Source organism: Microplitis demolitor, chromosome 6, assembly GCF_026212275.2.
Source record: "Microplitis demolitor isolate Queensland-Clemson2020A chromosome 6, iyMicDemo2.1a, whole genome shotgun sequence".
Lineage (NCBI taxonomy): Eukaryota > Metazoa > Arthropoda > Insecta > Hymenoptera > Braconidae > Microplitis > Microplitis demolitor.
The window spans coordinates 5,400,653-5,518,923 of record NC_068550.1 but is presented as its reverse complement, the minus strand read 5'-3'; the positions used below and the strand labels follow the sequence as shown (position 1 = coordinate 5,518,923).

The window sequence follows — 118,271 nt, the reverse complement described above, 5'->3', positions numbered from 1 at the left end:
TCGGCTAAGTCTATATTCTAAAAAAATGCATGTTGTCTAACTTTCTTCCTCAAATAATTAATGTAAAATATTTTTTTGAAATATTAAGCATTTTTATAAATTTACATATATATTTTACAAGAGCTTTATCGTTAAATAATCGTTGGTAATTTATTTTTTGTTACTATAACAGTTATATTGACAGAAAAATAAATATTGGACAACATATTTCGAGTGAATGAATTGATATTGGACAATACTGACCTATTTTTACAATAAAAGAATCAAAAGAAAATAAAAAGTAGAACTGGGTCATACACATAACATATGGATAAATTTTAGGCTTTACCCCTCGTTGATTCATTGTCGATTCTTAATTTTACGTATTGAAAATACAATATAAAAATAGTAGCAATAATAACAATAAAAAACAAATTTTTTAATTTGAAATTTTAAATTATTAGTTTCCCGCGCTACTTTTCCTTTCTCGTAATATTTATTTATTTTACCGATGAATTTAATTAAATTTCTCTGGTATCGAGGCTACATCACGTCCGCACGATATAATCGTCAACGAAATGAGGAAAACCATTATATAATTACTGTTTGAGTAAAACATTTATATTTTGAATAATTAAATCACTAATGTAATCAGAAATCCTCGCTTTGTGAATTTAGTCCTAATCCAATGAGCGTTTTAAATAGGAAAAAAAATTTTTAAATAATTAATCTTATATATTATTTTCTTTAACAGAAGCTCATATAATATTTAATTCACTTTATATTATTCAAAATTAAATATATCTCTTTGATCTTTCATTAAGTATGGATCTACTCTTTCTTATATAGATTAAATCGAATTTTGCATAAACTAATGAAATGCTTTTGTTAACCCCGGATTTATGTCTAACGTTATTATTTAATAAATGGTGCATATGTCTAACTTCATTTAAACGTATATTAGTCACTTCAATTTAAATTCATTAACACGAATTAGATTTTTTTATCCTAATTCATATTATTCATAATCAATACACGAAGGGAAATTTACAGTAACAGTTACAATGTGTTATGGGAAAGGTTTCTGTATTGTATGGTAACAGGTTTTTTTGAATATCGATTACAAATGGCACCAATACAAATTATAGTAACTATTCTTATCTATATGGGTTTCATTCCTATCTAATATTGGGATAGTTTCTATAAGATTATGGTAATAATTACTATGTCGTTATGGTAATCGTTCCTATAGTATAAGGTAACCATTTACCGTGGTAATGGTTACTATGTTATCATAGAAACGGTTACCATACTATTATGGTAACCATCACCATAAAATCATAGTAATTATTACCATGTACTGTGGTAATAGTTACAATATTGTCACAGTAATGGTTACCATATTTCTATGGTAACCATTACCATAATATTACGACAATGATTACCATGTACTGTGATAATGATTACCGTGTACTATGGTAATGGTTACCATATTGTCATAGTAATCGTTATCATACTACTATGGTAACCATTATCCTTATATCATGGCAATGATCACCATGTACTGAGGTAATACTTACCATATTGTCATAGTAATCTTTACCAAACTACTATAGGAAACCATTACCATAATATCATAGTAATGATTACCACGTAGTGTGGTAATAGTTACAATATTGTCATAGTAATGGTTACCATACGACTATGGTAATGGTTACTATATTGTGATAGTAATCGTAATCATACTACTATAGTAACCCATTACCATGATATTATGGTAATGATTACCATATTGTCACAGTAATCGTTACCATACTACTATACTAACCCAATACCATAATGTTATAGGAATATTTCACATATATTACGGTAATGGTTACCGTGATACATAGGGTTTATTCTCATATGTATCTAGAAACCGTTCCAATGCGGACATAAGATTTATTACTATGTAACTTTCGGAACCATTCCCACGAGTATGGTAATCATTACTATAATTAAATTGCCATCCGATATAGAAACTATTATTATAATCATAGGAATTTTTCCCTTAAAAATACTTTTCCTATAATGGGCATATCCCATAACTCCAAGTAATTATTACCATAACGTTATAGGCATATTATGCATAACTTTCTCTCCATGTACCCGGTTTTTTTTTAAATATTATTAATTCTTTTTTTATATTAATTTGTTTTTAATTACTTGATAATTGTACGATACAATATTACTTTTCCAATACTTAATAATTATTTTTCAATTAAAGTAGACAAGCGGCAACAGAAAATCGATGAAATGTAATAATTCAAAGTATATTATAAATATTTAATTTTAAATTAAAACCAGTATATATTAATAATGTATTATTGCAACAGATAATCATTTTCCATTACAATAATTACAATTATCTTAATGTCAATAATAATTATTTACTAATTGTACACTTCAATTACGAAGCATCAGCTGTATTTTATTTTCCCTCACAATTATTTTAATTATTTAAGAAAATTAAATTCAAAATTATTAAATGTAAATATTTCAAAATTAAATTTTTTTTTAAGTAGAGTATAAGTACTTCCAAGTTTTTTTTTTTTTTTAAGAGTTTTTTTTTGAATTCTGAGTAGTAAAACTATTTTTTTACCTCAGAATATTTTATACTATAAAACTTATTATATATTTTTTTAAAATAGCATTGTAACAAAAAATATAACTATTATTTCTCTGGGGATTTTGTCGGAGAACGTGATATAGCAGGTCGCATGTCTGACTATAGTGTGGTTTGATTCACTTTCAGCACCTATAATATATCACATTTGCATACTGAATGCGTACTTACCACAAGGTACAAGACCTAACTTGTTCACGTGCACTGCGTGTACGCTTACAAGGCTTATAGTAATACAGTGATAACGAAAACCAGAAGCGGAATATAACTGTTACATAATATCTGTTTAATATAGATTCCATACTCCTCTATCTTTCGGAATGCATTACGTTCACACGCTTCACTTCCTCTTACTATTTAATAACTTTACTTACGGAAACAATACCAGAAAGTTTATGCTCTTTCCTATAAATATGTAATAATAAATAATGAATTCAATACTTCGTGTGATTTGAATTTTTAATTATCGCACATGTTAAAGAAAATGACAAAGAAAGTTTCGATAAATTTTTAAAAACTTGGTGAAGTGATGAAAACATTATTGTAAATTTTTTGGGATAAAAATGTGTTTTTTTTTTTAACTTTTGTTTTGACATGAGTGATTTGAATGGTCTGTGTGACAATCGAAGGGATTGTCGAGCCTAAAACTGTCAGATTGACAAATTGATTTAAAAAAAAAAAAGCAAAATAACAATCTTTTTTTAAACAATATTTCTTTTTTAGGAAACATGCTGAAAATTTTGTGGTATTGATTATCAAGAGCGATAAAATTTAAAATATTTTTATAGTAGACCCTAGTATTAATTATGTAATTTTTATGATTTAAAATATTGAGTACAGTAGGACCTCGTTATAAGACTACTAGTTTCTCTCTCAAACTATCGCGAAATAGGTTTATTAAAAAGAGAATAGTCTGATAACGAGGCCCGACTATAGTCATAATTATTCTGGATACTCAATAAATAGGGTTAGCTCAGAAGCTAAATTTTAAAAATTGTTGCGGGTCCAACTTAGCCCAGTCAATTAATTTGCTCGTAAACGATTTAGACCCTAATGAAAATGAAAATCACCAAAAAAAAGTGTTTTTAATTTTTTTGAGGAAAGTCATCATGGAAATATGGGTCCATCTTGCCCCCCCCCCTTTAACTCATACTAAAAAAAAATAACTGTTGTTATGTTATATTATAAATATTATTAAGATATGAAAAGATGGCTTATATATATAAATATATAATACAATATATTTATAATGGAATCCCTCACCATGAGATTGTAACTATTATAATTTATGAAGCAAATATCATTGTTCGGAATGAGAATTACTGTAATATAACTCAACAAAGATCCCCTTCTTTTACGACCAATATCCATACTGCACTACATTATTTCTCAACTAAAAAACACTCGACACGGAGAAAACGAATCTTGAAAGTACATTAATATTAAAAATATTGTTATAAGATGCTAATGTCAATCAATAAATGCATCACTTTTATTCTCTATATATAAATATAGAAAAGAGATTTACCACTCATCACAAGATCTCCAAAACAAATATTTTTTTCTCGACCCAGACACCTGTTAAAAATGGATTTTAAAAAATGGACGATATTAAAACCTATGTGCGACATTGTTTACTGTACAAGCGCCAATCTGGTCATACTACTGAGAGGGAAGCTCATGATGCGGTCTCGGAAGCTGCAGCAAACGGTAAATTCAATTCCGCAGTAGTGACTATTCTTTGAGTGATCAATCAAAGTCCAGGCATCCGATAGAAATAAATGTTAACAAATTGAAAGCATTAATGGAAGAAGATCCTCACTCTCTAAACATGAATTAGTGAAAATAAGTGAATATTCACTAATTCCAAGTGCAAACCGAACCATTAATTTCAAAAGGTGAGATGGTTGCCACAGAATTTGTGAATATTCACCAGATTTGGTTGATGAACTCGGATGCTCTCAATAGTACGGTAGAAAACCATTTACATGAAGCAGGAAAAGATTAACGTTACAAATTCGGTTTTTGGATACCTCGTCATTGAAGCACAGACTAAATGAATAGGCTGTTTACAACTTTTGTATTTTTGTTGCACATTTAATTGGCTTCTCTTAAATTTGAAATAGTGAAAATAGTGACTATTCACTGTTTACTAGTGAAAAGTATGCCACTAATTCAAATAGTGGTATACTTTTCATTGACAATAAGTGACTATTTATTGCTAAATAATGATTTCCACTAATTCGTTTTTTGAGAGTAGACCATTTTGACACTGGAAATTAACAGTGGATTGTCTACGTTAATTACACATGCAAGCGCTAGTGCCTGGTCCTAATGAACCGAACAAATTGCACCGAAAAATGATCGTCATCTTCGAAGATGATTTTCTCGGTCTTTTGGGATATACATGGAATAGTTTATTAGGAAATTCTTCTTACTAATACGACGATTACCGCGACAATGTACTGTTATCAACTTGTAAATCTGAGGCTTGAACCCCAGAGTAAACGTTCATAACACGACAGAGTATTTTTCCTTCATGACAATGCCCGGCCTATTTAGGTCGTTAGTAATCATTTACGTGAAAAAAGCTTTGATGACACGTAGTTGCAAAAATGTATCGATGACTTCTGCAAAGCAAAACCGGTAAAATTTAACACGCCATCCACTATTTGACTAATCGATGAAGAATTTTAGTAAACAATGACAATAATTATATTAGAAATGATTGATAATCACTAATGAAGAAAACTTGCAAATAAAAAGTTATGTGACACCGCTTATTGTTAATTAGACATCTGATATTTAAGTAGATTGTTCGATTAGATAAAGTGAATTCCACTTTTATTGACAATGATTTTACAACCAATTAACTAGCTTATTGTATTTTAAATGTCATGCACACAATTCTTATTAATTGACGTTTGTATTCAATACTTTAAAAGTAAAACTTGATAATACAGTAGTACAATTCAACAGAAGACAAATACAGTTTCCTTGAGTTAGTCCGTTTGCTTCGTTAACAAGTGATGAATTGATTTCCACGTTGCGTCTTGTCAACAGAGTTGTGGACAATATTCTATAGTAGCTAATTCGGATATAAACTCAATTGTAGACATCGTGATTATTGAATCGAATTGAGTTTATTGTTCATAACGAAACAAACTATATAAATATCGACAATATATGTGTGTATACTAGAGCGCTAGATACAAGAAGGTACTCATCTAAAAATTTGTCAAGTATTTTTTGTTCAATTGCGATCATTATCACACGTAAAAAATTACAAGAAACATTATTTTTCACAATAGTTCTGTATGTGATGATAGTAATTGTCATGAGTACCAGGGCATGAATGATGGAACCATTCACAGCAGTTTTGTGACAGGATTAATAATAGGAACAAAAAATGAGGAAAGTTTTTTAAACAGATAAGGTTTAGAAAGATAACAATATTTTTAGCTGTCTTGCTAATGTCATTTCTTCGTTACAACTTTGTCTGTTTGTATACATTGTATGATTGTTCACCTCCCTTCTCTCGTTGTTTATAACAGGCCGTTATCGTATAATGAAGGTTATGTTGGAGTAAATATTCAAATTTTGTTTTAAACTTCTCGAAAACGACTTTATTAATCGATTTCAAAATTTGATCAGCTGTAGAATTGATAAAACGCGTCGATTGCCGCGAAAACGATCTTAATTGGTCGATTCGTTGGAAAAGAAAATGAAATGAAAATGCGGGATATTAGGCCATTTTATCCTAAAGAGCTTTGTACGGCTTTGATCAAATAATTCAGAACACAAATGCTTGAAAAAATTTTAAATTCACTACACTGTCCAAGTTGATCAATTCATCTCACCCTTTTCTACAAACCGTAACAAAGCATGTTCAAACGAAAAAAATTTTTTTATTATTATTTGTTTTATAATTAGTATCTCATTTTGCCCCAGTTTCCTAATTTACCCGCGATCCCCTAGGTAACAAAAAAAAAAATTATGGTATACAGGAAAGTACAATTAAACGTAACCAGTCACGTTTTTAGGGATTTAGCAAACATTGCAGTAAAACTAATTATATACAAGTCAATTATTATGCATGAACCGTATCATAACTAATAATGCTGAAAATTTATGTGTTGTACAAGAAGTTATTTTTTACTATTCAATATTTTTTTTTTTGTAATTAATCACATATTTCAATTATTATTAATTTTCATTTCTTTGTTCAATCAATTTATTTATTTTTATTTTGGTTTTTTATGAATACTGGAGATGAATAATATGATTATTAATTTTTTAGCATGAGTTTAGGATGAGTTAATTGAATTGATAGTATTTGCAGCAATCGATGAAGTTAATAAAAACTCCTATGTAAATAAATTATCAGGGTCTTTTCACTGAAGTAAAGTAACTAAATATATTTTTCATATCGACTGCATTAAAATTTATCGAGCTATCAAACTGTCTCATTTCTGCCTAGTGCATTAGTTTTTTACTCAATTTCCGCCATCAGAACTGCATTTACTTAGTTTAAACTTTATAACGATTGTATGTCATTCTAACAAACTATAAGCTGACAGGTGAATTTTTACATCCAGTATTGGTCGTAAATTGTTTTGTTTCGACAGGTTACAGGCACCGAAAGTTTATATGCAGGTATAGTGTGCATGGGATAAAACATGACTTCAAACTTCATGTAATACCAGAGTTCGCCTTCAGCCGAGGCAGTCAACTTCATTCTCATCTGAAATCGCCTTGTTTCATCCCCTTCCACATAATGTCCTATTTCAAGACGTTCAGAAATTCATGATAATAATTGCCATCGGGGATGTTTAATAGTTAAATATACAGTACAGAAATTCATTAACATAATAGTATTGAAATTAATTGCATTGTAATAATTACTAAAAGTAATTATTCACGTAATGAATAGCAATAATTAGAATCAGCTAAAAATATTTATTATACCGCGGTGGTATTAATTTCCATCGTATACTTAAAAAGTCCCTCAGCAAAGTTTTTAAGATTTAATCCCGCATAATTTTATCTTTTTTCAATTAACTTCTGGAAACAAACATTCAATAGTTCATTTACTTTCTGCGAATTAGATTAAATTGAGTACTTTGACCTCAAACTTTATGTTGATAAAAGAACTGTCTTTTAAGCTTTTTTGCGTGCTCTTCACATAATTTAATGCGCGGGAAATAGGCACGGATTTTCTAATCTGTCATTTTATATAATCTGTCATTTTTTATAATCTCTTATCTTTAAAGCAGACACAATTTTAATTTTATTATTTAATATGAAGGCTATGTTTCATTCCAAGTTGAAACAGTTTATTAATTAATTAAAATTAAATTTTTTTGTTATTTTAAGATATACTTGAAGATCGTAACGTTTTTCATGCAACGAAAATGGAAAAAATTTTTTCAATTTGACAACTTAAGGGTGAAAAGGGTAGGGGATGGTTTGCAATTTTCGACTGACATACTAACGCTTATGTAAAACATTTCAGAAATCTAAATCCAGTAAATTTTTTACTTTTCATTTCGTTTTTTTATTTTTGTTCTGCAAAAAAATGTTCCGATCTTGACATACGTATTTTAAGGTAGTTGTCATGTTATAGACCTCATGTTTAAATTTCATGATATTGAAGTATGATATTAAGATAGATGTTCTGAAAATATCTTTTAAAAATTTTAATTTTCAACCAATCGTCAAGCGAAATATCGATAATCAAAACACATGTAATTAACATGCAATAGGTCAGATTGACCTAAAAAAAGTCATATTTTCATGTACATTTCCATTAGCTATTAGTATATATAGAAAAAAAGGATTTTTTCATAAAAAAATTTTTATTTGCACCAAAAATTTTTTTTTAGTCTTATAGGACTAAATTTTTTTATAAGAAAATTTTTGTTTTCATTTTATAATGCAAAATATTTCTTGCGTCAAGAAATTCCTGTTCAATGTACAGTAAGTAATAAAATCATATAAAAAAAAAGCAGTTATTTTTTGGACAATGATATCTCACTACCCCAATATAATGTCTACTTCCGGTTGAACGTTTTTTACCCTACTTTCCTCATATTGATTGACAAAATTATTCACGACACTAGTGATACTCGAGTTTACTACAATAAATCTATTAATCTAAAAATAAAATAGTAACAAAAAATATTGTATTGGCATTATTGCTTACTCCAATGTCCTATCAAAACTTTTCCTTCGTTCGTTAATCGAATGTAGTATGCCATTATACAGTGAAGGGAGGAATGAAAAAAAAAGAAGAATTTTACGACCCAAAGCCAAAGCAAAAGAGATGCTCTCAAGAGAAAAGACGGGCAGTCTTTTTTTATTTCCCCTTATGTCCGTTGATATGTTACTGGTATATACATTTATATACATTACTTGACGGTTTTCCACTTTTCTCTCCCACTCAAACTTAAAATTGCATCGAACCACCGCTAGGGCGCGCACAATCATCGTATTCACGTTCCTAAACAGTTATTCGTGGGATGCGGAGTAGCGCAGTAAGTTTTCCGCAACGCGATTATATTTACGTTGTTTATTCTATAAATTCGATCTTGTTTTTAACGATCTCTTACTCATTCTCACAAAGGTATTTTTACTCATTATATACTATTAATATCATTCTACAATTAATTTTTTTTTTTTTCATTTATTTTTCTTGATTACGTAAACAAAAATGTATTTTTAAATTTTATCATTCTTATAAAGTATTTTTTTGTGAATCGCGAGTTTAGAGGCTTTCAATTAAAATAGGTCGTGATAAAAAAAGAGATAGGGAGTAAGAAAGAGGGCAAAATTATTGACTATGAATAAGTATTTTTGTCATACATCGATATATTAATTTATGATACTAAGTATGATATTCATTAAATTTTAAATATTTTATTGTAATAAATAAAATTTATTTATTACATTTAAAATAATTCATAATAATTAAATATATGAAAAAAATAAATAAATAAAAATAAAAATAACGCATTTGTTTATATTCATTTATTCTATGCCTTTTTTTCCTGGATAATCTAGTATTACTAAACGGATTTTCATACTGATTTCAAAGGGAATATCTGAAGGGATGAAATTTATAGTATATGTGATAGGAAATGTGAGATAAAAAAATTTACCAATGACTATGATATAAAAACTTGTAATTTAAACCCTTGTTACAATGCCCGCAAGCAATCATTTTAAATTCGAATCGTATATTATTGTTATTATGATACATCTTCAACAATACCACAATAACTATCTACTATATAAAGTTATTACACCCACTACTACTTTTACTACTACTACTACGATTACTACTACCGCCTCTTTACGGTTGTAAGTAATAATTCAAGAAAGCTATTCCATTCGGACCGCATGTTTCTACAGTATAGAGATGATTGAGCTTGCACGCAAGCTGGATCATCGCATGCTTAACAAATGGTTACGTATAGTATCTGTAGATTCATCATTGTATATATAGGGGATGGGTTTCGCGCCTCGTAAATTTACTTGATATATCCACGATAGATAACAAGCTGTCGTGCTTCTAAGATCGTTTCCAAAACGTGATTCGGCTAAATTTCCAGGCAAATCGATTATTATTATAATTCGTTTCTAGTAAAAAAAAATTTATGTTTTGAAATATGTATGGAGAAATTTTTCTCGTTTGAAATGCTATGGTGTCATAGTAAAACCACTTACACTGTAAAAAGTTTTTGGTGTGAAAATGATCCCAAGGACTTTACAAAAAATTTTCGAAGCTCGAACATCGGAATGTGACACAATTTCGCATATATTTCGAACATACAATGATTTGATTTTTTTGTTCCGAAAATTTTTTACAAAAATTTTTTTTTTTGGACTTTCAGTTTTTCAAATTTTTTTATTGTTTCAATCTAGATAAGTAAAAAAATTTTTACAATTTTTAATTTCTGAGATTTTGAAAATTTTGCTGAAAGATCTTAGAAAAATTTTCAAATCAAATCATTGAATGTTCAAAACATATGTGAAATTGTGTTACGTTTCAATGTTTGAGCTTTGAACATTTTTCGTATATTCTTTTTTTACACAGGCAAAGTCTACTCGGTGATAAATTTTCTTGGTGTAAAATATCAAACGGTGTACTTTTAACACAGTGAGTGTTTTATTTTACACCGCTCGGTGTTATACTTCAAATATTGTCCAATAATAATAAAATCAGTTGTAACACTACACTGTAAAAAATTTTGGTGTAAAAATGGCCCCCGAAAACTTTACACGGCCTAAATTTAACATGATATTTGATGTAATTTTTACACCAACTTCTTTACACTACACCGAGTCCAAAAATTTTTTACATTTTTTACACACTTACACCATTAATGGTGTGAACATTCTAATCCACATGGTCAAAAAATTAACACTATTCGTTGTATAACTTTTACACCGTCAGTGTTGAAAATTTTAACACCAAATCTTTGACACCCCAGCGCAGATTTGAAATTTTTTACAGTGTAATTTCCTGCAGATCGAAATAAACATATCATAAAAATTGCTATGGCCATAGTAAAATTTTTCTGTGTTTATTTTGACGTCTGCCAGATGTCCAACGACCCGGTTTTACTGTAACACCATAGCATTATAAACAAGAATAATTTCGCCGCGTATAAAAAAATGTTTTGAATCTACATTTATTTTCACTTGAACCAGTTTATAAAGTCATTATTGATAAATGAAGTTTTATAAATAATAATGAAGTAATTAAAGACTGGATCTTGTAATTAATAGTTAACAGCTAAAGTTTATATTTTTAAATTACACTTATTTTATTAAATGAATTATTGTGATTACACTATAAGATTAATATACTGTAATACAGAGATTAATTAATCGTTTAACTAGTTGCATGTTATGGTGGTAACAAAAATAAAATACATGGTTTCAAGTGAAATATTATGGATTTGTTGCCGGTGAATTGATAAGAGCCTTTCGTGTTCCATGCAAGGCTACTTAAATCCGCGAAACCACGCAACAATTCATTGCTCGATAGTACATAAACTAGAAAGTTTATGCACAGCAATATTATTAAGAAAAAAAAAAACAAGAATAAATGAATACAAGAATAAAAATGACTTTGTATTTATTTTTAAATGTGATTAATGACATATGTAGAAGACATAGTTGGATAAGGGTAGCAAAAATGCCTTCGGCAACTTCGATGGTATTAAATTCAAGTTTTTTTATACAGAAAAATATTTTCCTTAAGTTTTTAGCTGTAGAATCCTATTATTTTAGTTTTCGGTTGTTTTTATTTCTTTATTGCAAAAAAAAACTCTTAATAGTTAGCTTTTTTTTTTATGAGGATAATATTTTTTTAATTAAAGAAAAGGTGAAGAAATATTTATTAAGTAAGAAATACTAAAACTCAGGTGAATTTTTAATTAAATTAAAAAGAAAAGGAAAAAATTTTTTCATTACAATTAAACTTTTAAAGTTATAATCAATTAAATTTAACGATACTACTTTTATTAAAAGTAATTTAAATTAATTAGTAATCAAAATTAAATAAAAAAAAGTAAAGACCTGATTTCTTGTGTTTTTGTTTTTATTCATGTTTTTTTTTTTTTTTTTTTTTTTAATGAAAGTATAATTTTGTGTTTGACGTTTATAAAATAGCTTAAAAATATCAATAGTCTATAGTCAGCAGTCTTCAAGCGTAGTGATTATTCACGAATAATCGAATAAATAAGTAAACATAAAATATAGTCGTGCTCGATATCCTACAGCGTTTTTAGTACACCCATTATTTTTTATAATTTACTTTTTTTATACATTAAACCTGTTCCATACTGTTCGATTATTAAATATCTTAGTAAAGTCATGTTTGACATATTAATTAATTTAGTGTGAGGAAATTATAAAATTATAATTGAACGGTCAGCTGTCTAAGTAGAAATTAAATTCAGCGGCTCAACAGTATTTTACTGAATGATCTCTAAACGTTTTGTTTTGCCTTTACAGTTGCCTTTGTCAATTTTTAAGCAACCAATCAATTTTTTTACTTTTATTATGAATTATAACCAATTATCTAGATGTATTTAATGATTGGTTATTTTTTGGTACTTATATACATACAGGAATAAGATGGACATCAAAATTTTTAATACAAAAAAATTTACTTGGTGCACACAGTGAATTTAATGGTCAAAGTTAATAGAAAATTTTGATGTAACAGTAGAAAAATTTATTATTGCAAATAATTATATGGGGAACAGTGGGTCAAAATGGGGTCCGTAAGAAAAAAGGGTTTATCCACGCAGAGAATTTTACGGTATTTTTTACATCAAAAATTTATAGAAAAATTACTATGGCATAGTAACATGAGGACTGTATGGAATTATTGTATAAATTACCGATAACGTGGAAATTTTTAAAATACATCGAACAGAACTTACAAGGTGCATTGTAATTTTGACAAAACAACAGATTAAGAAATTTAAGTTTCTTGGACAAAATTTAATCTGTTGCTTTGTCAAAATTACAATGCACTTTATAAATTCTGTTCGATGTATTTTAAAAATTTCCACGTTATTGATAATTTATACAATAATTCCATACTGTCCTCATGTTACTAATAGTAATTTTTTTATAAATTTTTTATGTAAAAAATACCATAAAATTCTCTGCGTGTATAATATCAATGTAAGCCCAATTTGCCTCACATTCTTCTACTACTTGTTTCACTAATTTCTGATAAAATAAAACTACAATTAAATGACAAGTATGCTATAAAAAAAACCGATCTAAGTCCTCGCTATCCCGGTGTTAAATTTAACCCCGAAAACTGTGTTAAAATATAACTGGTAGCGGTGTTAATTTACAATGGTGTCATTTTTGTATTTACTTTTGAATAAAATAAATATTACAGTGCTCTTTGTTGCAATACAATATGACTTATAGAAACTATGATGTTACGTCGTAATTTTTAAATAATCACTTTGTACACCATAAGAGGCATTTTCATGACTTAAGGCTGCTTGTTTACATCGTTTATATGAATTTCAATCATCTATATACTAGTAAGTCTTTCTGTGAACGAGTGGTCTTAGGCATCGGTTTAACTCGCGAAGGTCCCGTGTTCGAATCCAACACCCGCCCGAGCGACTTATTATGGCATACTTTTATTTAAAATTTCTGCATCGTAAAAATTATGATTTTAAATGTGGACTCCACTGTTACAATAATCAATAGGAAAAATTACAATAACATCGTAAACTTGACTGAAATTTTTTCTCCGTGTACTTAAGGTATAGACAATATCTTTAACTCGTCCATACATGTATATAAATGCACACATAAAATAGTATAAAAATAGACTGACTAAGAAATTTCCTATCGGCTAAAAAATTTCAACTTTTCTATCAGAAATAAAAATATGAATGAAGACTGTATAAATTCACAGTAATAGAAAAATATTTTTATACAACTTTTCCAGTTTTTATTTTTTTTTTTTATTTTTAAAAGCTATTAAATAAACGATAAAAAATGCCTATTTTTGGATTGAATGTTGATCGTAAAATAATGCAGATGTAAGCTTAATCGGCATTAAAATTAGTCCGCTGTCGATGTTTACATTTATAATACATGGATTTAATTGACAAGCTAATTTAAATTTATTGTGTTCATTAATAATGATATTTCATGAATTTCAAATTATTTTAATTAATTTAATACCACTAAAGTGTCATCAATAAGATCTGAATAAAGTAACACCCACTGCTAATAGCAGACATCCAAACTGGATTTAATTTATTACTATAGCAGTGTTAAAACCTGTGCTTACTTTAACATCTTTTTTATTGCAGTGTAGTAAACTTTAATAGCCCGTTTTTGAAATATATCAATAAAATTTTAAGGTGTTTCATTTTATTCGCCACAGACTTTTCGTTTTTTTAAATCCAAATTCTATGTACGACAATAAATATTTTATTAATTAATTAAACTTTATTAACACAAAGTTTATTTTATATGATCTATAGCTATTATTTGAATACTTTAGAAATTACTACAACATTTTATCGTGAGATAATATTTGAATATTAAATTGTATGTAATTCTATATTTATATTGACTCAACAAATATAGAATGTATAGTCAACTTTTATACTTTCTACATACATTGTATAGTCTACTATAATCTCCAATCTGAATATTAGCCAGAAGTATTTGATTTTTGAAAATTTTATCAAATTTTCAGTCAATAAAAATTATTTCCATGTTGACATAGTACACAGAGAAAAAATTACAATCATTGAAAAACTTCATTGTTGATCGTAGAAATTACTTTATTTTAAATTTTCAATAAATTTTTTTTCGACTGAATAAATCACGACTTTTTTTGTATGCTGTAAAAAAAGCGGCATTAAATTGAACTTTTTTAACGCCGGTGCGGTATATTAAGATAGCGAGAATTTCCTACATGGAAAACAAATTGCAGCTGAAAGTAAATATCACTTGATTTAAGTAAATATGTTTGTTACAGTGGCGATGATATATTTTTTTGAATCAAGTAAATTCTCATTGATGGTAAAATAAATTTGCTTGAATTAAATAAATATGCATTTGATTTACTAAAGATTTTTTAATTGAAACAATTGTCCATAAAGTGTAGATGGTTTATTTGAAACCACAAGTAATTTTTCTCAGAATAAGTAACACGAAAAAGTTGTGAATGACAGTCAGTTTTCAACTTTTCGCTGAAAAAATTGAAATTTAAAAAAAAAAATATCTGAAGAACGATCGACCCTGCGCGTTTTCGAACTCGTTGAAATTCATATCGAATCGAATTATACTATTATTATATTCGATTCGATTTGAATCTATCGACCAGATATTTGTCATTGTAACCTCTTTCGACTGCGGTATAATTTTTCGTAATCAGTTCATTTGTTTGAAAAATATCGTCAATAGAAAAATTCGAAAAATTATCCATTTCAAAATTTTTTTTCGATGTTATATAATTTGATGTCCATATCTGATTCAAAATTCCTTTCACTCTTCATATCATACGTTTCCGCTCATTCTTATCCGAATCAATTCGTTTCCTCAACAAAAATTGTGTACGAAAATTCATGAATTGCTTGTTTATTAATTAATTTCGACTATTAAATTTTTTTTTAATTCCTTATAACATAAAACTTTTTTCAAACTCGAAAAACTTGAAGAGTTCAGAAGAATATTATCGAGCTTGAAAATACACACAATTACATTTTCGAGCTTTATGAACTCATGCGCAAAATCTGCGAATTTTTCGAGGTGGCCGCAGGATCAACCATTTACAGATATTTTTCTATTCTAACCCGAAATTTTTTCGTATTTTCATAGGAAAAGTTTCTATGTTTATATAGTAACAGTTACTGTGCTAACAAAGGAAAAGTGTTTTCCCCGTGTGCCATAATCAAGAAAATTTCTTAATAAATTTTTGAAAAAAGTAAAAAAATAAATGAAATGGTCAAGTACAAATATGATAAATTTTTACTAGAAAAGGCAATCGGTGTCATACTGGAAGTACTTTTATCACTGCCAACATTTGACATAAAAAAATTAGGCTCTCTTTTATATAATAAATCGTATAAAAATGTCATAATAAAGGATATGTGATAATAATGAAATATTTTAACGATTATTATGAAAAATTCTTCAAAGTTTTTTATGATTAAATCTAAGGGAGAATTATTTAATGCGCTTGTTCATCGAATACTGGACAAAGAAAAAAAAAGAAAAAACAAATTAAAAAAAAAAGGCCGAATGTTTTTAAGGTGAAAAAGCAATTTAGCCAGCAGTAATTAATTAAATTCAATTTTTTCCAACGTTGTCGAGATTTTTATTCTCTACCTTCGGACTGTGTTCTCTTGTCGCTCGAAATTACTAAATTAAATCTATTGAAAGAAGTTTTTTAAAACCTTTTAACTTCATTTTATAAAAATTGTAAATAAAAAGAAAATTTAATAAAATAAAAATGACTTACACTAATAAGATTTAAGGTATAAAAAAATCTATTTTCCTTTCATTTTAATGTACAAAATTATGAATAAAATATAAAGAAAAAAAAAGAATTTACTGAATAAAAAATTAAACAAATATAATTAGTCTTCTCTATATTTTTACTATAGAACACGAGTACAAATATTAGTATTAGAAATTCAAGTCGTATGTCCTGCTTTTCACAGCGGGCATTGACCTCCTGCGGATCGATTAGCCAGTTCACTTAACACAATTTTGCTCCGAAGGTCGAATAAATTTGAGAACCCTTAATCTTTCTTCCAATTCATTCTTTGTTTAATTTCATTGTCTAATTGACTTAGTAAATTCAAACAAGATCAATTGTCCTTTATATATATGTATAAAAATTTGTTTTCTTTTTTTTTCTCGGAAACAGGTTCAAGTTTTATATAGATATAAAAATACTCCAGTGAAAATTAGAGCTTTTAATATTAACATTTTCTATTTTCCATAGGAATAATGGAAAAAAATTTTTTGCGTCTTCTGATTTTTGTAACTAGTTAACGATGCGTCATAGGAAAAATCTGCAGATAAACATTGTAGAGAATTGAATGCTCTACAAAAAAAGTCTCTTATCATTTTTTGATAAAGTCATCTACTCAAAAGTTATTTGAGCTTGAAGTCAAATTTATAGTAAATTTTGAGATCTTTTTACTTTTCCGTCGAAACTCTCAGACTTATCACAAAATATCATAGGAGCTTTTATATAGACAATCTTATTCCTTACAAATTACCTCTGATAAATTTTTTAGAAATTCCGCATTGTTTGCTAGTTATTTTCATTTTAATGTCAAGCTCTTAAAATCGATCAGAACACTACTTTTTATAAAATATCCTAATATATATAATGTTTTTTAATAACTTCTGTTTTTATTTTCAGGTAGATTAACTTTATACGTAACACTTTGAGTAAAATAAATACCGTAAAGTATCAGATCCATAAGACTACTAGTATACCTAGTACTAGTACTAGTGTACACTCAAGACATCAAGTGTTTGTAAATAAAAGTAAAAGAGCTAAGACTCTCACGGGAATGTTACTAAATCGTTTGTGAAAATCCATGTGGTCCAACTTGGCGACAAAGTCCAACAGGAAATGGTACTCTGTAGGCGGATGGACATAGAAGTAATGCGGAATACAACGAGTAAGTTGGAAAGGATACTGAACGTTGACAGTTGTCGCTTTGGGAGTAGCCGAGCAAAGTTGCCGGAACGTAAAGACTGTCAAGGGTGAATAAAAGAGCCTCGTGACGGAGGGCTTTCGAACAGCCCTGGCGCGGCTGCGACACTGCACCCCGCAAGGGGGTTCTCTGCCAAATACACCGAATCCACCTGCCACCCCTGAGCACAAAAGTCACGTAAGTTTTTTTTTTCTATTTTCAATGACAAAATATTAACTTTTCTTTTCATACTTCATTTTATGAACTTTTTCCTGTAAGTCATTTTTTTTTTTCAACTTTACTTGTTAAATAATTTTTCAAAGAAAAAAGAAGAAAAGTTATCACCCGGATCGTAATACGTATCTTAGATTTTCTAACTTAAGAATAATTAGTCCATCAGAAATTTGTTTACAAGCTGTTTCATTATTGATGGATAAGAATGCTAATTAGAATTATTTAACCATTTGATAGCTTTTATGACAAAAATTTTAAATTAACAGTTATGCTGTGGGCGGTAATTTTAAATTATTTCCTAAACACTTATGCGTTTTATTAAAACAATAAAGTTATTTACTCTGTTAATCTGAAACAGTGACTATTAACTGTTTTACAGCTATAAGTATACCAAGTAATAGACTTATAGCTGTGAAATTGTGCACTATTTCTTACACTTTAGCAGACTAATCAGTCTCAATTCAAGCCAAAATTTTATTAAGAAGCAGTTTATTCAGCTTGACTTCAGTGTCTTTTTAATGTTACGGTAGGCTGTTCAGTTTTGAAACAGCCTTAAAATTTTACGTCAGTTTAAAGTTTAAGCTCGTTCAGGTTGAATCCAGCTTCAATTTAATCCCAGTAGCAGGCTGCAGTTTAGTTTAAGGCTCAATTAAGTGCAGCAAGTTTCAATTAAGGTTCAGTTCAGCGCAGTCAGCTTCATTTAAGGTCCAGTTCAGCTTAGTCAGTTTAAAATAATGCTGAAACTTTTCGACTCGAGTGTATACGCATTATTTTTCAGAGGTTTTCACTGTTTCAGATCTAGAGAGTATAATTTTTCATTTATTGATACCAGCACGGAAAAAACGGATCTCAAAATTTAGCTATAATTTCTATGCAGAAATTAACTCGGAACTATAAGGATCCGATAACTTTTACTTTTGGTATAAGTAAAAAATTACTATTCCATAAGTAAAAGATATAAACACAGTAAAAAATACAAACGCTTATTAATTTTTAATTTGTGGACATGATTCAAAAAATATTTCGAAAATTTTGTTTTTGTCAGTTACTGTGTTTTGAAATTGGGCACCCGTTACTCTTCACATAGTAATTTTTGTTTACTTTTTTTCGTGATAAAATAAAATACAATACAACAATTTACGTATTGTTCATAAAAAGCTTGACCTTTTTCTTATGATCATGAAAATGATTTACTCGAAGAAAAAAATTTTTTTTATTACACTGAAAAAGAAACTTTGTTAACAATAATGGTAAGGGTTGAAATAAAAATGAAACAAAGTTTCCTCATAATCTATAGTTGGACACTATCGGCAATTGAAACGCTTTTGTGCCACTAATTGGTGCTCTTCAATGTATAGTACTGTAAGTCGTAAGTTTAGACAAGTGTGTTATTTCCCATTTAATAGTAGTGTAGTTGCTTAATACACACTTTAAGGTGTGTTAATTTTTCCATAAAAGTTTATGGAACATAAGCACACTTTAAAGTGTGCAAAAAGTTACTATTATGCTGTTTAAGAGAGAGTAAAATAATAATATACTCAGATTTGCGACAAGGAACAAATCAACTCGCACTATAAAAGATCTAAAAACGAAATAGTGTATTGCCACAGAATCGCAGTGCATGTTCACTATTTTTACCAGCTATAGATATACCAATAGGAATCAGTGAATACTTACTAATCGAATTAGTTAAATTTTTATCACTAGTTGAATTAGTGAAATTCTATTACTAGTTGAATCAGTAAAAATCACTGTATGTTTCCGGGGAATGGTAGCTAAGTAACCAGTGAAATGCATTGTTTGTTTTAGTGAAACAAAATTGCTGACCGAACCAGTGAAATTCACTGGAAAGTCTAACAAATAATCCGCTGATAATGTTAATGAAATAAGACGGATAATTTTTGTTTTACGTTTCGGTGGGTCTCGAAGACAGAACCTTAAGGCCACTGAGCAACCGTTCTATTCACTGTGCTGTTGAACTATAAAGACGAGGGCATGCAATTTAGTTATCTATGAGAGTTATAATTTTTTTTGTCAATGAATTATCATTCAATTGATAAACTAACTATTATAATAAATTCTAATATCTTAGAATTATTTAAAAAGACAAATTAATAATCACGAAATATTTTAGTGAATGATTAATTATTTAGAAATATTTTAATTATGAATCAAAAATAGGTAATAAATCGATTGAAAATGCTGTAGGTGTTTAATAACAGATTGTGTGGGAGCACGTCGTTGGTTCATTTTTGTTGAGATAAAAATTATAATAATCTTCACTGATTCAGTAGTGAAAAATTACGTTATGAAGTAAATCAGTGAAATTTCTACTGATTAGCTGTTGAAGATACTAAGTTGCCAGTAACAAATCGAGCAACTGACAAAATAGTGAATTTTTATTGTGAAATACTGCTGAATCGGTGCTAATTCAAACCATTTATTAAATTGATTAAATTTAATTAATTTATTTTTAAAAAGTCCACGCTAAAGAAAACATTGATTTTAGCAAACATTAAAAATACATTTGTATAATGTTATATCTAAAAATAATACCTTTAGAAGATACAATCAATTTCAAAGTTATGAGTATAAAAAAACATAGAGCTATTGCTTTAGATGAAAAACATTTTATACATTCCGAAAGATCATAGGGTGATCAGGATGATGAGTCAGCCTCCGGCAAATATAGTTTAATCATGTCTTTTAGATACTATTTAAATACCAAAATTTTCCGTCAGTTTCAAATCTATGGATCTCAACTGATTCCTATCTGAAGAAAAACTGCAAAAAAACTAAAGTCCATATATTCCATATAAAGTCCATATATTCTTGGGGCTTAGAAATATTCATATAAAAAAAGTCTACACCGGTACATTAATTAGTAGCTATTTTTTCTTGAATTTTTTTTTTTTTTAATAATCGCGTTTACTATTACGACTAGTTTTAGTGGTTACTTTTACCTTCTTTTTCTTCTCTTATTATGTTAATATACTCAGTAATATATCTGAAATAATTGGGGATTTAAAAGAAATTTTCCAAAGACAAATCACAATTTTCGAAAAAATGAAATGCTTGATTTTTTATTGCACTTTAATGAATTGCTAAAGGAGATTCGTAAGCTTATATATATTAGTGAACTAAATTGAATTAAAAATCATTTATTCCTACCCTTTCAGTCAAGTAATATCAAACATGTTCGACTATACTTAGAAAGGGTAACCACTTAGTTGTGCGTCGTAGTACCTTGGAAAATTTCTACTCTGGAGAGGCATTTTCTCATAAATTTTCATCTCGTAACCATGACATTATAATACGTTGAACAAAAGGTTACTTGATTACTAGAGCTCATTGTGATAGCAGAGTTAAGGATTTTGTATTATGCGAGTTTTAAAATATTGATGATAATAAAAATTATAAACGATCGTTAAATAATATGTATCGTAGATTTTCTAGTTAGTTATATTGTATTAATTATTATTTATTATTGATTAAATGAAAATTTATCAAGCGTACTGTAGAAGAACGGCGTTAGAATGAACTTGTTCAATGTTGATGCGAGGTTTAAATAGACTCACACCCGTGTGCTGGTTTTATTTCGCGGCGTAGTCATATTATAATTAGTTGATTGTATTTTTTAAAATTATAATAAAATTAAATTAATATTGAATTAACGAATTACTTTTTTTCTTGTTTTGATATTTTTTTTAACTTTCCGCTACACGGAAAAAATAAACTTTAAAAATTAGTGTTTGAAATTATAACCCGGAACCCAGGTGTCAATATGGGGAATTTTTAAATTTCAAATAATAAATTTTATAATACGTGTCGTCAATTTTCTAAGTATCAGTTACGATTTTTAAAGTTCAAATAGTAATTTTTCTTGCATAGACAATAAATTTCATACTTATTCTGTAATTATTGACTTATTAATCATAAACGAAAAAATTGCTATTTAGGATGATAGTTTTTACTAATCATTTTATCATTATATTACTTGTCGTTTTCAATTTATATAGTTTATTTTTTCGGTGTATGAAAATTGAAAATTTTCAAAAAAAGGGAAGTTACTGATTTCGGTCCGATTTTCGAAAATCGAGTTTTTATCAGATGTTGACGTTTTGAGGTCCTAGAAAGCTCGGCTGCCCAATTTCAAAACACGGTAACTGACAAAAAAAATTTTTTTGAAATATGCATTGAATCAAGTTCACGAGACTCCATTGGAACTAAAAATCGATTTTGAAAAATTCGTCAGTTACTGTGTTTTGAAATTGGACAGTCGAGCTATTCTGACGAGTTCCAGAGAAAACGTCCGTTTGCACTGAAAAAAAAAATACTGTTTTCAAATATCTGCATGTTTGAATCCTCTAAATAAAAATATACTCCAACCAAGTAATATTTTCTTAAAATAAGAATAAAAATTCTTAAATCAAGAAAAAATTACTTGGTTGGAGTATATTTTTACTATGATTAAACAAATATTTACTCGGGAGGATTCAAACACGCAGATACTTGAAAACAGTTTTTTTTTTTTTCAGTGTGTGTATGTAAACTTTTTTTTTCTACTTTCTTTGAGTTTTTTCCGCAAGACTACATCATAGAAAACCATGAATGTTCATATTGTTGACACTTATTCCTAAAACAAACATAGTTATGAGCTACTCTCGATGACAACAGTCGCATGGTGAAATTAGTGAAATTCACTGGGAAATAGTGAATATGCACTGGAAACCAGCTATAAGTATATCACTGGTTGAATTCATGGCATACTCATAGCTGGAGGAATAGTGACTACCCACTAACTCGTAGCGAATTTTACTAATTCATTTTCGGAGAGCGTGTTTCCTGGAGTTGTTACTAAAACCATAAAGGCGCATAAAAAAATTCAAAACAGAAAACATTTGCATTCATATTTTTTTAGATATAAAATCCATCCTTTGGCGAAAAAAAATTCTTTATTTCTCTTTATAGTTCCTGAGTGCCATAAAGAGGTATAACTATTCATAAATTCTTCTGACACCTGCAAAGTGATTTTTATATAAATATTTAATTTTATTGCTGTTTTACTACAGAATAGTAAATTGTTTAAAAGTAAAACTTCATATCTATAATTGAACTTTCTTACATTAGTATTTGTACTTTCCATTATATTTATTTTTATCTTAACCAACTGCTACGTCGTTTTACGTTAGTACAATTCCCTTGAGTTCACTTCATTCGACGTCGTTATAAGAGTTGCCAATGCCACGTAACGAGTTGAAAAAGCCTGAAATTCACACGCCAAAGTGCTGCCTTTCTAGAGCAATTTTACCACAGGATTTTTTTTTCACCAAAGAAAAGAAACTCACAAATCGTGTCTAGAGAATTTAAGTTTTCTCTCGAGACCATTTTTTTCCTACATTGTAAATTTAATTTTCTATTATTCGAGTGAATATAAATAAAGATTAAAGTTAAGAATTCAAATTAAAATAATATGAAAAACAGTTGACTCTGTGAGCCAACCCTAGAACTTTCCGGTTTCCGAGCTCAAAAAGCTTTTACGTTTTATTTGTCAATTTTTGAGCTCTTTAGATTAGAAAAAAATGCCTGGAACAAAAAAATACCATTTCGTTGCAAAAACGTAATTTTTGTCCGATGATTTTTGGAACAAATTAACCGATTTACACATGTGGCGATCGTAAGTACTTTTTTAGACTATAACTCGTAAACCACTTGACCGATCGACATCAAAATCTAATCTGATCGAAGTCTCGATGAGCCCTTTCAATTGCTGCAAAACACGACAGTCAAATCAGTTGATTCGTTCCAAAGATATCGTACGAAAAAAATTAGTTTACACACATATACACAGCCATTAATCCGAAAATAGTCAGAATATCTTTCTAAGACCTCAAAACATCTGATGGAAATTCGATGTTTGAAAATCAGACCGAAAACAATAACTTCCTTTATTTTAAATTTTGAATTTCCATAGCGGGAAATTTAAAATTTAATGAATTTATAAATTATACTATTGTCATTGACGTCAACGTTATTATTAACTGATAGTAACGTATATTTATAAATGAAATTTTCAATTAATTTAATTAATACAAATAAAAAATTAAAGCAATTAAATTGCTTTTGATTCATGCATGGTTGAATTTACGAAATATCGATACCATCATAGCGATGGATTTATTGTCTGTCTGTAGATATCTATTAGTACATCACTATTACTATTAGCTGCATAACTAGAGCATGCTTATTTACATATTAATTAGATTTAGATATAGCACTGAAATTTATATTGAATTATTATTAATCTTTTGATCTAATTATCTAATAGGATGATTTAATTAAATATTTATACTGAAAAGTAATAAATTTATAATATTATATTACTTAATGAAATTTCATCTTTATTATTCGTTAAATCTTTAGGGTCTCTTTATGCTCAAGTAAAGATAGTGGCTTGCTTAGCTTTACATTACACTGTCAAGGACCAAAAGAATGTGACACGGTAGATGCGCGCACGGGAAGCTTCTTGCTTCTGATATTACACATCGCAACTTTTTTATTTTATTTTTTATCTTTATGGTGATGTATGTTTTGTTGAAAATAAAAAAAATGTGATAAAGATATTACGCTCGTATGTTGAAAGATTTAGATAAATAGAAAAAAACTTGTGCTACTTTTTGCATTTATTTTTATCTTATTAGTAGTACTTGTTGTTATGGAACAAATAAAATATATACCAAATAGAAATAGAATAATAAAAGTTGGTTTTTTTATGGAAAGGAGCGTAATAAAAAATGAGGATTTTACAATGTATAAATTATCACTTGAATTTGTTAGAAAAATTGAAGTAGTTTGAATAATAGCCTAGGTAAAAATATTTAGTCGAAGATACGTAGAAAATGTTAAATTTTGCTGAAATCATGGTGAAACCGTAGAATTTTTTTGGACAAAAACCGAAATTTGGTCGATAAATTGAGTTGGCCTACTTTCAGCCATAGCATGTTTTTTTCAAATAAAATTATAGAACTTGGAAAAATTTTCAGTAACTCAATATAGAACAAAAAATTTTCAAGTTTTCGGCCAAATTTTGGCCTAGATGATTTTCACCCTTTTTGCCTGGGTCTTTTTTCAGCCTATAAAAAATTTCATTATTTTTTTATCTGAAAGATTACTCTTGACATTAAACAGCCAGTGGTATACCGAAGATATATTGTTTTTACAAGATCGTGAATTAATAATAAATTGCCCGAAAAAAACGGTTTAAATTTATGTTGATCGAATTATTACACTTTTTCTAACTTTCCGCTAAGAAAATAGAAAATTTTAAAAAAACGGAATTTATTGGTTTCATTTCGATTTTCAAAAAACAAGTTTCAAACAGATCTTGACTTTTTGAGTTCCTAGGAGACTATTATGACTAATTTAAAGATGGCGTCCGAGTGTATGTTTGTACGTATATGTGTATTTTTTAAATACCTAAAGCTACCTTAAATAAGACAGTTAAAGAATAAATAGTTTATGTACAAATTCAACTATTAACCTGATCGGTTAGGATGATATATGATGATTCTAGGGTTACAATTGATGAATGTGATGCTAACAGAAACCGGGCAATTTTGTCTCTAGGGAAGAAACTGATTGCAGTTTAAATTCGCGTACTCGTATCGGACTCAAATTGGCTTGTTTTGACTAGTTAAATGTGCATTGAACCTCGTAGATTTAGTGCAACTGATATGGCAATTGATTATATAACGTATTTCTGTTAATTATATTACATAATGAAAGTGTAATTCTCATAGAATTAAATTTCAAATATAAAATGAAATGCTATTATAAGAATGACGTTGAATTTGCAAAAAAAATGGAAAAATCAGTTTATCTCTATAACAGGTTTTTTTTTTTTTTTTTCTCCATGAATAGCAACCGCTCAAGATCCTTCATATATATTAAGACAAATACTGAAAATCTCAGGCTTGAAGACCATAAGGGAAATAAGTATAGTAAATCGAGCCCCTGAGAGTATCTTAATCATATTCTAACGATAAGTAAATATTAATAAAATGCTAAAATCCTAAAAGTTTTAGACTATAATCTCGATTGATTTTTGAGTAAAAAAAAAAACGAAAAAAACGACTTCGTATCTAGCGTAATAAAGAACATTTTTTTTAAAAAAATACTTTCATAAAGCAAACTTAGCCTTTTATCAATTTAATTGACTACAACCAAAAGCTTTTTAAAAAAAAGCGACTTAGATGCTTTTAAGAATTTTTAAGGATTTTATCAGCTATGATACAATCTTGATTGAGTTATGGGACATTAAATGTTTTTTTAAATTTTTCATAAGAACGCTATGGTTAAAACATAATTTTTTCTGTAAATTAGTAAATTAATTAAAAATAGATGTTTTTTTAGTTATTTCATAGCTTCTAGAAATATTAAATTTGTAGAGTGAATCTTGAAAAAATTTCGTTTTCTTTTTTTAACTCTGCAACCATTCGAGATACATAATAGAGGTTTAAAATTCTTAATCGAGATTAAGGTCTGAAACTTTTAGAATATTTAGTATTTTGTGAATACCTGTATACATTTAGAATATGAATAAGATGTCTGATATTATGTAAGTGTGGATAAAAATTTTTATTCACTCGAAACATAGTTTTAATAGGGTATGCAAATCGAATCGAATATTGCTATTCCAATCGACTAATTCAAATTTTCGAAGTGTGGAATAATCGTAACCCTGGTTTGATTCCGCTTAAATCTGAATTCTAAATTAAAAACAATACTATTTTATTTCGCTGGAATTTTTAATCAAAGAAATTTTTCAAAAATCCATAAATCGAATTATTTAAAGATCTTTAATTTGTTTAGCAAGTTTCCGAATACAAATGTTCCGTTTAAATTTCGAATGTTAAATTTTAAACTCGCATTTGATAAATTATAAAAAAATTTTTACAACAATTCGAGAATAATTTAAAATCTTATTTATAACCTAAATTTTTCAAATTATCCTAATAGAAATGAAATCGAGTTTTTATCTAATAATTGGCCAATTTTTACTAGAGGTGCAATGGAACATGGTCGCTTTCAAACTTTTATCAATACTAATAATAACTGCTTTATTATCTTTTCGTTCTTTAGTATAAATCACGGAAAAAAGAAGTCAAAATCGTGCCGTTACGAAATTGAAACTACAAATTGAAGCCTACTCTATTATAAAAGCATTCTAATATATGCTTTAAATATACATTTTAATAATATAGACTGCGATTTTACAGTATTAAGCTGTAATTTTTCAACTATTTTTTTTCCGTGAGAAACTTCACTTATACTTTAATTGAAGTATTTTCGTTTGAAAATGAAAATTAACATAGCTTTATTTATTTGAATTAATAGAAGAATCGAATTAGTATAAAGTTGAAGATCTTATCTTGAATTCATAAATAAAAACGATGAACTATTTTATGAAATAATTGAACTTGAGTATATTTCAATTGGAATAGCTTGTTAGTAAGTTATTGCGGGGTGCATATTCCGGGTGTTAATTGAAACGGTAATTATTATTTCAAGCAGGTTCTCATATCAACCTCTCTATCTAATATTTTAATTGATATCGATGTAATATAACTTGTTAACTATAATTACAGTATTTTGACCTACATTATATTGTGTAGGCTAATTCAGCATATAACTATAGTTATTTAAAACTTATAATCGTCCCATGAAAATTTTTGTTCCAATTGATAATGCGAAAAATTTCTTGGGACGAGTAAAAATTTCTTACGCCAAGAAATTCTTTTTTTCTGTGTATGAATTTGAATGGAGAGTATAACACACGTGGATTTGCAGTATTTTATTAATAACCTCTAAGTGATGCCAAGTAATTGAAGAATGTAAACAGTCATATTTGCCGTATCTGTGTTGTTGTATATTAGCTATACTGTATTGCCATAATAGCAGTCTAGATAGTTATCGAACCAATATCTCTTAGCCAAGCCAGAGAAATGGCTATTATAACATTCCAATAATGCTAATTGAAAGATAAGTTTTCTCATAGTAATGAATTGACGTTCAGCAATACTATAAATTGTTCCAACAGCTCTAATTTATTTTTTTTTTTTTCAGAGTGAGAAATTGAATCACATATATTTTTGTTTACGTGCCTCATATATAATAAAGACAGCATAATATACTAAAAAGAGTATTTCACTTTTTTGCCAAGACATGTTCTTGCTTTCAAGTAGTAAAATATACGATTAGGATGTCATAACAATATCATACATGTTATTTTTAAGTCGACTTTCAAGTTCTATGAAGAATAAAAAGAACAGTTGTTCGGTATTTTTTACTCGTGTTGAAATCATTAATTTTTATTAAAAAAACAGTAATTTTTTTTTTTCACTCTTTAATGTTCTTGAGCAAAATGTAATGGAGAAACGAGAAGCCTGAGGTAATGAAAAGGGAGAGATGATTAAAATGTTATTCAATTGCTGTAGGGCTTTTAACAAACGTTTTGAAATTGAGTAAAATATTAATAACGGCAATAAATTTTTTTTTATTTATTAACAAACTTTAAAATGAATTCATTAAAAAAATATTTATTTATTTTAATTATCGTGTACAATGGTTGCGAAAATATATACGATACTTTTACCCAATCTGTAATTAATTTTACATTTTTCGCCGGTGATAAAATATTATTTTAATGAAGAAAATTTAATGGTACGACTGAATAATTTCATAGTTATTAATTTGAATAAAAACACAAGTTCATTTTTAATTATTATTGTCAATAATAATGTAAGAGCGAACCTTTGTAATTTATTCAAAATTCTAGATATCATAAGACTTTATTTATCAAATTGTCGGAGTTAATTATTTATATAAAAAATAAAATCCATAAATATTTATTTATTTATAAGAGAAATATAGTCTTACTTTAAATAAAATTTACACTTTCCTTCATTTCTTTACTTCTCACAAGATCACTCGAGTCGAAATTTCGGCTCTTATGACCTACTGCTAAGACCTGGGTACTATAGAACTTGAAAGTTCATTTAACAGTTATAAGAACTTATTCAGATTATTATTAAAAATGCTCGTAAGACTTAATACAGCTTACCTAGACACTATTTAAAGTTTTTATAGGACTTATGAGTATCTAGTTTTATACCTAGGGCGAAAAATTTGGTCTGGTTTTAGTCTAACTAGATTGCATTTGAATTAATTGGTCTATTTTTGAATTTTTGAGCTGTTTTCTATCTAAAAACTATCAAAAACAAACTAATAAAAATATTAAACAGTAAAAATCTGATTTTGGTCTGAATAAAAAGAAAAAAAGGCAATCCCTGATTTTAAAAAATGATTTGGAATAATTCAAAACAACTTGAAATGAATTAAAACGATTTGAATTGACTAATATATAGATATACACTTAACATGGAGCAAATAAATTTTCTTAATCAGGGATAGGTTATGAGGAAAAAGTCTGATTTGATTTAGAGGCGACTAAACCCAGACTAAAAATTATTGAAAACAAATCTGGAAATAGTCTAAATAAGGAATAATACGGGCAAGACTCGATTGAATTTCACTTGTTAATTAAATGCAAATAAAAAGTAACATTGAATGGAAATAATTTAAAATTTTGATCTGATTTAAAACAGACCAAATTTTTCGATCCGGGTATTCACTGTGAAAAATAAAACTATTTAGAACTTAATATTGCCATACATGGTAAATAAAAATTTTAAAATAGTATATTACACACCAGGGAAGGAAAGCAGGTCATTCCGACCCGCCATGTTTTCTGCAAAAAATTTTTGGTATGAAAATGGTCCCCTAGGACCAGGATTTTTAAGAAGTCAGAGCTTGTTAAATCCAAAATAGTACTTGAGGACTTGAAAATACTTAATTAGATTTCAGTCAGCATCCAATAGGATTTTAGTAGAGCTTAACTTTCTACTTTGACATATAGTTTATATTTTACTTTGTTTTTCATTTAAGTTAATTGTTATTTCAAATTACTGATATTTAAGTAAAATACAATTAAAGTTTAGATTTTCGATTTAAAAATCATGGAATATAGTAATTCAAATGTGAATAGAATTGCTATTATTATCCAATTATTTTATTGTAAAATATACTTTTTGAAAGACAATTACGTTTCGATGAAGCGTTTAACGCTAATGAAATTAGCTCGTGTAGCTGTTATACGAATCGAGAATATAGAAAATGAATTTTTAACAATACGTATCTACCGATATATGCTTGAAATTCCATGCATCGATTGCCATATTGATGTTAGATACATCATCTATTTTTAATACGTGATTCGAAATCATGTAAAAAATTAAAATTTAATTTCTTTTAGACCATTTATATTTGAATTCACAAGCTTTGAACATTTTTCAAAGCATTCCCCTTCAATCCGTGCTTTTGACATGGATGATAAAAGTTTGATGTTATTTTATTTTTTTATATTGAAAAATCTAATAACTTCTTGTTAAAAAAAAAAGTGCCTTAATTTATTTAAAAACTCGCAATAGATTACAGACCTCAAACACGAAGCGTTGAGAGTACTCAACCGCTTGAAATTTTTTCACTGCATTGCAAAAAAAATGCTTCTTCCAATTACAATATTATAGAAGCGGGTTCTCCAATATGTAATAAAGAGTACTGACAACTAAATATTGACTGCTGACTGTAGTTGGCGTTTCGTTACTACATGTGTGGTTGAGGTTATTCCAAATTGGAGTTGGAATTTCTTTACGACAATTTGTAGTTACTTCAACTACAGACTACAGCTGCTATTGCATCGATCACAATTTTTTTTCCGTGGGATTTCGTTATGTTAAATGGTTTCTGTTACTTATATATGACATTTAAACGTAATAAAAGCACAGTTATTACATAAAGAGGATACTTTGATAAGTACTGAAAATCATGTTTCACGCGGAAGCGCGCATGTGTCGCTTTTCATCTTTATTTGAAATGTATGTTGTCAACTGTCTATATTTTTATGCTGTCTTAAGCCTTTAGCCAATCACATAAACTTGAAATCTGAAAACTACTTTTGTGCCAATTTCGTTAAATTCTACTACGACCTAATGAAAAAATTACGAAGACATTTTTTCTAAAATTTTACGAATTGTAGGGGAGTATTTCACTGTAGTTAATTGTTGCCTTACTTATATTTTACTATTGAATGATTTGTATATACATAAGCTGTCAGGTATTCAATCTAACTTTGTATCAAAAATAGCTTCAAAGTCTACAAAGATCTTTATAACCTACAACCATTTTTGTCGATATCGAGGCCAGCAAAATGTAAGAAATGGATAAGAACAAATAGACAGACTGTGGGGAATATAAATAGAAATGAAAAAAGTCATTTAAACTATAATCGACTGTTGAAAATACTAACAATGTTATGTATCCTCTGGCAATTTGCCGAATTCCTGTTGAATATTTTATATTGTCTAACATTGATTTTTATATATATATGTATATTGGAGGGCCAGGCAAAATAGGACATCCAAAAATTTTAATAAAAAAAAGTTAATTTTTTTTTTTACTACTTTTACAACATGGCCGAAGATTATTTCTGCAAATTTAATCTTTTCAAAATTTTTTTTTCAACTGTTCACTTCAGGCGTTTTATTCTCAAATATAATTTTTTCTTGCTGAAATGTACACGCGAGTCACTATATTCGTTAAATTTTATGAAGGTAATTTTTTTTTTCCTATTGATCAATAGCAATTGATAATTTTTTTTTCTGTCTACAAATATAAGCAAAATATAAAAGATTTAGCTTACTCTCACTGGATAAAAAATTTATTTTTCTCTTGGTATTCCCATTTTACTACACCGTTTTCTATATATATTTATTTATTCTTACGTATGTAACACAATATACAATGTTACTTTTTACAATGTCTGGAGTTGGAGATAGATAAAAAGTGAAACTACAACGATTTTTGTAGGTGTCCAAAGCAGAATAAAACCAACATCCTATTTATTGTTTCTCTTGGAAATTCAACGTAAAGTTTTAAATCTACTCATATTTTATTATTTCTACCTCTTAAAGTTTCAAAGATAAAAAGTCATTGAATTTTTTTTCAAAAAAAAGGAAGCTATTAATTAACTCCATTCCGATTCTGGGAAGTACTTTTATCAATAAGCATCTATTATGTTTCTGTATAAAAATATGCATTCGGTATTTTATATATATATATATACATATAATTAATGAAAGTATTGAGTATAAACATTTACTGAGAAAATTTATTAATTTAATTGTAATTAAAATAATTATTAAAACAAAAACCAATAACAATTGATGCAAATATAATTATTTTTGCATTTAAATGCTTATTGACATTTAATTAGTACAGCATTGTTATATAAAATATTACTGCAGTATAACGACATGAAGAGCACTTAAAAACGCAATATGCATCGTTGCAATAAGTATGTATGTAGGTACAAGTATTCTTGTGAGAGCGATATATGCTTAATTTTACTCTAGATAACCACTTAAGCAATATTTTTTTTCCACGTGTGCTAATTAGGTTTAGAAAAATGCTAAGAACAATCTTCTATTCGAGAGCATAATTTCGCTAATAACTAAATGAAAAATCTGAACAAATTCTAAGATCTTTATTATTCAAGCATATTTTTCGATGATTCATTAAATCGAATTCATTTTTTTTTTTTGAGTTTAGTAATTGGTTTTAGTAGATTTCAGTTTTAAAATTTTAAAATAGTAGCAAATATTTCCAAGCTCAAAAAGCTGGGAAATATTAGATCTGGAGACAATATTCGTGAGCTCAAAAATATCTCCATAGTGATTTTTTTAAGATTTTGAAAGTTTAAAACAGCGCGAAGTTTTAGGGTCAGCCCGCAAAGTTAACTATTCCATGTACCTGAAGATCGGAACGTTTTTTGCGGAACGAACACAAAAAAACAAAATGAAGAATCTACTGGATATAGATTTCTGAAATGTTTCAAATTGGCGCTAGTCTGCTCTCTAAATCTGAAACAGTGAAAACCACTGAAAAGTAGAGTATATACCACTTGGTATACTTATAACTATGAAACAGTGAAAAGTCACTGTTTCAGATTTAGAGAGTAGTATCCGAAAATTGCAGCCACCCCCAATCGCCTTTCAAGTTATCCTTAAGCAGTAGAATTTCATATATTTTTTCATTTTTGTTGCGCGAAAAACGTTCCGTTCATCAGGTACATACTATTTTCTAAATTTTTCATTTTAATTTTGGCATTTATGTGAAATTTCTATCTCTCCTTCCTGAAAGATCCCAGGTTGCAATTTTTTATTAAGTAAAAAATTTTTAGTTTGCCATCTAGAAGTAATTTGTAACTTCTACAAACCTTTTTTCCGGTTTAATGAAAGTAAATACATTGAAAAATGACCGAAAATATTAATTAAAAAAAAAAAAATATTGATGAAAACTTATTGTTTAGTAAAGTTGAAAGCTCGAAATTTCTATATACTACTGAATTTGCGCAATGTGATTCCGTGATATCAATGACCGAATAATATTAAATCAATATACAATGAACTTATGATGCTAAACTTGATACTCCTTTCTCTTACAGCCTAATAAATTTCCTAAATTGCGTCACTAATTATTTCACCGTAAATCGTCTTACTAAGTACAGCTATTGTTATAAAGTTTAAAACTGGTGTTTCTTAACTGAGACAAGGTACTAGTAGAAGGTTCTACGAATAACAACAGCTCTAGACTTTGAATTAACTAAAGTAATACGAACGAAAGATGCGATACACATTCTTCAACTTTTTTTTTTAAATTTTCATTTCTTTTCGTAGTTTATTATTTTCAATGTGTTATTGTTCAGCGAATAATCTAAAGCTAAAAATATTACTAACGTATAATCCGGTTGCTACTAACTTTTTAATTATATAAATTTTTAATTGGAAATTTTTATTAACAAGTGCCAATTATTTTAGCTCAATAGTTTTATTTTATTTTATTTTTTAATTTAATTACTAAAGTAAATATAAATGTTGACATTAGAAAAGTTCTTAAATCAATAATTATTTAAGGGTAGTTATCGAAATTATTATTTTCAGATTAATATATATCGATACTAAATTTATTTTAATTTTTTTAATCTAGAGAGTACCCTCCTTCATAAATATCCTCTTTAAAAATGAAGTAGTGTATTGCCACAGAATCGCAGTGCATGTTCACTATTTTTACCAGCTATAGATATACCAATAGGAATCAGTGAATACTTACTAATCGAATTAGTTAAATTTTTATCACTAGTTGAATTAGTGAAATTCTATTACTAGTTGAATCAGTAAAAATCACTGTATGTTTCCGGGGAATGGTAGCTAAGTAACCAGTGAAATGCATTGTTTGTTTTAGTGAAACAAAATTGCTGACCGAACCAGTGAAATTCACTGGAAAGTCTAACAAATAATCCGCTGATAATGTTAATGAAATAAGACGGATAATTTTTGTTTTACGTTTCGGTGGGTCTCGAAGACAGAACCTTAAGGTCACTGAGCAACCGTTCTATCCACTGTGCTGTTGAACTATAAAGACGAGAACATGCAATTTAGTTATCTATGAGAGTTATAATTATTTTTGCCAATGAATTATCATTCAATTGATAAACTAACTATTATCATAAATTCTAATATCTTAGAATTATTTAAAAAGACAAATTAATAATCACGAAATATTTTAGTGAATGATTAATTATTAAGAAATATTTTAATTATGAATTAAAAATAGTTAATAAATCAATTGAAAATGCTGTAGGTGTTTAATAACAGATTGTGTGGGAGCGCGTCGTTAGTTTATTTTTGTTGAGATAAAAATTATAATAATTTTCACTGATTCAGTATTGAAAAATTACGTTATGAAGTAAATCAGTGAAATTTCTACTGATTAGCTGATGAAGATACTAAGTTGCCAGTGACAAATTGAGCAACTGACAAAATAGTGAGTTTTTATTGACTTTTTATTATAAAACACAGTTTAACTAAAATATTGAACATTTAGTAATTAGTATAACAGTGACAAATTGAGTTATTGCCTGAATCAGTGATAATTTCACTTCTTCATTTTTAGATAGTAAAAATTAGCTTTCAACTGATTTTTTTTTTAGTTAAATGATTACCGCAATGAAGACAATCGATATATTCACCATAATGTATTGGATTGAAAGTTAGACAACTGAAAACACTAATGCATCTATAAATTAAACTGTTAATTTGAATATAGTCAAAATGACATATTTTTATTTTGAAGTAACGATGAACGGATGTTATTTCGACAACGTTGAAACTGGATCAGAAACTGATTTGTGCCTTAGGGTAGCAACTGATCATTTTCAATCTGATAATTCGCATCTGTCTGAAACTGGCTTGTTTCAATCGGGTTATACAGATATATCGAAATTAGTCGTTTCAATACAGGTGATAGAAATTAATAACTGAATCATTGATTTCGGAATTTAAAAAAAACGCGTTAAATATTTAGCTTCATTATACAAAATACATGACCTACATAATTACCTCCGATCGTAAATAATAACATGGATGCACGAGATAACATTGGGGAAGCGTAATCGATGATCATTATAAACAAGCTCATTAACCGAGTGTAACAGCAGAGAATGAAAAAAAAAGGATAAATCGAAGGGATGATAATAAGAGTAGACGAGAAGGAATGAAAGAAAGAAGAGATAAAAATGCAGCTCGGAAAAAAGAAAAAGACATCGCGTGGATAGTCTGTGCTTCCGATGGTTATTTCCCCAAGCGCATGAAATTCGATCAAGTTTGAAATTCGCTCGAAAAAATTCCTGATGCTTGAATAAAGTAACTTCATATCTTCTTATGTCATATTTTATTACTTACTGACATGAATCAAAATTTTACTGACCGGTGAATTTTTTATAAGTATGCAAAAGTAGAGCTTAATCTATTTTTATCTGTAAAAAAGTATACTGCGGCTTTAGATGTTGGATTTTTAAAATTTATTTTGAATTGAGAAATTTTACGGAAAGAAAAGTATATTGAATTCACTTGTTTTGGATGAGTTATAAAGATTTGGTTGGTGGAAAAAATACTCACACACACAATTGGTAAATTAGATCTCTCTACCTTTAGATGTCACCAGGGAGTTTTTTAGTTTTCAAACCCTTATAACTTACTCAAAATAAGTGATTTTTCTGTGTTCCTTTCCTTTAATCTATGAAGTAAAATAAACTAAAAAAAAGTGTATGAAAGGTCAAAAAAACTTTTTTTACAGAGCAAACAGGATATACCCCAACTTTTGCATATATTTATTAACCCAATTTTAAAGTTTTACTTTTTACAAGTAAATTAACTTTTATTTAAATAAAAAAAAAAAAAACTATTTATCTAATAGTACGTATCATTATTCAAATGGATTTAAACTTATGACTTGCAAATATAAGTAACGCTCGCAACAATATCTATGGCGTCAAAGTAGGGCAATGTTATAAAAATACTAATATGGCTTATTGTATAGTTTTGTTGTTGATGTAACGTTTGCATTTAGATGGAACTTACAAATAGGATAAAAACAACGAGAGATATAAAGGAAAAGAAAAATTTCATGAAAAAAAAAAAATAAATAAAATAAAAAAACTAGATAAAAGTGACGAAGGAAAGAAAAATAAAAAACGTATAGTGAAAAGGTTGAAAATCTCAACTCCCAAGAGCAGTAACTACGTGACTTCAATTTTTCTAACAAAGTTCTATCCAAAAACTTTTTTCTTCATGGCTATTGATGATAAATCAATGTATACATTTAGGATGATGTACGTGTTGCAACAACCATTCCTCAATATAATTTGAGAACCATTTTTAAAAAATTAGATTTTTCTATCGTTAATTCGACATTTTTTTCGTCACCTCGAACGCAAAGCAAAGGTGGCGTAAAAATCGCGATCTATTCGGCTTAAGTTATTTCTACCACTTTTACATTGCACTTATATGGTAAAAAAAAGCACATTAATGTTAAGCAGACATTCCAATGAACAATTCTGACATAGATATAGGCTCTTTTATTCAGACTATCATTAAACAAAAGTTAATTGAAAAATTTTCCTTTTGAATGTCAGTTGATCTGCGTATATGTAAATGCGATATCTCTTTAAAAACTTGATGTATCACGTTGATTTTTTTTATTAACTACGGATTTCAATTCTATAGAAGCCTATTGAATATCATCACTATTGTAGACCAGCGCGTTCATTAATAATTGAATAAAAACCAAAAATTGATGATATCGACTGATAACAGATCAGTCGTTTTTTTCACAAATATTTACAGTTCAAGCTCGTTATAAAAGCTATCCCTATCGCGATCTTTCTCACCGTCTGCAACGATTCACATACGTAACTCATATATAGAACGCATACCAAAAAATTAAATGGAAGGTAGCATAAATCTTAGAAATTTCAAAAAATATTTTCCTTTACAACCCCTGACGATCGTACATGACGAGATTGGACTCGTTATGTTTTTTTTCGCTCATCTTGATTGCGCGTTTTTACTTTTTTTCCGTCGAATGTTAACATAAGCAATGGCGCGATAGTAGAAAATATAAAAACATTTAAACTGAGACAAAAACTATAGACGATATTTAGCAGAGTATTTAAATAAATAATAAAAAAATAAAATATTCAAAGCAATTAAGTTATTTTTATTTGTCTCATTAATTATTTAATTATTTTTTCGGTAAGTTGAGCAGAATACGCGACTCGATAATTAATAAAAGTAAATTAATTATTTAAAATATTACATTGGTGTTCGAGGTGTGCAGTTTTGAATTTTTTAAATAATTTTTTTTTGTTCATTTTTTGTTTTACGTTTTATAGAATTAAACTGCAATCAAAATTCTCGATACAATCTATCATTTTTTATAGTTAGTCAACTTTTTTTTAAATTCAACACAATAAATTTTTTCATTCAGTTGAGCAGTCGTGCATATCGACATTGGAGTTTCTATCGCAGTACAATTTTCACATCTACGACAGGCAACTCGAACCCTTGCTTCAATAACCCGTTATTCTGTATTGGCTGCACCAGCGAGATATCCCAAGTTTTTTTCATAGCAAAAAACAAAATAAAATAAACCAAACAAACGATTCTATATAACTAAAAATGATAATAAAAATATTAAAGTTATAAGAGAAATAGTGGAACAAGTTTGAATACTAAGATAAAATAAAATATTCTGAAAAATTTATTTTAAAAATTTCAAGCATTTTAAACTATCATGGATTTAACATAAAGTTAACTTTATTCGAATTATTTTTTTACTTTCTAAGTCTACTTCTCGAGTGTCAAGTGTATAATAATCCTTATAAACTTTCAATGCTTCTCAAGTAAAGCGGATAATTTCATCATTGATACTTAAGGGTGACAGAGTAATTTTATACTGTAACTTCTCAAATCAAACTGTCTCTTTTTTTTATTTTTATCTAAGTTAGTTAAGTAATAGGATAGAATAAAAAAAATTATATACGAAAAAAAAAAAGAAATTTCTTGCCTCAAGAAAAGTTTTTCTCTCCCAAGAAAATTTTTGTTTTCAATTCATAATGCAAAAAATTTCTGAGTGATTTACATTTCAATATTTTTCTTAACTTCCTGTTAAGGAAAATGAAAATTTTTAATTTTTAAAAAACATAAAAGTTATTGTCTTCAATGTGATTTTTGAAAATCGAGTTTTTTATCAGATATCTACAGCAATTTTTATCACTGATTACGACTAGCAAATGTCACTAGCAATTAAAAGGAGTTGTCGGTCATCGAAATTTGTCTACATTTAAGGTCAATAGGTCAAGATATCTCTGAGCTATTTGAAATTTAAAAAAAAAATGACTAAATAAATAGTTTTAATTTTTAATTTCTGGACACAACTCAAAGTCTATTCGGCTACCCAATTTCAAAATACAGTAAGGGACAAATTTTTTGAAATCGATTTTTTAGTCTTCTTAGTTTCAATAGAGTCTTGTGAACACGATTTAATACATAGTTCAAAAATTTTATTTTTATCAGTTACTGTTTTTCAAAATTGGACAGCCGTATTAAGTAAAATTATTATTAATTCTTGAATTCATCAGGAAAATAAAATTCCTTACTTTAAAGTTGATTATTTGATGAAAAAAAAAAACATTCGATAAATTCAAACTAGGGTCAAGATTTTTGCTTTAATTCAAAAACAATAATTAATAATTAATTGGGTCAAATTTTTGATATTATGGCAAAAATATTGGTCGTATAAAAAAATTTTTGCAATAAAAGTTGTTCAAAATTCAATTTTATAAAAAAAATGCCTCTTATAATTTTGTCACAGGACTAATAAGAACGTCGTAATTTCAAAATTAAGATTTCCGTAATTATCAAAAATTTGAATCATTGATTATGAATCTTAATTTTGGAATTACGGTGAAATTATTGGTCGTTTAAAAAAATCATAAGAAAGATTTTTTTGAAAAAATTAAATTTCCTACAACTTTTGTTTGAAAATTTTTCCGACAAAACCAACATTTTCGCCTTAATATCAAACATTTGAATAATTTATTTCAAAATTAAGGCAAAAATCTTGTCCCTAATTCGAACTATTCGAATTATTCGATCTAATCGAATAATTCCACCTATTTGACATTTTCATAGAAAAATCTCAAGAATTCATAAATTGACTCGTTTTATAAAAAAATTTTTTTCATAATAATTTTCATTAAAATTTTTTTTTATAAATCATAAAAAAAAATTAATGTCCCATGTCTCGAATTCTTCCATGGATTATTTTTTAAGAATTCTTATGTTGCTTCGAGAAAATAAAATAATCACATTCTTAATTAATAAAAATAAATTTATTATTATTTACAGGGACACCTAGACAACCGTGGCTCGTCAGCAAGGAGTGCTGGCAGTGCAAAGAGTAGCAGTAGCGATTTCGGTGGGTCGCAGTCGTCGCCGATACGAGGAATTGGTTGCAATGCGACTGAAAGTTGTAGCAAGGACACCGACCTTTTGGCACACGCCGCTTCTGCTCTCCGTAGGTTACACTTCAAATCAGCCGGTGGTAGTCGCAGCTGTCGCACCGTCCCGAAAGTCGTGATCATGGGCTCAAGCACTGCCTCCGAAACAACTATCAACACCAGCACAGACAGTGCAAATACTCAAGTAACTATTGTAAGTATTGTCTACTTCGTTTCGTTAAGCTTCATTTAAAATATCTCGTTAATTATCACAATTAACACGATATATTTACTGTCATATTTTAACAATGGTTATATTTATCAACATTATGTACTGATGTTTAATTAAATTTTGGATTAAACGCAATTAATTAAATGCTACATCAATTAATTCATTACCACAAAGCCTAATAGATTAATTATGACTGATGACTATGGTAGGATTAAATTATAATAATTATATTGTATGCTTGACATGGATTAAAGATAACGACAACGGACAGTGAACAGCATGATGACAGTATGGATTTAGCAGACGATCCTCTAGAACTATCACCACCAGCTGTCTCAAATTTTACATCTAATTCAACATCACCCCCAGCCAGAAATGGAGCAAATAATGCGGAAGCCCACTATAAGAACTCAACAATATCCACTACCCAGCACACCACTGTCCCGACAGTTCAGTCTCCCCCAACAAACATGTTGTCCAAAAATGAAATTAGTCCGATTAATGGGGTCGGAGCACCCCCACCTACACCCTTACTTGGTGCACGCCATGAAAATAAATTTTCATTTAATATTGGACGGATTCCTGCACTGCCTGATCTCCGAACTGCCGAATTTTTTAGGTAATTCATTTTTTTTTATTGATAGAAAATAATTTATTTAATGATTATTAAGAAGAAAGTAAAAATTTTTGAAACACTGTAAAAAATTGGAGTTCTGGAGTTTTCAAAAAAAATTACTCCACATGCAAAGTGAATGAGGATTTTTTATGAGCGGAAATTTCGGAGTGACGCGGATTTTATTTAAATCCGCATTCCCTCTGGCCTGGAGTTTTAATATTTAAATAAATTTATATTTAATAGAAACAGCTGTTAATTAGAAACATAATTATTTAAATAAATAATTCATTCAGATATTAATAATTAAACTTAAAATATTATATTTTTAATTTATAAAATGTTTTAGTAACTCGCTAAATTATAATTTCATATATATAATACACAGTGAAAATATTAAATTATTGAATAGCTAGTGGCATAGTTTTTATGGGAATATTTAATATTTCAGTAATTTACTCCATGGGAATTAAATAAATAAAAAATCATCCACTCTGCGATAACTCCGCAAATTTTTTACAGTATAGGATACCAATTATTGTTTGATAATTATAGATAATCATTTTTCAATTAAATAAATTCATAATTAAAAATATGAATCCTATCAGTAAAAATATCAATCAACAAAATCATAAATAAAATTTGAATGATATCAATCCTAACTATGATAAAAAAATGAAAATGTGCTTTTTTGTAAGAAAAAAAGTTGTGTTTTTATCTTAAAATTTTTTAGTTTTTTCTATCGAAAATATCCTTTACTTCTAAATTATTTCATTCACTAAATTAAATTAAAAAAAAAAAAAAAAATTTATTTGTAGTACTCCTGTGCGGGGATCTGTAGATGCAGGACAACCAGATTCAAATCAATTGAATTCCATGCTTGCTTTGATAGCAGCCAAAGAAAATCAATCAACAATCGAAGAAGAAACGTCAAATCATATAACTCCTGCAAATAATACGATTAAAACTATGGAGTCACTACAGCAGTCTGTTGAACGAGATAAGTTCAATGGTGGCAGCGTAGGAAAGATGCAGAAAACATCAAAACCTAGTATAAACGTCACAACAAATCCACTTGATATCTCACTCTGTACACCACAGCCACCTTGTGCACCCACACAACAGTCTACTGGCACTAAGGGACGATGTAAACCACCAGGTACAGTAAAAAAATTTATATTTTTTTAAAAATATTTACATTAATTCTATTTATTTTTTTGTTTACCTCGGAGCATTATTTATAAAACTTTTTTTTTTTTTTTTTTTTTTTTTCAATACGATATGAACGCACAGTAAAAAATGTTGTCCTTAAATAAATACAATTTATGTATGTATTTAAAACGGAATATTTTAAATCCGCGATATTTTTTTAACCCAGACTTTTTATGTCACATTGACATTTGAAAAATATTAATTTTTTTATAAATTTTCAATGGATTATTTTCTAGCAGTCGATAAAATTTTCAATAGTGAAATTTATAATTTTTAATTAAACAGAAATTAAACACGGGTCGTTTTTTATACTACACAATTTTTTTTACTGGGCTTCGTAATAATTTATATTCAATCATTTATTTGATACTTTCAGGCGAGATTTATTTAATTACTTTATTTAAATTGATAAATATATACAGTTACCCCACAGTTATTAATTGTTTCAATACAACTCTGTTTGGAAAGTTTAAATTTTACGTTTTGTTATTTGTTATTAATCGATTGGATTTATTTTTGAACTCAAATTAATTTTCTCTCGAATGTTTTTATTCAAAATTACCCAACACATCAACTTTCATTCTTATATTTTTAAAATATCAAACAACATTAACATTACCTTCAAAAATCAATTACTTCGTAATTTCTCATTATTTCAAAAGAAATAAAAAATTTTATTAGCATTCTAATTATGTAATAATAAACTATAAATGTAAACTATTTGAAAAAGTCTTTAATTTCGTTCTGGACACAATTAATTAAGGTACTGATCTAGAAGAGGAGCTTGATACATTTTTCAAAGTTCCTAGTGCTTATATTCTGAATATCTATAATTAATCTTTTTCAACGTGTTTTGTTACACGGCGGATTAATTTTTCTCACCTTAGTTTTGTCTAGAACACTAGACATTTATGCTATTCTTGCACTTGATGAGTCTCAAATTAATGAAAATAACGTGAAAGCCCTCAGATATTCCAAAATAAATTTTCTAATGTGTAGTAATAATTTTCATATAAAGCCGTAAGATGGAAGATGAAGTTTTTGAGACTAATTTAAGAGTTAAAGTACAATTTTAAGCTCTTGCGTATGTGAAAAATATTATATTTCTGTTTTTTTGATTAATTTTCCAACACTGTAAAAAAAATGGTGTTCAAAAGGGACTCAATTTAACCCCGCGCGATGTAGACGATGTTAAATCGGTGTAAAAAAATTCCACGTATAGAAATTAGAAAAAAAAAGTGTTTCATATAAAAAAAATTATTTTAACACCAGTAAAGAATATTTACATCTTCGGCAGTGTTATTTTAACATCTCTTTCGGTGTTGAAAGTTAACACCGAAAATTTTAACACCTACACCGTCTGAACTTACTCGGTTTTTTTTACAGTGCAGGTTTTAAAAAATGGAACATAACTTCTATACCATTACCTTAATTAATTAATTGGAATTTTATAAAGTTTAAATATTTTTAAAAATTTAATTCTGATTTGAGTCAAGTAAATTTACTAAAAAATATATGACTTGTTATTAAGTTGAAAATTTTTTTCTTTCATTATAAATTCGTATCAGTTTAGAATTTAATGACAAATGATACCTTCCATAGAGATCAATGATGTAAAATAAAAAGAAAATTGAAAGAGAGATCAAGAGAGACTAAAGTATTATTGTAGGTTGTAATGAAAAATAAGAAGACATTTTTAGAAAATTGAATTGATATTCTTTCTTTCAGAATCTCATCCCCTCGTTTCCGCCATTCATTCATGGGTCAGGCTCTTTTTCCCGTTTTGCGCAATAGGTACAGTCGCCTGTGCTTTAGGAAGACCCCTGAAATACGCGATAAAACAAACGCCAACGTTTTCAAGTAAAATAAAAAATAATGGAAAGCTGTTAAATTTTCTTGGTACTATTTTTATGAAAGATATTTATCAATGTAAATCTCTTAATTTATCTTTACCTAATTTTTTTTTTTATTTTCATAAAATAAACGAGTTTTTTTGTTACATTTTTCGGGGGTCTTCCTTTGTGTACGAATGAGTACATTGATGATCGAGTGTTGCTTTTAGTTTCGCTTTTATTGTTTAGAGAAAAAAAAAATGCTGCTGCTGCTTCTTTATTCGTTCACTATTTCATGTTTATTCGTCTTGCGCCTATTTATTTATTTATTAATATTATGTTAATTATTCTCTTAGTTGCATTTTCTACGAACATCTCAAGCAACTGGTGAAAGATTTTTTACTCATTAATTTAATTTAAAAAAATTTCAACTTTAAATTTCAGTTAAAGAAGAAGTATCCTTACTGCTTTTATAATTGATACGAAAATTTTTTTGCTACTTTGTATTTTTTTGACATTTCATTTCATTATTTAAAAAGCATAAGTTAATACTTTTCATTAATTAAGAATTGAAATTTAAAAAATTGCGTATAATTCGAAGAAATATAATTAATATTACTGAATTTAATACAGTATAATCTAATAATGAGTTATTATCGAAGCTGTACTCTCATGAAAAGTGAAATTTTATGTGAAGCTAGAAGTGAAATAAAAACATTGCTTATAAGCAGATTGTACTGTACTTTTATTATTTTGCTTTTTGCTCATGCACGGAGTACAGGAAGTGTTTAGGACAAACAGTTTTATTTTAAATACCAAAAAAAAAATAATAAAATTAGAAAGAGAGAATTGGAAATAAAATAAATAAAACGGTCTCTTTAGTTTGATCAAACTGCAACATTTCCTGTTGGAAATAAAGTTTTGATCTGACGTTTGAAAATTGAAAATTTATTTAATTTATCAACTGGACATCGAAAATATATTTTTGATATTTTTTAGTGAGCAAGGTTATTGCTAATTTTCCATAAGTTAATTGTATAAAATTAAAAATCATTTGTCATTATCACTTTAGATCATGGTGAGATTTTTCGGTGAATATGCAACAGTTTCTTCGAGTGCAATTGATCCACTGATAATCGATCTGAACGACAATTGATCTGCACGGAAAAAATGGGTTTGAGAAACCTACGAATTATTATTATGCTCTCGATTGAACTTGAAACAGGAAGTTGAGTTGCCAAAAAATTATTATGCTACACTACAAAAAATATCATATACTTAAAATCTATCGATAAATTGTGTAATGAATATTATTTGTCTAAATTAGGAATTATAGAAGAAAATAAAAAATTTTTAAACGCTCACAATAATAATTATAGTGCAGCATGATAATTTTTTGGCAACTCAACTTCCTGTTTCAAATTTGGTCGACAATACAATAAAAATTCTTACATTTTTGGCCTCCTTTTTTCTCCGTGTGCCGATAATCGATCTGAGCGAATATTACTAGTCTCAAGAAATCAATCTTTCAATTGATACCAGAATCATCTTAATCTATAATCAGTTCAAAAGATACCATCTAACATTTGAAAAAAACTAGATCTCTCATTTTTTGTCATACAACGTAAATAAGTGGTTCGACTCGTTTCAACATTTAATCAGATTTAACTCTTTACAAATCTTTTCGATTGTCACAAAAACCATTCATTTAAGTTGACTGATATCGTGAACAGTCTGAAAATATTATTATCTTTTACCAAATTTAGATCACTACCAGATTCTCATAACCAAATTTATTAATTCCTAAAATATTGTAATATAAAATTTACAGGAAGTAATACGTATAAAATTAATCAAAACTTGACGATAAATAAATTATACGTTCTCATTCAGTAAACAAATTGAATGAAGTTACATTGAAAGAAATCTTTATCAATTTATGCATCTAAAATTCGATATTCGAGTGTTGTGTGTGCGAGTAGAGCAACACTTTGTCGTGGTAGTTGATTAAAATGCAGGATTTACTTTTGAACAGACTTTTACAATGTTAAATCACTTTCGGGCCCTAGTCAAAAGTTAATTTCCTAAACGACACGAATACAAATCATGGAACAAACATCGTTCACTTCCACTACATTGGTTGTACACAATTTCCGATTGCATAGAATTTTAAAACAAATATCGATGGCCTTAGTTACAAATGTCGCAACCCACAAAATAGGAGCCATTGAGTTTTTTACTGCAATTACTTCTTTGCGCTATAAACTGTAATTTTTCTTGTTTTTTTTTTTTTTTTTTTTCGTGTGATTTTACTAAAAATAATAAAAAGAAAAACAGAAATAAAAAATTTCATTGAAAAAATCAGTTTCCCAAAGAAAGCTATGAACGTTAAATTTTTTTTTTTTTTTTTTGATTGAATGCTTAGAAAATTTATGTTTGGAGTTTTAATAAATGGCTTGATTACGTTTGCGATTGCAGTAATTTATTCGTTTATTTCACTATTTATTTTTATAAAATAATTATTTATTTTTTACAGCCGAAAATAGAAAAAATCGTAATATAAATTTATCTTTGAAAATATAAAATGCGTTGTCAATTTAAATCCACAAAAACGTTTTAAATCACATAAAGCGAAATTTCATTTGATAAATTGGTCACGTGGTAAAAATATACATTTACTAATTGTATTTAGATAAATTAATTCAACAATAAATATTAATGCGTCACAAAAGCATCAACGAGTTAATAAAAGTGACAATATTGTTTCCTATATATAAAGTTCGAATAAAATGTGAACGAGTTATTTCGACATTATCCTACATGTGATTGGATTCGTGTTGTCATACGCAAATATAAAATCGATTGTGTGTTTTAAAGCCGCGAAAAAGGTATGATATGAGTGGATGAACTAACGAGATAAAACTATTATTGGGGTTTTTTTAGTGCCGTGTGCTCAGTGGTTTCGCAAGAAACAGAGTTTCAAATTATTTACAGTAAAATCTCCGTAATGTTAACACTCCTGTCCAGGACCATTCTGTAATGTTAACAAATCCTGTCGTGTAATTGTTAACATTAGGGAGAGAATCTTGTTAAATTTAGAGAGAGTGTAACACTACGGAGAGTCACAATAGGGAGATTCTACTGTACTATCCTAGAAAAGCTTGTTTCTCTTTTTCTCTGTCTCTCTCTCTCTTTTTTTCTTATCCTCTTACGCAGAGAAAAATGGGCTTCAATAATTTACAAATTTTTATTACAATGTCGACCAAACGTGAAACAGGAAGTTGAGTCGCCAAAAAATTATTATGCTACTCTACGAAAAATATTAAACACTCAAAACTGATTGATAAATTGTAATGAAAATTATGTATCTAAAATAAGAATTACGGTAGAAAACATAAAATTTTCAGAGGCTCACAATTATAATTACAGTACAGCATAATAATTTTTTGGGGGCTCAATTTCCTTTTTCATCTCTATTTTTCTCTGTGTACGTTTTTTACGCGTAAATACATATGTAAGTACACACTACATCATTTAATACTCAACTTACTCTATCATTTTAACAAATGAGTCAATAGAATATTTAGCAGTTTACTCGCTCATGTCTATAAGCCACCGACTCCAATTATGTATGACCACGTCAAGCTATGATGGGGTTTCGATCGATCTTTGTATTACCTCGCCTACACTTCCTGTTTCTCTCGTGTTGATTGCAATAGAAATGTGTTTGCACATACTCTACACATGCATCAAGATAATCAGCTGTCAAATACAAAGCATTATCTCTTAGTTTAAGCTATAGAGATAGAGACTCTCAAAAACATCACTTTAATTAATATAATCTTGTATTAAATTTAAATTATAGTTGATAAAAATACGCTTTGATTACTAATATAATTGTTTAAAATATAGTCTTTAAATAAAAGTAGGATGTATCGAATAAAATATCAAATTATTTTTTTTACGATACCACTAATAGTTTTTAGAAAAGTGTTAAAAGAAAAAGTGTTTTGTAAAAGATGAGCACTGCATTCTGTAAAATAGCCAGTTTCGGTACTCATGTGCGAAAGTAGGGATTTCGACAGGCGAAGTGACGTCACGAGCCTGAGGTTATGGCGTGTTCTCAACGAGACCGAGTGATATATGAGTAGATAGATAGGCGAGTGTGGCGAGCCTGGATATAACGTGCGAGGTCTCGTTGAGAATGTGTCATAACCTCGGATAAGTGCTATGCTGTCACTTCGTCTACCGGATTTATACCTTTGAACATAACGTATCGAACAATATTTTTTTTAATAGCAACGGTGGAAGTCTGATTTGTGAAAAAATAGCTTAAAATTTTTCATTTTTAAAAACGTGAAGTAGGATCGGTCTTGTTACATGTCTACTCACAACATCTCTACTCAAGGGAAATAGTTATAACTCTAGTCACTTACTTTTTTACTCAGCCACAACTCTACTTAAATATTTTTCAACTCTGCTTCAACTCTACTCAGTTATATCTTTACTCAGCTACAACTCTACTCAAAAATAATTTCTATTTTATCGATAGGCTAAAATACATGAGTGCAGTTGTTGCGGGATCTAGTTGAGATGAGTAAAGATATATATGAGTAGAGTTGTGATTGAGTAATGAAGTAAATGAGTAGAGTTATAACTATTTCCCTTGAGGTGAAATGTTTTGAGTAGATATGTAACACTGCAGTAGGATTAATATATATTATACATAACCTTAAATTTAATTACAAGAACTGACTTTGTCACCGAGAGTTTTTATGGTATTAAAGAAGTAATACAGTTTCCGATATACTATAGTATGTTTACTAAGTATACATGCGAGAATGTAGAGTCAAAAAGAGGAAGAGAAATCATTTTTCGATCCATGTGCGAGGAAAAATAACTAAACAATAGTTGGTCGGAAATCATATACTTTCCCTTCGCCAAACATCACTCAGAAATCAGACTTTCACAGTTGGTATTACAAAAAAAAAATTTTGATGTGAAAATGGTCTTCGATGAATAATGGTCAACTTGTTCTTGAAAATTACTGAGCTATTGCACTATTCAAAAATCTGTGTTTGTGCGCACATACGACACTAATGCTTAGTGCAATTTCTGCACAAACTTATTAATAACACACCGAGGACAATTGTTTACAATATAGAAGAGAGATTTAAAGATTTCTTATTTATTTCAGAGTTCACTTAATATTATAATTATAAAAAAAAAGTTGCGCCCCCACGAAAAAATATGCATCCTGGCAAAATAGTATATATCCGACTTATATCTTTAGTATTGTCATATGTATGCTTTTTTGCCGGCATATATTCTCGGATATATCTTTTTCCGTGTGGGCAGTTTCAAGTCTTCAACAAATTGTACGTAGAGAGAAATGTGCCGTTAATATTTCTATTGCGATGAAAACAGTATCGGTGATATAACACCTTGAACGACCTTCGTTTATTTGAACTCATGTTTCATGTCTTGCGACACAGTATAATATAAAATTCTAATCAAGTTACTGTTAATTAAATAACTGTTGATTATGCAACAAGTTTTCATCGAGAACTAGTGTCAAATTTAATTTTGTAAATAATATCATTCTATTAGAAATGCTTATATACAATGCCGATTTACGTATGATCTGTTGTACCAAACAAGAAATATCATGACCTTTAAAACAATAAAGACTCTTTAATTTAACAAAACAATATCTTTAAATCTTAAATCTCAGTGTTCAACTTTTGCCAAACATTTTTATTGCTTTCACGTTATTGTAAAAATTATTATAAGTATGTACTAAAAAAAATTTAAAGATTTTACTCAATACATTCTCGTGTATATAAGTTTATAAATTTAATTTATATTTGTAGCAATTATTTATGTTCTATATTTTTAAAAGGTGGTAGTGGCGGAGGGACCAAAAGAACAGCTCAAGCAACTATTGTCGTACAACAGCCGTCACTATCGTTAGACGCACCCGCTGCGACAATACTCCTTCGACCTGACGTTGAAGCTTGTCGTCGGGAAGAAAATATGAGACAGTTGCTCGACGTAACTCACACACTAACTCTTCAAGAGATTCACGACTTTGAAATGAGGTCAGTCACGTTGTTGCTTTGATCGTTATGATTTTATGAGTTTTTTGTTGATATGCTTCAGTAATAAATTTCATTGTATTAGTATCTATTGTACTGAACTTCTAACTACGTTTAAAGTATTACTAAAGTAAAATTTACGATGATATTATAAAATGGTTCGCAAAGTATACCCAGTAAGAAATATTGCGTATCTGCGTTAAAAACGTTCTGTGTTAAATTTTTTGTGTCAAAATTTTAAATCAATCTACTATTTAACATTTTGAAAATGTTATTTAATACTAAAATTCAAATAATTAACATTTATTAAGTGTTACTTTAAAATTAACACAAAATTTATGTTAAAACTAAATAAAAATCGACGTTCTAATTAGCAAATTGTCTAACTCTACTTCAGAAAATCCTCCATTTGTGCGAACAAAAGGAAGTTAAAAATTTTTTCCATTTAGAAATCAATTCCATATCTAGAATATGTATAGTATTTTTGTCAAGGTTACTCAAATGATATTTGCTCTGACTATTAGTATCTGAAAATTGCAGAGAATCAACTACGAAAAATAATCAATTAGACAATTTGCTGATTAGCACGTCGAAATGTGTCTTTGTTTTTTCAAAATAAATTAACTGATTTACTATTTATAACTAATATGAAATATTACGTGATTTTTTAAAAATCTTGACTATAATAAAATAGTACATTACATACCAAGAGAGGAAAGTTTTGACAAAGATCGCCGTCGAACAAAATTTATAGAAAATCCATAGGAAATTTACAGAAAACCAGGTCACCGTTTAAGAAAATCCATAAGAAATGTATAGAAAAGCAGAATATGTCACCGTTTAAGAAAAATTATAGTTTGTGTTCAAAAATAACACACATATTGTGTAGAGGACTCTTTCTGACACACAGATTCTATTGATTTAAACAAAAAATTGTTTACAGTCTAAGGTAAAAGACCTAGTACCCGATCAAGAAACTAGTACTCGATCACTTCATATATTTGTATATCTTCATATATTCGGATATCTGTATTTAGTAAAATTAAGTAAATATAGATATAGATCGGATACTGGGTCTCTCACCTTATATATAAATTCTATTTCTTGTCTTTTATAATCGATATAAAATATTCTCTCATTTCGAAGCTCCTTAAATTTTAAAAATCAGTAATATATATATTCATAGTGTTATATTTTTCCTAGAAGTCATTAAATAATGATTACATGCAATCTAGATAATTTTACATGAAATAAGGTAAAAAGATATGTATTTACTTTCTACTTGCGTGCGACGCGATATAATTTTAGTAATTTCCTGTTTGACTAGAGTTATTGTTTCCTTTCTTGCGACCGTTAAATTTTCTTGTTATCTTTCATATTTTTAAAATATTAATTTTTTACACAATTTGCGCACGACCGGATAATTTAATTATTTATTGCTCTTTTTTTTAGCTCGAATTATATTTATTTATTTGAAAATATTTTTCATCGATTAATAACTAAAAAAAAGTTATTTAAATAAAATCGATTTTATTTTATTTGTGTTGAAAAAATATAAATGTAAAGAATTGGCAAAATAAAACGTGTTTTATAAATTGAAATTAGTTTGTTGGCGCTAACATATCTGCTATATACATACATATATATCTATATACATGTATATATAGGACACAATGGCATACCCAAGAGAGTATCATAATTGATTTTTGTGGATTTTAATCCTCGTATACAATCGGTTTTCATATAAATATTTTGAACGAATTTCTAATCATTATTGATGTTTTTTTTTTTCGTAATAGTTTTTTTTTTCATTTTTCAAAACCTTAAAAATGTTCTGTTTTATACTGAGTGATGCGTAAAAATTTTGTTGTTTATACTGGAATTAAAATTCCTTGGAGAAATTTCAGCATTTAATTTTAATTTTAAATTCTCTCATATGTATAAATTAAATTATTTTTATTGTAAATTACGACAGCTTTATTGCAACGACATTCAATAATATTGGGCTATCGCTCGTCGTAAATCGTAGGAAATTTCGGGTTTTTTTTTTAAATAGACGAACTAGGTTACTTGTGTAAACTGCAAAAGCTTTTTTTTCAATTAAAAATCGATCTTTTTTATTCAAGAGCGTAAACTACTGAATATCCAACAAAAAAAAAAAAAAAAAAAAAAAAAAAAAAAAAGTAATTTTAATAAAATACAATCTGGCAAAATTCATAGTTCATGAGTCACGGAAAATGATCCTGAAGTTAACAGACAAGTAATTTTCGGATTTTTTTTTCAACAGATCAATTACCAAAAAATAAAAACTAAAAATATGCACTTTTAGAAAATTTTAAAAACTAGAGGTGCAATTTTTTCGAATATTTTTTTTTAAATAATTTATGTTTTGAAAGAAAAAAATCTAAAAATCATTAGACGTCGGCTAACTTCAGTATCATGACGGAAATTCTAATAATTTAAAAAATAAAATAAATTGTTAAAAAAGAGAAAATCTTATATTTTATTTTTAAAATTATTAAAGTTCCTTCGTCTCACTAACTATTGACTTTAACTACTTGACTCGCAGGACTTTTCTTGTTAAAAATTAAATTTTCTATAAAATTTTTTTCAAAGTTTTTACCGTAAATTTTTCACACTTTCATTGCGACGCATTTATGCCAGTTTTTTTTGTTAATAATTTTTGGAAACTTGAAAGTATTATTAATGTCATGATAGATTTTTTTTATCAAATGTAATTGATTATAATTGAACAAAAATTCAATTAAAAAGTTTATCATAGTGATATAGTTTTGAAAATTCACTCACCGGTTGCTGATTTTTTTTTGTAAACCTGCAGTGATGATGACATCGTAGTTCCTTGAGGTGATCCATTGAAAGGGTTCTGAGTTTAAAAATGCTGACTAGACTCGTCAACTTTCCGCGATTTTTTTTACGTAAAAAATAACTCGTGCATTTTTATTATTTTTACGAGAATTTAATTTTAAAAATTTATGCACTGCACTCACTCATGCTTTTCAATTTATTGATAACACTGAGAAATAAAATGATACTGAAGTTAGCAGACGTCTAATAATTTTTGGATTTTTTTTTAAAACGATAAATTAAAAAAAAAAATATTTCAAAAAATTGCACCCACAGTTTTTTTAATTTTCTACATGTGCATATTTTTAGTTATTTTTTTCTTTTAAATCAAATTGTTGAAAAAAAAAATTCAAAAATTATTAATTGTCTGCTAACTTCAGGATCATTTTTTTTTTTTTAACTTTTCACTTTCACTAACTTCACTTATGCACAAAAAATAATTAACTCACTTCACTATTGTCAGATAAACACTTTGCACTTGATAATTTAATTTATATAAACTTTTCATTTTAATTATAGTAAATTCTTAAAATTATCACTAACCGAACTTGAGACGTTGTCACTGAGCTTGATCTCCGACCACAATTGACTTCCCCTTAATTTCAACTTCCTCCAGAAGACACTAGAGCCCGTTTAAAATTTTTGTCCAATCAGCTGACACGATCTAATTCAAATTTGCAATAACAATCACAACTCTAGCCAACTTCATATTATTGTTCATTAGTGTTAAATCATCGCCATTTTTTTTTGTCTTTCGAATTTTAAAAAAATATTTATTTTAATCACTTCAATTATTAAATTCACTACTTATTGTCACCTATCGATTTATTTACGATCCACTAAAGAATAAAACACGACATAACTAAAACGAAGAACAAACCGTGACTTAATACCGACAAAGACGCTCACTACCATTGTTAAAAATTTTTTCACTTCTCAAATTCACTTACTTACTCGCGCACTAAAAATAATTCACTTACTTTACGATTATCACTAACACATTTTTTACTGAATAATTAAATTAAATATCTTAATTATTGTGATAACAATGAATTTAAATAAATTGACAATGACTGATCTCCAAATGTTTACGCTAGATAGTGAAGTGTGCGACTAACTCCCCCTTGATTTCAAGGTACCCACAAGACACTAGGGCCCGTTCAAAATTAAATAAATTTTATTGGCTTACAGAACATCAGTCGATTTAGTTATTAATTATTTGATTTGCTAATTTTTTTAAATTTCGACCAATCAGAAGCCGTGTTTAAAATGAAATTTATAACAATAGTATTAGTTGTGATGCTGTCTTTATACTTCCTATCAGTGCTACTGTTCATATTTCTAGAATTTTCCTCAGTCTATATTAAATAATAATTTTGATATTTAAAGTAAATTAGATATTTTTATAGACTCTACTGATTTTTTCACAATTAAAATTTATCTCTAACACTCAACTCAAAGGGAAATAAAATAAACCAGGAATTTTTACACTGACGCCAACTCTCACTTTCACGATTTTCTGTTTTTTTTTTTTTTTTTTTTTTTTTCATTTTTCATAATCACACACTTCACTTATGTACTAAAAATAATTAATTCACTTCACTATTATCACAAATAAACTCTTTTCACTTGATAATTTAATTTATTTCAATTAAAAAAAAGTTAACAATAACCGCACTCGAGACTTTGACACCGAACACCGAGTCTGAGTCCTCACCAAAACTATCTGTCCTCTCATTGAAAATTCACCCAAAAAACACTAATCCCGTTTATAATTTTTTAAATTTCATTGGCTTACAGAAGATCATCTGATTTAGTTATAAATTATTTGATTTGGTAATTTTGAAAAATTTAAACCAATGGGAGATCGTGAAAATTTTGAAGCTCTAGCCAACTTCATACCGATGCTCATTAGTACTTCGTTATTGCCACTGTTCACTTCTCCGGTAGTTTTGCGCGATCTAATATTAAATAAATAATAACTTAAATGAGTTTATTAATTAATTCGTTGGTATTGATTTAAAAACAAAGACAGAGATACAGTTTAGTAATTAGTTAAAGTAAAGTTATAGTGTTTGATAAAAGTGCGGGGTAACAACAATGACGGTCATTGTAAAAAAAAAGAACGAAATAAAAATAGATGTGCGATTAGATAAATGAGATAGTAAGATTTAAATGATCTGAAGTTAGCCGACAATTAAAAATTTTTGAATTTTTTTTTCAACAATTTAATTTTTAAAAAAATAAAAATAAAAATATGCACATGTAGAAATTTAAAAAAATTATTGGGGCAATTTTTTTAAATATTTTTTTTTAAATTTATCGTTTTTAAAAAAATCCAACAATGAGACGTCGGGTAATTTCAGTATTAGAGAGATTTAGTCAGTATTTAGTAGACAGTGAAAAAAAAGTGAAGGATGTGTTTTATTTTATTTTCAACGACTAAATGAAGTCAAGAGTTAATCGATAATTTCGTGGAAACATGACGGGCTGGAGCTCTTGGAATTTCTTTGTCTGAAGGTTTCTATTGCATTTCTATCTACTTCATTATTATTATTATATGAAATACGTTTTAGCCTCAGCTTAATTTATTGATATTCTAAAAATCTATTTAAATAATTTTTTTTTTAAATTAAAAATTATATTTTTTTCTGACAGTAAAGTTAATGGACATTTGACAATTTTTTTAATTTTAAAATAATAAAATATAATTTTTTTAACAAAAAAAATAAAAAAATAGACTTTTAAAAAATGATAAAACCAGTAGATGCATTTTTTTTTATTTTATCAATTTAATTGTTAAATTTTTTGTATGCAATTAAAAAATTGTCTTGTCTGCTACATTTACACTCATATTTTTTTATTTTATTTCGCTGGTTTAAATTTTGTCGAGTCATTTTAGAATATTTGACATTTTTTTTAGTTTACGTTCAACATACAAAGTAAAACAATTTTTATTTTAACCTAAACAAAAAATTTATTATATATATATATATATATATATATATATATATATATATAAATAAATGTAATCGAAAATGAAAGAAAGAGGCAATGATTCTGTGATTAAGTTATCAAAGTATAAAAAAGATATATATATCCTTCTTATCCTTAAGTAAAAAACATAAAAAATGGACAAAAAAAAAAGAAATAGCGGTATCAAGTAATCGATGCTCGAACATTTGGTATATATACTTAAACGAATGAAATCTCTTGAGAAAATACGACTTCTTTTGCTTCCTCGTTCATTCTGATAGTTCAAAATATTTCAGGATCAATTTCATTGTTAGATTCAACTTGGTTTTTTCTATTTGTATCGACAATTACTTTTTCAAGTTTCCGACAATTATTGAAGTAGTTTACGTCGAAATTTACTGCAACTACAGTTGATTCAATTTCGAATTATGTATTTAGCAATATAAAATAAAGTAACAGTAATAAAAACAATATATAAATTACATTGTCCTGGGTTCAAAATCTATTAAAAAGAAAATAAGGAAAAAAAAAGTTTCTGCTAACATAGCTTACTCTATTTCTATTGTTTTACCGTTTCTCTTTTTCTGCAAACGTGACAGTTTTCTTGATTAGACTTACAAGTAAATTGGAAATAAGCATGCTAAAATCTGTTGGGTCAAAAAGGGTGGATTGGACGTGATTGTAAATGAGGGATAATGCCAATATTAATTTTAGAAAATAGACAATGATAATTTGTTTTTATTTTCTTATTATCATATTTTATGTAGAAGTTAAAATAACAGCAATAGATATAAAATATAAAGTTATAATTAATTTTAATATAAATGTTTGTGTGTAAAAATAAAATATAAATATTTCTATAAAATCCACATATTTTTTTGACATTTCATTTGAAACTTGTGTACGATGACATATAAACAAGTATTTGCTGTCAAGTTTATTTCATAAACACATTTTCATTTCATCTTCAATATACAGTCCTACGTCTCTTTACAATTTTCCTTTCAACATCACATCTAATATTCACATTTTTCTTTATATTACTTCAGTCACTTTTTTTACTTAAGTTAAATATTTAAATAAGTATAAAAATACAAATACAAATATTCCGGAAACAAATCAGCATGCATGATTATGTATGACGAGAAAATAATTTTCATTGAAAGTCATACATGACCATACATGATTCATATGAAGTCGTGCTTGATCACGCATAATTCATGTAAGGTCATATTTAATTATGCATGACCATGTACGACAGAGAAGGAAAGGCCATAACTGAGTATTTGCAGGATCATATACGACTATGCCCAACTTATATACAGCAATAATTAATCATGTATGATTATGTATAATAATATATCACGGGAAAATAATGATCATGTATAACTAAGTATGGATTTGCATAATCATGCATGAGTCATACAATGCTGTGCTTGATCACGCATGATTTATGCAGTCACACAATTATTCACGGTCATCTATGGCTACGCTTGACGGAAAAATAATTCAGACATGTTCAGGCATGATTCATACAAAATTATACTCGACCATGCATGATTATACATTATGACGCAAAAATGATGGTACCTAACGGTATCTGATCATATATGAGCATGCATGATTCTTTCATGATTATACATAGCGAGAAAAGCATGATCATACATCATTTCTGCAACACCATACATGAGCATGCATGAATCATGTATGGTTGAACATGGTCATGCATGATTTATGCAGTCATATTATTAATATTTATTAATAGTTATTTTTGTTTTTATTGGAATTTATAGTAAATGATCTGAAGATGTAATTCAGAGGATTACGAAAAGATATCAAATAAAATATTTTATTGAAAATAACATCAGCGGAGTTGAAAAAATTTTTTTAACCCAATATAAAATATTTATTTTTTATATTTATTATAAAAAATAAAAATAAAAGCTTGATTGAAAAATAAAATCAACTCAAGTTTCAATGGAAACGTTATGCATGGGTGTGTTTTATACTTTTACTTTTGAGTAAAAGGAAATAAAATAAATATACATCAGGCATCACTTTAAATTTTTTAATAGAGCTGAAAAAAATGAATTTAGTTTATTTTTTACAATATCAAATAAAATATTTGTACACATGATATACTTTAATTTTATTTGGATATCGCTCACAGAAGCATTTAACAGATCTCCATTTTCAATTGATTGGCCTAATATTTTCATTTTATTAATTAAAATAAAAATTTATTGAGAATTGTTTATAAACATAAATCTGTTTAATAAATAATTGACAGAAAAAAGCAATTACTATCATTCTCAAATTATCTCTTTCAATTTTTCATACAAATATTAAATTATTTAATCCACAGTATCATTTCATTTTATCACACCAACTCAATTTTACTCTATGGGTTTACATTTATTTTATCTGTTGCATTATTTGTTTATTATTATTATTATTATTATTATTTTTTTTTTGTATTATAGGTATGGAAGTCCTCATCATAGTAGATCACAGTCAGTTAAAACGCCCGGAAGCAGATCATCAGGACGTCCAAATTACTTGTGTCTTCCACAACAAAGATCGAGGGTTGCTAGTATGCCAAATACTGGAGTAGAAGAAGAATACTATAGGCTAAGGCATTTCAGTATAACAGGAAAGGGCATTGTAAATCGTGGTGATTCTCTTAAAAGCCGGAGATCTCGCTCTAACAATAGTGTAGCTTCCAGCAACTCTAGGTAAGCACAACCATGCATTTTATTTTCTTAGACAACTCCTACTTTTATCTCATCTCGTAGTTTTTATTGCTGATCCACCCACTTGTACTAGTAGTAGTAGCAATAATAATAATAATAATAATCCACCTCTCGTCTTTCAAATGTATGAGAATGATAATCTAGCTTAGCTCATCAAAATCTTTCCTCATGTAGAGTAAAGTTTCTTATAGAATTGTTGTGAACTTTATATATAATATAATTTTATTTTATTTTTTATATTACTAACACGTTTTTTTTTTATTAACATTTAAACTTATTCATATTTGTATACTTTTCCAATTCATGCTGTTAATCTATATGCATGGACACGTTGTATATTAAATCCAATATTTTTTTTTTATAAATTTATGAATTTATAATACCGCGTAATTGAATTTAAAATTTAAAAACAAAAAATAAAATGATACTGAAGTTACCTGAAGTCTAATTATTTTTTTATTTATTTCAAAATGATAAATTATAAAAAAAAAAAAATATTTAAAAAATCGCATCATTAGTTTAAAATTTTCTGCATATACATATTTATTATTTTATTTTTTTTTTTAAGTACGAAAATTATTAATTGTCTGTTAACTTCAGGATCATAAAATGAAACTAATTATTAATTAATTAATATTATTTAATGTTAAATATTTTTTAAAATATTTCGATTGTGTAAATCGATAAATTTTCTGTGGCTTTTATTTTCGAGATTTTAGTGAGCCAAGAAAATCAGCCAAATAAAAAGTACCAAAAAAAAGTCATGATAAAGAAGTTGAAGAAAAAAAAAAAAGTAAAGATAGAACATCTAGACAATCTTTTTTGGCTAACAACAATCTTTCTAACATACTTTAACAATATACTTCATTTTTTTTTACCCTTCTGAGACTGTGACCTCATTTTATGATGCATAGATATTCTTTATTATATATTCTTTTTACAACTTATCTTAGAAATCACTTTAAAGCGTAATTGTTTATAACACTCTCTGGAATAGTGCATCTTGAATATATATATATATATATATATATATATATATATATATATATATATATATATATATATATATATATATATATATATATATACTGTAAAGTGCGAGCAAAGTGCAGTCCTGACTCAATTATCGTGATGGAAATATTGCGTTATAGGGGTTGGATGTTATGCACAGCGTGTGATGTTGGATATATCAAGCGGTACGTCATGCGTGTCATAAAAGCATCTACACATTAATAACTCATCCTTCCTCGTATATTTACTTAGATTTAAAGCTTTAAAACTTTAACTCGGTATATAGTTACAATACAAAGTTTTTGTATCCTTAAACTATATTACACAACGAACAGTATAATTACTTGTAGTCTTTTACGTCTCGTAGCTGTCTAAGTAAATTTAATATTTATGTGTATCTCTGATGTTAAACGTTAGCTCACGTTAAAAGTAATCAAGGTAGGTGCAGTAATATCAACGTTTTTTATTATCACATTGACGAGGTATTAATAAAATTATTTTTTATAGTTATGAGTTGTAATATTGAAGTTTGGTCATAAAATTACTGAACGTAAAAATAGTTTTGGTGTAATAAAACTAAATAATAAACACTTTTATACTTTAACTTTAGCGTTATTAATATGGAATGAAGCTAACATAAATAAAGTTATTTATGATGAAGATGATGATGACGAAAATGAAGATGATGATGATGATGATGATGATGATGAAACTATATATATGTTGTGTTGTAAGGACCAGTGCTCTAGATCGAACTCGTGAGTTTACGTGTGGCGTTTGAGGTGACGTAGACCCACGTGTTAGACCCTAGAGTGTGGTCTGTGACCATCGTATTTGCGGTTGGACAATTTCCTCAGTCATGACCAGCTACTACAGTACGTTTAATGGAAAACGACATATCTCGTTTTGGCCTGTTGACGTTTATTCTGCTACTGACAGACATAAAAATATGATATGTATATAAGTTTACTGTATTGTATTTTAATTTTTAATTAATAATTATATATTTAAATAATATTATCTGTTATTTAAAATGATAATCTGCAGGATTTTCATCATTATTAATTCTTGCGAGCAGAAATCACCATAAAATAGTTGAATAATTAATGCTCATTTAAATAATTAATTTAACAAAATATTACTTGTTATGATAAGCTCGAAAACCAAATATGATTTTTAATTAGGTATTTACGTTTTCAAGATACAAGAGTTATTTGCACAATGAAAATATGATAAAATCATAATGATATAAGTTTTATACACACTCATAATATTTTACAAAGTCATCTCCTTGGAGTCTCGACTCGTTCTTATTTTATTGAGCAAAAAAATACATAATTTTTTTATACTTACATACATTTATAATCGATAACCGTTTAGTTATACCCATTCGTCTGGATATATATATAGTTTTTTTTATAGTAATTTAAAAGAATAGCCTTGAAAGGCGACGACCTGATAAAAATTTGGGACCATTGATCGGCCAATCGTGCGAGAAGCTTTTATCCTAAGGCTAATCGGTAACGAGATCACTCGGGTCACTTGACATCTCTTTGTTGAAAATTTGTACACCGTAATGTCAACGTAAATTCTCTGTTGTGTATAGTTTAAAATATCCAATATTTAATGCTTGTAGCTTAAATTAATAGTTCACTTACAATAAGACTCAGAGTTTCATGATATTTATTAACATGTAATCAATGTCCTTTTTATTATACCAAAGCATTCGAAAATGTCATTATAAACCACCTGCTTATGAGTATAAAATTAACTTAACAACATGTGTACTGTACTTTACTAAATAACATAATGGACTTCTCGTGGAGTATAACCATTTAAAATAATTACAGTAATTTCAGCTATATTTCACATTTGTAATAAAAAAAAATAATTTTTTTATTTCAATTCATTTTATCTTTTAGTCTCCACACGGAAAAAAAATTCCAGTAAAATTTATGATGTTGAAATCATAATCCTGGACAATACTTTCATTAACGTCAATTTTCAAATGTCTTATTTTTAAATTCACTATGTAGGATACATTTTTTACCATACTACATCATAATTTCATCAAAGGCTTTTTGAATTAGAAATTATTTGAATAATTACATTGTTAGTATCGTAAAAATTATAATTTATTACTATACTTATGTTTCTATTTACTTTTGAATAAAATAAATGCTACAGTACTGGCTCGGTTGTAATACAATGTAAGTTACATCGTCATTTTTAAATACTAACTGAATTCACTGTAAGAGGCATTATTTGTGTATTAACTCAATCATTGACTTTTCCTTTGAATTTTGAAATTTTCAAAAATTCAAAAGACGTTCGAAAAAAGTCGTGTCATGCTATAAAGTTTAGAGTAGTCAACGTATTAATAGTTAACAAATGATTTATTAAATGAGATTTATTTGAACCAAATAAATATTTCTTGTAGTTAATAAATAGCTTATTTGAATAGGAAATGGCACATGAAGCTAATTAAGTAGGGTTATGATAAATAATTTATAGTTCCATTTAAGTTTATTTTTTTACAAAAAATAATACGCACAGTAATTAATTTGAAAAATATTCAGCATTTTCTTTATTTATAAAATAATATTTAGTTTTGATTATATTTTGAATTTGTTACACTAGACAGTATACTGAAAGGTATTGTAAACAGAAAGTGGTGCTGTAGTCAAAAATCACAGTGATGTTTACTCAAATATGAGATTTATTAACTATTAATAAATCTATATTTGAAGCAAATAAATGCTTATTTCAGCCAAATAAGGCTGAAAAACTGTTTCGAATAAATGCATTTATTAATATCAAATAAATACTTCGATAAGTGTGAAAATGACTATATTAGCATCCTAAATTTAATTAGAATTTTAGTGAATATTTGTTTTAATATAAATATTGTTTATATTTCTACATAATAAAAAAAATATACTCAAGTCAACTTTGATAACAATAATACAAAATAAATTTTATAATTACATCCTTTTCTTTGATGTTAAAGGAGATTTTTCATGGCACTTAAGCACAATCTGTATACGTACAATTATTTTTATTTAGCTGTTGTCTCTACGATTACAGTAGCATTATTACACAAAAAACACGATGTGCATTGTGTTGCAGCACGGAACATTTAACAGCCTCTTATCCTGGTTCAGCGAGGAATTCAGCTGCGGGCTCATTAGCAAGCTCTAGAGAAAGTAGTGCATCTCAAGGCTCTGTACCTTACAAAATCTTAATGCTTGGAGCACCATCAGTTGGAAAAAGTTCTCTTGTATCACAGTTTATGACTTCTGAGTACCTGCACGCTTACGATACTTCCATTGGTGAGTCACAATAAAATTAATTTAATTATTCTATTCCATAAAAAGGTAAAATATGATTTGACTTTGAGATGATAGGGTAGAAGTACCGTTTTTGGCCAGTTTTCGACACTTGAAAAATAGAAATAAAATAACTTGTAAAAAACGCAATGACATAATTAAATTTAAAAATGCCTCTAAAGATATTTCTAATATCCCAATATTAAAATGGGAATCTTATTGTATACTTTTTTATTAATTAAAATAAAATATTAAATGTCCAAAAATGGAACGGTGGCCACAAATGGTATTTCTATACACACTATAAACAATTTTCTGAGTGCACGCGCATTTAATCTGGAGTGAATACGGAGAGGGTGACTGTATATTTATTTAATCTCCTTAGAGAAAAAATTCACTCCGAAGGGGAGTCTATTTTAGTATTGAAACTTCGGTTCGGAGTGAAATTAACTCCTAAAAGAAGTTTATTTTAATATTAAAACTCCAAATCGAAGTGAGTGCGGATTTGAATAAAATCCAGGTCTCCGTTGAAAAAATAAACTCCTCTTTTACGGAGTGATTTTTTTAAAACTCCGGATTTAAATAAAGTCTGCTATTACTCTAAATTCACTCTCGATATTTTACAGTGCATGTGACAGATATTTCTGTTAAATACTATTAGCTTTACAACTGAAAAGCAAAAGCGTTTATGCTTCGTACTATACGTCGTACATAATACGTTTATATACTCTAGCAGAGTTTGCTTTGTTTGTTACGACAACTCACTTGATTACCAACCTTTATTTCAATTCGTCGGTATTGATCTTTTGTTACTTTAGTCATACAATTATTGCGGAATTAATTATTAATTTTAATAGCATGTTTTGCATATATTTTTTCATTCACTGATTGATATTCTTTCGGTTATTTATGAATTGTTAATATTGAAGAAGTTGAAGCAATTAAATTTAACAAATAGCTGCAACAATTATAAAATTTTGAAAATTTCTTTTTTAACAACTACTATTTACGCTGGTAATTTAATGGTGACTATCATCAGAGATTTTTATGGTTATTTTTTGTAACCGATTTTTAATTCTATTAATAGTTGAATTAGTAAAAGCCACTGTTTGCTTTTGAGGAATGATGGTTAACTATATTTTAAAACCGAGTGTTTAGTCGAACTTAATTCACTTGTTAAATAACATTTAAACGCCATAAGCAAACTATACATACTTAATATCCCGTGAAATGTGTTTTGTAACTACAGAAAACCATACTTGGACCTTAAACATGAACAAATTTAATGTGTGTTTAAATAATACGCTTGTAACGCAGTTGGTTTTAGAATGTAAACTAGTAAAATTTACAGCTCGCTTTACCGAGATAAATTTACTGACCAAACCAGTGAAATTTACTGGCAAGACCGTCAAATAATCCGCTGTTAATGTTAATGGAATAGGATGACTTTTTTTTTTTTATTTTTCGGTGGGTTTCGAAGGCGAAACCTTAAAGTCGCTGAGCAAACGTTCTATCCATGGTACTGTTGAACTATAAAGACGAGGGCATGCAATTTAGTTGTTTAGTAGAGTTATAATTATCTTTGCCAATGAATCATCATTCAACTTTGATAGACTAACTATTATGAAAAATTCTAATATCTCAAAAGATTTCCTATCGAAGTTCTCAGGGGGTGATTTTGATCAAAACCACGGTTTCGATTAGAAGTTTTCAGTCTTTAGGGATATCAGACAAGTTGTTCGGAAAAAAACTAGCTCATAAATGGAGAAAAAAAATATTATTTTGGTATAAGCCAGTGAGTCCCGATTTTATATAGAATTTTTTAAAAGTCGATTCTGATCAAAACCACGGCTTCAATTAGAAGTTTTTAGTCCGATTTTCTGTAAATGCAATTATAAAATGGTTTAAAGAACTCAGGAGAGGAGAGAAAGGCATGACGGAATAATTTCAAATAAATTTTTGTGTTTTTTTATTCATTTATTAAGAACGGAACGTAATACAGGATACTATAGAGATCCTAAAAAGCGTTTAACGCATGCAAATAGCACGCTCGGAAAAAAACATCAATTACATAGTTCGGTTTCACTGAAGCATTTTACATTGGGGTTTCGTAAGCCTCGGGACCTAGAGTAATGTTTATAACAAGGCGTTCTGAACATGAATAACGAAATTTAAGTTATAAGTCTTCTCTCGACACTCCCCATTTCCAATGCGATCATTAATTAGACCTTTAGCTTCGAAATACTTGCTGGACTATAGACTTAAAAATGACTTAAGGAATGCCATACCTCAGTATATAATAGGGTTTTAGGGTTATAATTTTTGCTGTAATTTCGAAAGTTATTTTTATCAGTTCGAGCCTTGTTAAATAAACTAATATTGAACACTAGGATAAATTTATACGACTATTAGCAAAAAAAAAGTAGTATTTTAATTAAAACCATAAATAATTGACACCCTTTTCAAAAATTATAAAAAATAAAAGTTAGAAAAATTGATAAGTGCACACCTCAGACGCTCATAAAGTATTAAAAAATGAAGTAAAAAAAAAACAATTTTTCAAGTAATAAATTTAACTAATTAAAGTAATTATTGAGTCAAAAGATTATATTTTTTTTTTTACTTTGAGCGCTGCATTAAAAGAAACAGAAATTTCGTGAAAGATGTTTTCATCCTTCATGTATTTATTTAGAATCGCGTAAAAGCCAAAAGCTCATGTCGAATTTAAATGCTAATTTGTTGATGAAAGGAGTAAAATGTAAGATTCAAACACAAATAAAACAAAATTTCCATGCATAAGACAGCTGATTTTTGTAATTCAACTGATTGCAGTAAAGCAACTCGAATGTAAATCGTCTTTTCACAGCAAATTCGTCTTGGAATTTATTCAAGAAGAAATACCAGATAGAGAGAATTTACTAAAAGTCAAATACAAGTAACGAAGATAGAAACAGTCAGACTTGTTGATTTAGCCTAGTTACCTCTTATCACTATTTCTCTTTATCTACGTCACGTAACTTTTGAGCTTATATGCCTATACGATTAGATGTTTATTAAACAAAACCAGTTAAAGGACATTGTTATTTGTTTTATAATTATGCGCTATTTTATTCCTATTGTTTATCTCCGAGTGCATTAGTTGTTATTATTGCACAACTCAATCACGAAGCAATGAGATATATTCTGCTAACGCTTACTCAGTTTCAGCTGATTCACTCATCTAAGAATTATACTTATTTATTCAAATATTCTTAACTAAAACAACATTTGTACCGTTTGAATGATAATTATTAAATAAAAAGAACACAATTTTAAGTCACTTTTTTTAAAAATAATTTTTGAAAAAAAAAAAAAAACTGCAATGGCCGTCAGTATGTACGGATGTTAGTAAACACAATAACTTAAAAAATACATAACCCATTGAAATAGTTTATATTTTATTATACTTGGATTTTGAAATAAAAGAACTCTTTAGTAAATCATTATCCAAATCCTTTTTATTTAATTATAATAAATAAAAAGTTTGAGAATTCAAATGGGCACAACTCATTTACTAATTCAAAAAGTTATCAATAGATGGCGCTTCTGTATGCAAGAAAGTGTTAAAAAGTAAAAACTGGTGATCGTGGCCGAGTGGTCTAAGGCGTAAGAACTAGGTTTCTCGAACTTGATCACTGGCCAGGCGTGGGTTCGAATCCCAGCGGTTGCTGAAAGAGTTTTGTCACACAAAAGTGTGAGGTCTTTCGGTCCTGAGGTTTGTCCCGTCGCCGATTCATGAATTTGATCGGTTTAAAAAAAAAATGAATTTGATTTGGTATTAAAAGATTGAATTTGACTAAGTTGGCTGGATATGGAACTACCTGAGACCTTAGAATATATAAGTGTATACTTGGAAAAAAAAAAAAAAAAGTAATAATGATGATGACAAAAATCAAAATGGCAGCTAATTTTTTTGTGAATTATCAGTTTGAAGTTTTTATTAATTATAATTGAACCAAAAAAAATTTGAATAGTGATTTTCAAAAGAGTTCTTCTTTTTAAGAATTCAAGTGTAGTAAAAAATATAATAGATCAATCGATTGTCAATTTTTAAAGTTATTGTGTTCAGCACCATCCGTACATACTGATCGCAATCACAAGTTTTGCATACCTTAAACACGAAGGCTATGCTCTACACTCGCCTGAAAATGAAAATTCGATTTCGTCATATTTTTAACATTGTTTTTTTTTTAAATCATTATTTCTAACAAAAGAGACTTAAAATTGTATTCTGTTTGATCATTAATAAATTATCTTTTAAATGATACGAACTTTGTTCTAGTTGAGGATATTTTAATCCATAAATATGATTTTTATGCGAGAGAATCAGCTGGAACCGAATAAGCGTAAGCGGAACACAACTCATTGCTTCGCGATTGAGTTGTGCATAACTTGAAACTGGCAATTCATTATATTTAGTTGCCATTGTTTTTCTAATACCTTTTTGCATATAGGAGCGTCATCTATTAATCATTATTTGCATGAGCGAGTTGTGCACATTTGGATTCTCCAAATTCTTTAGATCCTAAAAGGAAAATAATTAAAATATTAAATGTAACATTAATTTTAAATTGAATTTGTTTGTATTGTGAACAGCTATATATGTTGCAGATGATGAATCAGGAGAAAAAACAGTCAGTGTTCTTTTGGCTGATGAAGAATCGGAATTGACATTTATTGATCATCCATCTGCTGAAATGACGGTGAGTTAAATTATTCTTATTTGCGCTTCTTTATTTTATTTTATATTTTTTTTTTGTTCTCAATTTTTTTATTCTTAAATGGATGAAAATTCTTTTGACTGAAAACTTTGATTTGTTGGCCTGTCAAAGTAAACTAAGATCGATGATACCGTTAACATGTTTTATAAAAATTTTTATTCAAAAAAAAAAAAAAAAAAAAAAAAAAAAAAAGCGACTATAATGATAAGAAAAAAATAACCACAATAAGAAAAGTAATATCTGGAGTTTCAAGAAAGTAAAGTAGTAGAAATAAGGAAGGGCACCAGGAAGGGAAAAAATAAAAACATATATAATGTGACAAAGTTACTGGGAAATTTCATATTTTTTTTTATTTGTTTTATTTACTATTTCTTTTTTCTTATGTCCCTTGAGATCTATTCAATATTAAGTACTTTTCATATTCTTGTATAGATATTTTACTCCAACTAACCTTTAAGACTTCCATTTTTATTTATTTTATTTATTCAACTGTTTAAAGAAAAAAAGAGTAGAAAAGTTTAAATTTAAAAAATAAAATGACATTTAATTGGTAAAATAAACTTTTTAAGCCGTTAATTATCATCACGTCGCGTTAATTCTCCATAATGAGATAAATCAACGAGTTAAGTGTAAATAGATATTATTAATTGATGTGATAAAAAAAAAAACAGTTAACATTAGTTCAGACGTATTTACTGAAACCTTTTGACTCTGCGACGTGTCAATAGAATATTTGGTCAATACAAACATTGCTCATTACAGTTCATCGTGTTTACTTATTCGTAAATATGCGCATTTACTATGTCTTATATTGATGATTAAGATCTCTGTTAACCCTTCTTTGGTCGCGTTATGGCGATTCCTCGCTTTATTTTGTAATAAAAAAAAATCATTTTTTTAAAGCTTTCAAAAATTTAGTTTTTCCTTCTTTGATCTATTGAGCATACATAAAAAGCGATTCTGAAGTTATAGTTATTTATATTAACTATATATTTAGCAATAAATGTCGAATAAACGTGGAATCGCGACGATTCCTCGTGAGCGCGACGAAACTAGAGTGAAATTTTATTCTCAACGTTGCCAAATATACGGAACCGAAATAAATATAACTAATATGGATGGAATATATTATCAATAGATTTAGCAACGCTGTAAGAAAATTAACATTACGACGATCCCCCGCGATGTGACTAGTGAAGGCGGACGGTGATGCGCGACCAGCGAAAGGTTAAACGCCAGCTAAAATTATGTATTTAAAATGAATACGTACGTCACTCCTTGCTATTTTTGACAGAACGTCAATTTTCATGTAACTTTAAAAACAAATTCAAATTTTGATTATTCAAAAATATATACATGGAAAAAAAAATATTACTTTTGTAACAATACGATTTAAAGTCTTGTTGGACGTATATCACTTTCACAAGAATCCATACAGCGAAATTCTCTAACTTTGATAACGAGGGGTTTGAAATTCCTGGAATCATAGTTACAATATTCGTGGCAGTAAACGGGCATTTCTAACAAATGAAAGGGGGGTTAAAGTTTGGGAGTTTAAAAGTTAGAGAGATTCCACTGTATACACGGATAACTTATTCTTGTTTGAAATGCTACAGTGTCATAGTAAAGCCGGACTATGTTACCTGACGGAAATCAGAATAAACACGTAATAATTACTATTGTCATAGAATTCCATTAATTCAGACAATTACTATAAGAGGAGCGGAAATTTTTTGAAAATTCTGACTTATTGAATGCCCCTTCTTCTTTAAAGAGTAAACTACACGCATGCGCTCTTCTATCTCTGAATATTATATATATAAATATACACAGACTCATACAAATGTATCGCATCGCGTGGGGGTAGTGTAGTTTGTAGTGGGGGTTAAGATTAAGGAGAAGTTCCGAGTTAATAGAATTCGACTTAATGGAATTCGACTGTATATCACATGTATGAACATTGAGGAATTTGTCCTGAGTATTGAGAGTCTATCTAATAGAAATTTTAATAAAAGTTCATTTAAAAAAAAAAAACAAATCCTTATGTTTTAAAAAAGTTACCATGTTTATGGTCTTACATTCATATGAATCGACTAACCGACAACAATTAGTTTCAATTTTTTATTATGAATATTAAAATTAAGGGATTTAAATACGGCCAGATTTAATCAATAATTCTATTATTAGTAATGTTTGCTATATTATATCAATAAAATATATCAGCGGTAGATATAATTTAATGCCACTGGAATAGTAAAAAATATTAAGCGAGAGTAGAGCACACTAAGTACTTTACGCCTGAGGTATGATTCATTTAAAAATTATATTTAATGAAAAATAATATTTATTTAAACACCGCTGGTGAATGGGTTGGAAATCCTTTTATTTATCCCACGGCTTCACAATGAACATATTAATGCTAAAAGCTATATTTTAAAAATATTAATTAACTAAACGGTAGATTGAATCCAAAAATAGTGATAATGAATAAAATTCATTATATTAAAAAGATTGATTTTATAAAATAGCTTTTTTTTATTTAAAAATCAAACGCATTTGTTTTTTTAAAAATTCCGACGTGTATTTATCAATTTATAGGCTTTAATGGTATAAAACTAAAAATATAATATTTTCGAAAAATTCTAATATTTTGACTATAGAAATAATAAAATTATTTGAAAAATAGTGATTTTACCAGATTGAGGGTTTCGCTAGTAATGTATTCCACGTAACAAGTAATTTTCAAATGACTCGAACGCCGAGGGAATGTACTTAAGCAAAGGATTGGCGATTAATCGTTAATGAGTTACCAAACGAACGTGATTAAACAGAGCTTGAATCATATACCTATACACGTATCTTAGCCTCAAGCGATCGAACAGTAGAATTAAATTGGCTACGAGATGACCTATACTCAGTAAAGTTATAACCCTATGAACTAATACTATACAGAGAATATAAAGCCACGTAACCATGAGATACTAAAAGGCTATTGATTAACGAGGTGAACAAAGTTAATTAACTCTACTTAAATTAATGCTTCGCAAAAAATATAATCAAATCTTTCAGTGGAATTTCAGTTGAAAATATATCATATTCTTAACTGTTAAAATTTCAATAAAATAAAAAGGACACGGACAAATTTTTTGTAACCGTTAGGAAAAGAGTCTTAGCTTTTAAAAAGATTTCTTAGCATTTAAAAAATGATTTGTATAAATTTTAATCACTTATCAAACTAAATACATTTTTCATTTGAAGGTTGATATCTCAGCAGCGAATTGTCGTACAGAAAAACAAAAAAAGCAAATTGTAGCTGAATAAATTTCCTAAACAAGCCATGAATTGGTTTTTTCGAAAAAAATTTTCCTGGCTCCGGAGACCTAAAAAATTTAGAAAAATTTTAACTCGACCTATTTCTTATGATTCCGCAAGAACTGTGGCTCAGAAAATTATCTGGCTGAAATTTCTTTAAACTATAGATTTCAAGCTTTAATTTGCTTTTTTTATTTTCCGTTACGATAATTTTTCACGAAAATACAGCCTTACAAAAATCACTAAAAAATTCATAAAATTTTTTTGTCCCTTTAATTTTTTGGATAAGTGTATTTAGGAACAATATAAGAATTATTTTTATTATAACTCTGATGTTTTTCGTTAGGTAACTGATTTAAAAATGATAAATTAATCTAATATTTTAAACACAACTCGACTTCTAATACTTCAAAAATAGAACTATTTTTTTTTTAATATTGTTTAACACCGAAAAAATCTTAACACCGTTTTCGGAGCTGAGTTTAACACCATAATAACGTGAACTTACACTGATTTTATTTTAGTATATTAATTATATAGTAAAAAAAACTTGTTAAAAGTATAAAAAAAAAAAAGACTAGATGCACTTGACGTTTTTTTTAAAGTCCATTAATTTTAAGTTAATAAGCATACACACTAGTAGAGAGAAATATCAAATTAATTTAAATTGCTTGAAGTACTATAAACAAGTACATAAATTAAAGTCGTGGATGTCAAGTAGAGAAATGTGTATGACTTTAAATTAGATGCATCATTTCTCCATGAGATGAGTAGACATTAAACAGTAAAAAGATTCAAAGGGCTAATAAAAAAAAAGTCTTTGAAAAATATTTTCTATGTTAATTTTCCAAGTAAAAAATAAAAAAATAATGTTTTAAATTGTAATAAAAGTGTTGAAAGTGCACACGCTAAAGGTAAAAAAATCAGCCTTTTATTTTTCATGTAAATATTCTTATAAAAGTTATCTTTTCAATTTTTATGGTGATAATAATAATAATAATAAATGCAACATGGATGGTGAAAAAATAAAAGTAAATATTAAAAATAAAAATAAAGATAATAAAGCTTTGGCTACATGTAAATATTTATATATACATTATAAAATAAAATATGTAAATCCACGAACATAGTTCATGCTAACGCTATTTGATGGTTTACTAAAAGGACTTTATATAGAATATGTATATGAAACCCTTTTTTGTTAACTTGTTATGCTATTACATGCACTGAAATTAACCGGAGTAAGTTCAAGCGGTGTAAGTGTTAAATTTCAACACCGAAAGCGTGTTAAAATAACACTTTTATATTCTTATATAAATGTCTACATATACTTATGCATGTAAGTAAGTATATATTTTACAATTATCCAAGTATATATTTTTTGCAAAATTTAAATTTCTTCCAGATAATATTCATATAATTTTCATATTTTTTTATATGTAATACATTTTTTTTTTTTTTCTAATTTCGATACGTAGAATTTTTTTACACCCTTTACACCATTTTAAACAACACACTTTTTACAGTGTAGGAAGCAAACTTGAATATCGGATGTCACAAAGAATGGCCTAGATTGCGGTATTCGATGCCTCCGTATTGTACGTAGTTTGTCTCATCGTATATTTCAGCGTTCGCCCTTATTTATATTCTATCACTTTTACAATCGCTTTTATCCATACTAGCGTCATCCAATTAATTATACTGAAGCCACAGAGCTTATACTCTAGACAAATAATGACAATAAATATTTTTTACAGTATCTACTGTTATAAAATATGTAATAAAAACTAAGTACACCTCATTGAATTCAAGATTAATTTTAAAATTTTCAAGGGCTTTAGTAAAAAAAAAAAAAAAAAAAAAAAAAAAACCTTTTTTTCTGTTGAACAACACTTTTATTTTATTACACTAAAAAAAATTAGAGTGTGAAATTATTTTAACCAATTTGATATTATTTCGACGTATCGTTAATACAAATTTAACCAATAATATTTTCAGTTATTATTGAATATGTAGACTAAAGTCAATTTAACTACGCAGTAATTTCACAATTGCGTTCATTTCAATAATATTTTTTATTCGATTTTATAACAGATGCGACATATAAATATTATTATATGATCGTATTATAATTGTAAATAAAAATTTAATTTACTAAAACTTGTATGGTTTTATCGTGACTTCTGTTGCCACTTTAACAGATGCATCGTTTTACTAGGTATATATTTACTCATTATTACCATAATAAAACAACATCAGATGTTTTTTCATTCAGCATTAAATATTCATTTGATCGTTAAAACCTATCAGAAATAACAGAAAAAAATAAAAACGCATGGCAACGGAATTTAAATACAACTTTTAAAATTTGTCAAAAAGTTATTTAATCAAATTAGATCTTGAAAGACGTCGTATGTTTTTTCTTCGAATTCCTTATTTTATTTTTTTATAATTTGTATGAATGAATTCCTTTGACATGAGCAACTATAGCATGTCTTTTATAATATAATTAGATTTCAGTAGAAATGTTTTTACATAAAAAAAAAAAAAAAAAAAAAAAAAAAAAAAAAAAAAAATGATTCGTTGAAAAAATTTCTTTTCAACATTTATATAGTAAATTTTTTTACTTAACTAAAGCGAAGGAATATTTGTAATAAAATATCTCTTTTGATTCATTCAGTATTTTAATATAAAATTTTATTTCATATTAAAAATATTACAATTTAATACAAGAAACTTTTCCTTTAATCATAGCGAATATTTAAATTTTACTTAGTAAAATATACAGAATATTTTTTGTTTGCAACTCTCTTTAGTAAGGTAGCTTTGGATAATAAGGATATATACTTATTGGATAGGAAATGGCAACTATCATAAGTACATGCGCATCTTTCCTTCTAAGAATTCGTCTATTATTTGCATTTTATTTATTTTGAAATTTTTTGAGAACTTTCTCTGAATTTAAGTCAACTAAACAACAACCAAGTCAATTTTGACTTTTTTGACTTCAATAAATACTAAGTAGACCAAGTTAGCCAGAAGCAAGTCAAAAATGAATGAAAAAGGTGTTTTATAATGACTTACTTTTGGCTAACTTGACCTTCATAGTATTCATCTAAATCAAAAAAGTCAAATTTTACTTGATTTCAGCTCGGCTGACAAGTATAAGTCTAGAAAATTGGACCTAAATTACTTTTTTGACCCGAGTTCTATGGTTAGTAGCATTTCAAAAATCATTTGAGTTGGCTCAATTCCCCGTTTCCAAAAATAGCTTAAATTTGACTTTTTAGACTTAAGAGGGTTTGCCATCTATTCTCTTTCTCACACACATGTGAACAAACGAAACGGTCCTTGTTGCTCTTACATTAGCAAATGGAAATTTCAAATGAGCCGTTCTCAGGCATAAACTGAAATTTCCGAACCGGAAGCATTCCATTCGACAAATAATAACTTTACGCATCGAATGGCATATTTTATTTAATTATTTGGAGCTTTATCCATGAAAACGGTTCATTTGAAAATCACTTGTTTCATTCTCTTAAGTTAAGTTAACTGAGTCAAAACCAAATCATAATTAACTTTTTTGACGTAAATGGATACTAATTTAGTCAAGTTAGTCGAAAGCAAGTCAAAATAAAACGCGTTTTTCATATATTTTTGACTTGCTTTTTAGCTAACGACTATAAATTAGTATCATTTAAGTCAAAAGAGTCAAATCAAAATGATTTCTTTGACCCGGATCCGAGCCTTGGTCTCCCGCATGCGAGTCATCCTTTGTCAGTTGGTCTAATGTCACTTTCGGTTAAAGTTCGCTAAACTTGTAACATATTCTTATCCAAAAGTTTCAATAGAATTCACTGAAATGAATCAAAACCCCCATAGAAACGAATATGTCTATTTATTTCTATGAGGTTTTTGACCCATTTGTGTGGCTTCTATGGAAACTTTTGAATTAGGATATTTTTTTGACTTCATAAGTGTGAAAGCTTTTATTATCAGCAGCTTATAATTTTTTTCAATTATTTTGTAATCTAATCCGCGAATTTTTACTTCAATTTCACTCTGCGGAATTTTTTTCTTAATCAAAATCTTAATTAAAAAGGGAATTTTTTTTATTAATTATAGTTCCAAAATTTTCCAAAGGGACTAAATAATCATCCATTCCGCGTTCATTCATTAAAGTATGATAAATATTAATAGATCTTCGATACTCGTTTAGTAAATCGCAAATTCAAAAATTGCTCGGTAGCTGTAGTAAAAAGAAATTTATTATAATGACTTTATACTAAGTTTTCTGTATTCATACAAATTTGAACAATTGAGTATTTGCCGCATTAAACTGTAATAGTAATAAAGAATAGAACATTGCAGAGTAAATGATTCATTAACAATTTAATTTAAAGACATTAAATAAATTTATTAGTAATACTCGAGCAGTCACGTCCAGGCTGCAGCAAGTTGCTAGTAATTATTGGAAAAACAAGATTAACAAGAGGTAAAAGTAATTTAATAAGTTAATACTACATAAATTAATTATATGAATGTCGTCTGTGCGAAAGCAGTTTAGATGATAAATATCACAATGAATAACTTAATATATATCTGCAAATCTGTGTGGTTATGCTGTATTATTGAACTAAAATTAAATTTCGTTCAAGTGCTATTAATAACGATTCTTAAGAACAGATGGTTACGGCTTAAAAGTTTATATCCAACCAGTGCTTTCTGTTTCGCTGAGCGCAATGCCGGTAACTGGTGCAGAGTATCATAGAAAGTTGTCGTTTCTGTACTTAACACAGCAATTTAAAAACCACCTGCGGTTAAATTTATTTTTTTGAATACATAATTGACATAATTGCCCTTAATAAAAAATCTTGGAAGAAAAATGTGATCTAAAGATTGATTCGTTCGAAATAAATCTTACGATAAACTTTTGTTTACAAACACATGCTCACATATGTTCTAAGGTCTACTCTAAATATATACAATAATTCCTTAAGTTCAAAATATGATTTTAAAATTTGAGATCCAGTAATCGGTCAAAAATATATTTTACCTTTGATCGTTTCGTATCTCAATAATAATTTTTATTTATTTTTTCTCCTGATATTTTGGTAACGTCCGAGGACCATGAATATCTTTAACATATTTTAAAATATTTGTCAAGCAAAAAATATAAAGTTTTTGAAAAGTCATTGGTATTATAATCAAAGTGATATGTATGCATGAAAAAGTTTCTGATAACAATTTCTATGATAATAACTAGTAGTTAATAGATTTTTAACATAAATGCTCATACATATACCATTGTACACTTCTCTGATATATATATATATATATATATATATATATATATATATATATATATATATATAAATATATATATAAAAATGAAAGTGAATGATTATTCTTCCCAATATCGAGCACCAAGTCTGTATTGAGTCTGTATTTTCTATGGAAGCTTCAAACAAGGCTTCAAAAATATCGCTAGCACGTAAAAGTGGAAAAAATGATTATTCTTCCCAATATCGAGCACCAAGTCTGTATTGAGTCTGTATTTTCTATGGAAGCTTCAAACAAGGCTTCAAAAATATCGCTAGCACGTAAAAGTGGAAAAAATGATTATTCTTCCCAATATCGAGCACCAAGTCTGTATTGAGTCTGTATTTTCTTTGGAAGCTTTAGACAAGGCTTTCAAAATATCGCTAGCACGTAAAAGTGAAAGATAATACACTACTGGAAAAAATGAAAGGATCAAAAAAAAATTCCAAATTCTTAGGTGTTTTTTAACAGGCCATAACTTCGAGAGAAATGGTTGTACAAGGAAGAAATAAATGGGAAATTGTAGCTCCATGTGTCTCCTTTTTGGATTACAACTTTAAAGATTTTTAGCTACTGCGGTTTTTGAGTAATCTTAGAAAAACCAGCAACAAAAAAATTTTTAACTCTAATTTTTTTTACTTTTTTTTTTTTGGTCTACGGGCGGTGGAAAATTTTTTTCCGCTTAACCACTTTAAGAATCAGATACATTCATTATTCAGCTTAAATTTCATTCTTTATAGACCTTGATATATCCACTTGTCGCCGAGATATCGGTCTTCAAATGGAAAAGGATCGTTTTGTCTTTGATTATCGATATCTCAGCAACCAATGATCGCACAGAAAGTTAATAGTGGGTTTTAAAAACTTAAATAAATTCTCTTAAATGATTAGCCATTGTTTTTTCGAAAAAAAATTTTTTTCTTTGGTCACATGAATTTGAAAATGCAACAAAAAAAGGGCTTTTGCTGGTTTTTTGGAAAATCAAGCGCTGGATCGAAAATATTGTGGCAATCAATAATGCTAAGTGTGCATTTTACAGTTCAATATGCCCGAGAAAAAAAGGTGTATTCTATTGTTATTTAGCAATTAGCACGCTACTGACATATCACATTTATTAAATACGTCGAATTATTTCATAAATAGTCAATAAATATCAAACAAAATATATATACGGATTTACATGCATAAACATATATATGAAAAAAAAATTTTTCAATTAGATATAAACGTCACTCTTGTCAAGCAGATTTATTGATTTCTGTTCATACATATATACATACATATATATGTATATAATATACTACATATATATATATATATATATATATATATATATATATATATATATCTCATTCGTTTGTTTCATAGAATTTCAATTTATAGCAAATCAATTACAATTACTTTTATTGTCAAGTCTACTTATACAAATTATTATTTATTAAAACCAATTAAACCAACTAATTTTTATTATGATTTTTTAGTGTTTAATAGTCGGAGAGAAATTTACGGTAACAATTACAGTATTTTATTGGAATGGTTATCGTTTCGTATAGTAACAGATTTTTTCGAAGAGTTCATTATACAAATGGCATCCATAAAAACTATGATGAATGTTAACTATTTTTATTTATGTGGGTTCCATTTCTATATGATATCGGAACAGTTTCTATAAGATTATGCTAATAATTACAGTCATTATGTTAATTGTTCCCATAGTATATGGTAACAACTACACTGTGAAAAATTTCCAAAAAATTTTACTATGGGTGCATTGTAACAGCGGACCATAAGAAAACTGTTACAAAATTTACAAGTGTCCCATAGTAAATGGCATGCGCAGATGACACGATTGGGGCCTATGCGCATACATTTACTATGGGACACTTGTAAATTTTGTACCAGTTTTCTTATGGTCCGGAGTTACAATGCACCCATAGTAAAATTCAATGGGAATTTTTCGCAGTGTATCATATACTATGGTCAACGTCATCATATACTATAGTAAAAAGTACTATAATATTATAGTAATAGGTACCATAATATCATGGTAATGGTTACCATAATATTATGGAAATATTTTACTTATATTATGGAAACGGTTACCATGATGTATGGAATTTTTGACCATACACACGTAGAAATCGTTTCAATGTAAGTGTAGGATTTACTATGACTATAAGAGCGATTCCCATGAAAATGGTCATCAATACCATGATTCGATTACCATTACGATATAGGAATTTTTTAATAATAAGAACTGTAACCATAATTATAGAAAATTTTTCCTAAAATTATGGGGTATATCCCCTAATTCCAAGTTATTATTACCATAACACTATAGGTTGATATCTCATAATCTTTCTAGGAACAGACCATTATTTCCTCTCCGTGTATGATGAAAAACTATTTTTTTTTTTTTTTATTTCTTTTAAATACTTTTCAATAGTAAAGAAATAATATCACTTTATAAATTCTAAAAGATATTTTTTTAATACTGTGTTATATTACTTATTGTGTAAGACTACAATTGAATGTCTTCAGAAGCTGTTCATCAATAAGCTCTTGTCCATTACACCAATATCCGAAACTTTTGCATATTATCTAGTTTTCTCATCACGAAAGTTAACGTCGCTCGTACTTTGAAGGACTTAACTCATGAAATTATTCACTGTAGTTGTAGATACGGTAAATGGAGACACCAAGTCTCGTTGAGAAATCGATTCATTTAATAAATAGATTTGTTTGGTAATTTATTTTTAAACTTGTCGTATCATATAATGAGTTAATTTATTACAGCAATGAACGATTAAAAATATTATTGATATATCTTGAAAATTTTACCAAATCGTTCATACTACAGCGCGGATTCGAAATTTTTTACAGTATAGTAATCAACTCGATTAGTGAAGCGTAGGTAAAAAACTAATAAAACTTTTAAATGCATGCATGTATGCTTCAAATTAATTATAAGTTAAAAATATATTAATTAAGGGCATAGAAAAAAATATATGCATGTATTCGTTTTACTATATAAATAATCTGATTTCTCACTCCTCAATGTGATAAAACTTTTTTTGTGCCTCGAGTAATATTTCATAACTTTTTCAAACATAAACATTTTTTTCACATTTTAATTTTTCGCATTATTTTCAAGTACTAATTAAATTTCTCTAAAAAAATTAAATTCAAATTATTAAAAGTTAATTTTCAAATAAACGACTTCAATTATTTTTCTATATAAATCTCTTAATTTTGTAGTTATAAATTTAATTCAACTTTATGTTATCAATAAATTGCTTCTATTGCAAAAAAGAATTTTTATTTTCTAATTCTATTAATGTCAAAGATACTGGCATTATTTAATTATTATATATACATTTCAATCAGTTACTAAAAACTTTTTTTTTAACATTAAAAATTTCCAACCAGGAGTAAAATAACGTAACTATCGATTAATGGAATTTTAAACAGAGAAAAGTAGTAATAGGTAAAGTTTTATAACATCGGAAATAAGCTTGCCAAGCGTGTGCGGCATAAAAAAAAGACAAAAAAAACATAGTTTTAGCAATGAACTTGATCACGATTTTTTTTTTTTTAGATTATGCTTAAAATTCGGAGTTTAGTGACGTTCAACTAAAAAAAAAAAAATTTTTCGAATACGATAAAAAAATTACATTATAAATACTCGTCGAAATAAATATATGACATAAAATAATAACAACGTTTTTACAATGCTTTGAATATATTATAGTATTTGTAAATATATCGTATTTTTATAGACGTGAACATGTTATTTATTTATAGTTATGCCAACAAATAGATTATTTGTAAAATACAGATGAAATTACGCAGACAACGTTATATATAGGCAGCATAAAAAAGAGGGTGTGTCAAAAAGACATTTTCTTTGACTTCGATCGAGATTGGTTTCGCTTTTTTTTATCGTACGGTTAAAGTTGTCTTTTTTCTCATCTAAACTTCTCATTCTCGAACACGTGAATTTTTTTTTTTATCTAAAAGCTTAAAAAGAATGTGTAAAAAATGGTAGTTTTTATTCAAGAAAAGAAAAACATGAAAGAAGTCTCTCTTGGGTCTATTTTACTTAATGACATTTTATTTCTTTCACTGATTTTTTTATAGGATCTATAACTTTGTTAACTTTCTTTATTTTTTATACTGTCAATTGTATCAGTCTTTCAATATAGGTGATACAAAAAATATGATGAATAAACAAAGAAACAAATTTTTTTCACCATACCTGCACCGAAATTTTAATTTCTTGCCCTGTTTAGAGGGAAGAAAGTCATTCCTTCTTCTTATGAGAAAAATGAAAAAATTAGCGCATGCGCCATTCTTCCCACAAACAGGAGCAAAAATTAAAATTTTCAGGTACAGATCTGGTAAAAATCGTACACTAAAAAAAAAATATTGCTGTAATAGCAATATCGTTAGGTTAGAGTAACCATCTAAAGTTTGGAAAATCGTAAATTGTTAATATAGCAATACTTCGTTTGCGTAAAGCCTAGATTGCTATTTTACCCATAAAATAATTCGTTAAATCAACTATCTTGGTTATGGTTGCTACGGCAATACGTATTGCTGTATTAACAATACGTATTGATATATTTACAATCCGGATTGCTATATTAACAATTCGGATTGCTATAGTAGCAATTTATATTATGAATCGTTGAAACAGCAATACCAAGTATGGGGAACACAACCAAAGAACATGGTTAAATTGACAATACTTTTATTTAAAGTTGAAGATAGTCAATGCAGCCATCTAGTATTGCCAAGTTAATGATACATTTTGTTATGTCAACTATCTGCATTGTATCCGTTTGAAATTCTATGGTGTTATAGTAAAGTTGGATTATACTGACCACCTGCAGAAATAATCACATGAAAAATTTTCTATGGCTTTATTAAAATTGATAATTAAAAAAAAATTCATTTAAAGACTACAATAAACAAATTAAAGAAACTTGATATAAAAAATCGACTGACGTCAAAAAAAAAAAAAAATGGAAATTTCGATTATCAATAAAACAAAATTTGATAATTACTACTTATTAAGCTGGTTAACAAATTTGAGAACGTCATATATATTTCGTCACATTTACACAGCAATATTTAATTACTATTACCTATTGTCGTCATATCGACATTAATTTAAAATTTATCTCATATTAATTCATTATTTAATTTAAAATGTGTTTTAACAGTCAAAAAATTTAGAATATTATCTACTTAGATAAATAAGTACTATACGCATTAATCAATCAATTGACGTAGTTATCTAAAATGATAAAAACAAGTTTCACTTCTGTTGTAATAACTATGAATAACATTTTACTTATCTTTTTTTTTTTCCTATAAATTGACGATCGTCTTATTCGATTACTCAGTACAAAATTAACCCGTTACAGTTTAACTTGGTATAAAAAAAAAAAAAAAAAAAATTATACAATGAAGATAATTATATTGTTAACCATAATATATTTGGTTCCATTAATATATTCTTACGGCAACTGTCCACACTATCAATATAAAAAACATGAAGATCGCAGTAATTTAATATCAAAATTACCAGATTCACATCAATTGAACAATACGGCATTAGTCGGAACCGTTTATTCACTTGCGATTATAAAAAATGGCAAATGGAATTTGGGAGAAACCCAAGAATTGAGTCTGGCAGATCAGATGAAATCTGGCGTACGAGTTATTGAAATAAATGCTCTCGCATCATCTTTCAATAATGAATTATTGGTTTATTCGCGTCCACAATACTTTAGTACAACATTTGCCAAAGTACTCGAGGAAATAAATCAATTTTTGAACGTCAATCCACGGGAATTCATCATTCTTTACGTTCATCAACAGACTGACTTTAGTTCCAGCGGTAAGAGAAATTGTCAGCTAATTGATCAATACAAAAAATCAAGTACAGGATCCCGTTTAGTTACGAATTGGAAATTCAATGACACCATTAAAGACCTGCGAGGTAAAATTTTACTGGCAACAAGTTCGATGACTTTCGATAAGTGTGCTGTTAATTTATATTCAAACTGTAAAATTCAAGAAACCAAAGTATCAAATTATATTAGTTTCTCTCCACAACAAGCTAAATGGTACGCTGTACAATCATTGCAATTTGAGAGTTTTAAATTGAAGAAAATGTGTTTTGTTAATTATGTAATTGATTATGCTGATGTTTTCGCTCCACTTTATTCGAAAACGTCATTTCCTAATAGAGATAATAAGTGCGAGGTTCCGTTGAATTATCGGATGGCTGAATATTTTGAAAATCCTCATAGAGCTCTAATTATTGTAATGGCTGCTGACATCACTCAGGAATTAATCGATCGTGTTATTGGTAGTAATTTTGTTAATTAATCCTACTACGTAAAAAGACGCATTAATATTTTACAAACATGCAAAGCCTCTACAAATATACCGATAACTGGGTATTCGTAGTATTTAAATGTATATAATTCTATTTATACAATAATGTATACAAATTAATGATACAAACAAATATATATTACACTCAGTGAATAAAATAGATTAAGCAAAAGAATTATTTTGATTGGAGAATTTACTTTATCAATAATTATCAATAAATTGTATACTTTTGTCTCATAAATCTGTTGCTATTAATAAAAAAATTTGTTCTAAATAAAGTTTCCTACTATTTATTTTAGTATGCATTTTATTTATAGAGGTTTATAATATATAGAAAAATGTCTTTATCATATCAGTTGGTGTATATTCTAAATTTTTTCTTAACAATTTGGAATTTACCTCACTGTTATAAATAAAGAAGACAATGTAAATAAAAAAAAAATGATAGTCTTGTTACTAAGGTATTTCATAATATAAATTTACCGTTCACTGGTATAAATATATGTATGCTGACAAACATCGGAAATTCGAAAAATTTATTTTTCCATACTCGAGAGTTGGACAAAGTTAATACTTTAAAGAACTTAAAGCCACCAGATAGATTTCTTTCATATTTTTACGATATTTGAGTCACATTCAATAACTTAAGTTCTGGAAAACTAACATTTACCCTGGTAAAAATACTTAAGTTTTAACTCGATTTCAAACCAGAGACTGGTCAGTGATATCGAGTAAAAAGTAGAAATCACACCACCTACAACTGAGGTGTAAACATTGGTCATATCAATGTTTTATCTATATACTGTAAAAAAAAAATGAGCAAAAAAAAAAATTATTATTAGATTATCTTAACAAACTTGTTTTAATTCTCAGTTGAAAAGTAATAAATTATTTATAAAGTAAACAAGTAGTTTAAAAGTACTTTTACATTGAGATTAATTATTAAAAAGAGATTATATATTATATATATAATGAAATAGTTTCCGTAGAGCTTCTTAAAACATTCATTAAAATTGTTTGATTCTACTTAAGCTACTAACTGCTGATAAAAAAAAACCCAGCGGAAAAAAAATTAATGAACTTAATAAATTTATTAAGTTAGAGTGAATAAAAGTTTTTATTCTAAAGAATTCATAACTAAACTCAAATGGTTTAAGGAAATAAATTTTTTTATTTACGATAATTGAAAATCTGAAGTCCGTGTTATAAAAAAAAAAAGAGAAACGAAACGGAGGATAAAAAGTTTAAATCCGATTTTATTCATAAATATCTGCGCAAACGAACAAAATTGAAAGGTTTCGTTTTACTTTAAAATTACAAACGAAAAAATGTCAGAACCAACTAACCCTGTTCTTCCTCGTTAAGCACAAAAGTGATAACTTACTATGGTATTCCAATACTAGTTACGGCTTTTGAGCTTAGCACAACGGTGTTATATAGCTGCATAACTTTCTATTGCTTATGTAACCGCCTCAAGATGTCATTTCACAAGTAGCCAAAAATACCTTCAACTTTCAAATTTTTAAAAACAGTATTTTTTAAAATTTTCAAACCTAAAATGTCCTGAAAATTTTTTTAGTTTTTCATTTTGTATTGCGCATGGTCATATTGTTATCAATATAATTTTTAGCATGATGATCTTTTAATTATTAAATTTTGATGACTTATTGTTAGTTTTTGTAAGTAAATCCAATATATAACAGAAAGAAACTGATGAAAAATAATGGTGACTTTCCTTATTGAGAAACCTAATTTGAAATAATTCAAACACAATCCGAAACAATTCAAAATTGGCAAAATTGAATCAGGGTTCAGTCCAGGAATTATTCCCAGGATTTTGATATCAGTTCAACCAGGAGGTGATCACTTCATACTTTTACATGGGACCCAATTTTGTCAGCCGGCTCAGTAACTCTAGCAGTAGCCTATAGACCAACTGAGACAAAATTGGGCATGATGAAAAGCAGAAGTGATCACTGCTCGGGGTCAACAGCTCTAGTTCAAAGTAATCTTCACTATACCACTGAGATAACCAACCATATTATCGTACTACATTTTTATTATTGCATTACAATTCAATTAGCAATAATCATTGCTATTAATTAGTAAGCATTGAGAACATAAATTAATATAGACACTCCAGTGAACAATCCAATTGATCCTAATGGCATTGAGGATGATGACGAATATAGGGGATTGCATTTCCAATCTCCATCTAGACATACACATTTCTCAGAGGCAGTTTCAGTCCTCTCGAGATGAGAACACCCTGAAGTATGTCATAAAAAAAATATATACATTGAAAAACATATATATAAATCTAGTATTATGAATGCATCTATAATTTCTTATTCTGTTGTTTTGTAACAAATTTCACAAGCAATTAAAAAAAAAAAGGAAAATTTTTCAATTCAAAAATATGACTTTTTATTAAATATTTAATCAATAAAAATACTTACACATAATTTTAGCAGATGCTACTGAAAAAAATGTCAATAAAGCCAGAAGAATTAAGAACTTCATTTTAAAATAAAGCGCACTATGCAATTAAGTTTATTCAGCAATATCAAAATTCTTACTGTTAATGAAATAAATGTCATATTTTTGAAATTAATATGATAAATTTATTAGAGATATGGAAAAAAAAAATCGAATCAATCGCAATTATCGATTCTTGGAATAAAATTGTTGGCTTAGAATTGATAATTATTGTTATGATAATCATTACTTTTTATAATACTATAAAACATGATAGCAATGTACACGTATAAACATATACCATTGAAGTTTTAATTAAAGGCTAGTAAACGGTTGAAATTTTTCCACGTACACGCTGGTTTAGAATCTAAAGTTGTGATATGCCATTATTGAGTTTCTAAAACTGAATCAGGATTTCATTGCCGGTCATTTAAGAACTCATTTAAAATGGATGAATTTGAAAAAAAAAGTTTTCAACTCGGCAAGATGATTTTTTTTTAAATTTTCACTTTAATCAAAAAAGATCAAAGTAAACATTCAGAAAAAACAATTAAAAAATTAAAGTTACTAATCAATAACAATCTAATAGTCGAGCAGAATTCGACCAATTATAAACATAGTTACTCTTGAATCAATGTCATCATGGATTTGCGGTTATGACGTTAATCTGGGGACAAAATTATTAGTAAATTGAATTTTGACTTAATCATTAGTGACGTAAGCTTTCATGAAAGTTTAAAATGAAAGCTTAATATCAAATTATTAAATTGTATGGAAGTATAAACTTCTATTATTAAAATAATTACTGAGTTTTTAATTATATTTGAGGAATTGTATATTAATAAGTAAAGTTATATGATTATTAAATTTTTACTCCTCTAGTGCTGTGCTGTAAAAAAACGGTATAAATCCAAGCTATCGCAGTATTAAGCTCATCGAAGCTTGTTGAGGATCTTTGAGCATCATTTGAGACTCATTGAGGCTTTTTGAACAACATTTGAGGCTCAAAATGCTATTTTTAGTCAGTGAGGCTGGATTGAGGCTTACTTGGGTTCGATGAGGCTAGATATTGTGACCCGGGTATAGTTACTATTCCCATAAGTACAGTAATTATTACCATTCGATATATTCAAACAATGCGCAAATGTCTATATGTGTTTTTAGGTACGTTCGTACACAAACATTCTGACTTTTGTCTGAATTGTCCGATTTAGATCTTAAATGCTGCATTCAAATGAGCTTTGCAATTTCGCTTGAAAACAAATTTTTTTTTAACTCTTTTGAAACATAAGCTAAAAGTAAAAGAACCAGAATCTTCAATTTAAAAAAAAGTGCATTAAAATCTCAGCGTTCCCATTTTACGACTCTTTTCTGTATATACATATAAGTTTTTCTTTTAAGTACACTTTATATCTGTATGTAAAGTATATTCTTTTACAGAAATAAATGGAAACAGATAATAATGAATCGTTAATCAAAATTTCCATTTCAGCAAACTCGCTTTACGATAGTAATAAGATTAGAGGCAGTTATGAGAATTCAGTTCCAAATTATCTTTCAAATCCCCGATTTTATTTTTTTATTAAGAAAACCTTAAAAACGATAAGCATTTTGCTTAAAATATTCCTTAATATCTATAAACCATCGGAATATAAATTACTGTAAAAGACAATATATAAGCCATTACACAGTATAAGATATAAGTAATTTTATTTAAACTTTTGTAAATGTCGAAAATTTTCTTAAGATATTAATATCGATTATAGTAATGTAGACTGATATATAAAGATGCCACATGAAGAAGAAAACAAATTTAGGTTAAGTTCTTTCATTTCGTCTAGAGCTTCAAAGTATTTTTTTTTTTTATGAACTGATATGGAAAGTAACTTTTAAAGTTATATACTTGTACATACACAGCTTATCCCGAGACATCGATTATGATATACATATATAGTCTTTGTATAACTATTACCTTTGAAGATCGATTAACCATCAACTTTTTCCAACTGTGAGACAATCAATTCTAATATATTCAGCACAGTTTTTTCATACTATGATGAATAATTACTAGCTGGCTTTTTATGCAAAAGAATATATCATTGTTGAAAATATTATTTATGAAATTATTATTTTTTTCTGAAAAAAAAATATTTTTTTTTTTTCGGTGCGTATTGTAGTGTAAAATCCGCACTAAAAAAAAATTCATTATCATAAAAAAAGACGGAGAAAATTCAATAGAACTATTACGTATACCACGATCGATCAAGTTCAAGTATAACTCTCATTTACTTGATCTTTTGAGAGCAAGATAACATTTTATCAAATCGGAAAAGAATCTTTTATGTAAGAAGATTAAAATATATATACACTGTGAAAAATTTCCAAAAAATTTTACTATGGGCGCATTGCAACACCGGACCATAAGAAAACTGGTACAAAATTTACAAGTGTCCCATAGTAAATGGCATGCGCAGACGACACGATTGGGACCTATGCGCATACGTTTACTATGGGACACTTGTAAATTTTGTACCAGTTTTCTTATGGTCCGGGGTTACAATGCACCCATAGTAAAAATTAATAGAAATTTTTCAGTGTATAAATAAAAGTGCACGGTTGTGGTAACTAGAAAGGGATGGGAATGAAAAAATAGTCACCTTAACTAATATTTCTATTTTCTTGAACTATATCGTAGTGCCTGAAACTATCTAAAAGTAGTAGTTTTAACTAAGCATTTGTTTTGTTGTACTAACCATTTAATATTATTCGTCAGAACTTATACTTCAGCAGAATCACAAATGTTTCAGCAGTTGTACGATTATAATTTCATTAATCTAACATCATTTAAGTCGTCAACGAATATAATTAAGGATTTTTCTTCATTATTTTTTTGTAATAAGAATAGAATTTTTACTTAGTTACGTTCGCTATTGTCATTGTTCGTTGAACTATAACAGTTAAAACAACTATAATATCATCGTACATTTTACAACTATATATTAGTTATCTGAACTGAGAGTAATAGTGGCTTCATTGAACTATGTTTTTCATAGTTAAGAAAACCAGTTTTTTTCTCTTAGTGTGTTTATATTAAATTAGTAATTTTTTCTATTCTTAAAAAAAAAATTTCGACTTACTCGTTAGTAATATTCGAATCCTAACTAAAAATTTCCATTTCGATTTCGATGAAAACTAAAAGTATAATTGGATTAAAAAGTTTCAAAATTTTAACGATACGAATCAAAAAGGTATAAATATAAATTTCATATCTAAATGTCCCTGTAACTTGAAAATTTAAAGGAACATATTAAATTCACATTCGAAATAATATAACTGTGGTTTATATAATTGTTCAGGAAAATTGACATCAAATTTATATGTAAAAATATAGAACTTTTTTGTTTTTTGTAAAAAAAAAAAAAAAAAAAAAAGATATCATTATAACTTTCTACTTTTAACCTCTTTCGTTGAAAACTCAATAGCTTTTACCCTAAATTCACATATTCGTGTTGTATCGTAATGAAAAAGACACAAATAATTATGATATAACGAACAATGGCTTTATTAAATAATAGAAAGGGGACAAATTAATATCCTGATCAAATTAAATATGTCATTTGTGTACACGTAAAAGTAGGGCTGAAATATTGATAATAATCACAGCGCCCTGAAAGAAATACAATTTTAAATCCAAAAATAGGACCTATAATAAAAAATAATTTGCCGTAATGAATAATTAGACCCTTACTGAAAAATTACTACACTCCAAATAAATTTTCCATTAACTATTACTATCCCCAATGTTAATTTAACAATTGGAACATAGATATTGTTCGCTACATATGTTTACAGCGATATATTACTGTAGGCTTGAACTGGCTACATGAATCTGAGATTATAACAATGAGTATATTTAAACGCAAAAGCGGTAGAATCGCTTCCGGGTCTTTATAATAATGAAGCTATTATGCTCCACGAATAATAGGTAACTTATTCCACTTGTTACGCAACCGACTATTATCAGTAAAATGAAATAAACTCTAAAAATGAATTAGTGAAGTTTACTGCGAATTAGAAAATACGTACTGGGAACCAGCTATAAGTATACCACTGGTTGAATTACTGATATATTTGTTATAGCTAGAAAAATAATAAACGTCCACCGATTCGTAGTGAATCCTAATTCATTTTTAGAGAGGTTCTATAAAATTGACAAAATCCTTCTTTGTATTTAGACAATAAATGCCTGCAATATTTTATTTACGATTCAATAATTTTTTATTATCGCAGTCCACATTCCGGGCATGAGTTCGAATTCCATTTTTGACACCAAATTTTAATAGCCAATAACCTATAATTAATAAATTACTTGTATCAGAATCCAAACTCACTTAAATTAGAAATAAGATCACCGTAAGTACAGCGGTAAAAAAGGCAAAGAATATGTTTATTGAAATATAAGATGCACGCGGTTTAAAAGTCCATATTTGACAGATTAACTCAAGACGCACTTCTATTCAATAAAAAGAGGGCACTTGTTTTCTAGATATTCAAATATTTAAAATCAGTTTCCCTTGGGTCACATGTAATCGTTGGAAAATTTCTTAACCACGACCGATAATTTTCTTTTTTTAAAAAATTTCAATTTTCGTTGCCAAAAATTAAAAATTGAACAATCGTTCGAAGATAAAATTTATTAAAATATTAGATATTATAATTAAAAATATGTATTTTACAAAAAAAAATTATGTGTAAATTTTGAATTGAAAAATAATTTAATTTAATTTTAGAAAATCTTACATAATGAAAATTTGTAAAATAGGTAATTTCTAATTTGATTTATTTTGTGTTCGAAGTAATTACCAAAATATATCGATTATTTAATATATACTCAAAATATGGTTATCTGTATGAAATGTATTTTTTGAGGTTATTAAAAATTAACTCATCTGCATAATTAAACTGAACTAGGGACAAATAAACATTAAATTTTGGTCAATGAGTACTATTAATTAGTAAGTGGTTTGAATTCGTTATCCATGACACTCGGGACTAATGAACAAACTTCACCAGATATGCGTGTCAAGCACAGAATTAAACCTCTACATAAATTTGTTATGTATGTCAAACCACATATTTATACTCTATCTTCAAAATTTTAACATATTGTCTATAAAATGATAATTTGTTCATTAAACTTGTTTATTGACCTCAGAACTATCATTAACAAAAGCCTATTGTTAAATATAGTCATCAATATTTGGCGCATATTCGTTAATGTTTGTCCTCAATAGTATTAATATTTCAAACATTCTATATACGTCCATTGTCGGTAAACCTTCAGATAATATTATTGAATTTCTCTGGATCGATTAAGTAATAGGTGCATAGCAAACTTTGTTCCATAATTTTGTTCTCCATCAGATTTAGTTGAAAACTTTGTTTGAATTTAGCGAAAATATAGGTGAATATTTTAGAAGTAATGAGCTAACTACAAACTCTGAATCACGAGAAGATAATCCTGGAAATCTGTAAAATACTCAAATGAATTTTAGGTTAAATTTAAATTTTTCAGTTTTCCTAGGTAGTGATACTAAATATTATGGAAAGTATGTTAATAATATTAAAAATTTTAATCTAAGGAAAATTTGAACTTTGTACAAATTATAAATTTCTTTTTTGAAATCAATCAATTTTCAATTTTGAAAAAATTAAGTGATAGGATTGATGCTTTTTTTTCCTTATTCTTTTTATATTTTCCATTCTGAAAATGGAAGATGAAGAAAAGTGATATTTTTCAAAAAAATTTTAGATGGTTCGAAAATGATAAAAAAATTATACTAAAAAACAATTTTTTTGTAACAATTCTATGAAATTTTTAATCTTTACAATTTATTTAAAATATCCCAATAACGCACATAACAACACATTTTTGGAAAACCTAAAAGTGAATGCCTCCAACGCTCATTTTATATTTTGAATTCGTTTCTTCTAGTAAACTGTTGTCGACATGAAACAAAAATAATGTTTTTCCGTTTACTCGGTTCATGTTTATGACGTTCATTGAAACACAATAACGCCAACAGCAATGAACAGAAACAATTGTAGACAAAGATAGATAGACGAAAATTATATGCACAGTTTTGTGTTAATAACATAAAGTCAACTTTAACGGCAACACTACATTTTAATAAGCTTCTGTTCTTATTAAAAATACAAAAAAAAAAAAAAAATAATAACTAACTAGATTTATTTATAATTATTATTTTTTATTGTGCAACCGAACGTGGTTAGATACATTTACATGCAGTGGCTAACCGTCAACTAGACAATAATGAATTCAAAGTTAGCTTTGACCTGTACAATTAATGTTAATCAATATATATTTGACCATCATACGATTAGATCTTTCATTTTCAGTGAACTTGCCCTGGAATATTTTAAGCCCGCGGTTTGGTGTCAAAATTTTCAATTGCCGGTTTGAAAGTTACACGACTGTGAAACTGTAAAGTCCTTGGGGACAATTTTCACACAAAAAATTTTTTAGTGTATACATTGTTTCACTTTATGTTAGTATTTGAACAGTTGGAATTGGTTTAAACCCTCATGTCGGTAAAACATATTATGTACAGCGAGAGTAGTTATTTTCCTGATGCTAAGCATAACGGGGCGCGCGAAATTGGACAGCAAAATAATGACACTTATTTGTGCGAAGTTGACATAATGTTTGATTACTTCTAAGTTCAAAAAATACCTGTGTCACATATGCAGATTAGTTGCTTTCAAATTTAAGAAAAATTCATTGAAATATAGAGTACTTGAGCCAGTAAATGAATACTCATATTCAAGGGTTTGGAAAATTATATGAATTTTTCAAAATTTACTATCGAATAATAATAATATATTTTTATTCGGTTGCAGTAAGAATATGAATAAATTTAAAATAATTTTATACTAGTCGTGCGTAAAACAGTGTCAGTCACCCCGGCGACTAGACCATGACATCAGCATTTTTGTAAACAGATCGTTTTTCTCTGGAATTCTGTAAGGGTTGAAAGTGACCTCTAATAACGATGATTTGAATAATAATAATTATATTATTTATGATCTTGCAATTTTAAAGAATGCAATTTTATTGTTTCATCCAACATCTAAGTTTTGAATTATTCATTTTCTTTGAACTCTATTTCGCAGTTTATTGTAAACTGTATTTGCCCGGCGTGACTTGTATAAAACTATCGTGGTTTCGATTATATGTCCATTCGCAGTAGAAATACGATGTGGACATGGACAATATTTTTTCGACGGAAACACATATATTTGTGTATATATTATATATTTATTTATTAATGCTAGATAAATCAAACACTAGGTCAATAAATAATTTTATTATATATATATATATATATATATATATATATATATATATATATATATATATATAAATATTGTATAGTATTTCAATACCATAAATGTTTTTTTTAGTATATTGATATTCTTAAGAGAATTATCAAACTTTTTGTAAAGATTTTACAGTACAAGTTCTGTTAAGAACTTTATTGGACTTGGCAAACTTGAACGCAGCCATTATCTATATTAATAAAACTGAGTATCACGAAAATGGAACATTGCTCATATTATGACTGCGTTTGTGCCAGCAGAGATTTTATCTTATTTCTATCACCTTTTCTGAGAATGCACTGAAAAAAAAAAAATTTGTTATCTTAACAAATGTCGAGATTGCGCAGTTAGTTGTTAAGATAACAAATCCATCTTGGTCAACACAACGAAGTAATATTTGTTATGGTAAGTAAAGTGAAAATGCCGTTATAACAAATGGCATGTGTTGAGCTAAATATTAAACAAGATTTTATAAAGATTTCTTGACTCGAGAAAATTTTACTTCATCTAATATATTATCGCGTCGCAATATAATCTCTTGAGTCAAGAAAATCACTTCCTCAAGGCGCCCGCTTTTAACTATACACTTATAGACATATTGGTATGATTTTCAAAATAAATAGCGTTTAATATTTTAGGCATAATTTACAAACACAATTTATGTCCGAAATCCAAAACTCGTGATTAATTCTTAATGATATTGTTCACCTAATTAAAGCACAAAATTCTATGCGCATTCAAAAAATTTTTCCTCAATACATATCATTTTTTACAACGGCAACTTTGTTATTTTAGCAAATTTTTTTTTTTCAGTGTGCGATATATATGACAGTATAAACTTATCTGAGTCGACTACATGCTACCCGATCGGATAATATGATTGACAAAGCGCACGAAAGCGCGAACAGTAATATTAAATATATCTCATGAGTCATGATCCATGACTAAGGAAAAAAAATTCTAGTATCTATTATCTAACTAATAAATAAATAAATAGAATGAATAGAATATTACAGGATTATCTTTGTAATCTTGTATGAATGAAATAAAAAAATTATTTTGTTACTTGTAGATAAAAACTGATGTACATCATCGTTAAGCGGTTGTTAAAGACACCATTATTTTAAAACTAAAACAATTTAATTTACTTTTGTAGTAATAGATTAATCCTCTTCAGATAAAAGTAATCAGTAATCACTTATAAAGGATTAGATCCACATGATAGCGTAATCCGGTGTTACGATACCGTAAGAGCAATGGGAACATGAGTACGAATGACACTAAAGCAACAGAGATAGTACGAAGTAATAAATTCACAAGGTAGAAAACGCCATCTCGTACCAAACTCCGCTGCATATCATGGGAATCCCGTCCTTCCCTAGGGGAACATCAGATTGCGTTTTGGTATAGTCGAAGAATGAGCAGACATAAAATCAAGTTATATTACAAGACATTTCTCTACTGTCATCTACATTTTGCAATAAATCGTGTTACAATTCTTGTCTTTATTTGAAATAATACTAGAATATAGAATCATACTATAAAGAGATTGTTAATGCAACTTTTTTTAACTTCCCGCCATAAAAATTTGAAAATTTTCAAAAAAAGACAATTATTGGTTTTGGTCTTATTTTCGAAAATTGAGTTTGTATCAGATCTCGATGTTTTGAGGTCTTAGAAAGCTATTCTATTTCTGGATAGGCATCCACCCACGTGTGGATGTGTGTGTGTGTGCTTTTTTTGCCCAAAGATATCTTTGGAACGAATCAACCGATTTATATGAGCTTTGCGGTAATTGAAAGGGCTCACCAATACTTAGAACTCAATAGATTTTGGAGTCAATAGGTCAAGTAGATTACAAATTATGCAAAAAATAAAAATTAGAAAAAAAATTGTTTCAAGTTTTTTGTTGTGGCTCATAAATCGCTCGACCGATTTGTTTATACAATTATCAAAATCAAGCCTCAACAAGCTCTTTTGATTGCCGCAGAGCTCTAGCAAATCGATTGATTTTTCTCAAAGTTACCGAAAGACGAAATTGACTTTTTTTTAGCGAAATAGTGTTTTTTTTGCAATCTAACCGTTTTCTGACCGCGAAGAGCTCAAAAGTTCATCAATAATGAAATTTTCGTTCGGAAACAGCGGGAAGTTTGGAGGTTAGCCCACAAAGTCAACCATTTTTTAGATTTTTTTTTATCCACAGAAGTCTGCATTAAAAATTTTAATTAATATTATAAATTAAATCATTAAAGTGACTATAAACCATCTTAGATATGAAGCTTTCTTTCATATAAGTTTTTATTAAAGTCCTTTGTCTTCATAAAAGATAGAAAAAAAAAATACTGAAAAGTATTATGAAGTGATGCCAGTGAATAGTAACCTCAAAATAGCGCAGATAACAGCTTTTTTTTTTTTTGTAAAGTAAAACGAATAATGTCGAAAAGTACCATTAATGGATAAAAGAAAGCAATGAACTAAAAATAGTTGCATGAATAATTTATAATAGAATAACTCTGCGATCTAGCTCACGTTAATATTAATGATTTACTATCTTTGAATAATTTATTATTTATTATTATTTTTTTTTTTTTGTTTTCCCTCATTTTATACCTTATAAACCCATGAATATTGTTGTCAACCATCAAATCATGTATCATTTTTTTTTTTTTTTGTTTTAGCCTGAAAACTGTATAGCTACTTATGAACCACAGGCTTATTGTGTCGTTTATTCAACAACAGATGAAGAATCACTCAAAGTAGCAGAGCAAGTTCTTCAGATACTTTGGAGAAGTGACCTCGTATCTGCCAGAGCAGTAATTTTAGTTGGGAATAAAGTTGACCTCGTTCGGAGCCGTTCAGTTGCTACTGAAAGTACGTAAATTTTATAATTAAATTTGTTTTTCACATTTAAATTATATTTTTTATTGTCTGTTTAATTGGAGCCATTTCATTTAAGCTGAGATAATATTTCATTTAAATTTAAATTAATTCAAATAACTTTTTTTTTTTTTTTAATTGTCTTATTCTGTTATTATAATTTTTTTCTTATATAAATATACATACATACATATATATATATATATATATATATATATATATATATATATATATATATGTATTTCTTTGAATAGTTTAGAAAAATTCTAAATTTTTATTTTATAAAATTAATTAAATGCAAGTGATAAGGGAAAGGTGAACGGAACGGGTTCAATACGGGAATAACTAAATTTTATACATTTGAATACGATGAATCGACTTTTGTTTACTTAAATTGTAAGTAATCAAACAAATTTTCTAGTTGTTATCGAAAATATAAAATTTTCCCGGGCGGACAAAACGGGACCAGAAGAAAATTAAAAAAAAAATTTTTTTTTCTTTTACTTAAAAAAACGACTATAATGAAATTGTTTGTATCGAATCTACGTGAAAAAAAAAATTTGCGATACTGTTAGTGAACGAAGATACCGAAAAAACAAAATTATTGAAGATAAATAACTTGCTGAGTGAACGCGGAGTAAATCCGGAATGAATTCGGACTGAATGCGGAGCGGTTTAAAAAATGATTTCTTAAATCCCAAGAAATCTTTTTAAATGTTAAGAAACCCTTATCAGCGCCTTGATATATATATTAGACCCAGAAAATTCGTGTATGTTTGAGTATTCAAACTTTTTCATTAGCCAACAGAGTAACGAAAAAACTTGGAAGTTAGTATTCTATAAAAAGTTATATCTTTATTCAAAGTATACTAATTAAACCTAAACTGAGATAAATATAAATGAATAAATTAATTAATTAACTGAGTTTGATAAGTTGATTAGAAACGGTGAATAAATGTTTACAGAAGGTAAATCCATGGCAATATCATACGATTGCAAGTTCATTGAGACTTCTGTAGGTATAAACCACAACGTAGATGAGCTGCTTGTTGGATTGCTGACGCAAATACGTTTGAAACTCGAAAATCCCGAGAGAACACGGGATCTCTTTCGCAAGAGATCGAGGAAAAACCGCAGCAGATCACCTTTGGGTTCATGTTCAGAGAACAACTCACCCAAGAAATATCGTGGCAGTCGCACAAGTGCTAGTCTCAAAGTACGCAGTTTACTTGGTAAAGTTTGGGCGAGAGATAGTAAATCTAAAAGCTGCGAAAATCTTCATGTTTTATAAAATACTTTCTCACTTATTTTTGACCAATTAAAGGATACAGATTCATTTTTATTTTTAATTTAATTTGTTTATTTTTTTTTTATAACTAAGACTGAATTGAAATTTTAAGAAATGAAATATTTAACTTGTGACTCGTTTTTTTTTTAACTTAAATTTTTTATTGCTCGTAAAATTAAAAGTTAAATATTTAATAGTATTTTTTTTTACTCTTGGAAATTTACCTTTGAGATTAAAATATAAAATGTCATTGTCTAAATCATCTAGAGAATTTTTTATAGTCAATTTTTAAAGAAAATATTCACTCGGGCCAACTTTATTTCAAGGAAAATGGAAAAACTACTGGAACAAAACTGAATGAAACAAACAAATAAATATATATATATATATATATATATATATATATATATATATATATATATATATATATATATATATATATACACTTGTATCTTTTTAAACTACACATAGAAACAGTTATTTTTTTTATTTACTTACAATTTGTGAAAGAGATTTATTTTATTTTCCATACAAAAAAAATTTCACTATAAAATAATACATGAGACACAATTTTAAAAAAATGTTTAATAATAAAGGTAAAGTTCTATATTTACCAAAAACAAATAAATAAAACAAATGTAAAAAATCAATTTTAACAGATAAAATAATTGCAATGAATTTTTTTGAAATCCACGTAAATCGTATAACGAAAAAAAGTGTTCACCGAAACGAGCTTAGTTTTTAATTAACTCTGGAAATTACTTCTTGAGATAAAAAAAATTAATGGTAATACAAAAGAACATGATAATGAAGAATCAAGAATAAAAAAAAACGAGACATGAGTTAAAAGTATAAAAGTTGATTAGGTGTGTATATTTAAAAAAATTTTAATGATGGCAATTGGATAAGTAATTTTAATAAAAAAATTTCAAATTTAAAACGAGAAATTTGAAAAAAAAAAAAATTAAATGAAATAAATAATAATTTTTCGTGTTTTTAAATCCGAATCATTCCCAATACGCTTGAATTAACGTGATCAATTTACATTAATTAAGCAATTAACAAACCAATTACGCAATATATTTAATATAATTTTAATATAATAATAATAATCTATAAAAATAATAATAATAATAATAATAATAATAATAATAATAATAATAATAATGATATCTATCCAATCCAAACTGTGTGCAAATATTAACTAACAAAATATCGAATTTTACAGATATATATATATATACATGCATATATATATATATATATGTATATATATAATTTTATGTGAAAAAAAGTCACAGAATACCAAAGGAAATAAAAGATTTACTATCAAGAATTATTTACCATATATATGAATTTACATAATTTTTTACATTAAATTTTTGTACGTATTGCGAAAAAGAAAATAAATATATAACTATAAATAATAATATAAATAATTAAAAGAGAAAAATTATAAACCCATAAGAAGTCGCTTTGATAAGAATGAATAAAAAAAAAATGTGAGTAGTGAAGAAGTTACTTATGGTGATGTGAAAAGAAGTAAAAAAATTTTATTTTATTTGAAGTATATAAGACGGATGTATCGAAGTAAAAGTAATAGATTTTATAGTTGATTGAAGGCTCATGGGAAAAAGAAAATGTGTCAAGAGGCGGAGAATTTGAGCTTGATACTTTCAATGTTGATTCAGGAATAAATTTTCTTAACTCGAGATAAATTGAGTCTTGATTTACGAATCTAGAATTTCATGTTACAAAATAATCTGGCTTGAAGTCAAAGTTGAAGTAAAACGTTTTTATATTTAAAATATAATTTTCTAAATTAGTTGTAATCAATTAAATTTTTTGGAGTAGAGATTCATGTACTTAAGATGAAAAATAATTTTCCCGCGAAAATTTGAAAATTCTTAAGTTAACGTTATTTTAATTCAAGCATAAAAATTACTCTTGAAAAATACTTTAAGTGTATGTACCACAGCAAAATGTTTGTTATGCCAGTAGTAAATTATACAGAAAAAAATTAACCCGATTAAGCGGTAGCGGGGGTGGGGGATATGTTTGCCCTCTTTATTCAGCTACGGCCTTCATTACCCAAACGAAAATGTAATTTTAAATCATAAAACAACTTTGAGTTAATTTAAAATTTTTAAAATATTAGGGAGACCGATTTTGCTCTTCTCCTTTATTTCTCAAGCAAATATAAACCCAGACTTGACCCACTTGCGACAGCATAAACAAATATTGTTATTAATAAATTTTATTAAATTTTATTCAAGTACTTTTGATTATTTCTGATCTGAAAATTTTCCGCTTGACCGATTTTTTATTGCCCGTGAGCTTTTTAATAAATAAATGCATAGAATAATTGAAAAACAATTACGTCACTAAAGTCCATTAGATAATTAATAATTTGACTATAATAATAATAATTAAATTTAATTACAGAAAATTTTTTGACCTAGTGATTTATAAGTCTCCGAATCTTATTTAATAAAATGAAAAAGTAATAACTCAATTACCATATTCGAGTAATAATAATAATAATAATTACGCACCATAAATCGCACGAGGACGGAATAACGATAATTATAAATTGTCTATTTAATAAACGTCTGAACACTGTAATAAACAAGGTAAAAAAATTTATATATTGTGAAATATATTTATCTTAGAATATGACGTCGATGTAGACTCTTAAAATGAATATGAAAATTTAGTGTCCTCCTGTTCGAGTGTTTTATTGTCCACTCGTCTCCTAAAAAGTGTCTTCAATGTAATATTGTATTAACATTTATTTATTTTGCATCAATATTTTAAAATAATTGATGTAAGTATTGAATATCCAGTAATTGATTTTTTAAAAATATAAATAAATAATAATACTGAATTTACATCTCTTAGTTAGTGGAATAAGTAAATGGTAGAGAACACTGTAAAAAATGGTGTTAAAACGAACGGTGTTAAAATGAATTCACGGTCAGACTTAGTGGTGTTAAAACGGTGTACAAAAGGAGTAAATTAACTGCACTCGGCGTATGAGTGTTTTAAAATCTACAGAACAGAACTTTTGATCATTTATCTAATTAATTTTTTATTTTAACTCTGATATTTTTTATGAGGTAATAACTGATTTAAAGATGATAAATTAATCATTGACACTTTTTTTTTCCTGCTAATTTAGTTTACAAAGAGACTTGGAAAGTAAGACACTTGGGTTCAAAAAATAACTTAAATTTGGCTTTTTTGACTTAAATTTCGGTTAACCAAGCCAAAACCTAGTCAAATTTGATTTTTTTGACTTAAATGGATACCAAGTAGTTCAGGTTAGCCAAAAGCAATTCGGAAATTAATCGGAAACACATTTGATTTTGGTTCCGTAACAAATTGCCCTCGGACAAAATAATCTCGACTAAATAACGACAAAATAACTTAGAACAAAATAACCTGAAAAAAAAAAATAACTTTGTTATTAAATAACCTGAACGACATTCCCTGATTGAAAGAAACGATTCAAAATGATTAGAAACGATTCGATTCTACTACTGTATTCGCTCTGAGTGAAGCCATGGTAGGGGAAATCAAATTGACTGAAACGTTTGCAGTGGTTACTTTCGGAGTTACGGGAGGCTATGATTACTGAAATTGTAAGCAAGCACACGTGAAAGTATTTATTTTGTTATTATTTAATTATTTATTTTTCATTTTGATTTTTTCCTTAGTATCATATTTTGACTTTGATATGAATTTCAAACAACTTAACCTAAATGCTTACTGCAATCTTTTTTATTTTTTATCATTATACTTACTTATTGATGGTCCGTTTAGCTAAAAAACAAAACTGCAATTACTATAAAACTGTCACATATTTTTTACAACTTTTTTTTTTACTATTATTTATAATATTTATTTATTTTTATGTTTCTTGCTATTGACATACGTATAAAAACATACTCTGACAGCCTCCCGTAGTTCATATTTTGTCTGGCGCTGCAGTCACACTCATAGCGAATAGAAATACATTCACCATTGAATAAATCGTTTTCTTTAGTCATGGTTAACCTTCAAATACAAGGCAGAATATTCATAATTTTTTCAGGTTATTTTATAATAAAGTTATTTTTTTCAGGTTATTTTGTCCCAGGATAACTGGACGCTGCACCTTGAATCAACTTTGACTTGCTTTTGGCAAACTTGACTTTCTTAGTATCCATTCAGGTCCAAAAAGTCAAATCTTACTTATTTTCGTTTTAGTTGACAAATATAAATCGAAAAAGTCGAACCTATGTTATTTTTGAACAGGTTATCTCTCATATTTTATACAATAACATAAGCATGTAATAATCGACAAACATTTTTTGAATTTCTCAAAAATTAGTAAACCTGTCTTATACTAATTTTTGAAACCATAAATTATTTTTGCTGTATTCGAAATCCAATTCGACTGTTTATGCTCCAAAAATATAACAAATTTTTTTAACACTGTTTAACACCAAAAAATTTTAACACCATTGCCGGTTTTATTTTAACCCCGTTTACGGGCGTTAATTCATGACCGCGCTAGCGTAGACTTACACCAATTTTTTTTACAGTGTATTAAATTAAAAAATTGATGTTTGTAAATAACATAATATGCCATGCTCACTATTGATATATTTAATTAAAATATTTTATTATTGATTGTATGAATTATTACTAATTAATTGATAATCCATTACGAATGTTTTATTTGCATATAAATATATAATAGTTATTAATGTATCTCTGATTACTTTGCAAATTAATATTTTATATATATATAAATAATATTAAGTAATGATTTATTTATTATTGATGTCATTGTTGATATTTAATATTTTATTTGTACAATTTAATAAAATCAGCCAAAAGTATTGATATATTTTAATGAGCATCGCGTATATATGATAAAACATTTATTTTAAATAAATAATATATTTAAAATACGAATAAATGTCATAATCAAAATGTAATATTGTAATTATAGATAAGTTTAGCGCTATAACTGCAAAAAAAAAAAATTAATAAAGTAAACAAATAATTTAAAAATAATATGATTAATAATTTGTGAAAATCCGTCGAAATTTTTTGCTAATAAATAATCTCTAGTAATTTTACTCTATGTCCATTTAATTATTCGTAATATTTTACGTCATTGTATTGTAATGATAGAATTTGAATACTCACTAAAATAATTATATTAGCGTCAAATGTGAAAAAAAAATCAATAAAAAAATGGAGTAATAAATCGTGTATAATACACATTTTTAAAAATTGACAAGCAATTCAAAACATAAAAGCTTTTGACCAACGTTTAAATGAATAATAGTTATAATCATAAATTTAAATAAATGTAATATATAGTCAATAATTAATAGTTAGTCCTAACGGACAAGTGTGTCATGGTGGAACAATTTAAATCATTTAAATAAATAAAAATAAAAAATATATATATTGTCCGTAAGGAAATGGTGAGTGGATCAAATAGATAATATAAGTTTCAATGATCGGCATGGAGGACGATTGTTTTGACAATCGTAAGTCGATTCATTTTTCGAAAACCTTTTCCACTTAAAAATAAATTAAAAATTAATAATGATTAACCACATCTCGAAATGGGTTTTTTTCATACATTATTGTTGTGTAATAACGATTTATTGATTAAAACATTTGTCACAATTACTGTTAAAAATGCACTAAGAGAAAAATTACATCTAGAAATACTGCATTTTATTCCCTCAAGAAATTATGCTATTAAAAATTTTCAATTTACTATATTTTTAGTTTGAAATTTTGAAGATTTTATTCAAAATTATTTCCTTAATTGAAAAATTTCACGGTTAGCTCAAAATAAGCTGATTTTTTTTTTTCGGAATCGTGTAGAAAAATCTCAACTTTTTCATTAAGAATATAATATTGTGTGACAAGGTATGAAACAAAACGATTTTAGACCAGGATGAAGTTGGGCCTGTAAAAATTAAGCTTGAACAAAATTATTGATACTATCTAATGGAATTTAAATAACATTCGTAAAAATATCGTTGTTCCTCCTTAAAAAATAATAACAAAAAAAAGTGCCCATTAATAAATTTTTTTTCTTTAATAAATAAATTAATTTCGAATTTATGAGGTTTTATGATTCATAAAACATGGCCACAAATAACGATGTACGAAATAAAAAATAACTACCCTCGTTAGTATATAATAATGTTAATCATAAGATTTGAAATAAGAATAACAATAATGATTGTAATAATAAGGATAATAATTGTATGAACTCCATAAATTATTTGATTAAATGGAGTTAATTTTTTGTAGTTTCAAGTATATGTTCAAATAAACTCATCGTTTTATAAATAAATATATATATAAAAAAATCCAGAATAAAAAACTAAAAACTAAGCGTTTTCTTTTTTCCAAACTTTGCTATTAAAACAAAATAAAATTCCTGTGTTCGTAATATAAACAGTTAAATTTTATTCGTAGAGTTTAATTTAGTTTTTGTGATTCCTGATAAAGGTAAGTGAAAAAGTAGTTTAATAATAACAGAGTATATATTTAAAATAAACTTTGTTGAAGTAAAACTATTTTAAATGCATAATTACCCCTTTTTTTTTTTTTTCATTAAAAATATAAATTGTTCTTGCGCACTTCAAACACGAAGTGCTGGGTGTATTTTACTCGCACAAAAAAAAACATGAGATGCATTCATTTTTAATCTTCTATACTTTTTAATGCTGCGCTTAAATGATAAAAAAAATTACTCATATCAACAGAACACGTTAATAAACAAACGTGATATTGATGAGAATCCTATTGTTTGGATAATTATATATAAATATTCAATTAAAACAAAAATATGTATTGCTATTACCCGCCTAAAACAAATACTATATAAAATATATACATGTGTGAAAATTATGTATTATTATATGAAAATTTTTTATGTAAAATTCTATATACACAATGAAATTTTTTAAACGATTTTGAAAATTCTGAAAATTCAAGAAAAAAGTCAATGATCGGCTTTAAAAAATGTAACGCTTAGAAATAGTTCAAACACAGCTTTTTCTAACTGTATTCTGTACAAAAAATAATAAAAACGATCACTTTTAATGGAAAGTCAAAAAAAGTTCAAAAACATTTATTTATAGTGTTAAGTGAATTGTTATTTATTTTTTTTTTTTAGTGCAGAATACAGTTAGAAAAAGCTGTGTTTGAAGTATTTCCAAAAATTTTATTTTTTAATTACAATAAGTCGGTCATTGATTTTTTCCTTGAATTTTCAGTTTAAAAAACGTTTCAAAAAAATTCGTCGTTTCGTCACGTTTTGAAGTATAGCATAAGTCGTCAAAGCTTATTCAACCTTTTTACAAAATTTCTTTTTTTAATGGATATGTCATATATTATTTTTGTGCGCAGATATATATTTATGTGTCGTACAAAAAGTCACTTTATATTATGTGTTATAATCTGCGGGGAGTCATGGATGTTAGGCGATTGTAAGATCAGCTCCTTAAAATGAGAGTTGTGTTTTATTTAATAATATTACATAAATAGGCTACGGACATACAACAACATGGTTTTCAGGTTAGACAAACTCTACTTTTCATTTTCTATCATACTATTCTCAGTTATAAAACCCCCAGAAAATCACCTATATCTGTTCTTCATCCAAACGCACCCTCACTAAAAAAAAGTTGAATTCTAGTATTATGGGAACATTATTAAGTCACAATACAGCATAACACTTCACTTTTTTTTTTTTTTTTTTTTTTTTAATTAGAGGACAATTAGTACTACTGTACCGTCAAGAAGTCTTAAGTGTTAATTGAAAATTAAAACACCTTTTAGGCCTTAAAAAGAAATACTTGCCTCTATACTTTACGATTAAAGAAATGAATTAATTATTCAAAACGTTTGAGATGTGGAATTATAGATTTTTCTATTATTAATTTTTTAGTCTCAATTTAAATATTTATATGCGTAAATGAATTTTCAATTGTATGTACTGTGTACCGTTAATTCTAAATATATATACTTGAGCCTTTGGTACATATTATTTTATGAAAGCCATTATTAAATATTGGATGATAAACCTTTTACTGGGTAGACTTGATAAATAAGTCCATTCTCCTGGAATAGCTCAACGACCGAATAATTTTAATGACATGCGTTTTTATAGTATTTCATTCAAGGATAAAATATAATTGGACTGGAAAATCAAAAATTTATTTTTATTTATGGGTTATTAGTTTTAACTCGTAATCAATTATTTTGAATTTATTGATTTTCAAAGAGAATTTAATTATTAGAGTATTCATTGTATTCAAAATAATTGTATGCGACCAGTGTGAAACATTCGATATGCGTTGATATATTTTTTATATTAACAGTAATATACTTCAGCCGAAAATATTGAGGGAAAAGTTAGGTCAAACATGGAAGAGTAGAATAGGGAGAAGAATAAATAAAGACAAGGGTTGTTAGTACAGTCGGCGAAGGTTTGCACACTTTAGACACTCGTTTAATCTATATTTTTAATTTCCTGCAATTTAAAATTTTTAATAAAAGACTTCAGAAAGAAAACTGCTTTTTTTAAAACCGATTGATATTGAGAAAATTTAAGGTTAAGTTTAACACCGATAACCTTAAAACAGGGATAGGGTAACGTAGACATACACCATTTTAACTTCCCGCCAAAAAATTTAAAATTTTCAAAAAAAGTGAAGTTATTGGTTTCGGTCGAATTTTCGAAAATAGAGTTTTCATCATATTTCGACGTTTTGAGGTCTTAGAAAGCTATTCTGGCTGTTTATAGACGCACGTCCTTATGTAGGGGGGGGGGGGCTGTAAACTTTTTTTGTCCGACGATATCTTTGGGACAAATCCACAGATTAGAGCGTTTTTGGCGGCAATCGAAAGGGCTTACTAAGACTTAGAAGTGATTAGATTTCGAAGTCGATCAGTCAACTAATTAACGAGTTATACGAGAAATAGTATACCCCATATTTTGGGAAATATTATTATGTAACATAAGAAAATACCTTTTCTTTTTATGAAGCATTTTTCATTACCATCATCTAGACGCAACACTAACAGTTTCTTTTAATTGATTGTACTTTTACCAAGTTATCCATACTCACAGTGAAAATATAGAATAAAAACACATTACTACCCCCATTTTTTCACGTCTCATTTCGTCCAAGACTCCCTGAATATATTTTTTATTTTTTCAATTCGACTTTCATGTTCTTCCTCGGTGACTTCAATCATACATGAGATTCTTGTTAGGTCTTTCAAATTTCTCTGATCAAACGGCAAACCTATCACATATCTCGTATATTTTTCATATATAAATTGTAAGTAAGTTCTTTACATTCGAGCTTACGTTTTAAAACATACTCCATGTCACTGGCAGTATGTGATCGAATAAATCGTGTTACTAATGCCAAAAGGACTTAAACGCTTTTTGGCTTTAGGAGCTTCCTGAAGTAAAAAGGGCGAATAAATTTTTTTTTTATTACCTATCATTTTAGAGACTTACTTCTAAGCTAAGAGTTTAAAAAAAAATTTTGCTTTAGTCACTAATTCTAAAGTCAAACGGGGGTATAATTTTTTTTTCGCTTTAAAAAAAAAAAAAATTGTATGAGAAGTTCTATTCACGTCTAGAGTAATTACTGCCCCTGTTATCATATTGAAAATATTCGAAATTCGTAAAAAATATTTCGACTCGATGTAGTGTAACATAATCTAAAAATCGCACAGAATTTGTACGATAAATTGAGAATTATGCGTCGCTCAATATTTATTTTTTTATTATTTATGGTACATCTTTTTCAATAATTCAACAGCTGACTTTACCGTGGGTTCTACATTATTTATTCGGTTTAACTAAAAAATTATTACTAATTACAGCTTTTAATTTTTCTTTTATCTCATATACCACCAATCCGCTTATAGCCGTTTTACCTTAGCACCGAGTTCCGGACTTTATCGTTAGACCTTCCTTTTGCTGCTACAGCCTTTCAAAGCTTTAACCCACATGGTTACGGCGAGCTTGTGAAGTTTAAATAATTTATGTTGCATCGAACATTAATATTTAAATAATTCTGCAATAATCCATTAGACCGAAGTTATTCATTGCACAATATATACACAGTAAAACGAATTTCTTGGCACAAGGAATTTTCCGGATTACGAATTTATAACAAAAAGGATTTTAGGACAATAAAAAATTTTTTCGTACAAGATTTTTATTTTTAATTAATAATGCAAAAATTCTCAGGGCAAGTAGTCATTTTCCGCGCGAAGAAATTATTTCTTTCTGTGTAATTGGGTATCACAGCATCTAAGGTCTAGGAACTAAGTGGATAAAGGACGTCAAGAAACTTCCAGGACCATTGTTTGCATCCAGGATGTGAAAAAAAAAACTTAACCACCGGTCTGGAATAAATCTGCATTTAAACATTACCCGAAACCTCAAAACCTATTTCTCTATTCTTTTACTCTGTCAGCGCACAAGTAGTCTTCTATTGCGCATCAAAGCTTTCTCTCTCCCTCAATCTCTTTCTTGCCTTCTCACTTTTTCTCTGAAAAAATAGCTTACTAATTTTTATTATGTCAGTTGTATTAAATAGATTTCAAAATCAAATCAGTTTTAAACTTTGATAAACTTCTCTAAATCCCTCGAGATTTATTCAAATCATATCATCCGTTACAAGACATCGTTTGAATAAATTAACTGGTTTAGATGGAATTTACGATATTCAAATAGTTTCACTGAAACTCAGATCTGATTCCCTAATGGCAGTATCAAGCGATAATTGCGCAATAGTTTACAACATTGTCAACATTATCATACATTGTAAAAAAATTTTGTGTAAAAATAATTTCCGAGAACTATCTACGGCTATGTAGTGTGAAATAAAGGTGTAAAAAAGCTTGGAGGTAAATTATCCATCTGTGTAATTTCAACAGTGTAATCTACATTTTTTACACCATTTCGTGTTACTCTTGCTACTCTCAGAAAACCTCATTCAAATTAATTGACCGGAACAACCCTTAGTGCAATTTTATGCTGAGGCTCGATGCTGGTTGTAAGCGTCAAAGTTGGTCACATGATATAGTTTCGATAATACTGACATCTAGAAAAATTCAAGCGTCAAAACTAAGCAGCGCTTAGTTCTGATATTCGAATTGTTTATGCTTGACATTGAACAAATTAAATTGAACTTGATGATAATCAATATAAGGAGGAGTAATTTCAAAATGTTTAATGCTGTTATTTACAACCTTATATGCACTCATTTAAATTGGCAGCATCGTTACGGAGGGTTAAAAAAATTCAGCGGACATATGAATGTTTTTTTTATTTTCAAAAATATATTTTTCGCTGTACGAATGTTTGGAAATTGAGGTATGTAGTTCATAATATATAGCGGTTATAATTAAAAATTAAAAAATATACGTCTGAGATGTATTTGAGCAAGAAAAGCTTGTAGACATCAGAAAATTCTAGAACCAGTCCACAAAGTTAATCGATTATAGCATTTTGTAATTAAATTCCCACATTTTATATCGCTAGCTATGACAATAATTCACATAACTTTATTAATTAATAAGTTTCTTGTAAATAAAAACTATCAAATTACTAAAGCGAACAAAAATAATGAGACAATGAATGATAAATTAATACACAAGACGTATGTTTCAATGCTCGGACAAGAACTGTAATTTATTACTTGGACTAAAGTTTTTATAGTACAAAATAATTTTGACTGATGATACAAAATCATGAAAAACCTAAAAATTATAATGATTCATGACATAAATCATTTTATTGACCACTGCGCAGCTCAAATATAAAATATATGTTGATGTATGTATTGAATCTAAAAATTCATAAAACATAACCTTTTTTCAAGCGTTTAAAATACAATACTGTCTTGATGATATTATCGAATTAACATTGACAAGACAAATCCATTTTATCACTATGGATGTAACTATATTTTACATTTAAAATAAGTTGTGGTTTAATCTTTCAAAATTGAATAAAGTTTAAATTAAAAGAAAAAAAAATCTAAATATAATTTAAGAAATTAAAACAGAAGGCAGTCACTTTCAATGAACAATTATCCATTTTGAAATGAAAGCGAAAAAGTTTTCATCCCCTACTCACAATATATAAGAGAGTGCTCTCTGAAGAAGCTTTGGCACACGGCAAACTAGTTTTAAACTTTGCTAATGTTTCATTACAACATTGTAACTCTGTTAATCCTTGGACTCCATTCTACAATTGGCCTGCACCCAATGAAAACTATGACCTTGTTACATTTAACTTTTTAATTAGTTTTTAACGATAATTAACGCACGAATAACGTAGCGATCAATCAATTTTATTTCTGATAAACGAATAAAAATATTTTATTCAATTATAATAAAAAAAAAATCAGTATCTTTTTTTTGTTAACGGGGCTATGGTTATTTTTAATTGCAGTTCAACTTGACGATGCAGTTATTCATAATACTATCCGTGTAAACAAGATGAATTTAGCCAACCATTTTGTAATTAATGAAGTTCTACTACAGTTTCTCCGGATCGTTGAAAATTTTGGTATTTACTAAAATGTCGGGTCGGGTTGATATTCGTAGTTTGGATTTATTTAATTAACAAAATTGACAATAATACCTAGAGGTAACGTATATTTAATTGGTTTTCATAGTATAGATTTTAAGAGCCGGTACAAGTTATATATACCACTAATTTATTGTATGACATAATTTAGTTCGTTAATTTATTGAAAGAGCTTTTTAGTTTCATTAGTTTGATAATGAGAAAAATTTTTGAGTTGATAATTTGTTTTTTTATTTTATTGGATAATTGCTTCAGAACTGGGACCGCATCAAAAGCGAGCTAATGAATGTTTTATTTATTTATTTTTTTTTTTTTCAATAGTAATAGTTATTTAGGCATTGCATCTACACATGGAATATTTACCCTATCAAAAAAATTCATGTTGGACACCTAGATTTTTACATGGCGTAAATTTCCATGAGAAACTATATGGGAATCGATGAAAATCTAACCTATCCCTGGTGGAAATTTTTCGGACTTCTGTCTTAAAAACTCAGTTCTATAGTTCTAAAGACTTTTTCAGAGTTCCAAAGACTTTTTAAGACAGAAGTCCGAAAAATTTCCACCAGGGATATCCTCACATAGATTATTTTGATAGGTTAGGCTTTAATTAACCACACGAGTATAAGGTTATGATGCATTTTCTACAAAAACGAGTATGTAAACGCATTAGTTGTAAGCTATCACGAGTGAACATACGCGTTTTCGTTGGGAATGTAACGAAATCTTATCCAACTGTTGTCAATTTAAGTTTCCGCAATACTTTATTTTAAGCATCATGCGGACACTGAATAAAAAATTTATCAATCATTAATAAGTATTTATATTTATGAATAATTAATAACTAAAACAAATTTGTTTTGAAATAACTCATTCATAACATCGTGAATGACAAAGTTACCCGAGAAGATACAGCATCACCACAGCTATTTATGCTCTATAAATCAACACATGTCAATAGTCGATGCAAGTTTATCAAATATTAATAAACTTGTATACAAACTATTAATAAATGAACTACCAATATTTAGCAAATATTCTACCAAATTTTAATAAATCAATATATCAAATATCGGCAAATTCTTCTTAGTCTATCAAATAATATTTTTTTAGCGACAGCATCTATGTCTAATATGAAAAAAATTTAATCTTTAAATAAAAAAAAAAAAAAAAAAAAAAAAGTGGTTGAGATTATTTATAGCGGAGTTCAACAAAATATACATGACTATTATATTATTCAAATTTATTTAAACAAAATTTTATTTTTCAAATAAGTTCTGTATTAAATTCCAGTTTATTCGTTTTTAAATTACATGAAATTGAAAATGGTGTATAACCAACACGGTGGAAGTGAACGACATTAGTTTCATGATTTATATACACGTTTTGTAGCAAATTCACTTTTGAGTGGTGTCTAAAAGTGATTTAACATTACAAAAGTGTACTCAAAAATAAATTATATAATATAGTCAACTACTAGGATAAAGTACTATATACTTTTCTCGCGCCATACAACGATCGAATATTGAACTTTAGATGCTTGAGTTAAAGAGGGTCGGTAGTTATTTTTGTCCAGGCTTTTCTTTCAAACAAAACCTTTAAAGGCAAAATTAAAAACGAGGCTCGATGTCTACTCTATTATTTAGCAATCTACGTGTTTGTTATTTAAAAATCATCATTTGTTTGAGAGAAAAACACGGACGAAGTTTCCATTTACTATGCAAGTGCAACAAAGATAGTACCGTTCGTCTACTCGAGAGTGATAGAAAAAAAAGACCCGACCCTATTAAAAAAAAAATTTAAAAAACGGTTGACGCTGTGAGCTAACCTCAAAACTTCCCGCTGTTTTCGAGCTCGAACATGTTATTGTTGGTGAACTTTTAAGCTCTTCGCGGTCAAAAAACGGTTAGGCCGAAAAAATATTCATTTCGCTAAAAAAGTAATTTTTGTTTTACGGTAACTTCGGAAAAAATCGACCGATTTGCAAGTGCTCTGCGGCAATCGAAAGAGCTTATTGAGACTTAGCTTCGAATAATTTTGTAAACAATCCGATCAAGCGATTTATGAGTTACACAATAAAAACTTAAAACACATTTTTTTGCTAATTTTTATTTTTTGTATAACTTGTAAAAAGTGTAGAAAACTACAGAATACCTAAAAATTTAATAAAAAAAGCCATTGGTACATATTTTTCATAAAATACCATAGGATTAAATCGAAACTTTTCTGGAACATTGACTATGGATCGAATACCAAAAAAATTCATGGAAAATTCATAAGTTTGTAGTTTCGTAAAAATGCCGATAAACGACTTCCGCAGGAATTTTTCTTTTACACAAGATACAGAACATTTTTTGTGAAGAATGTTCAGAGAATACCCTATAATCTATCTACAGACAGCTTTAGTTAATAGACCAACATTTAACTAATTTTTTTTTTTTTTTAAATTACAAAGTATCCGTATGAGCACGTGTTACGAAAATAATTATAATGGAGGGTTGTTTGATTGAAAAATATATATATTTTTTTTTTTAAAATTCAAATTGAATTTTTAATTGTCAAACCAGATCAAATTTAAAGGTCGGCGTTAGGACGAATCTCAGGTCCGAAAAACCTCAAGAATGTATATGAAAAATTTTTTCGGTTTTCACTCGGACTCGAACCCACGCCCGGTCAGTGATCAAGTTAAAAAATACCTAAGCCGCTGTATAGTAATACCATCTCTTGGAAAAAAACGTATCGCGATCAAAAACACTTAATGATACTTCGTAATGTCAAAAAAATTAAGTTAAATATTGGTCTATTAACCAAAGCTGTCTTTTGTAGATACATTCTGGGGTATCCTTCAAGTATTCTATAGAAAAACTACTGTATATATTTACTACAAATAGGTGAAAAGACGCTTGTATATTGACATACTCATCGGCTCCTATGTCAATGTCAATCCTCACACTTCGCTTCTTATGCTCATCCGTACTACGTATATATATAAATATACATAATAAGATATTGAGTTCTGTTATTTTTTATTAATAGAATAACTTTTTTTCCGATTACTTTTATGTCAAAATGACTAGAAGATAAAATCAAAAAATATATAGACTTTATTTGTCATATAATAAGCTTTTAAAATAGGAACGTTCTATTAAATTTACAGTCACAGCTTTTTCCGAGGTAAAGTCGACTTATATGAAGTGAAAACATATTGGTACTTCTCGAGCATATTATAGATAGTTATTGAACTGGTCGATGAAAAAGTCTTATTATATATAAAATAGAAGTTTATATTTTTTCCATTTCAGTAAATATATTAAATAGCAATACAAAAAAAAGGCCACGCGGCGGCCGAAATTAAACAAAGAATACATTTTTGAATTAAGGTATAGTGTAATTTACTCTAATGAAATTTAATTATGACGTTTCGATGCTTATCATATTTTCAGTGATTGATCTATTTGAAAAAATTGTCGATATAACAAATTCAATAGTGAAAATTAAAGTTTATTGCATGAACTTTTAGATTTAAAAAAAGCGAGCTTTCACGTTTGGTTTAACAGTTATCTCGAAATAAATCGACAGATGATTTTATTGAAAATTTAAAACATTTATGGCTTATCTTCGAACTTGATCTTCATTTTTGATTAAAAAAAGAGTACAGTCGGACCTCGTTATAAGACTATCATTCTGTCTTTTTTATAAACCAGGTATCGTGATGTTTTGAAAAAGAAACTAATAGTCTTATAACGAGGTCCTACTAAATGTCAAGTTTCATTGAAACCCATTTAAAAATGAGGACGCTATCGTGTCTTCTTGAAGTCTCATAACTTTTAAATCGTTGAAAATGCATCGATGTCAATTGCAACAATTTTAAAGAGGACTTCAAGCCTTACAAAAAAAGCCAAAAAATGAGCCGATTGCTCAAAACTTTCTGAGTAAAAATTTTTCTAAAAAAATGTGATATCGTTTCCATGCTTTTTAAATGGGAAAACTTTAAAAATAAATCGCTGCCTTTTAAAATGAAAGTTAAAACCTCAAATTTTCTTTTTTGTCGTCTACAATAAAATTTTCATACAGGCTAAGAAAAAAAAATTTTCGAAACATAAAAAGCACCCTAATATATATATATTTATCAAAAGTGCTAACACAGGACGTAACATTATCGATTTATTATACAATATTAGGTAGCATTAAAATATTCATATGCTTGAGATTAAGCGATAAATAAATGAAGTTTTCATTGCGTGTTTGTAAGCAATAACTATTGAGGATTTGAATACTCATTAAAGTAGTTTATTATGCCATACAAAATAACAAAGGGATGTCATAGTTTGACGAATCGGTTGTGTCATTTATTGTCTGGTCATATAATAATAGTTCAACAGACCTATAGCTATGTAGGTGTGAGAGTACATGGAACACAAGGAACGACAATTCAATTCGATGTGACAATGGATCTGGTCAAACTCAATGCTACCCAGAGAGTACTTCCATGGTTGGATATCCTTAACACTATGATAGAATTTATGTTCACTCACCATCCAACAAGATTCTCCGTTCCTTATCTTATCATGTCCTATACGTGTTATCACAGTCGTAAAAGCTTTTTTTATTTTCTTTATAACCCTTGATAGAAGAGAAAACATTTTAATGCCGTATAAATTTTTTATATTTCAAGAACTGTTACTTGAAATAATTATTATTCTTTACACATATTCAAGTTTAAATTTTATATTATTTTGACACATGTCTATTGGTCCATTCACTGACAACATTCTAAAAAGAAAGGAAAAAAAAATACTGCGAGTACGATAACTTCAAAGCAAATAGAAAATCGATACTTTTGAGCTTTCCTAATATTTCTTCATGCGGAAAACGCTGAACGCTTGGCTTGAAATTTATCTCTTCTATTTTTATATACAATATTTTTTATTATTATTGTTATTATTATATATATGTATACATTATTTTTTATCGTCACTATTGTTATTATATTAGTCAACAAGTTTGCTCAAATAATGCTGTAATTTTAGTAATTACGTAGCAATATTGATTAATGTAATTTTTAAAATATATTACGTTTTATCATGTCTAATTTGAAATATTTTTTATAAGAAAATAGATTTTTTTTTTTTACTGAACGCTGAGTTAAAAATTTCTTAAAATTGGGTTTTTATCAAATGTCTACGGTCATAAGTTATGTTATCTGCAGTAATGCGGTTTTACCAGCAACTATTAAGGACACTCGAGTTAAGCGGATTTTATTATGAGGTAAAAAACCCAGTAGCCTATTAGGGATTACTTAGTATCCGATCACTCCAAGTATTCATATATTTCTATAAGAAATATACATGCAGTGAATATCGGTTACTTGATCCTCGTATTTACCCTTTTAGAGTTATTACGGAAACATACACGGAGAAAACGAGCCTCGAAAATATAAAATTTCAAGTAAAAGACCTAGTACTTGATCAGAAAACTAATACCCGATATATTTGTATATCTATATTTAGGAAAATTCAGTAAATCGGTACTATGGGGGCCTTTCCAAGCCCACTTCAACCAGAGTTTCTTTATTTCCTGAGATGGTAGTAGTGTTTGGCCAAAGAGAGATATAGACAAGTGGTGGCTGATGGTGACACCCACACGCAAAAGGATTTTTGATCTAATCATCGATCCTAGGGTAAACTAATATGAGCTTATGCTCAATACTTCGCTATCATTATATTATGGTGGAAGATAGGGGTGTTACGAAGCGCGTGTATGTCAAAAGGCTGAGAAACGGTCTCCCGTAAAACGGAGGTGAACTTCGATCCCGTTACATTAATTAATTATCTACGTACATACTTGATTAACCTATAAAAGAACTGCAGAAACAATCTGGGGGTACTACTTTGAAACAAGCGAAAAAATAGGGAAGTAACTTATAATCAGGTTCTACTGTAACAGATATTTTTAAGTTCGAAAAGATCAAAAACACTGATATTTTTTAAACTATAAGCGTATAAGTTTCGGACGGAAACAGCAGAATGTTTTAGGGCTGGCTAACCATTATCCAGATTATTATTATTAATATTTATAAGCAAGAATTTTCAGGTGAACAAAGACCAATATCGTGTGTTAATTAACTTTATTCAATCATAAGACGTTTCACTAGTATTATTCCCGCATCTTCAGGTATCTGAATGTAAGTCAACACGCGGACATATTAAAATCATTACTGACAAGTTTCGATAACAAAACTTTATGGATGTCAATTCTTAATAAATTCATTCTGCAATCGATTATTTTATAATATAGAACGGTAATAATTTATAATTTGTACGTTAATTAATAGCTAATTATTAAAATTATATAACCTTTAAAATTGTTTTTATCTCTCGCTGTCTGTGGTGTTGGTCTTCACCTGAAACCACTTACTTATAATTTTATAAAGACCTGAAATACTGATATTATGATTTCTTTTTTTTTTTTTTTTTAAGTGAAAGTCATAGAATTTTCGAAATGATGATAAAGAATGAAAGCGCTATTTATCAATTACATGATAATGTTATTATTTGAAAGAATGATAGATATATGACATTAACGGAACTATAAAAGGAAATTAATGAAGAAAAATTTGTTTTCCGAGGGGAATATTTTGTTATGAATGAACACATTTTTTTTAACATAAGACGAAAAAATGTAATAAATAATTTTTTCTTTTTTTTATAGTTGTTATTATTTATATAACCAGTATAAGTATATCTCTGTAGATCATAATAGTGTCTATAAATTAAAAATAGTCTATACTCGAAAAAATACAGACTATAATTTATTGTTCTATAGATTTACTTTACTTATTAATAACAAACGTTAAATAACCAGCGTTCGACTCAAGGTTAACGTTTTAATGATCGGACATACCACTCATAATATCTTTGAAGAAATCCATATTCGCTGGAGCGGATGTGTAAAGACTTCCTGCAATTTTAAAAAATATCTTTTTATTATACAAAATTATCTGAATAATTTTATTTTGCTTAGAGTAAGTTATACTATTTTTAGACAACACTAATTGCTTATTTCTAAATTATTTACTTTAATTAATCAATAATCGTTAATTAATAATTACAGTGTAAAATACATTTTTTTTGTCGCCAATGCTGGCTATTTTTATATTATCATTTACGAAGCTCTTGAAAGTCAATAAAAAATAAAACGAAAAATAAGAAATTCACCCCGGTTTTTTCCCGATACTATTTTAATAATTTATTATATTTGCAATATATTAAATTCAACAGTAAAAAAAAATATATTCAGATGTATTTGGTAGAAGTCATCAAATAAATTTATTCTTTTGTGTAATATTTAGATAATTTATTATTGATGTTTTTCATTTTTATTTATACCTCAACGTTAGCTTTTTTTTCTATGGAATATAGGGAAGTGGGAGGGGTAAAACGGAATACTTGAAGGAATACCAAGTTTTCGGGGACTCAAATACGTCAAGTTTTTTTTTTAAGATATTCAAAGTGAATAGAAAACATTTTCAGCTGCCGTTAAAAAAATAATTCCATTTTTTGTGGGTAAAATGGGGACCCCTTAATAAAGGTGAAAAAATATTTTTGGATATTAAATAAATTTGATTAAATAAAATTTTCTTGTAAGTAATTTACATGAAAAAAATTAAATTTCACATAATTATTGAATGCAAAGGAAGAAAAAAAAAATAAATGAATAATTAAAAAGAAAAAAAAACTTGAAGTTGATTTTCATTGAATCACCTCAAATTGGTAATTCGAAAATTTATTAATACGCATAAAAATTTTTATAAATAAAAAATATAATCCATCTTATTTAAATAAATTGACATTGATTTAAAAGTATAAATCAATATCTATTTCTTTTGTCTTAATATCCGGTGTCCCGTTGGGTATAAAATTTAAAATCGAATAAATCACATTTTCTCGTGCTCTATTTAAGTCGACATAAAGCCACCCTATTTGCTTGGGTGAATCTGTAACCCACTGCAAGTTCTTTAAAATAATAAAATTCCTTTCCATTATGACTTTATATTTTTAAAAAAGAATGTGAAAGCTATACAAGAGACTTATAATAGGATTGAACCATAAAAAGAAAATAATCTTTAGTATTAAATGAATTTATTTTTAATTCATCAGATCCGCGAACTAAGATTTATTTTTTCATATACTTTAAGTTTATTTAAATCATAGGTACTAGTTTACACTAGACCACAAGAAGATAATATAGGACACAAGTAAAAAGAAATTTATTTCTAAATACGTACGAAAAAAAAAAAAAAAAATTTTTTTTTAATCAAATAAAACTTGCCAGGACAGTTGTCAGACACTTGACGTCAATTAACCGACAAAAAATTAAACAACAGTAATTTTTTAAATTTAAACCGAATTCCCGCGCTAAATTTAATATTCCCCATAAAATTGTTATATAAAATATTTGCCGAAAATTTTTACCGCCATGTCGTATCTGAATAGAAGTAAAGAAAAATTTTTGTGAATTTTTTTAAATAACTAAATTCAAATTCAAAACTAAGCCTGGCCAATACTTGAACACTAAATTGCTTTATTTATTATTATTTACTTATTTTTTTTTAAATTTATAAAACAAAGATCTCACTGGGATAAGAATAGTGAATAAGCCACCAGATATATATAGTCGTATTTTTAGGATATGTAGATATTATTAAAATCCAGGAGATTCTG

The 118,271-nt window shown here is 27.6% G+C and overlaps 2 protein-coding genes and 1 long non-coding RNA gene across 6 annotated transcripts in view; 1 reads left to right on the top strand and 2 right to left on the bottom strand.

Moving 5' to 3' along the window:
- Window positions 1-17,961: 17,961 nt before the first annotated feature.
- LOC103577599 (uncharacterized) lies at window positions 17,962-101,618 on the top strand. 4 transcript variants are annotated; one of them, XM_008558310.2, is made up of 11 exons: window positions 17,962-18,069; window positions 40,032-40,337; window positions 40,610-40,974; window positions 41,787-42,127; window positions 43,909-43,974; window positions 49,915-50,113; window positions 58,435-58,686; window positions 62,845-63,047; window positions 67,695-67,786; window positions 95,407-95,599; window positions 96,571-97,241. In XM_008558310.2, exons 2-11 carry the CDS (start codon window positions 40,266-40,268, stop codon window positions 96,894-96,896), a joined length of 2,109 nt encoding a protein of 702 aa, XP_008556532.1. In that variant the 5' UTR covers window positions 17,962-18,069; window positions 40,032-40,265; the 3' UTR covers window positions 96,897-97,241. The 4 variants fall into 4 exon arrangements, with proteins under 4 accessions (XP_008556532.1, XP_008556533.1, XP_008556535.1 ...); XM_008558311.2 differs by lacking the exons at window positions 17,962-18,069; window positions 96,571-97,241 and adding an exon at window positions 101,020-101,618 and having other exon boundaries at window positions 40,188-40,337; XM_008558313.2 differs by lacking the exons at window positions 17,962-18,069; window positions 96,571-97,241 and adding an exon at window positions 99,339-101,618 and having other exon boundaries at window positions 40,188-40,337.
- On the bottom strand, window positions 84,891-85,415 carry LOC128667962 (uncharacterized). The gene is made up of 2 exons (XR_008403855.1): window positions 85,309-85,415; window positions 84,891-85,118 (listed from the first exon to the last, which is right to left on the bottom strand). It is a non-coding gene; the product is annotated as an uncharacterized LOC128667962 (long non-coding RNA).
- A 14,617-nt stretch (window positions 101,619-116,235) lies between the features above and the next one.
- LOC103577598 (methylmalonic aciduria and homocystinuria type D homolog, mitochondrial) overlaps window positions 116,236-118,271 on the bottom strand; it is a 5,847-nt gene continuing 3,811 nt past the window's right edge. Inside the window, exon 4 of the mRNA XM_014439406.2 lies at window positions 116,236-116,508. Within this exon, the coding sequence (XP_014294892.1) occupies window positions 116,435-116,508 (74 nt within the window). The 3' untranslated portion in view covers window positions 116,236-116,434. The remainder of the gene's footprint in view (window positions 116,509-118,271) is intronic.

Excerpts from the sequence above, each read along its gene's own strand:
- LOC103577599 (XM_008558310.2), top strand. The coding sequence starts at position 40,266 with ATGGGCTCAAGCACTGCCTCCGAAACAACTATCAACACCAGCACAGAC. Across the intron at positions 50,114-58,434 it reads ATTCACGACTTTGAAATGAG|GTATGGAAGTCCTCATCATA; the intron begins GTCAGTCACGTT and ends TTTGTATTATAG. Across the intron at positions 58,687-62,844 it reads GTAGCTTCCAGCAACTCTAG|CACGGAACATTTAACAGCCT; the intron begins GTAAGCACAACC and ends ATTGTGTTGCAG.